Here is a 142,901-nt window from a genome sequence, read left to right on the forward strand (position 1 = left end):
GGATGGGGTCCTGATTGACCAGGCCATGAAATTTGTGTTTTTCATTACCTATACAAGAGGATTAATGTTAAATGCAGAGATGTTTGCTTTACTCCAGGGCTGGGCTGATGCAGTTCTGGTTGAGCAGCATTTCCCTGTAAATCCCAGCCTAGGACTGATGAGATAACCTCATTATTGCCCTGCCAGTGATTTATATCAAAGGCAAGTTTCATGGCTCCTGCATGCTCTGCATCTCCAAACTGCCCATTTGAATTCACTTTGTGCTTTCCTTCCCCCATTCTTACTGTGCTGCAAAAATACCTCCTTAGCTGAAAATACTTGGGAAGACCTTCCTAAGCAGAGCTTCAAGGTAAGCAGAGAGGGGAATTCAGGCTTTTGGTTATTGTGAGGCTGCCTAGAGCATCCCATTAATGGCAACAGTTGCTTGACATCTCATTTGTTGATGCTACAAAATGCCCCTCTCTGTGATTTGGGACCTGATGATATTTAAGGTCCCTTCCAACTAAATCCATTCTATGATTCTGTGAATTCTGTGGTAAAATTTAAGTCCTGGTTGGCCTAGAGAGCAAAACAGCAAAATGCATAAAATTTAGGGCTGAACCTGACCCATCCTTTGGGTCAGCTTGCCATCCTGTGATGCTGTCTCTTGTTTTGTCTCCTCCTGCTCAAGCCCTGGGCTTTGTGCTCTGCTTGTCCAGCAGAAATTGGTGTGATCACAACTGAGAGCAATGTGGCAAACAGAGCTGTGCCTCTTCCTGTACAACAGGTATGAAAACCAGGTAAGGAAGGCTCAGGGGGATCACACAGCCAGGAGAAATATTAATTATTTTTTCCCCAGCTGGGGTGGGTCCAGATTCTACTTTAGCAGAGAAGGCATAAAAATTGTCAGGGTGAAGGAAAATAGAGGGAAAAGGAAGGAGAAACCCACGAGGAGCTGGGCGAGGGTGGCAGATCTGAAATTCCCACATTGCTGGGAATCCTTGGGGATCAACCAGCAGCCAGGCTCTCTCTGCTTGCTGCTCCAGGCACAAATATCTCGTTGCTGGCTGTTTTGCCTGCTGCTGGCTGCTCCTCAGCCCGTGCTGAGCTCATCAGAGCCTATGTATAGCAGGGGCATGCCTTGGGGTGGGTGTCCTTCCAAAAACCCACAGTCATTTATAGGCTGCGCCCCCAATGTTTTCAAAGCCACTTTGCAAACCATGGGGTTGGCTCTCATTTTCACCAAGGACCTACTTTAAGGCACTTAGGAGGCATTTATGCCACTTTAGGGTGTGGGGAGAGCAGCGTAAGGAAGCCTCAGTGTAAACAGAAACCACCCTTGTATCTGGTGGTTAAAATTGGGTTAGGGAGTTAAGTCAACACACAAGGTCTGCCTTATGCTGCTCCTCACCCAGGGGAGGGCTGCCCACAGTGTCCCACAGCACATGGCAGGGGGATTTAGTGTCAAAAGGGACACAGGGATATTTATAGAGGGCGAGAAGTCAGGAGGCGCAGGTGGAACATGAGAGCAGAAAGAAGGAGGGAGAAAAATAAACGCAGAGCTTTGGGGTGTCCTCCAAGGGCTGATTCTGTCAGGTTTGGGCTCCTGTGGTTTGGGGGCTGTGGGTGACCATGACCCCAAGGGGGGGAGATGTCAACACATGCAGCTGTCCTGAGGAGTGCTTGACTGATATCTGAGTTTTTTATTTAGTAGCTGCCTCAAGGCTTGTTTCTGCACATCTGTCTTTTGCACATGTGGAAGCTGAGAAAATACCCCATATCAACTAAACCCAGGGGCCAGAGGACAAGTTTGTCAGAAACAAATCTCAAAAGCAGCCTAAAATCCTCTCCACCAGCTGAGCAGGCTCTGTAAGTTTGAAAAAAGAGAGCAATACCCAATAGAGATTGACTGTAGGAGGTTCTGGATGGCAGCTCCTAAAATGAGATCCTGCTTTGAGTAGAAGATGGACTAGAAAATGTCTTGATGGTCCTCCCAGGTGTTTTTTTGCTATAATTTTCCAAGTTAAAGGCAACATTTTCATTTTCCTATAATTTTTCAAGTTAAAGGAAACATTCCATCACATGGGACAGGTTATCCTCTGTTTGGACCAGGATGGAGCACAAGCAGGGACTGTCATTTTCCCATGGGTGATACACTTAGAGATGACCTGGCAGAATAAGTCTAGGTAAAGGTGAGCAGTGTCATGGCAGTCATGATAAAAAATAGTCGTTGTTCTTTTAAGTCTTTGTTGTTCAGGGGTTTTTTTGGTTGGTTTTTTGGGGTTTTTTTTTTAGGTCTTTTGTCAGACAGATGAATTCTGAGGTACAGATGGACCTGTGGCTGTTGTGTCTGAGATGAAATATTTGGGACAACCTTCAGAAGTGCTGGCAAGGAAGGGGTGATTTAGGGCATCCCTGGGGATGTCACCGAGCCAGAATTGGGCACTGGTTGCTGCAGAGTAGCCCAGGCACAGAGAGCATCTCCTCCCCATGCCAGGTGTGCAGCACCATCTGAGGACAGGCTCTGGGTGGTGGGGAGAGGCAGACCAAGGACATTTTCTCATCTGAGGCAGACCATGGACATTTTCTCATCTGCAGAGTCATGAAACCATCTCAGGCATCCGAGGGCAGCTGGCCAGCTCAGCAGGCTGGGAGTGCCTTTCCAAAGACACCAGGGAAGTCAGGCTGGCCCAAAAGCTTACAGCAAAACAGATGCAGCAGCCCAGAGCTGGACAATGCTCTCCTTGGGAACAGCTTCATCATCAGCAAACAATGGTCTCTGCAAATCCAAACACTAAATGGGGACTTGTTTGGACCCCGGCCATTTTAATGAGAGCCATAAAATGATGAAAACACCCAAGTTTTCATGAGCTCCAAAAATTCACGTCTAGACCAAGAAAAGGACTTTGGGAGCCAACTCCAGTTGATGTTGTGGACAGCTCTGGATGCAGTTCCAGAAAATGCTTCTGATGCACTTTTAAGGAGAATTACTGGAAAAGTGGTCAAGCCCTTGGCTGTGGGCACTGTGTGGCACAATGGGGGGGCCTGGAGTGGAGAGCCCCCTCCACCCCTCTCAGGTTTTGTGTTGCTGAAATGGCTCCTGAGGTATCAGAAAGTCTCTTTTTCCCAGCCCTGTGACCGAAGAAGAAATTGAGATTCTTCATCTCTGCTTTTCTGTTTATTTTCTCTTATCCATTCCATTCTTTCTCTGACCTGCTGAGCTCTGTCCAGCAGGTCGGGTTGTGGCACAGTCCCTGTCTTTGGGGTGGTGTTAATTTTTATACTAAAAGCTACCTGTACTTTATTGACAATAATTTTCCAATACCCATCACTTATGTCAGACAGTCTGTCTGTACTGTAAACCAATCCAAAAGTGCCACCATCACAGCAGCCAATGGAGGACAAGAAGAAGTAGTTGAAGAAGAAAGAGAAGAAGAAGAAGAAGAAGAAGTAGAAGAAGAAGAAGAAGAAGAAGAAGAAGAAGTAGAAGAAGAAGAAGAAGGGGAAGGAGAAGTAGAAGAAGGAGAAAAACAGGACATGCCCAGATTCCTCCATCTTGTCTCTTGAACCCCCCTTCTAAATCCCCAAAATTCCACTTTTCCATCCTGTGACAATTTAACTGTCATTCTACTCAAACTCTTGTGGCTTGTAACTCCTCGCACAAAGTTGGGAATTGTTTCCATGGGCTAAAATCGAAGGCTCAGGTGTTTGTGACTCCGTGCCAAGGTCTCTGAGCCCCTGCCAGGGTCTGGAGCCCTCCAGGGCAGCCAGAGCAATGTCCTGGGTCCTGACACACTCTCTGTGTCCTGCAGTGACGCAGGAGAGACTTGTGTGAAGTCTCTTCTCTTATACAATCCACGACTTCAGATAAACTCCATGCCAAGTACCCAAAAAAGGGATTGAGCGTGCGCTCTTCCCGTAATCTGAGCACAGCGTCCAGCTGGGACAGTTTTGCCAGTAAAATCCAGGTTTTTCCTCTGCCCAGGTTTAAAATTAGCTGTGTCCCAGCAGGGCCATCCCTGGCAGCCTCAGGGCTCAGCCCCGCAGGGTCAGGGCCCCAGAAGAGCCCAGTTTGAACAGTGACCAGGAAAGTTTGTCCAGGGAGGGCTCCTGGGCATCAACAACAGGAGCTCCTACATGGAGACAACACTTAAACCTTACAAAAATACCTCCCAAGGTAAATATCAGTGAGTCACAGATACTAAATATTAATAATTCACACATTGGGAGCAGAAATATCAGCAGGAGCTGCAAGACAGGCTTTTATAATGTGCAATATTACAGAATTGGGTGCGTGTTCTTCTGTTTTTCCTCTTTTTTTTTTTTTTTTTTTTTTTTTTTTTAATTTGTATTTTTTGTGTGCCAGCCTCTCCCATTTGAGACACGGGCTTGGAGCTGCTCCAAGGCCTTGGCCCAGTGAAGCTGGTTGGAGTCTCAGTCCCACCAGGGGAGCAATTTCCCTGGAAGGGACCCAAGCAGCCCTGCTCATCCAAGGGTCAGCAGTGGGGCATTCCCAGGGAACTGGAGGGTCTGACTCCATAACTGCAAATTACACATAAATGAGGGCTGGTTTTTTTTGATTGACTGACCTTTAGGAAAGAAAAAACCAACCCCAAGCCAACCACATTACGTAAAATTTATGCAACTACCCAACCCCCCAAAGCATTTCTGTGTCATTAAGGATCAAAAAGGAGTGAAAGCCAATCCTCGTTTTTGTAGCCAGGCAGTTTTAAGTAAAAAGTGGTTTTGTTGATCAAAATATATTTTAAAAAATTTTAAAATACACTCTTTTTAAAAAGTGAAAGTGCAGTTATTTCAGTAATTTCTTTTCATGTTTGAAAGTGTAGCTTCTTAAAAGCCTGTTGAAGTTGAAAAGCATTAATGAAAAAAATTTAATTAATTTTATTATTTGTTTGGGGTTTTTTTTGTTATTTTCCCATGGTGTTTCATTGGCTTTTGGTGGCTCATGTGGAGACTGAGATGCTATCTGGGTGAAGAGAGGAGCAAATTCTTTTGTTGAAATTGAGAAGGAGTGTCAGCTGAAGAAGCCTAACAAATTCCGGACAGAACTGTAAAGGAGAAAGGCTTTTCTTGAGGGATGGAGCTAAAGGAGGAGTGAGGAGCAGGAGGCCATGACAAGGACTCCAACTGGAGCCCAACACCTTATTTTGTGAAATCTGAGGGATTTCTGTGCACTTTGAATGAAAGCCATTCCCCAAAATCCAGGGGACGAGTGGAAGTCAGGATGGGAGGTGATCCTTATGCTTTGAACCCCCTCAAACTTATTTTCCTCTTCTTCCCCAACAGAAAAGTGTTTTATTTTGCAATTATAAAAGACCCAATTTCGTCATCAGTAATTCCACAGTGCTGTGTCCTGGATCTGCAGCCCATCCTATGGCCCACCACACTATAGGGTTTTATTTGTTTGGTTTGTTTTATGGTAGTATATGTTTTATAGTTGTGGATAATTTGTGAAATATTGTTTATGATTAAATTATTTTTTTGGCTTTATGTTTATTTATAGGTGGTATTTTTATTTTGATGATTTGAGGTATTATGGGTTTATTGACTTAGGAATAATTTTTTTGTGTCGTTAATTTAGGTTTATTTTTTATATTTTTATTTTTGTTGGTTTATTTGTTTAGTGTTTTGGTGTTTTTAATTGGTTTTATTTTTGAGGATATGGGTATTTATATGGTGGATTTTCATTGGTAGTTTTTTATTTTGTTTTATTTTTGAAGATATGGGTATTTATATGGTGGATTTTTATTGATAGTTTTGTTATTTTGGTAGTAATGTTTTTTTATTTATTAAAAGTGGAAAAAAACTTGTTTATTAAATAATAAAATTTAAACAATATTAAACAATAAAACTTTTTGTTGTTTTAAAGGAGATTATAAACTTAGAAAAGTTTCTTTTTAGGGGGGTTGTAGTTTGTATTACTTAGTTTTAGCAGTCAAGCCTGCTGCCACTTAGGTGGTCCCAAATTACTTCTTGCTTCCAGTTCCTCAGCTCCTTTAAGCCAAACCCAAATTTTGGAATTCTGTGACAGCTTTTAGCTCTGAGCCGTTGATTCATTAATTAGCACATGCATTAATTAGCTTGAAAGGTAAGAGGTTTTGGTCCCACGTGGCTGTGCAGGTGGAGGTTCTTTTTTAGGAATGGGGAATGGATGCTCCTCTTCACATTTGCCTTTTTTGGTTGTTCCATTGGAAGGAGAAAAGGGACCCTGTGGCTGTGGGGACTGAGCTGTGGTGGCACTGAGAGGCCAGCAAGGACACATGGAGCACTTTTCCTTTCCTTTTAACCTCATGAGTGCATGTCCTGCAGATCTTCTCCATTCAGATTCCCACATTGCTGAAATTGCCCAGAAATGCTGAGGACACGTTTCCCCTGAAAGCACCTGGAAGGGTTTGACTGCAGGCCCTGCCTTCTTCCAGGAAAGCCATCTTCTGTGGGATGCTGGAGGATGTCATCCTTCCAGCTAAACGCAATGCAAAGGAAATTTTCTCACTAGGAAAGGACAGCCACAAGCAGCCTCTCTTTTCCTGAGCTAACATTTGGGTTTTCTGGAAATTGTGGGCACCGTTCCAGCTCGGTGGCTGGGCAGACAACACAGCCCTTGTCTCTTCCTCTCCATATCAACAGCTTCCCAGTGGATTTTCCTCAGGGAAAATTGATGGAACAGCTCACTCAGCTGGTCAGACAGCACAGGCAGCCTGGAGAAGTGCCAGGATGACAGGGCTGGATGAAAGCCCAACTCCTGCTGTTACAGCACCATTGGGTTTGTGCTTGGTCACTGACAATGGATGGTCCCTGGCAGCTGCTCCATTTGTAGGCCCAGTTTAACCAGCCCTGTGCTGAGGTGAGATTCTGTGTCTCCATGAGCTGCATCCCATCCATGGGAGCATCTCTGGGTTGGTGGATGAGCAAGGGGGTCATTCCCAGAGCTGGGGGTGTGCAGAGCAGAGGGAAATCCCATTTCCACCAGCCCTCTGGGCACAGTGCTTCTGGCAGATGTGGGTTTCTCATCAAAGCCCTGCTTTAAGCTGAGCTCTCCTGTACCTTCTCATTATGTTCTGTGATCTCTGCCTTTAATTAAAGGCAGATCTGAGACCCCTGAGACTTGTACAGCCACCCCTCTTTGCATTTCCCCTCCCTTCCCGGGTGGCAGAGAGGGACAGGAAAGGCTGTGCGGGGCTCAGGGGACAGTGATGGCACAGACTGAGCCCAGGGAATCCCCTCATGCTGGTGGTGTGGGAGGTTTATCCTGGAAGAGGAGGGAGACAAGAAAATTATTGGAAGAGGAAGCAAAAATGAACCACAGACTCATTTTAATGAGTGTACTGAGAATTACTGTAGATTTCAACATCTGTGTTGACTGCACAGGAAGAGAGTGTTGCAAAGGGTGCAAGAACACAGACCCCCCTTTGGAAAGAAAGGCTCAGAAAACCCTGTCAGGGTCTCATTTATGGATCTCATAAACCAGGGCCTGAGCTGGTCATTGCAGGTCTGCTCCCAGGTCTGCACAAACCAGAAGCTCCAAACCGGCCATGAAGGACAATGTAGAATTTCTGGAGTGGTGGGACCTTTGAGAGGGTGTCTTTAGAGGTGAATGATTTCCAGCATGGCAGAAGCAGGATGGATTTCATCAGACCGTGGTTCTGGCTGTCCCCTGTGGCATTGAGAAAAGGTGTGGCAATGCCTGCTGTGGGAGCCCACAGGGCTTGTAATGCTGGCCCACCAATTTCCCAATTAAAAGCCATGAGTGGTCCTCCTGAATTCTTCAAGGATATTGCACAGAAATGAAAAAAATAGCCAAATGTGTCACAGGAAGCCCAAAGGCTGGAAGCAGACCTGTGCAATTCCTCCTGTGGAAGTGCAGTGGGGATTTTCAGGTTGTGCTGCACAGCTTGGTCACAGCCACTCACTGAACTGAAACTGCCCCATGCTCCTTTCCTCCTGGCTTTGCTGAGCTCTGCCCCAAGCCCTCTGCTGAAATGGCTGCTGTGGGGCAATGTCTGGTCTCGGGTTGCTGTTGATAATTGCTGCCCTGAGATGTGCAGGGTGTCTCTGCTTCAGCCACGCAACCGAAGAACGAGTCAGGACTCTTCACTTTTCGGTCTTGAGGTTGTTTATTAATTCTTATCTATAAAATTTTCTTTCTGCCCAGCCGAGATCTTCTCAGCAGGGCAGCCACAGGCACTCTGTGTTGTCCTTTTATACTACAAACTACATATAACATATTTACACTTAATTCCCAACACCCATCACCTGTGTTAGACAGTGCACTTCTACTCTAAACCAATCCCAAAGTGCCAACAGCACTGCAGAAAATGGCGAAGAAGAAGAAGAAGAAGAAGAAGAACAAGAAGAAGAAGAAGAAGAAGAACAAGAACAAGAACAAGAACAAGAACAAGAACAACAAGAAGAAAGGCTGGACACGTCCAAGTTCCTCCATCTTGTCCCCATAACCCCCATACCAAAAATCCTAAAATCTATGTTTTCACCCTGTGATCATTTTATTATTACACTATTCAAACCTGTGTGACTTTCAGGTCCTCATACAAAGCTGGCAACTTGCTCCAAGGGGTCAAAATCAAATCCCCAGGTGTTCTGTGCTGCGTGCCAGGGTCTCTGAGCCCCCCAACGGGGTCCTTGGTAACTCTGGACACCCAGAGGGATGTGCTGAGTTCTGACAGTCTGGGAGTGCCACATTTGGGTGAAGTGTCACATTTGGGTGAAGTGTCTCACACAGACCATGCCCTCAGGGACAGCAGCACCTCTTCCTGAGCACAATCACCCTCATTAAACCTCATTAGTGCCAGCTGAGTCAGCAGGTGATGGGATGGAGCCACACCTTCTCCTGCAGCCCCATCCCACCCTGCCAGCCCAGTTTTTGGTGTCTGGACCTGTTTTATGGCAGCAGCAGGATTTGCAGGGCAGGAAAGGCAGTGCCCATCCCAAATGCAGAACCAAGGCCTGTGATGCACAGCAAAAAAGAGAAGGACATTTCCAAGTAAGTCTGGGCTCTGGGGAACAGGATATGACAGTGATGGGGTGATCTTTAGTCACTCTTCTGCCTCACACCTGCTGGGACAGTGGGACACACACTTATTATTGTGACAGGTCTTGGCATTAGTACTTTAGGGAATAGATTTATCAGTATTGAGTAGGTGCTAACAAGACAGGAGGGAACAAAATGAACTTTCACGAAGCGACACCATGTTTTTGTAAAATATATATATTAGAAAAGCAAGAAAGGCTTGAGGGAACATAACAGAGAGGAGGGAACAAAATGGACTTTCAAGAAGAGATGACATTTTTTCATAAAATATATATTAGAAAAGCAAGAAAGGCTCGAGGGAGCATAACAGAGCTACTGCAGTTTTTGAGAGTGTCTAGAGCAGCCATGAAAGCCTTCATGGAGTGCCAGGAGGTGAAATCAGCCACCAAGAAATGCCTGTCAGCAGGACAGTGCTGCTCCAGGCCAGTGAGTTATGGGTTCTGGACAGGAGGGCCGGGAAGAAGAAAGGTTGTGGGACATCTTTCCAATAACGTCAGGGATGTTGTTGTTGCATTGCTTGCAGCCCCATTTGGCTGATTCAGGATTTCCAGGGCTTGTGCCTCATCACAATAAAAGCAGGAGCTGCTCACATCCTTGTCCACCCAGAGGAACCACCCTCAACCAGGAGCTTTTATGAAAAAAAAAGGAGCTGGAATTATGTCCTGAGCCACAGGAAATGCAGCCACGTGTTGGATTTTCCCTCTTTTTGTGCTTTTTGCTCATGTTGGATCCCTGTGCACAGGCTGACTCATGGCTTTGGGAAAGAGAGACATCACTGTTGCCTGCTCAGAAATCCAACTGCTTTCAATTCGCCCAAACCACCACGCTGGGCTCTGCAGGTCCTCCTGTGGATGATTGCCAGCTAAAATTTCCCATCAGTGGCCATCAAAGGATGCAAACAAAACAGTTCCACATTTCATTTTGCTGCTCTTTTACTCCGCTTTGCCCTGTCTTGTCCTCTTTGGCACAATGTCCACTTGCATCAATCTGAGGGCTATTTTTGTCATGAACATGAGATTGCCTGGAACCTCTCCAAAAACTTAACTCGGGCCACTCTTTTGATCATGGAGCAGACAAACATATTTCTGTGCTTGCCTTCATGAATTATTTGCCCTGAGAAAGCAGCTGGGATTTTGTCCATGGCCAGCAGAGCTTGAAGAATTTCTTTGGGTGGCCTGGAGCAGGGATGCCCAGGGTGTTTGGAGGGTTTTGGTGCCTGCTTTGGCAATATTGGTCTGAGGTGTGGCCATTTTCTGATCAAACCTTTCTTTGGTGGGAAAGCTGAACTTGTGACATCTGAATTTTGTGGCATTTTAAGTTGGGAGTTGACTTTTCCTAGGGAAAGTTTTAGTGCTCTTGTGGGAAAATGAGAGCATGGCCAATCTAAATAATAAATGAAGTCACATAGTGCTTGGAACAGTTTTTCTGTGCCCAGTGAAGTGCACACAGTTACTCTGTGTGGCTCTTTCTTTACAGAAAACCCCTCCACCCTGCCCTGTACTTGTGTCATCCTGACCTCTGATGTTGCATGGTCTGGATTTGGACAGTAAGGAACCAAAGATCTTGGAGTGGGCTCTGTGGATCTTGGATTTGTACTTCTGATTTTAGAAGGATGTCCTTACAGACGTAATTTCTCTGCCTTTTAGTAAATCTTTTCATCTATTTTGATGCCATGGAGAATGTGGTCCCAGGTATCTGGGAAATGCAATTCGTAATCCTGCTTCAACTTCTCAGCCAAATGAACGAGAATCTTGAGGGAAGTTTTGTCCCAGAAATTCATTTTTCCCTAATGAAAGCAAACTGGGTTTGCAGCAGGGGAGCACAGGCTGGGTAATCCATGTAAATGGCTTTTTCAGGCTGGGTTATTCATGCAAATGGCTTTTTCAGTCTGTGAATGGGATGCTCAGTTTTTCAGGCACGGTAAACCCCCATCAGGAGGGGGTGCAAATTGGCACCACCTCACTGGACCTGCTCCACACCACCAAAGCCCCACACTGGTGATACCAACAGAGAGAGATGGGAAAGTCAAACATGCTCAATCCACCCCAAAATTCAGGGGCAGCTGGTCTGGGACAGCCCCAGCCCTGCCCAAGCTCCTGGAGGGGCTGGCAGGTCCCAGCTGGGAATTGTGACATTGCCAAGGGAGGTTTCCTGTTACAGCTGGGAGAAATGCATGGATTTGGGCAGAGCTGCCCTCTCCCATGGGCCTGGAAACAGAAATCCTCCCATGGCATTTCTCTGACTGCTCTGAGGGGGCATGGTGTGTGCAGCAACAGCATCACCCCTCCCTGCAGGGCTGCTCCTGGGCCCTTTCTTCCTTTACAGAGCACCAAAATCTCACCCAATGCCTGCATGGAGCACAGGACAAATCCAGCTGTTGTACAGATGTGAAAGGACAGGGAGCCTTTTGGTTCTGTCTCTAAAACAAAGCAGCTCCTCCACTTCAGCCTCTCAAGCACTGTCACAGCCTGTCCCAGCCCCAGGGGACAGAACAAATGTCCTCCCCATCCTTCAGGGCTGCAAACCCATCTGCCAAAGATGTGCTTGAGGCCCTGCACGTGGAATTATTTTTCATGCTCTCTGTGGGTAAAATGGTGTGAGTAAAGCAGTTATGACGAGCATCACAGCTGTCAATAAAATGAGGGACAATATTTAAAAAGAGCAGTTTAATGGTGAACTTTGGTGCTGTTTTCTCAAGCTGAATTTCTGTGCAGAGGTTGTTAAAGAAGTTCAAGGATTTCCTACATGCATTTGTCCATTGGATGAACTCAACTTTTCTCTTGGCCTTCAGATTTCTTCACTTTTCCTGACGTGCCCGACTGGAATTGCAGGTAAATAGCACAATTTCTTCAGCTGCTCTGATGGAAAATTGGTACCTGTCTCATGTTTTTGTGCATTTAAAGCTGAAGCACATTGTCCTTTTTCCTTTTTTCCTGTTGCAAGGTTTTTTGGAAATACACTCTATTTTCTCCTCGGTTCTGCTCTCCACCTTGTGATACACTGGAAGACATTAAACAACAAAACAGCAAAGAGGATATGTTTTGTATTATTTTGTTTATAAGAACACTCTGGACTGGTAAATAGCTACACCCTTCATAAATGTTTTCAATTTTCCCTTTGAAATAAGAAACAAGTAATGCTTTCAACAAGCAGCTCTTCTTGGTCAAGGATTTTTCTCATTTTAGAGAATACACATAATTTGAAAATCAAAATGTTTCCAGAAAACATGTTTGGGGCACGTGATTTTTTTTTTGTTTTGTTTTGTTGTTCTTGTTTTGTTGTTGGTGTTTTTTTTTTTAAATTTGTTTTTATTTAGAGCCATGTGAAATCCAAGCTGTGACTCCAAAGGCATGGCTGTTCATGATGCTGAGCGAATATCTTTCAGTGTGGGAACCTAGGATCTGTAAAAAGACAGAGCAACCCCATAAAGTTGCAGGAGAGGCTTCATTTAATTTATTTCTTATTAATTCTGCAGGAAGTGCCTTGTGTAACAAACCAACAGCTTGAGCTGTGCAGGGAAGGGTTGTACTCAGACACAAGTCAGTGCCTGGATTATTCCTGATTATTCCTTGGAAACAAATGACCAGGCCCTGGCATTTCAGTTCTCCTCCTTTGTTGCTCCCAACACAGTGGAATGATCACAAAAATCTCTTTTTTCCCCAGGCTGTGCTTTTTCCCTGGAGAACTCCTGAGGGTGTGCCAGATACTTAGTCCCTTTTCCCAATTCCCAGACCTGAGATTCTCCTTGACTTCACCATGGGAGAGCTTGAGAAATGGGGTTCCAAAGTGAGATGGCCCAGACCCAGCCCGTTCCAGGTTGGCCTGACGTCCTCACAAAGGATCTTTTGGCCTTGCTGAGGTTTTCTCTAAGTGTTCTGTATTGTTCTGGACATCCAGAGCATTTTTGCAACCCAGTTTAAGCCCTTGAGAGTGGCTGGGCTTGGCCTGATTCTGGGCTCAGGCCTTGCTGCTGATCTCGACTGATTGCCCAGAACATTTTAGAGATGAAGCTGAATAAACCCTTTAGTTAAGGTCATAGTAAATAAGATTCTAAGGTTAAAGCACTTTATGGCAAGCAGACTTTTAGGAACTGTTTGTATCAAGAGGAATGATTTGATTAGAGAATGAGAAACAGGACTGGGGAGACAGGAACCTGACCTCAGCAAGAAAATGCACAGAGTTGCTTTTATTCTTCCTTCTTGGAATCTGGTGTACAGAGGTACAATTAAACAACATGGCCAACATTTCAGCAGGCCAACTCAAACCATTTGTGCTTTTCCTGACTCTGGGCATCTGCACAGGGTTTTGCTTTGCTTTGCTTTAGAATTCTGGGCCAAATCTGCTTCCTAGCACTGTGTTGGTTTCTCTGGGTCTGGATTGAAGGCACTTAAGATAATAGTTAATGTTTGGACTCAGGTGTTTATTATTTGTCATATTTTATATTAATGATATTTTATATTAATTTCTTATATTATTTCTTATCAGTGAAGCTGTCTCACAACCATGAGTTGGGCAGTTTTTCATTAGCAAGGCACAAAATGGCCAACTCTCTTGTTACAAGGTCTTTTAAGACTCAACTATCCAGTTAAGAACTGACACCTGGATTATTTTCCCTTTTAACCCAATAACTGATCCCACAGAGCTGCAATGGGGACTTTTCTGCTCAATTACAAAATGCCACCCAAACCCATGGAGAAGAAGGAAGAAGAAGCATGAAGAAGAAAACCAGGATGACACCCTGTGCCCTCCATCTTGCTGCCATCCACAACATACTAAAAATCCCAAAACCTCAATTTCTCACCAAGTGATACACCTACACTACTCTCTATAATATATAGATTATAGATTCCACTTTTGTGGATTCTGGTCTGTTCTGGAGTTTAGGAAACTTTCTCCATGAATGAGAGTCAAAGTCAGTGAAGAAGAAGAAGAAGAAGAAGAAGAAGAAGAAGAAGAAGAAGAAGAAGAAGAAGAAACCCAGGACGACACCCTGTGCCCTCCATCTTGCTTCCATCCACAACATACTAAAAAATCCCAAAACCTCAATTTCTCACACACCTACACTACTCTCTATAATCTATTTCACACTTTTGTGGATTCTGGTCTACTCTGGAGTTTAGGAAACTTTCTCCACGAATGAGGGTCAAAGTCAGTGCTGCCCTGGGGGTCAGGGCACCCCAGAGCAGACAAGAAATATTCCCTGTGTATCCTGGGTTTGCACAGCACTGCAAGGTGGGAGCTGGGCTGGGACCCTCTGAGCTGCCCTGACCATGCTGAGCTCAGGGATCTTGGGGTTCCCAATCCACACTCAGCTTCTGCACACCCCCAAGCAGCTGAACTGAAGGATATCTGCAGGCAGGATGCAATTTGGCAGAACAACCAGGGCAGAGAGTCTGGGTCACATTGTTGGAGGCAGCTCAAGCTGGAATAGCAGGGGGAAGGAGGGTGGGACACAGGAGCAGCCAAACACCCACATGACCCCAGTGCCAGCCTTCATTGCTTTTGCAGCTCTTGATTTGTTGTTTCCTTAGAAAACCAGGCTGAGCTCCCAGCAGCAGATCGATTTCAAGCTCCCTGTCTGAGCTAGAAAGAAAAGGCTTTGTCCCAGAAGTGGATATTTCCTGTAGCACTGGAAATGCCGAGTGCTGTTTGCATTCCTCTTATTCCTCTCTATCTTTCTGCAGGAGGAATCCTGGCCAGGAGCAGGGCCTGGACACTGGGATGCTGCTGCTGAGGTGAGCATGGGTTGGACACAGGGAGGATGAATCAGCATCCTGCTATTCATCCAAATTTGGATGATCTGCCCTGTGACGGTGTCCACAGGGATTCTTGGATGAGGGAAGAGATGAGGATCTGACTCCACGTTTCAGAAGGCTGATTTATTATTTTATGATATATATTACATTAAAACTATACTAAAAGAATAGAAGAAAAGGTTTCATCAGAAGGCTGGCTAAGCTAAGAATAGAATCAGAAAGAATGATAACAAAGCTTCTGTCTCAGACAGAGAGTCTGAGTACGTTCACTGGCCATTAATTACAAACAACCACATGGGCCAATCCCAGATGCACCTGTTGCATCCCACAGCAGCAGATAATCATTGTTTACATTTTGTCCCTGAGGCCTCACAGCTTCTCAGGAGGAAAAATCCTAAAAAAAGATTTTTTCATGAAGAGATGTCTGTGACACTGCCCTACAGCATTGTCCCAATTCAGATGGTGGAGCTGCAGGTGAGACCCCCTGAACCAGCAAATATTTCCATTTACTTCACTCAACTCCTTAATCCAAATATTGAAGACCTATACTGAAGGTAATACAAGTTGAAGGGACTTATACAAAATTTAAACTTGTGCTTTTTCTTGGGCAAACACTGAGTAATGATTGCACTGGCTCAGGGGAAGTGTCCTGGTCTGGAGGCAGCACCTGCCAGATCCAAATCAGTTCAAAATTGTTTGTGGAAGTTTGATGCTTTTTTGCAAAGTTTGCTTTCTCAAATGAGAAAGAAACAGCCAAAAATATTATGATTTCTACAAAAAACCAAGTTGGAATAGGCCAAGTAAAATGACAATCACCACTTGGCAGGGAGCAGGGGTGATGCAATTAGCTGATTTTTATTAAGAAATGAGCAGAGAGGTGTGAATTTGATACATAACCCATTTCTGGCCAGAAACATCATGGCATGGAGGGCAGAAAAGATAAACAGCTCCACGCTTTAGCAAAAACAACCTGTGTCTATAGTCAGATAATGCTCAAATATAAGACTTCAGAAATGAAATCATAGGCTAAAATAAATCTCCCTAATTTATTTTCCTTCTCTTTTCTGCCAGTTTCAAGTTTCCTTCAAATCTCTCCCCTTTGCAGAATTTTTCTGTGGCAGAAATCTGGCCTGCTCCTTTGCAAAGCAGAGCAAAAGGAATGCTTTCAAATATCCCAGACAGATCATTTTCTCTTTGCTGTTCTCTTGATGGTGCTAGAAAACACAAACTGCTTTTGTGAGACCTCTGCTACTGTGACCATGTGGAAAGTACTCTCCAGGAGATGACATATGAAATTCAGAATGAGTAAAAATTAAAAAAAAAATACAATCTGCTGATGCTTTGAGAAAACCCTGTGTCTCTGTGTAAACCTCTGGGTTTGAGGTTTGTTTTCATTTTCCCCATGGGGATCCATCAGCTCATGGGTACATTATGAGAAGCAAGAGGTCTTTGCTGAGCATCTGGGCTGCCCCTGCATCCCTGCAGAACAACAAACATCCCTGGGCACCCCACAAACCTTCTGTTGATGGCTCAGAGACCAGAGAAGGAGCTCAGCCCTTAACTGAGGAGAGGAAATTCTGAATTATGGGAGGGACAACGAGGCCAGCCCAATTTGAACTGGTGCTGAGGGCAGCCACCCCTGAGGTCGTGGAGTGGGTTTGGCTGTGTGAGGAGCACACGGAGGGGTTGGAGGGATCCCACAAATCCCTGCAGGTCCTGTCATCCCCTCTGAAAAGTGGCATTTGATATCTCCAGGTGAGTGATAAGCTCCCTGCCAAGTGGAGATCGTCATTTTATCTGGCCTATTCCAACTTGGTTTTCTGCAGAAATCATAATATTTTTGGCTGTTTCTTTCTCATTTGAGAAAGCAAACTTTGCAAAGCAGCATTAAACTTCCACAAACACTGCTGCTCTTTCTCACTCTCCAAACCCAATAGCTGTCCCGCCCTTATTAGAGAAGTGTGGTTTAATTTTGTGTCTTTATGCCCGTTTTTCAGGCCCTGGTGGAGAAATCACCGTGTGTGGCTGACCCAGCTGAGCTCCACCTCTCCCCAGAGCTGTGTTTGCCATGGGAGCACATCTGTTCTGGCTTCTCCACCTATTTCTGAAGGTACATCAACAAACTCCCTCTGACCTCCCTGCAGTGCAGCACTCACCTCCTTCATTAATCAGCTTTGCATCATTAGTTTGATTGAGTGGCAGCTTTGTCCCTTTTCTCTCTTTCATTTTCAAAATATTTGGGTTACCTGTCTGCAAAATATTTAAGTGGCAAAGTGTGAAATGTCCCTCAGGATGGAGCCTGGGCTGGGAGGGCTCTGCTGCTCCAGAGCTCTTTAGGATGCAGTTCCCTGTGTAAAAACCAGAGTTTGTAGCCATGATATTTTCTGAAAAATCCTTTCCTTAGGATTTTTCCTCCTGAGAAGCTGTGAGGCCTCAGGAACAAAATGCAAACAATGATTATCTGCTGCTGTGGGATGCAACAGGTGCATCTGGGATTGGTCTCATGTGTTTGTTTCTAATTAATGGCCAACCACAGTCAGCTGGCTCAGATTCTCTGTCCGAGACACAAACCTTTGCTATCATTCCTTCTTTTTCTGTTCTTAGCCAGCCTTCTGATGAAATCCTTTCTTCTATTCTTTTAGTATAGTTTTAATATAATATATATAACAAAATAATAGATCAAGCCTTCTGTAACGTGGAGTCTGATCCTTGTCTGTTCCCTCATCCCTGTGAACACTGTCACAAGAGTTGTCTGAGGTCACATCACCAGAGGTGACCCTGAGAGTTACCTTACACTGAGGCAGCTTCTTGCTTTTGTTTTAGGGTTTTTTGGTGGTGTTTTTTTGATGTTTCTGGTGGCACTGAGAGCAGAGGGGCTGGTGCAGAGCTGCCTCTGGTGGGGCTGAGAGCTTTGCTGACTGAGGAATTTGCTTCAAAGTCTTTTTCCCAGCTGAACAGAGCAAACACACACTAAACATCATTGTCCTGAAGGTGACAGCTGCTCCATCCACCACAGGCTGTGAGAGTAAATGAGAACAAGCCCATTGTCCTGAATGTTTCTCTGTTTTAACCCTGGAGAACTGATATCATTTATTTCCCATATCATCGCTGGACCAAACTGTGCTCTGCTCTAGATTTTCTCATTTCCTCACCAAATCTTTTCAATTAGAGGACATTCCTCTACCAGTGCAGCTGACATCCTGTTTTGCCTTCCGTGCAGCAGCTGCACATGGAGTTTAAAACTTCAGGAATATTTCCTACAACCTCCTAAATCTCCAGTGCCATTTCCTAGCTGCAGCCCCTGCCAGCTGTTCCAGAACCTGGGTGGAACGGGATGGATTGCTCCAGGAAACATCGCACGGTTCCGCCTCACAGAGTAAAAACTCGATTATTTTCAGCCTATTTAGGGCAGCAGAGCTTGGAATGCCCCCCCAGGTTTGCCTGGCACGGCAGGAGTGCAGGTGCTGCAGGAATTTCGCTCACATAAAGCTCAAGCAGAGCAGGAGACATAAAAAAAATGAGTGGTTTTGGGTGAGATTTGTGCCTTTCTGCACAAAGGATGCACTGGAGGATGTTGAGGTCACTGGTGGGGCTTTGTGGGGGATTTCAGTTCATGCCTCAGTGATTTATTTTGCTGCCATTCAGTTATTGAGGGTGGAAAATGCCACCCTAATGCCACTGTGGTGCTCAGGGGCAGCAGCAGGAGAAGGAAAAGTGAAAATAAGGAAAAGGAAAAGTGGGCACCTCTTGAAGTAAATGGTGCTGGGTCCTCCCTCTTTTCTTTTAATTGCCTTAAGGGAAATTAGACCCATATTTTAATTAAAAAAAAAAATCTGATTGTGAAGTACAGTTTGATGCTGCTTGGTGCATTTGGGCCTCGTGTTCTGCCTTGCATTTGATGGTAGAAAAACCCAAGGTGTGACTCCCTGCTCCTGCTGCTCCCAGGGGTTCAGGTGTCACTTTTTTGGGCTTAGTGCAAAAACTGCACTAAAAACAGAGTCCCCATGGCAGAATCAACCATGTTTGTGTGCCAAATTGAGGTTTTCCCAGGGTTTCTATGACTAAGATGTGTTGTGTATATACATATATATATATATATATAGGCGCTGCATATATATATATATATGCTGCATGTGTTTAATTTATATATTTTTAATATATATAATATATAATATTATATATAGTACATTATATATTTTAATATAAATAATACATAATATAATTACATATAAATTATATAAATATAAATATAAATATAAATATAAATATAAATATAAATTTTTTTTCTGCTGCCTTCAGGATGTTTTCATGCCAAGGAAGGAAGAAGAAATCCTAACAAATAACAAGTTCATGGAGTGCTTAAATCTGAGGATATGTTCAAGGTATTTGCTGCAAATAAAGCCAAAGGCCTCATGTGCTCCTTGGAGCATTCCTGGAGAGCTGCTGGCTGCCTTTGCCTTGATAATGATCTTTATGTGTTTAGCTGTGAACACAATTTCCCATCTCCTGTTGCTGCTTTTCTAGGTTACACAAAAAAAAAAATAAAAATTCTTGTTCCTCCACTGTGTTTTCCAACATTGGTTTGGTTTTTTTTTCTCAGTTGTTTCTTTGAGTTTATTCCCACCACCTTTCCCATTTCACATTCCCTCCAGCCCCTGTTTCCAGCCCCTCACAATTGATTTCCCCTTTCTACATACAATCCTCTGCTCTTCTGGGTGCAAATTGATGATTTTCATTTCAGCAGTTTTCCAGGAATATCTAGAATTTAACCCTGTCCTGTAAATCCCTTCCTAGTGCAACACCAGCTCAGCCTTTTGCAAGTTCTCTCCTTGACTCTGATGAAGCAGAGCAGGATGTTTTAATTAATTCCACATTCACATTAAAGGGGTTTTGTCCCCACCCCTGTTGCTGCTCTGGGCACCAAGCACAGTCACAGTCAGATTCCCAGGATTTAAATCTCCAAAGTTTTGTCTCTGCTCCAGGCTTGCTGGTGCCCTGCTAGGAGCATTATCCAGATGCCAGATTTTCCCCCCCTTCTTGATAAAAACAATGTTTTATGGGGATTGCCCTCCCAATGCTGATTCTGTGCCTCTCCCCCTGTCCCTTTTCCCAAAAATCCTGTCTTTGCTGTGCTCAGCACAGTGTTCCTCTTATCACGGGAATCAGCTCTCAGAAATGCTTGACAAATATGAATTCTACTCAGTTTGGGCTAGAAATTTCTTGGATAAGTCACAAAATGAAAGAAGTCTCAATTTATGCTTCCCTTTCCTAATTATGTTTTATTATATGAATGTGATCACACTCCACAGAGCCAGTGAATCCCTTTGCTTCTTTTCAGGGACAGGGAGATGAGAAACAGGGACAGGGAGATGAGAAACCTCAGCAAAACAGGAAGAAATTACAAGATAAATAAATAAATGACAAGATAAATAAACCCATCCATGGGTTCATTGGGTTATCAGCCCTGGGGCACGAAGAGTGCATGAGATGGTATTTATAAAGGAGCATCCAAAGGTCACTGGAAGTGATTTCAGGTTGGTGATTTCTTGAATTCAGGTGCCTGATCACAGGGTTTATTGAGAGCCAAATGTTGGGTTGTCCTCGTGGATTATGGAGGGGTTTGATGGAGAGTTTGTTCTTGTTATGCTGAATTTGTTGTGCAATTTTCTTTGGTGATTCAGCACCCTGCTGCTGGTCTGGGAGCTTTTATGCAGAGAAAAGTCATGGGAAAAGTCAGAGAAAAGTCATTTTGAATTATATTTTCTGGGGTAGAAATCTTTACCTGGGCAGGAATTGCTACAATGGGATCTGCACTTGAGGTGCAGCACAATTAAACAGGATCAGAGCTCGTGCAAAGAGAGCTTCTGCTGCAGACTTCAGAGCCAAACTCTGGATGAAGGGAGTTCATTTTCTAGTCCACAGATGTACCAGTTAGAGAAGTTATCCTCTTTATTCTACTTCACTGAGCCTTGTGTTCCCTCTTTCCATGGGAATAAGCACTCAGAAATACTTGACATATACAAATTCTACTCAGTTTGGGCTAGAATTTTCTTGAACAAGTCACAAAATGAAAGAACTCCCAATTTATGCTTCCCTCTCTTAATTATGTTTTATTATATAAATGTGATTACACTTCACAGCAACAGAACACAGCGTACCAAACATCCAGGGGAAAAAATGAGATTGGAAAGAAAACAGGCTTCATCCTTGAGTTGAATTTGGACCTTTTACCTTTTAAATAAAACCATCTGTATTTATATTTAAAAGTTTGTCATGGGCAGATGTTGACAAACCCTACTATTTCCTAATCAGTAACCTGGAGGGTGACCCCAGGCATGTCCTGAGCCTTCCTATACAAAATAGGATGTGAGGAGCCAGAGGTGGAAATTATTCGCCAAAAATCTTTAGGAAAAATGAAGAAAAATGAAGGGATGTGTACTACTGGGATTGGAGCCTTGGGAAAAACAATCACTCATCCTTGTTGCAGTCAGGTATGCTCAGATAAAATAAAATGGGATAGAATACTGTTTTGTAGGCTAAGAAACTCTCCTCACCAAACTGAAATGTTTTTTTCCTTGATTTCAAGCACAAAATTTAGGTTGGAACTTGGGCTTTCCTTAAGCCTGGAGTGTGTTTGGACCCTCAGCCCAGTTCATGCCTACCTCCTGATTCTGTTTTAATTTAGGGCAGAAAGAAGAAAATATGTTTTTAGTGCCAGCTAACCAATTCATATTAATTATCTCCAATGAAAATAAGGATAAAGAGAAAGAAGGAAAACCAATAGAGGCTCTGACTAAATCCAGCAATTTCCATTGAACCCCAAGCTGACCCCAGCTCACCTCAGGGCTGTTGCTGTGACCTGCAGCATCTGGGGTGCCCACACCGCAGGCCTGAGCCACACGAGGAGCAGGGATTTGTGCCACGTTCTCCAACCAGGAGCTCATTCCTGTCGGGTGCTGAGGGGGCTCTGCTGTTGTATGAGGGGTCGGAGGCTCACAAACATCTCCAGCTTGGGCCCTGGGACTCCCAACCTCCCCGAATCTGTGGGTTCCTGAGGCTGGGCATGGTGTGGGGATTACTCACAGCTTCCTGTGCTTGGGCGTTCCTCCCTGAGCGCCTTTGATCTGGCCCACTCCATCCCTCTCCTGCTCCTGCACTCTGGTCACCTCTATTTTAGCCCAGGTTAGCTCATGGGGCTTGACCAAACTGAAACGGAAACATTTTTCTTTTTTTTTTTCCTTTTCAGTGCAGACATAACATCAAGAACGCTTGTTCAAACAAAACCCTCTTGGAGTGACTGCAATTAGACCAAGAAAGGACGTGGACCTGGTCTTCATTTTTGATCTCTTGCCTCTGCTGTGATTCAGGTTGGCTCGGATAATAAAAATAAATCCCTCCTCCTGTTGCCATAAATCAGCATATTCTGGCTTTTGTCCCCAGGAAGAGCCTGTCTGTGTTATTCCCAGTTCCTTGTCCCAGTTCTGGGGCTGGATTATCCTCAGGGACAGGCTGGTGCCTCGTGCTCCCTCTCTCAGCTGTCAGAAGGGTGAGGAGCCCTTTGTGAGTCATCTCCTCCCTGTGTGCTCTCCAAGCAAACTGTCCTCCACATGAGCTGAGCTGCACAAGGGCTGTGCTCTGGACTTTTGGCATTTCTTGGCCTAAATTTACTGAAATGGATGGAGGAGAAGGTGGGGCAGGTGATGTCCTTCAGCTCCACCAGGGCTGTGTGTGCATCCAGGCCCAGACCACCTCAATTCCCCCTCTGGTTCCTTCTCCCTTTTCCAATCCTTCCCTTCTCCCTTTCCCCTCCCTGGTCTCTCTGGTTCTCTCTCCCTTTTCCAATCCTTCCCTTCTCCCTTTCCCCTCCCTGGTGGTTTCTCTTGTTCCCTCTCCCTTTTCCGATCCTTCTCCAAATCCACGTTCCCTTTCCCTCAGCCTCCATCCCTCCCCATGTCTAAGTTTTAAGATTTTATCCATCTCATCTTCTTTTAACAGGCAATATTTTCCTCTGGAAGCTCAGTGTCAGGACACCAAGGATGCTCATTCCAAATTTCTGTCAAAATTATGCTGCTAGAATATGCAAATTTGGGGTTTTGCTGTTGCCAAAAATTGGAAGGCAGGTGTACAAAACTTCAGCTTCTTCCTCTCTGAGAAGGGTGTTTTTCCTTTGCCTTTTTTATTTTTTCCTGTTGGATGTCATCTGTCTGAAGGCTTTAGAAAGAATCCCCAGGAGTTGCACAATTCCAGCAATTGGTGCAATAAATTAAATAAAGAAGGTGTGTGGTTTTGATAGGATGAAAACAAGTATGAGTATTACAGCCCCACTGGTAAACAGAGGATTCAAGGAGCTCATGCAGAGAAATCCATAAAAAAAATAAATTAATCTCTGCACCAGGCCTGGAGTTGCATCAAGTATAATTGAAAAATTTCTCAGTTTTACTCCGTTTTTATCAACAAGTTCCCCACTAATGCTACATTTCAGGAATGCACATAAATGCACATTTTGATACAGATATTATTTGAAGTTATTGAAATTACTGAAAATCACAGAGGGTGTTTGAGGTTGGAGATAATCTCTGCTCAAAGCATGGTTTACAAGAACAGGTTCGTCAGGAGCAATTTCGGTGCTGATTTTATTTAATATTTTTTTTTCCTGAATTGTGACTTCAGTTTTTCTATTGTATTTCTGAGGTTAATGGGACACCAGGGAAATTGTTCCTTTCATTTTGAGTGGCCAGGTCTGTGTCCAATGCAGTTTCAGCTCTGGTGATTTTCAGGATTTCTGCCTTGAGACAGGAACCCTGACACTGCAATAATATTGGAGAATGAATCAGCGTGAAAAGAGTCACCATGACAAAAACAGCATATTCCTGACTTCTGGATATTCTGAGCCCATCAACAAAGGCTTCATTTCAAATTTCAGTTAATTCTGTCCCTCTAGGAATAGTGGCCAGTGCTAAAGTTTCTATGGAATGGAAGAACCTGCAGGAATGAGGATGCAGGGGTCAGCAAAGAGAGGAGCCCCTCAGCTGTGCTCAAATGCTGGAACAAAGCTGTGAAATCCCCTTTTTTTGGAGATTTTCAAAGCTTGGCTCGATGAGGTCGTGATGAAATTCCTTCTCATGGAAGGTGTCTCTGCCCATGGAAGGAGGTTGGATCTATGTGATCTCCTTCCAGCCCAAAGCATTCTGTGATTCCATGGATTTAGAAGGTTCCATGAGTGTAAAATCCCTGTTTCAGTCAGAGCTGGTCCCACTGGAGCCTCGTTAGAGCCCACACTGACCCTGGACTTCTTCCAGCTGGGGCTTGGAGGATCCTGTCAGCCTCGTGGTCTCACACCTCCTCACCAGTCTAAGATTGCCTAAAACCTGTTTTTTTCCCCAGGATTCCTTTTCTTTTTGGAAGGATCTGCTGGCATTTTCTCCTCAGGGAGAAGGCAGGCAGGCTGGCAGCTGGACAGGGTGGAAGGAGCAGAGCACAAACTCCAGATCATTGTCTGGGCTGGCTCAAAGGGCCATCAGGTGTGAGGCTTGGATGGAGCTTTGTGGAGTTTGACTCTTTGCCCAGACAGAGCTGGAGCTCCATCCCTCAAAGGCTCCGTGTCTGGCCAGACAGGGCCATTGTGTCGGGTCCTGGAAGGGGAATATCCTGAGATTTCTGTCAGAGCCACAGGAGTTTGGCTCCACAGCTCACTTCACTTCTTCCTGGCGATAAACAGCTCCAGCTCCTGTGCTTGCAGAGCTGCTAGTGCCTGTAGGAGTTCAGATCTACCCCAGGTGATTTTTGCCTTTTGGCCTGGGTGCTCCAGCCCCTGGGCTGCAAAGCTGCGCTCTGAGAGTGTCACAGACACATTTTCTGAAAAATCCTTTCCTTAGGATTTTTTTCTCCTGAGAAGCTGAGCAGGGAAGAGATGAGAATCTGACTCCATGTTTCAGAAGGCTGATTTATTATATTATGATATATATTATATTATGATATATATTATATTATTATATGTATTATATTATGATATATATATTATGATTGATATGATATGATGTTATATTTATATACTAAAACTATACTAAAAGAATAGGAGAAAGGATTTCATCAGAAGGCGAGAAAGGAAAAGCAAGAGAATGGAATGATAATAAAATCTTGTGACTCTCAGAGAGTCCGAGCCAGCTGACTGTGATTGGCCATTAATTAGAAACAACCACACGAGACCAATCACAGATGCACCTGTTGCATCCCACAGCAGCAGATAATCAATGTTTACATTTTTTCCTGAGGCCTTTCAGCTTCTCAGGAGGAAAAATCCTCAGGAAAGGATTTCTGTGACAGTGGGCAGTCCTGAACCCACTAAATCCAGCCTTGCAGGGAAACTGAGGCGCTGGGCTTGGTCAGTGGTGGCAAAGGGCTGAGCCCAAACTCTTCTCCAGCTGAGCACATCCACAAGGTTTGCATGCAGAGGTTCCTAGAGATCAGACAGAGAGTAAATCTGTGTAAAATCACCCAGCAGGGTCTGCTGGGTTAGAGTTTCCACCCTGAACCACTGTCTGAGCATTCAGCTCTCATAAATCTCAGCTCCGTCCCAGCTGACACAGGCTGGCTGCTCATTCCAGCAGATTGCTAGAGAAAAACTTGCTGGAAAAAAAAATTAAAATAAATAAAAGAAGAAATAGGCAAAGGGACAAAAAAAAAAAAAAAAAAAAAAAAAGGGAAAAAAAGCAGAAGAATGCAGCCAAGACCTCAGTGATAAAATGGAGCAGAGGAGACTTGGAATGTGGTGCAGAACATGGTGTGCTGGAATGAGGAGCAGCTCCTCAGAGATCAGCTTTGCTTGCCCTGATGGTCCAAATGTCCAAGGAGTTGTGTCAGTGAGGGGCAAAATCCACCCTGGGATGGGATGGGATGGGATGTGCAGCCAGCAGGACAGTGCTGGAGTCTGGAAAAGGAGACCCACACACCTTGTACTCACATATTTGGTGACTTTTGTTTTGCCTCTGCCTTCCTTCTGTATTTCCTGCCAGCAAATAAATGCCCTGCATTTACTTGACAGTTTTTATCAGCATTTGAACAGCCAGTATTTTTAAAATACCCTAAAGAGGATGAGTAAATTCTGTTTGGTAACACTGTTTCTTAGCCTAGTTTAAAATTCAGTGGAACTGTTTGGAAAGAAAAAAGAAAACCACAACCGCAGCATAATTTTAATTATAATTTCATCAGAAATTAATTGTAAAAGTACAAAACCATCTAAACTGAAGTGCAGATTTAGCCAGGCCTGTCAATTTTCCCCCTTTTCCCCTGTCCTTTTCCTCCACATTTCACCCTCACTTTATCCTGGGATTTTTCCTGGGCCTTGCAAGCAGAATTGTTGTCACTCTGGGTGATGCTGCCAGCTTCTTTTAGAGTCACGTTTTGCACCAAGCAAGGGATCACAGACCTGTTTGTCTCTTCTCTACCCAGGCTTTTCCAGCACTGTGGGAAGCTGTCGTTGGGAAATTCCTTTTCTGGATGAAGGCTGGCAAGTCTTTGTCTCCGATTTATCTCCAATTTGTCTCCAATTCCAGACTGGGAAGCCATCAGTGCAGCTGAGCAGGGGATGAAGGTAACACCTGCTCCTCCTCCTCCTCCTCCTCCCCTTGTCCAGGAGAGACCTCGGGCACCAGGCTGTGAGTTTTGGGGTCACACAACAATCCCTGCTCACTCAGGGCTTACAAAGGCCCCATTGCCCACCTGTGAATCTCTAATTTCTGCTGTACTGATTGTACCTCTCATTAACACTAAAAACCACCTGGGCTGCTGCTGTGGAATGCAACAGGTGCATCTGGGATTGGTCTCATGTGGTTGTTTCTAATTAATGGCCAACCACAGTCAGCTGGCTCAGACTCTCTGTCCGAGACACAAACCTTTGTTAACATTCCTTCTTTTTCTATTCTTAGCCAGCCTTCTGATGAAATCCTTTCTTCTATTCTTTTAGTATAGTTTTCATGTAATATATATCATAAAATAATAAATCAGCTGTGATGCTGTTCACAGGGGTCTCAGGTTGAGGGAAGAGACGAGGATCTGACTCCATGTTTCAGAAGGTTTGATTTATTATTTTATGACATATATTACATGAAAACTATACTAAAAGAATAGAAGAAAGGATTTCATCAGAAGGCTGGCTAAGCTAAGAATAGAAAAAGAAAGAATGGTAACAAAGGTTTGTGGCTCGGAGTCTCTGTCTGAGCCAGCTGACTGTGGTTGGCCATTAATTACAAACAACCACGTGAGACCAATCCCAGATGCACCTGTTGCATTCCACAGCAGCAGATAATCATTGTTTGCATTTTGTTCCTGAGGCCTCACAGCTTCTCAGGAGGAAAAATCCTAAAGAAAGGATTTTCCATAAAAGATGTCTGTGACAATCAACCTTCTGTGACATTTAGTCAGATCCTCGTCTCTTCCCTCATCCTCAGACCCTTGTAACCACCACCACAGCAGCCTGCTGCAAATCTGGGCCACAGCAGCTCTTGCTGGCCCTGAAATCTGAGCCTCACAGAGCCCTGACATTGATTTTGAGGAGTGTGGTTGGTGTCCGGCCAAGGAGATTTTTTTTTTCTTGCTCAAACTTTTCCACTAGAGCTGGCAGAGCTGCAGCAGTGGGGGATTGCACAATGCTGGGTCCCAGGGCTCCAAAAAACAGGGAAAGCACAGAGCATCCCAGACTGCAATAAGGATTAGGATGAAACAGTTCAATAATATAAATATATGGCATGAATTGCTCCATGTGTAAGGACTGTGGTTCAGTGCTTCATCTTCAAGGATTAACAGGAAAAACAAGAAGCTGCAGGAGATATCAGGGAAAATATGATCTTGGTTTGTTTTATCGAGTGCTTTTATTTTGTGTTTCTTCAGTGCATCCCAGACTGCAATAAGGATTAAGATGAAACACTTCAATAATATAAATATATGGCATGAATTGTCCCATTTGTAAGGACTGTGGTTCAGTACTTCATCTTCAAGAATTAACAGGAAAAACCAAGAAGCTGCAGGAGATACCAGGGAAAATGTGAGCTTGGTTTGCTTTAGAGAGTGCTCTGATTTTGTGTTTCTTCAGTGAGCAGGAGAATCTTCCCCCAGTTGCCCTCTGCAGCCTTTTCTTGATGAATGATCAGAGATTAAAAGACCCTCTGTAGATTTGTGCTGGGCAATTTGTGGGCTGGTTTGTAGAGCAGGGAAATTTAGGTGAGATAAACCTCTGGCCCCTTGGAAGGATTATTTGGAAGGATCATGATCCCCACTCCCTTGGCACAACAGTGAAACCAAAAGAACAATTTCTGTTAGGCTTTAGAGAGTAATTTAATGCTTTAATTTTGATCATGCTTGCCCATACCCACCAGGCACAGCAGAAATCAGGTATTCACCCAAATCTTCATCTCTCCACTTTATCCTCCCCATCTGGTTTTCATCTGGCCACAGAGAGACAATAATAATCTTTGGGGAGATGAAGAAACAGAAACCAACACCAAGAAGATAATTACAGTGGGGTTATGGGGGTCAGAAGAACACCTTAAAGCAATGAGGAGAATGGGGAGCTGCTTTAGTTGAGCCAACAGAACCTTTTGCAGGAGAGGACAAATCCTCTCTTTCATTTTTGAGCTTTATTTGCCCCCAAAGTTAAAACCAGTGATGCTTCTGCTGTAGCTCACTTGCTGTGGCAGGTTTGGTATTGACTTTCAGATTACAGAGTTTTCATTGCTGAATTTACAGAAAATAGTGTGGGGATTTTACTGCTGAGAGCTGGTGCAGGGAGGGGGAAATAAGAAAAAAGGAGTTCTGTGCAAAAGCTTGCAGGATTATACAGCTGAAGAGCTGTATTTGATTTAAAGTCCAGACATGTACTGCTCTCCCCAAGCTACCTACCATAAATTTTCAGCTGATCTTATAGTTTTGATGATATACTTTTTATGATGCATTTCATGCCTCATTTCCAGGCAGATTTACAGCCCTTACACAATCCTGGGTTAGTGACTCCACATGCTTCATGTCAACAAGTTCTTTTCCTTTTTATTTTTTTTAATCCCCCTGAAACTCCTGCTGGTTAAAATTAAGTCATATTGCAGTCAGAGTGCATTTACTTTGTCATTTTTGACCTGCTTTTGGTCATCATTTGGTGGAAATGGCTCCAAGAGCTTTGGCTTTATAGATTGATGGCAATAAACAAGGGTTGGCATCTGTAGAAATTAAAAAATTGAAACTGTGTCTTTCATATATTTATATAGGTACATATATTATAGGTAAAATTTATATTTATATTTAATATAAATTTATTTACATATTTCATTATATATTTACACACACATATATTATATATATATTTATATTATAGTTATATAAATTTATCTGTATTTATATTTATAGGTAAAATTTATATTTAAATTTAATATAAATTTATTTACATATTTATATACAAATATATATTTATATTATAGTTTTATAAATTTATTTACATTTATATTTTTATATACATATGTATATGTGTATATATGTTGTTGGTTTTGTTTGTTTGGATTTTTGGTTTGTTTTCTTTTGTTTGTTTGTGTTTTTGTTTTATTTTTTGTTTTGACCACCTGAGTTTTGACATAATTAAAGGGCAAGATGAAGTTTATCCTACACCTACATGGTGCCTTTTCCAAAATAATTTCACCCACAGAAACACAGGAAGATCAATGTCACCTTTTACAGCCTTACAGATGTGAAAATATCTGCAAATGCAGAGTAGCCAACAATAACTTAGCACAAATCCTGAGCTGTTGGAAAGAAAAATACCCTTCCACTGGGCTTGGAATGAATGCTGTGGCTTGGAGAGGAGCGTGGATTTTGCCCAAATTTTGCCATGGATTTTGTCCTGGCTGATGATTTGCCTCTGATGGGTCCCATCACCAACCTTGTGCCACCCCAAAGCCTTGCACCTGTCAAAGCCACCAACAAGAAGCAAAACACCCTGTTTATATTAATACTTTTTATATTTATTTTCAAAACCCTCAATAGCTGAAAGGTTTGCCTAAGGCTGCTAGGACAGGGTTTTGCCTTGGCTTTTTCCTGGGCATGGGGCAGCAGGAATGTGCAGGAGCAGAGGGAATCTGCCCAGGATGTCACATCTCAGCATGATGGAACCACAAGGCTCTTGTACCTGACTCACACAGGATGTGGCTTTTTTTTGCCAGCTTGCCCTGAAACGCGGAAATTCAGGCCTGAATTATTCCCTGAAGGGGAATGAGATGTGCGGGGTGTTGCAAGGCTGAGAGCTGTACCCACGGCAGCAGGAAGGGAGAGGCTGAGTCACAGGGGGAAGGGATGATGCTGGCATCATCCAGGCAGGGTGTCCCACAGCCTGGTGGCACAGTGACCCATCCCCTGTCCCTCAGGCAAGGGCAGGCACAGCATTCAGCTGGGATAATTCGTCCCTGCTGGGTGCAGCAGCCCTGCAGATGGTGGTGGTTGGAGGGCTCTGCCTGGATCCCATCCAGATTTTGCCTCGTCAGCGAGGCAGGAGGCATTCCAGGCATGGAAAACACCTGGTTTGTCCTGGGAGCTGTTCTTATACTCCCAACAAAGAGGCAGCAGCAGAGGGACACTGGAGATGGGCTGGCAGAGGCACCCAGTGCCCAACACACTTGGAGCCAGCATCCCTGGGATGCTCCCACAGGGCAGGGCCAGGAGCAGCTGCTGCTTCAGGAGCAGAGTTTATGTGTTCATGTGCCTGTTCTGAGGCATCAGGTTTTGGCTTTTCTGTTTTTCACACTCTGTGCTGCTTTAGTGTGTGGGTCTGGGCTCACATCAGGGGATGCTGAGCTCTGTGCACAGAGCAGGGACACAAAACAATTCCTGCTCCAGCTGGGCACCAAGGACAAATGATCCAAATCTCAGCCCAGGAGCACAAACACCGTGGGCTGGAGAGAGAAAAACAAGCAGGGTGGGACTGCAGGGCTAAAGCTGGAATGGGACAATGAACTGCAAGGTGCAAATGGGGCAGAACTGATCCCAGGGAGAGACCCCGGGAGCGCTCGTGCATTTTGGGGCCATTTTGGTTCATCCTGGGTTCATTTTGGGGCCATTTTGGTTCATCTTGGGTTCATTTTGGGGCCATTTTGGTTCATCCTGGGTTCATTTCGGGGCCATTTTGGTCCATCCTGGGTTCATTTTGGGGCCATTTTTGTTCATCTTGGGTTCATTTTGGGACCATTTTGGTTCATCTTGGGCTCATTTTGGGACCATTTTGGTTCATCTTGGGTGCAGCCCTGGCTGGGCTCTTGTGCTGCCCCAGGTGGATCCACGGAGGAGATCCTTTTAATAAATCCCTATTTATTCTTTAGCTCTGTTCTATCTCAGCCTTCCCCAGGCACCATTTCCAGCAGCTCCTGCTGGCTCTGGGGGTTGCAGGGATGTGGCTGCTGTGTCTCAGCTGCTTTTCCAGTCCCACACATTTGGCTCTGGGGATCAAGGGCTCCACAGCACAGGGAAGAGGCCTCTGCTCAAGGACAGAACACCTTGTTAAAATATTTTCTCTCTGTAAAAATGACAGTGACTTCTTTCAGGCTGAAGAAAAGCTAAGAACAAATTCCTCATGTGCAGCATATTTCTCTTTACGACCTGGAAAGCAGCTTATGGATTTTCTTTAGGCAGAACTGATTTATCTCACACCTCCCTCCACTCCCAGAAGAATTCTGTCTTCTCTTTTTTATTTCTTTAAACCTGGCCTTTCCACATTGCTCCTTCAGCATCCCAAACACTGCCTGGGCATCCTCTCCCTGCATTGCACTCAGTCCCTGCAATTAGAAGCAGTTTTGACACAGCTGGAAAACAAAAGTTTCTTTGTTTAAATTTCTGTTTTCCAGCAAAGGTCCAACATCCTTTTCCACAGCAGGAAGAAATATTTTCAGTTCATTTCCCTGACAGCTGTTCTACCTTGAATATTCTCCTTTCCTTCAAATCCTTTCTTAATACCATTAACAAATCTTCCCAGTCCTGTTCTCCCCAGGAAGTGTTTGTATTTGTTTGTACATTGTTCATGTTCTTGTTTTTTTTTTTTTCCCTCATCTAGTTAAAGCTGTAAATTCTTCAGGGTGAAAGAAAAGAGCTCCATTTTGAGTTTCTCTTTGAAATAATTGATTTTATCTATTTTATCTGGGTTAGATCACCAAGAAAAAGGGCAGCATTGTCTGCTCCATGCAAGTCCACATTTAGAGTAACTTTGTGTTTGAATATTTTGCATTTTAAAGCAGGGGATGGTTTAAGGACTGGGTTATCTCTGCCACTCAGCTGCCCATCACTCCAGATGTTTTCTTGGCATTATTCCTTTGCAGCAAACAGTGCTCTCAATGCCCAAATGTGCTGAGACTCCTGTGGTTTGTCCCTCATCCAAGAAGCCTTTCCAAGGCACCTGAGTGAGCTGAAAATGCAGATTTAATGTTGATTTGGCAGCAGGCTGCCCTGGGCAGGGATGAGACCTCCATAACAGACTCACCTCTTTTCCTGCTGGTCTCCCTGGGTCTGTCACAGCTCGTTACCCAAAAGTGATGCTCCAGAGAGCTGTTATGGCTGCAGCCTCTGAGATGGGCAGAGAAAATGGTCCAAATGTGTCTGCAAAATGTGTGTGAGTGGAAGCCAGCCAAGAGTTATGGAAACAGGCAGGTATTTATAAAATAATCATCCCTGCAGCATCTCCTTCCCTGCAGAGATGGGGTTTGGCCATGGCAGTGGTGGCCCTGTGCTTGTTTATCAGGGTCCAGGAGCTCACATCATCCTAAACTGGAGAATTTGTGAAAATATTTGCATTTTCACTGTTTTCTGTTAGCTACATAATACAGAAGTCAAGCAGAAATGAAAGCAAAGGTGGTGTTGGTATCTAGTTCAGCTCAGATAAATTTATTTCCTTCCAATGGTGTTCCAGGAAAAATGGCAGCAATGACAGATATGAAGATAATTTTTGCCTATAATTATGTGATGACAATCCTCTTCCTTTCCTGACATATCACTAATATTTCAAGCCTGCTTTTCCACGCAGCTCTAGCAAGGTTTGGTTATTTCCAACTGGAGGAATAAATAAAATAGCAGAGAGCTGCTACACTCGATAGTGCCTCATGGCTGGTGGTCTGGCAGATGATCCATAGGAACACTTAGAGGAAAATCATCTTGGAGAGCTTTAAAAGCCTTCCTTAGAAATGGATATATGTGTGATTCCATTCTCTCCTCTGCCCCAGCCATGACAAATAAACGCCACCAGTGGCAGGAAGAGCAGTCCTGGTGAATGGCAGCAGAAACTGACTCAAAAAAGGGATTACAGCTGAAATCTGGATTTAAAACTCTGCCTGCCCTGCCCAGGGAACAGGGCAAATGTTCTCATGGGGAGGGATGGCACAGAAAAAGAAAACCCAAAGCGTTTCCTGCCCTCATGCCAAGGTTTTCTTTCTCTCCAGGGGAAGGTTGACCCTTTTTCCTTGGGGGATGATGTGCAACCCCATAAAGAAGCAACAGACCCTGATCCCTCAGCCACGTCAGAGCAGACAAAAGCCTTTGCTTTGTCCGTGCAGGTTTTGTCCAGCAGCAGAGGAATTAACAAGCACTATAATTAATTTCATGTTTGAATTTTTCAAATCCGCCAACCAAGACTGTAAGTAATAAGCGCATGAGTAACTGCAGAAGAAAAGAGATACATTGTGGTGTCTGCTGCAAGCTGTATTTTTCTGGAAACAATGACTAATCCTGCTTTTCCAGCAGAGGATTTGATGTACATCCAGGCTGAGTGCATGAATCAGTGCTGACAAGCAACAAACTGCAGCTCTCCTTGCTCCTGGAGCTCTGCTCTTGCTGCTGGACAGGAAGGCTGTGATTTGCTTCCTCTTGTACTCGCTGAATTTCTGCTCCTGCTGGGGAATGGGACAGCAGAGGGCTTGGCAGGTTGGTGTCCTTGTGTCACCACCCAAAGGTGTGGCAGATGTCACCTGCACTCAGTCTGATGTGCTGGGGTGGGGCTGTGACGCATCCTGGGCACCAAACCCAGGGTGAGCACTGTGTTGGGAAGGATTTTGTTCTTTTCACCGTTTTGGGGAGGATTTTGTTCTTTTCACTGTTTTGGGGAGGATTTTGTTCTTTTCACTGTTTTGGGGAGGATTTTGTTCTTTTCACCATGTTGGAGAGGTTTTTGTTCTTTTCACCGTGTTGGGGAGGTTTTTGTTCTTTTCACCAACAGGACAGGACTGCTGGGAGATGTTCCTTGAGCTTTTATTGCAGAATCAGCCTCGTTACATGGCTGAGACAATGGAAAGATGGCAACAGCTCACCACAGCCAGCAATGATTGTTCCAACTGGTTACTGGGATTGTTTAACTGGTTACCAGGATTGTTCTAGCTGGTCACTGGGATTGCTCTAGTTGGTTACTAGAGTTGTTCTACCTGGTTACAAGGATTGTTCCAGCTGGTTACTAGGATTGTTCTAGATGGTTACTACAGTTGTTCTAGCTGGTCACTGGGATTGTTCTAGGTAGTTACTGGATTGTTCTAGCTGTTCCTGGATTGTTCTAGCTGTTCCACCAGAATTTTTCCAGCTGGTTACTGGAATTGTTCCAGCTGGCTACTGGGATTGTTTTAGCTGGCTACTGGGATTGTTTTAGCTAGTTGCCAGAATATTATTCTAGCTGGTTACTGGGATTTTTCTAGCTGGTTACCAGAATTGTTCTAGCTGGTTACTAGAACCACACGTACACCTGCTTCACACAATGCTCGCTTGTCTTCTTTCTATTAACAATACACAATACTTCATTATTAAGTTTAAAACCTTCCACTATCTTGCCAAGCATATTTTTCTGCAGTTTTAAGGCCTATCTCAGCCAAGCCTAAAACTCAAGCTATTGTTTCATGTCCTTGCTTGCTGTACTAATGAACCTTTTTCTACTTTCAAATTTTGCAGCTAGCTCTAATTTCTCTGCTCTTTCTGTTTCTAAAATCTACTTTTCCAACTTTCTAAAAATGTTACCTTTACTATTTTCTGCAAGCACTGCCCCCATGATGTGCTGCTAGTGCTGATCACAGGAATTATGGAATTGCAGTTCCAGGGAAACCCTTTGTGCCTGTAATCAGTGGCTTTAAAAGGAAGGTTAAGGCTGTAGTAACAAGTCTGAAGGGTTGCTCATGCAGCAGCAATCCCATCTTCTAAACAACCCAAGGAGCAGCTGTGTTCAATAGAATTAACCTTGCTCCAACAGCCTCCCCAGCTGGAAGAGCCTGAGATTACCCAGAAAAACAGAAATGAGCAGGGAAGAGGTGGATCAGATCCAATATCTGCCCTGTCAGCATCACATTCCCACCGGGAGCAAATGGGGGAGACTGGAGCTGCAGGAGGGTGGGCACAACCAGGAAAGACACTTGCCCAAAAACCCAGAGATTTTAACCATTATTAATGTCAGTTCATGTGCCTTTACGTTTTCCTAAATTCTATTTTTTCAGCGTGGTGCAAAAATTCTATCAAGGACTTTATTTTCCAGTGGTTTGTCAGTATAAAAAGTGCCATTCCCACCCAGCCTGTTGTTCCCAGTGTAAATATGTTTTTAGGCACGGAGCAACATAATCCTACAGATTTGCAGAGGAGCTGCAAACCCTCCTGGCCCTGCCTGAGGCAGCACAAAGGCTCTGTTGCCATCACCCCTATTTATGGAAAACCAAAGGCCATTTATCTCCTTGATTCCCCTGAGATTTTTCTATAGCTTAGTCAATAACCATGAATTACTGCTTGGCTGAGTTATTTTAGGGAAAATAGGGTAGGATGGGAAGAGGATGTGCCTCAGCAAACAGGCAGTGTCTCTAGGCTGGCTTCCCAATGGGGCCATGGTGAGGCCCTCTCCCCTTCCCTAGGAATGAATATTTCGCTGCAAAAAAATCAAACTTTGATTGGAAGTGAGTTTGGAGTTTGCTCTGTGGCTCCTGAAGGGATCCCATCCCCACAGCCCTAAACCTGCTGGTCCTGGGAAGAGCTGGGTTGATGCCACAGGGAATTTCAGCCAGAGGTGGAGGAATTGCCATGGGGATGAGGACAGGGAGAAGATGCAGGGATCTCTCTCCCAACCATGGTGGCTGCTCAGTGTCCCTCAGTCCTGCCAGGGACAGGCAGGATTTTTTCTCTCCATAGACATTCTGTCATTTCAAAGGTTTTATTGAGAAATTCCAGCCATAAAGAAAACAAACAAACAAAAATCCCAACAAACAAAAAAATCTCCAAAAAAATCCCCCAAAAACAAGACCAAAAGAAAAAAAAGAATATTTAAATCTTCCTGATTGGACCAAGAGAAATTCCTGGTGGTTTCCCTGGTTTACTGGTGGTTTAACTTCAGCTGTGTGCTGGCAGAGCACTGGGGGATGCATCCATGGCACTGAGACCTTTTGGGGTGTCCCTCCAGGTCCTCCAGGGAACACCTCATGGTTTTATCCCTCAGCTGCTGCTGCTGTCACCAGATTTGCCCCTCACCAGTGGCACTTTGGCATCCCCAGAGCTGTTATTGGATTGATGTTTGCTCTGCAATTAACACCCTCCTATTTATTTCTGCCCTCAGCGCCTCACCTCGGTTTGGAGGCAGCTTTGTGTTTCTGAAGTGCTTTGGCAAAAAGTGGAGTTATTTCTGGTCTTGTTTTAAAAAGAAACACCCTGAAAGGAAGATTATTTATTTATTTTGTTTTATTTCTAGGAGGAGATGCTGAGGGACGTGTAAACCGCTTTGCAAGATCATCCCAGGAAAGGAACTAAAGGAGCCAGAAATTAGGTACAATTCTTCCCTTATTATTTTTTGGTAATAATTATTTGTAGAAAATCAAGCTTCTAGATAAAATACTCTCACTTTTGAGAAGATACAATATTATAAAATTAGGAAAAAAGAAGAATTCTCTTAATTGGAAAGTTCTAAGAAGCAGGGAATGAAAAGAAGTTCCTGATCTATTTCTTATGGAAGCTTTTCCCCTACTCCATATCTGAAGGGATGTTTTGAATGACATGATGGCTTTGGAAGTGCAGTAATTTCTGCTGGGTTTGCTGTCAAGAAGAGCTGTCTACTCTTCCTGTAGCTTCCCTAATTAGGCTGTAAGTTTGCAAGAAAGGACATCAGTCTCAGATTTTCCTGCTCCATTGGATGATTTCCCATTTTATCAGGGAACTGGTGAGCTCTTGGGAGGTTTTTTTCCTATTTTTGCTGTCCCCACTGCAAGTTTGGCATCTTAATGAAATCATGCTGCCAGATTTGTCTTTTTTTCATTTGATCTCTTCTCGCTCAGTGGCTCAGTGAGTTGTTTCAGCTTTAGGATATCTGAAATCTTTATGGCAATTGTTTTGTTAAACATGCCCTGAGTTAAAAAGTGACATGATTTGGGACAATTCTTTGTTTCCATAGCACGAAATTGGGTTTGTAGGGGATTCACCAAGAGGAATTGTGTGCTGGTCAGAGGTGAGGTGATATTTGGTTGGACAGATATTCTTTAATTGCTTTTTTGAAGGTACAAATGTGGATCATTCTCTAGGGAAATTATCTGTAAATAGGATATCTATTGTGCCTTGAAGGTTTTGTCATTTTAGAGATGTTTGTAATTGAAAGCAGATAAACTGAAATCTACCTTTTGTATCTAACACAAAAGAAGTAGAAATCATCTCCCTGAGTACAATTACAGATGTAATTATAATAAATATTAATGTCATTATAATGCCCCTTGCTCAAGCTTTTACACTGGCTCGGAGCCTTTGCCCTCCAGCTCTCCCTTCCACAGAATTTCCCAGATTTATTAAACCATTCCCATGTGTTCCAGGGCAATAACTGAGGCTTTGGAACTTATTTTGGGCAGCTGCTTTCTGCATGGATCTTCCTGGGTGACTCTGTGGCTGCTGGATGTCACTGCTGCCCTTGTGAGGAGCAGAGGGCCAGGGAAATCAGCCCTAACTCTGATGGAAACTAAAACCAGTTTGTTCCTTTAAAAATGGGGTTAAATTACTGGTCTGGTCAGGGAGGAACTGGCAGAGAGTCGTTTGTGCCAATGTTGGCTCCTGGAAGATGCAGCAGACAGAAGGAGGTTCATGTTTTAAACCCGAGAAACCCAAGACTTGTGAGCTGTGATAAAATCCCAAGCAGGTCATAAACGTGCACCAATCCCTTTTAACAGAGCCTAAAGAGCTCTGAGGGGTTTTTTTCCTGCTGCTCCGAGCAGTGTTAACAATCTGCTGTGGTGCCTCAGCCCCAGAGACAGAAGGAAGAAATCCTGGCAATAAAAACTCCTCCAGTAACACCTTCACTGCTGGCGCTGCTCACGGGGCTACATGAAAGCAGCTGCCTCTCACATTGCAGAGCACACATCTCCCAGGCACTTCTAGCACATGGAAACCACAAAATAAGAAAAGAAATTAAAAAAAAAAAAAAGCACCAACCAGGGCTGAAGCATGACATTTCCACCTCCACATAGAGGAAACAAGAATGGTTCAGTAGTGCTGGCACGAAAGGGACTGAGCTCAGCTTTATCTTCTTGGGAAAGCAATAAACACCCATCTTTGAGCAGAGCTGGAGGTCACCCCCTCCTTCCTGCACACCCACTGGGCTTCTCTTGATCCTCCATCCCATGGAGGAGCTGGAATAACAAGGATGTCCTGCAGGGGATTTGATGAGGCATGGGACTGGTTTTGTCCACAGCACTGCAAAAAGCTCCTTGAACTTCCAAAGAAAATTCCAGAATAGAGGAATAGATGGTCTAGATGGGCAGACCTTCCTGCACACCATTTGTGGTTCTCTTGATGCTGCCATCCCACAGAAGAGCTGGAATAACAAGGATGTCCTGCAGAGGAGATTGCTGAGCCACGGGACTGGTTTTGTCCACAGCACAGCAAAAACAGCCACTCGGTGCTCCAAAAAGCTCCTTGAACTTCCAAGGAAAATTCTAGAATAAAGGAATAGAGGTGGTCTGCTAGGTGGGCTCCAAGCACAGTTAGGGTAATGGAAGAGGAAGGTTTTCATGGAGAATTTTGGTTTTCTACAGCTGGAAGAGGGAAGGCTCGTGCAGGGCATGGGCGGAACTTTGCTTGCAACTTCAAATTTTCATAATTCATAGAATCATAGAATGATTTGGGTTGTAAGGGACCTTAAAGGTCATCTAGCTTCAACCTTCATATTGCCCAGATATTTTATGTTTCATATTTCGTATATGAATAAATAAAGAGCAGGTCTAGAGCTGAGGTTTTGTTGTGGCATTCAAATTACCAGGGTCCCAAGAGCTCAGATTTCAGCCTTAAATTTCATTGCTAAAAGGAAATATTCAGTGCAAGCTGTGGTAATACTGGCATGGGTTATGTGGATCTTTCAGAAGGGACCTCACCTACTAGAAATGTTCCTGCTTTTCCAATTCTCCTTCCTTTGCCACCCCTGGAAGAAACTTGTGAGTAAATCTGGTCTTATGTTTTCATTCCTGGAAGACAGAAGTCTTGGAGAAATGTCTTTCTTTGCTCCTTGAAGGGCTGTGGTAGAGAGCAGGAATTGTGGTGTGTCCTGTGGCTGGGAAAGGCAGAAGGGGGCACCTCTCTGGAGACAGACATCCCAAAATCCCAGGTTTCCTTCTGCTGAATCCAGAGATGCTGTGTGGGATGCGATCGTGGGTTTGCTGTCCAACAGGGCTGGTTAACAGCAGTTCAGATTTCAGGAAAGACAAGGCAAGAAATTCCTTCTCCTCATTGTTTGTTCTCCAGGATGGAATCCAGTGGCTGAGTGTCCTGCCCAACTCCATGGGCAGCTTGTTTCCTGGATGTCTTGAAACAGATGACCTGGAACAGACAGAACTTGGCTTTTTCCTCCTGCAGCTGTGAGGGACAGGAGCACTGATATCCATTGTTACTGACTGGAATTCACACCCTTTCTGAATTAGCTCCTCCAGGTCGATTCCTAATTTTGAACAGGCTTAGCTTGATGCTGCCATTCCCAAGTGCGGCTCAAAGGTGGAATAACTCCCTTCCAGAGGTGGAAAAACTCCAGGGGTGCCATTCCATGAGCTATCAAAACCTCTCCATACTCTCCATAACTCCAGGCCAGAGGCCTGATGGGATCTGTGGGAATATCCTGCCTGATTCTCCTTCAAGAAGAAGAGCCCATGGCAGTGTCACTCTCTGGTGGTGTCATCTGAGTGCAGTTTAACTCCCTGAGCTTCTGAGCAACACAAATTCCTCATTCAGGCCTTACCCCCAGCATCTTCCTGCCCAGTCCTGTGGTGCTGTTCACAGGGGTCTCAGCTGAGGGAAGAGACGAGGATCTGACTCCATGTTTCAGAAGGCTTGATTTGTTATTTTATTATATATATTATATTAAAACTATACTAAAAGAATAGAAGAAAGGATTTCATCAGAAGGCTGGCTATGAATAGAATCAGAAAGAACGATAACAAAGGCTCTGTCTTGGACTCTCTGTCTCTTGGACTCTCACCAGCTGACTGTGATTGGCCATTAATTAGAAACAACTCTATGAGGCCAATCACAGATGCACCTGTTGCATCCCACAGCAGCAGATAATCAATGTTTACATTTTGTCCCTGAGGTCTCTCAGCTTCTCAGGAGGAAAAATCCTAAGGAAAGGATTTTTCATAAAAGATGTCTGTGACACAGTCGGGCTCCTGATCTTGCTGGAAAACCAGTTTGTCCTGCAGGTGTGTGAGGACAGGTTTTCCAGCAGGATGCTCCTGTCAGGAGTGACCTTTCAGGAATGCTGCTGGAGGAAAATCCTGACAAACACCTGGAGTGGAGAGGTGTGGGTGTTAACAACCCTCAGAGCTCTCTGGAATGGGCTGGAGGAACTGGGAGTGGGTTTTGGCTGAATGATTTATCCTCCCTTTCACCACTTCCTCCCTATCTGCCTCTCTTGGACCATACCTGGTGGCAGGCATGTCAGACACAGTCAGTTTGATGTGGGATTATTTCATGTCTGTCCTTCTGAAAACAATTGTCATGAAACATCAAAACCTTAGTATTTCCTGATGTTTATTTAATATTTTCCTCTTGGCTTCTTGTCCTTTAATGCAGCAACTGAAAGCAAAAGAAATATCTTGCACTTAGCTTGCACTTTCTCCTCCTGCTGACTCTTCTGTTTTAATTCAAATTTGGAGGCTTTCTGTAGAAAACAAGTATGAATAAAATACTTAATGGAAGCTCACATGGTAGTTTAACTTTTCAGGGTCCAGCGCTGCTGTAGTTTATTTACTTGCCAAGTAATTACCAGTTTGAAATTGCAGTTCTGCTCCCAAGTTTTAGGGCAGTCGAATTAAACAGGAAAGATCATCCTCAAGGTCAGACAGGTCTGAGAGACTTTAATGTCCTTGTTCCTGATGTGGAGAGGGCACAGACTCACCCAGGGCAGTGGGGAGTTTGTCTTTCCCTGCACCAAAGTCTCCAGCCAAGTGTGGGAGATGTGAGGAGCTCCCTGGTTTTCTGTTTGCTGCCCAGGTGATGTCAGCCAAGCTACTTTTAGCTGGGGCACAACAATCAGTCCTATTTTATCCCTCCTTTAGTGGCTTAATTAAATTTTACAGCTCCAAACCCCGCACTCAGCTGCCAGGGAGTAATCTAAATTTCCATCAGTAAATGTTCTTAAACAGCAAAAAAAAAAAAAAAATACCTGTGCCCTTAAATTTGCTAAAAATGTGGCAGTGATGAGGAGATGGAAGTTTTAAAGACTTTTTAAAGTAATAGGATAATAAGAGAAGGTTGTATCACCTATTGACTATCAGGGGCAGGACTATTTTTTCCCCACATGGTCCTACTACTATGAATCTTTCACACTTCTAATTCTTTAAAATATCTAATATTTTTGTAAGAGCATATTTTGAAACTAATTAAAACTAGTTGCTAGTTCAATCTCTCAATCTTACTAAAACTTCTTTCTAGCTCAATCTCTCTCTCAACAATAACATCTCTATTCCATGGCCTTCCTAAATCAGCACACCTTATCTCAGTGTTTGCACACAGATGTACAAAACTGTGTGAGCTTTCTGTCAGGTTTGGAGAATTCTGGATTTTTCAAATCCATTTTTCTCTCTTCCTCTATCCCAGGTTGCTCCAACCCCCATCCAGCCTGGCCTTGGACAATTCCAGGTTTGAGGAAATCTGCAGATAAAGTCATAAAAGGTGTCACGGATCAGGCACGTGAGAGTATCACACATTGTTTATGGCTACTGCTGTGACCAGATATGAAATATTGGTTTACAGCTCTTTTATGGCTGCCTGATATCTCTTAGTGGTGCAAATGCACACTCCTCAATCAGTGGATTTCCATTCACCTTTTCTGTGGTGATCTGCCCAAAAAGGCCCAGACCAAGAGGAACATTTTGAACCAAAAGTGTTAAGGAGGTACCAAACCTTCACAATAGGATGTGCTCCCTGTTTTAACCAATCCAGCAAAATCATAACCTGTTACCTGGTAGATGTGGTGTTTTATTTCCTCTGTTTTCTTCTCCCTTTTAGGAGCTCCATGCTGTGCTTCACAGCATTAGAAGCAGGGAATGTTTATGGGGAGAGAATCCTACTTTCCAGGATAAATCCTAGATATAAATCTGTTCCACTGGCACTGCATTTTGTCAGATCAGCGAGGCAAGCAAAGCACAAAAAGTGACAACAAAGCAGGTGAGAGATCCCCACTGGTTGTGTGCCCAAATATTAAAATCAAAACGTTTACGTCAGCCGTGTGTTCTTTCTCAGGGAGGAGGAGGACATCAGGAAGCCTCCTAATCCTTGCTGTGTTGCCAAATGATGGAAATGTGAAAGCTGCCAGAAAGAACAGGGATCAGAAGTGTAAGTAGTCAATTTTTGGGAGGGGAGTAAAACAACTATTCCATGGGGAAAAAAGAAAAAAGCCCTGCAGTCAGTGAGAGAGTCTGAGAGACTTTCTCACTGAAAGGTATTTGAGTTGACTTGTTAAAATACTTCTTAAAATACTCTCTCAGTCAGTTTATGGTGGTGGTTTCTGAGTTCTTTCAAGTGTCTCCTTTGAAGTTGTATTAGGATGTGTGACACAATTCACACCACAGGAGCCCAGGCTGAGAATCCAGACAAAATGACTCAGGTGGGGCTTTCCTGACCATTCTGAAGATCTTATTTTTTATTTTATAGGTCCATTTCTAACCAACCTAGGAAATTATACAAAAAAATCACAACAGCACATGCTCACAGGTATGTACTTCAAAGAACACTTCGTGCTGAAGTGTTTTATTTTCACTGCAAGCTGCTTTGAAATGAAGCTTTCCTGCAGGGTTATTTGTGCAGGCTGTGTGCTTCAGGAGCTCTGGAGAGGATCTCAGGTGTCCCTCCTGCCTCACAGGGGCTTGGGCTGATGAGCTGGGTGTCTCAAGCACAGCTGGATGTGCTGGATCTCCCAAGCAGTTTAAGCACTTAGGGCTGAAGTCACCCATGGAAAATGTTTGATGGTGGTTTAGCTCAGAGTGTCTCAGTCCAAAGTATGGACCCTTAATCTTCTCCTCTTTGGCTTGCTGCCCAGCTAGAAAGCCCCTGAAAACCCACCTCCATTTCCACCAGGAGATTCCTGGGGCAGCAGAATGTCCCTTCTGCTGATGGTTCTGGGCAAGCTGACCATCACTGCCCTCAGGGAGGTGGGGCAGGGACACAGGTGTCCATCTCTTCCCATGGCTTTCACATTCCCATCCTGGGACCATGAGCAATCCTCCATTTTCCTGTCTTCTTAGGAGACCTCTGGCTACAAGGGGAGGCTGTTCCCAAAGCATTTTTAGTCACAGAGCTCAGTCTGGAGAGTTGGTTGAGAGCTGAGCCAGAGCGTGGCCATCCACAGAGACAAGGGCTGGCACCAGGGCATGGGATACGGGAGGAATTCCAGGCTCAGGGGTAAGGGAGATGTCCCTCACCTCAAAGGTGACTCCTCCACCACTGAATGAGCAGGTGAGGGCTGTGATTCTCCTCAGGACTCTGCCTCAGGGTGTTTATCCAGCCGTGGATGGATAGCACAGACTGGGAGCCAGCACCCAACTCCTGCAGGGCTGTGGCTGCAGGCATGCCTCTTCCCTTGGCATTTTCTCTTGGCCAGCAGCTCCCTGATTCCCATGCCAGCTATTCTGGAGCCTGTGCCAAGGTATTCTGCTGTCTCCATGGGCTGGAGCCTTGGCAGCACTGCCTGCTCTGCATTTAGGATGTCCTCAGGGATTTAACCCTGCCTGCGTTGCCTGAAGCTACGGGCAAGCTCTTGTTCTCAGCTGACCACAGCAGCTCAGACCACTATTAATCCATAAATTATCCTTGCCAGCCTTTTCATCATCATCACAGAAATCCAAAAAGACAAGTTTTGCTATTTTTCTCCCCTCTCCTTTACCCTACTAGTTTGAGTGTGGTATAAAAGGCTGGTTTAATTACCTTTCTCTTGCTGATGAGCTTCATACAGCACAATAAGAAAAAACTCCACCCTGAGTCTGATGTGTTCACAGCATGTAAGAGATCCACAGACCCAAGCAGCTGTATGATTAATTTGCCTGGTGTCATTAATCATCTCTTATCTCAGTGGGGAGAACGGGGCTGACATTCCTGCAATGAGTTCTCCTAATTGCTCGTGTTAATTAGGGAGCCATTCTGGCATAAGGAAGTCAAGCAAAGAGCAAGGCCAGCAGCAGAGGAGGCAGAGGGCGTGCCTGGGATCACTCTGAGCAAATCCCTGGGGTTGTGCAAGGCTCTGGAGCACAGCAATGCTCACACATCACGCCATCAGAGCCTGGGGAGCTGCGTGTGTGATAAGGAGGGAAAGAAGGACTTCAGCCACTGGGCAGGTGGATGCATCTCTCCAGAAGCTGTGCCAGGCTGGATGCCCCTGACTTGGCTTCTCTTGAAGGTCTGCATGTGTTCCCAAAGTCTTTATTAACCCACTTCTATTGGTTGTGTTGAGCAATGTGCCATCCTGGTGTCAAAGCAGGAGAGGAGGAAAAAAGGTGGGATTCAACCTTCCCACCTTTCCCACTGGGGAGAGAAAAAGGTCTGGAGATGGTCAGTGCAGAGGGGCTGGATCCTGTCCTCTGAGCCATGGGAAGGCAGTTCTTGGGTTGGTTGGTGCTGCTGCAAGATCTAAAGTCTGTGAGGACCCTTGCAGGGTATGTGACCTGAGTGTTGCTGTGATTTATTGAATTCACTGTTCATGGGAGAGCTGGGGGAAGCCCCTAAACCACTGACCAGTGCCTCTGGGGTGGTGTGCTGGGGTGCACACACCTTGCCCATCCCACCCTTCCCCAGCAGGAGCAGGAGCCTGGGCACTGAGAGGGTGAACCCTCTGCTCCAGAGATGGAAGGCAGTTCCCACAAACCACCCAACATCTGTCAGACACTTCAGCTGCAGCTCATAATACTTTTATTTCCCCCTTTGTTCTCTGCCTTTTATCCTTTGATGACTTACCAGGCCACCCAAACCAGACGAGATCCCTGGGTCAGCGTCTCACACAGCAGAACAATGTCAGGGCACAGAAATGCTCCCCCAATTTCCAGGGAAAAGGGCAGTGGCACTTCTCAGAAGGTTTATTTAAACATGGCTGTTTGTTTTTGCTGGAGATTGGGTTACCTTCCCTTATAGCAGTAATGTTTTTGGAATCCTCCCTGTTTCGCCTGTAATAAATCACAGTTGTCTGGAGGAAACGAGAGGGGCTCTTTGTCATTTTTCTTTGCTTTTCCTCCATTGGCAAGCAAAGGAAGTGCCCCAAAAAGAGTAATTTATTATGAACTTGCTTTTGACATTGCTGGCGAGCCCTTGGCGTGCTGGCTCCATGAATTACTGCCCTATCTCTGGGCAGGCAGAGCACAAAGGCACAGCTCTTGTTCCCTAATTGTAGGTTGGCAGGACCTCTGCTCTCGGGCAGCACAGACAACAAAGAGGAGGAGAAGAAAAGCTCCCAGCGAGGGTGGCAGGGCTGGAGGGAGGGAGCCCAGGTCCTGTTGTGACTCCAGGCCACGTTTGGTCCCAGCAGCTGCCAGGAGAGGCAAGGCTGGCCGGGTTTGTGGCTGCTCCGCTCCCCAGCCATGCAGAGCTGCACCCAGGGCTCCTCGTGCTCTGCCAGGGGTGGCACTTGGGCTCAGTGACCTCAGGGAACAGCAGACTAACACTTCAAAGAAGTTCTGAAGTGGCTCTGACTTTTCTCATCCCTTCTTTCTCTTTTTTTTTTTTTTTTTTTTTTTTTTGATCAGTTTTTCATTGAGATTCGCTGCTCTGGGCTAAATGGTTTGGAAGTGTTTGGCTGATAGAACAGCTGGAACTGGTAATGTCCAGCATCTAACAGGCTCTGTGGTGATGTTGTTTTACTTGTTGTTTTTCCCCCATGAGGTTCTGAAGAGCTTTTAGTTTGAAGAATAACTGGTTTTTGGTGTAACCATGAACGTGTACATCTAGAGAAACTGAGGTTGTGTAAATAGGATGGGAACAGATATATCAGCGAGTGAGCACTGGGAAAAGGAAAATATAGGGTGAAAATCACAGAATTCTGTAATTTTAAATGGCATTTTCCTGGGGAATTGCAGTCCTCATCTTTCTGTCCCTGATCCCTTCCTAATGATTTGGGACAGAAATGTGCTGGATAATGGGACACAAATATCTGTGAGTGGAGAAGTGGAGATGGTTTTTAGGAAAAGAAGGCATCTTCCCAGCACTGACCACCATTCATGTGGTAAAAATGCTTTTATTTGGGATCCTGGTAGAGCACTCTTCTATCAATTTGGGCTTAAAAAAGGTGAGTGTTGAGCTCTTTCTGCTGAGTAGTTTTGCTTAAGTTGCCTCCTTTTTTGTCCTCAATGTTGTTGGATTTTTCTGAGCATCTTGGTGTAAAGGTGGTGTTCTTTGATTAACATTTATCCATCATTTATGAGATTAATATACATTCTGCTTTATCTGTTGTAACCTTTGAATGCAGCCATACTGCTCAGCTGACAATATATATTCAAGAAAATAAAAAAGGTGCAGTTATTTTAAGCTTTACAAGGCTGGAAACAGGGACAATTGTTTTGATTTCCAGCCTCCATCTCTTTTAGTGGCATTTGGGATTTACAAGCTCTTGGAGGGTGTATGGTTCAACAAAAAACATTTCCCCAGAGTAGGTGATGCTCATTCCTTGGTCTCCTTTAAAAAAAATAAAAGAAATTTCATCAGATCATGGAGCTTGAAAAATCAAACCAGAATCTTACACAAATAATCCAGGTTTTGGGGAGCTTGTCATGCTAAGTGGGTTTTTTGGCACTGACTGGTTTTATTATGGATGGAGCCACAGCAGAACCACATTAGAAAAGGATATTGTTACAACACTTTCAGTATCAACAATGCTACTTGGAGAGGAATAATCTGTTCCAGATGACTGTTAAGAACGTCTGTCCTTTTTAGAGGGGATTTTTTTTTTTTATGTTTAGTTGATTTATTCTGATAAAATTTGGGATCATTTAGTCTCCTGTCAAAGAGTCAGTAAACATGAAGATAATGTGATTCACAGAAAGGGCAGTCTGAGAGGCTACTTTCATTTAATTCAATTAGATGGGCTTTTGTATTGGATTTATTTGTTTTATCTTGAGTCTTGTAGCAAATTTTTCTCTTCATGAAAGAGGAGGCAGGGTACAATTACTGCAGGCATCAAAATTGCTGGGTTAATTCCAGGGCTTTTCCATGCCACTGGCAAGTAATGGGACTGCAGTTACCTGCATAAATAGCTGGATGTAACACTGATAAAACAGATGGGGTTTTGAGAGGCTTGAGGGAAAACCTCTGTTTGTGATATATATCACACCAACATTTCCCACCACACCCATGTGCAAGGCAGGCATCCAACTGAACAGTTGGAAATTAAAGCAAAAAGGTTTTTTAAATTTGGCTTTGCTGGACATGACTGAGAGGAGCCTGGTAAACTAAAGTTACTGCAAACCTACAAATTTCTTCAGTCTTTTTGTGCCCTTCCCTTGTCCTGCTCCTGGGATAACACCCGTGGTGTTTATAGCTCTGATGGGGCACATTTGGGATCTCCTTTCCATCACTGATGTCCCTCTGTCCCAAATCATCCTGCACAGAGGAACACCAGGCTGGGAGCACCCCTGGACGGAGCTCAGGAGCAACGGGGCAGGACAATATTCCATGGCCAGTCTGGCAAAGGGGCAATGCTTGAATCTCCCTCTGGATTTCTGCTTTGCCAGGGATGCCAGTTCATGGGTTTGTGCCTGTCCCGAGGCACCAGGGTGTGGGCAAATGCTGTTGTGGTGTGCCCCAGCTTTTTATTGTCTGTTCTTTTCAAAACTTGCTCTATCTGGGCTCTCTCCCAGCTCCTCCCTAGGCCATTGCTCAGGTCCCATTGAGGCCTCAGGTTTGAGCTTTTCTATTTTTCACATTCTGTGCTGCTTTAGTGTGTGGGTCTGGGCTCACATCAGGGGATGCTGAGCTCTGTGCACAGAGCAGGGACACAAAACAATTCCTGCTCCAGCTGGGCACCAAGGACAAATGATCCAAATCTCAGCCCAGGAGCACAAACACCGTGGGCTGGAGAGAGAAAAACAAGCAGGGTGGGACTGCAGGGGCTAAAGCTGGAATGGGACAATGAACTGCAAGGTGCAAATGGAGCAGAACTGATCCCAGGGAGAGACCCCGGGAGCGCTCGAGCATTTTGGGGCCATTTTGGGTCATCTTGGGTTCATTTTGGGGCCATTTTGGTTCATCTTGGGTTCATTTTGGGGCCATTTTGGTCCATCTTGGGTTCATTTTGGGGCCATTTTGGTTCATCTTGGGTTCGTTTTGGGACCATTTTGGTTCATCTTGGGTTCATTTTGGGGCCATTTTGGTCCATCTTGGGTTCATTTTGGGGCCATTTTGGTTCATCTTGGGTTCATTTTGGGACCATTTTGGTTCACCTTGGGTGCATCCCTGGCTGGGCTCTTGTGCTGCCCGAGGTGGATCCATTGAGGAGATCCTTTTAATAAATCCCTGCTTTATTCTGTAGCTCTGCCCAGTCTCTGTTCCAGCTCAGCCTTCCCAAGGCATCACCCTGGCTCAGGTATTTCCAGGGGAGACTCTGGGGGCTCTCTGGCTGCTTCTGGATGCCTCTTTCACTGAGCAAAGCTCTTGGTGATCCCCCTGACAAAGCTCAATGCTCCCCCCTCCTCTCTGCATTCCCAGCACATCCACATCCATCTCTCCAGCCACTGGATTTTCCCTCTGAGGACTTCATTTTGCTTTGGAGTGTTACTCCAGCAGGCATTAATTAAGCCTGAAAGGCTTTTGAAGATGTTCCCCAGAGCTGAGGGCTGCTGAGCATTCAGCAGGGGAAGATCTGGGGAGCTCTGTTAGTCCTGGATGAGCAGATTCCTGTTTTGTATTTGAAATAGATCTGCACCCTCTTGGTTAACAAAATATTATGCTCAGGGTAACTACCTGAGCCACCTCGCCAAGCCAGAGAGCCCTAGGAGGCTTCCAGAAAAGCCAATATTAAATCCAGAGACATCAACATTAGTGAAGTAGGACTAAATTATCTCCAGCTGGTGCTGGCTCTTGCCTGAGGCTCTGAAAGGAGTAGCTCCCTGGAAAAGAAGGAGAGATGAAGGCTGTGCTAACGAGGAGCAGAACCAGGCTTGGAGCTCGGGTCACGTTCTGTTTCCAGCCCTATCAAGTCCAGTCAGTGGCAATTTTTCACCTCCCATCACTTGTGCACCATCCACTCCATCAAAGTCAAATTCCTCTGGCAGTGAGAAGGATCCAGCTCCACTCTTGGAGCACTGGAGATTGGGCGGCCCCTGCTTCCAAGGTGAGAAGCAGAGATCCCTTGAAACTTATATTTTTCTTCATTCAATTAACTTTTTGTAACTGTTAATTGCGTGTTAAACATGATCAAAATTCATTACCAAGGGCTTCTCTCTTCACTGAGCACCACCTTTGAGTGCAAGCCTTGAAATATTTGGGGAAAATGATGGGTGAACACCAAACATTGCTCTGTGCTGAATGTGACTCAGAATAGCAATGTGTGAGCAAGATAAAAATCAGCACAAACATCACCTGGATATTCAGGAGCCTTCACTGTGTCTTCCTGATCACTTCCTATGATAAAAGGGGTCTCAGAAGAAACAGGGATTTCAGACATTAATTATTTACTGCTGTGATTGATTAGGAAGCTCTCCTCTCACGTGTACCATGCTATTATTTTTAATTAACACCTCCTGGTTCTCTGGAAAGCCCTGCTTGCCATGTGATTCTCTATATCTAAGCAATACTGAAAACACTAATTTAAAGTACTCTAGCTCTGTACCTAGACCTGCAGAATCATGGAATGGTTTGGGCTGGAAGGGACCTTGAGAATCCTCTTGTTCCAATCCACCTTCCACCATCCCAGGCTGCTCCAAGCCCTGTCCAGCTTGGCCTTGGACACTTCCAGGGATCCAGGGGCAGCCCCAGCTGCTCTGGGCAAGAAGGAGATGGGTATTTGTGCGAGTGTGGCACTTGTGCAGCACTTTGGGCCATGTTGTTGGGCAGAGATGGGTATAATGAGGCATGGAAAACACAAATTCAGCCGGCTGGGAGCACGGGGGTGGGCAATTATCCCTGTGGGAGCACAGCAGGTGGATTAGTTACTGGGCTGCCTCTGCAATAAGCAATTAAGGGAAAACATCTGTTTCGCATCTCCCATTCCTCCTTTTCCAGGATACTCCTCCAGTTTGTCTCTCCCTGATGCTGCAGCCTGGAGACAAGTGATTTCCGCAAGGAGGCTGCGCAAACACCGTGCGTGGAAAGCAGGGCAGGAGGTGGCCAGGAGCAACAGGAACATCCAGAACCCACTCCTGACTCCCTCGTTTGTGTTTTCTGTTGGGCTCTGCCCTGTTCCATTCCAGGGGGAAGCTGTTTCCAGGCTCTGGAGGCGCAGAAAATAAAGGCAGGAGCAGCTCTGCTGGGTGAGTCAGCATCTCTGCTGCCATCTGCAGTAAGAGGAAAGCCTGAGCATCTCCCTCACTGCTTGATCAAGGTTTTTAAAGTGGGTTTTGTTCAATTAGCCAAGCCAAGCTGATATCTGGGCGCTCAAAGTTTTGGGAAAGCTCTGTTTGCACCAGGAAAGGCTTCCATGCCCACCAGGGTGTCCATGGCTGATGCTTATGGCTTATTGTGCTGCTGAAAATTGGGAATAAATGAAGCAAAAAGGTTTTTGTGTTGCCAGCAGGATTTCTTGATGCTCTGGGTGGGTTTAATTGGGAGAGATTCTGTTCAGAATGATGGTAAATCCAGAATAACACTACTTTAGGTGAGCTGGTTTCAGTGCTGCTGCTGTAGCATAGAAGAAAGAGAAGGGATTTCCCCCCTAAATTGTGGGTATTTCTTACTGGGATAAATTGTCCAGTAGCTAAATCTGGTTGTCTACAGATTATCACAATGTCTATGGATCTGCCCATTAAGATAACAACGAAAAATAATTTTTGAAGAATTTTTGTGGATTTCGTTATTTATCCATAATAATTTCTCCATTTATTAATAATAAATTATCCATAATAATGCCTCCATTTATTAATAATAAATTATCCATAATTTATCCATCTTGCCTAAACAAGCACTACTTTCTCTGAAAGCCCTTTATCCTTATTGCTCTTGTCTGGGATTTATTTTTCAGGCAAGGATTAGATTAGATTTCTGCAAAAATATTTAATGCACTTGATCAGCAGTGTGGGGTTTAGCAGTGCATTGGTGTGTCACCTGCTGTGCACACAGCAAATGTTTGTTATTTTCTTAATATCTGGTTCTAAACTCATGAATGTGCAACTGGAACATACATTTGGGGAAGAAATGTATGAATTTAGAATGACGTGAAAACACGTGTTTAAATTAAAGTACAATGGAATTGTTTCTTGGCTTGAAGTGCTTAAGCAATATTAGGAACTTTTGCCTAATCTCTGTTTTACAGATTAGAATACAAATATTTCCAGTGCAACCAGAATTTATTAAAGCAGGCTATTGCCTAGGGAAATGTGCCTTTGGATGTGTTTCTATCAACTCTCCTGGAAAAAAATAAAAATAATGTAATTAGCATTGCATAATCTTCTAGAGAGAAAAATGGGCCAAAACCTAAGTGCATAAAGAGAATATTGCAACTGTGGAGTGTAAATTGCTTGTGGCTGCCAGGCTGGTTGTGATTCCTGGGGGCCAATGCCAGTCAGAAAGTCCTGACTGGAAGAAAGCAGCAAGGCTGGAGATGGCCAGGAGAAAGATGAGATGAGCTGTTGTATAAAACTGGGAAAACAGAGTTCCAGGGTGACAGGAAATTTGTTTTATGTATGCCTTGTGTACCCATCAGCGAAATTCAGGCCAAAAAGAAATCGTTCCAGTCCTTGGTGATGGTGTTTCTGAGTTCATGGAGGCTCCATTGGCTCATGAGATGTTGCTGAATAATTTTCAGTGGTTGTTCCATTCTTTCTTGTTTTCATGCTGAAATCAGTTCTGTGATCAGTTCAGCTCCTTGTTAAATAAAACTATCAGCTGGTTAAACTCCATGCAGTGAGGTCAGATCTGGGTGATTCTCACAATGCAGTGACTTTATTTGGTGGGGAAGATGAGATGTGCACGTGGGACTGAGCTGGTCTGGTTTCCCTTTTTCTTCTCCTCCTCACCTCTTGTTACTGCAGTTGTTATCAGCAGGGATGTTTCTTTGTTCTGAGCAGCTCCTGGGCTGGGAGCTCCCATCCCCTAAGCATTGCTGAAGTAGAAATGAGAGCAATAAAGAGCCTTTTCTCTCTGCTAGTAATTCATTGGTGTTTTTTGCAGAATTTTGGCCTGGAGCAAAATGTAATTGGCAGGCAGGGGAGGCCACAGTGACCTGTTCCAGCAAGGGACCGTGGAATAACAACCCCATGTAATGCTCTAAACATCACTGAAATCAGAAATGAAGCTTGGCTTGGAGAGCTCCTCCACAATATTTTCCTGAAATATCTGGGGGAGAAAACCCCAACCCAGACAGAGATTAGGTTATTCCATGTGGAATAATAGCTGTTGTAAATAGGTTTATAGTGTCAAAATGCAGGTCTGACCTGTCCCCCCTGTGCCTGTGACATTTACCATACATTTTGGCTCACCAGATTTGCTAAAAACTCTGCCCTGAGGGAATCTTGACACTGGCAATTCATGAATGAAAAAAAACCCACAGAGGAGTGTATAATTTGTTGGTTAACTCCAATTTCTAAATTATTCATTTGATGGCACATACTCCTGAAGATATGAAATGGTCCTAATATGAAATAAAAGGCAGATGTGCAAAATATAGCCTATAGGATGGATATAGGGAAAGCATACTTTTCCATGTGAGTGGCAAAGCCCACAAAGCCACAAATACCTCTCCACTATGGCAGCCTCAAAAATGCATCCACAAATATTATTCATCTCAGTGGTCTGCAAGGATTTATCGGGGGTTACAGCTTCCTGAAAATATCTGTGAGGCTCAGGGGTTTGGAGATGTGTGTTTGGCACTTGGCAAACAGTCACTTGCTTTTGCTACACCCACTAAGAGGGCAGCAATTATGAGTAAGACAGTCTGGGAGAGACTGAAGTGTTCAAAAATGGATATTATGGGGAAAATATAGCTGGGTGTTTACAGTAATTTTCTTCAATTTGAAGTCATGAAAAGCATCTTTCCACATGTCAGTATGTCTGTGCACTGGGGGGAGAATCTTTTAGAAAGGAAAATCTGTCTGAATTTGCCCCAGATACTTTAAAAATAACTTGTCATTTCGGATTATGAAGGATGGTTTGGGTTGGAAGGAATTTTATGGATGATCCCATTCCCTTCCCAGCCATGTCCAGGCACACCTTCCACTGTTCCAGGTGCTCCAAGCCCTGTCCAACCTGGCCTTGGGCACTGCCAGGGATCCAGGGGCAGCCGCAGCTGCTCTGGGCACCCACTCTGGGCTTCTCCACCTTCACAGGGAAGATTTTTTTCCTAAGATCCCATCTAAACCTAAATTTTTGCAGTTTAAAGCCATCACTCCCTTGTTCTATCACCAAATTCCCTCTCCAAGAGATGAACACATAATCCTGAAACTCCAGAGATAAAATGGGGAATTGCTCCTGTGCCTCAGTTCTTTAGAATAAGCTATTGGACTTGATGGAGTTGAACTCAATGATCCTTGTCCCTTCTAACTCAGGATATTCTACAATTCTGGGATCTTTTCTGTAAGATTTTCTAATTTTTCTTCTTGACTTTTCCCCCTTTGATGCTATTATAACTCATAGATGTTTACTTCAAAGCCCCCTCAATTTCAACACAATAAACATTTCAGATAATCCATCATTTAAAAAATGAAATCAATATTTATTTACAAACTATGTACCTAATGGTTTGTACCTTATTTAGGTTTGTACCTTTCAGGTTCCCTGCAGAAATGGAAATTTTTTCTCCAGAACACTTAAAATGTTGGTTGAGGACTTCTCCCTTTTATCCTGATGCCAAGCTCCAACAAAATGTTTGTGTGTGTGAATGAGCTGCAAGGTCAAATGTGCAAAAAAATAATGGATTGTTGCAGATAAAATGGACTTAACCTTTGGGTTTTGTCTTGGTTTTTTTTGAGTGGCCTGTCTTCTCTCTGAAATTTTTATATTTGCGCTTAGTTTACTTAGCAGGCAATGCTGAAAGGAGTATTTTGGAGGAATTCCATCTTTGTCCTGAATTATTATCTTGTCTGAAGAATGGCAAAAATAGGAAATCTGGGGGACAGAAACAGAAATCAAAACTACACCCAGAAATCAAAACCACCCAAGAAATGCTGCCTCATTTCCCTGGAAGGAACATTGTTCAGTTTACTGTAAATCTGCTGATGATTCTGTGATCACAGTCAAAGGTCAACCCACTCTTGGTGATCCTCTGAAATACAATCTCTTGGTTCATCTCATAAAACAAAAACACAGTGTGAAGACACTGAGGGAATGGTTTACAAAAAAAAAAACAAAAAACAACCTTACAACCAGAAAAGGTGAATTTTGGTGACATTTGAATCTTCACTGTGAGCAAACTGGATCCAGATTCCAGCACAGAAATCTTAAAATGCAAAAGAAAAACAAGGGACAAGGTAAATGCTTTTAAACCCAAAACTAGGAGTTTGTAAGATGCAAGTCAAACACCAAGTCCTGGGTTAATTTTTGGGGATATGGGGAGATTACAGATCAGAATAAATGAATATAGCTATGGTAGAGGAACCCCTTAAAAATGGCGCTTTATGTGCTAGGAAAGGGTTTGTAACCTAACAAAGGCATTCCCTAAAATAGAAAGCACAGCACCAACATAAAACACTCATCATGTTTTCAGTGCAAGGCAAGGATTTGCCTCCTAACCTCCCACGTTGGGGCTTGAATAACATTTCTGTTCTCTCCTCAGCTGGGCTAATGACAGAGCTGAAGAAGTGTCAACACCGAAAACGCTCAGGTTGGCAGGAATGGTGTTCACAGGGACATGGGAGTCACAGCAAATATTCTCCTCAAGGCTGCTCACTCCTGACTAAACTGTGTTTGCAGCAGGAAAAGCCAAATTCTTGCCCAGAGGCAGTGCAGTGCTCCAGATGAGTCCCATGCCTACTCCAGCTACATTGGGTGAGGTAATGCTCTCCCTGGCTCCTATCTCCTTTCCTGCTGCCAGCCCTGTCTCAGGCTGGAATATTTGCTATTTATTTGTTAATTTTTATTTATTTTATTTATTAGCTGTTTGCCATTTCCTCCTTATTTATTTATTTACATTTTGCTATTTTTTAAATCAGGGGCCGACATCACCAATGGTGGAGGAGTCCAACGCAATTCCTGATGGCTCCGTGTGTCATTTTCATTCTTGGCAGGGAGAGTTTATCTTCTGTGACTTCACCTTCCATAAAGTTTGAGTGGAGTTCACCTAAAATGCCCGTGAGCTCCGTGGAGGGAGGTTGGCAGTGATGAGCAGTTCCTCTGAGGTCCCTTGGACACCTGAGTTTGGGATGAATCACCCTCTGGAGAGGAAACGGCCTCAAGCTGAGCCAGGGGAGGCTGAGATTGGATGGTAGGAAAAATTTCTTCATGGAAAGGGTTATCAAGTGTTGGGACTGGCTGCCCAGGGAATGGTGAAGTCACCATCCCTGCAGAGATTTAAAAAGGTGTGGATGTGGCACGTTGGGTAGTGGTGGGCTTGGCAGTGCTGGGGAATGGGTGGTCTTGGAGGTCCTTTCCACTCTTAATAATTCTATAGCATGCCAATTTTTCTTCAGGGCTTGCAGAGATACTGATTTTTTTCCAGTCCATGTGTGAAATGTTAGTTTGGGATGGTGAAATTCAGGGTGACTGAGGGATGGGGCTCTCTGCTGCAACCTCGTGGTTCTCTGACTGATAAAATCCCAATGAACACATGGAAACCACTCATCCCAAGGGCAGTGAGGGAAATTTGATTATTTTATTATTTCTTCCCCGTGTTTTGGTTCTCTGGACAGCATATTCCAGAGCTGTGTTTTCCAGTTTCTGTTCAGTGTTGGATAGATCAACAGTTTGGAGGAATTTGGGATGGATTGTTCCAAAATGGAGCAGAGTTCAGCCCAGATTCTCGCAGTTATTTGAGTTTGGATTTTCCCATGTAAGCCCAGCCTAGGAAAAGCTTGCTATCTTTGTAGGAAATAATTGGAAAAACAACATTTCCCTGCCTTAGAGTGAAACACTGCTAAAATCTCACCTGTGGAACACAATATACATTCATTAAAGTACGTCTTGTCTTAATTTTGGTGAGTGAGGTGGAGTTTCACAAACAAGTTGATGTTTTCATGAGTTGATTGTGCCAGACATAATCTCTATTGAAACTCTTCCATTTTCAGACAGAGGGTGATGTTCCCACGAATTTGTCAGTTTTGTTACCTGGGACATAACTTTAATTTTAGTTTTAAAATGTTGCCAAGGGTCCCAAACTTGAGTCAGAAACTGGTACCGTGTTTAACATTTGCAAACAAATATAGGAACCAAAATGTTTTGTTTCTGCCCTTTTAGTACTATTAATTATGTTCATTATTAAATATTTTAATTGCCTTTCCTTCAGTGAACTTCAAAGTTCAATTAGAAATGAAACCAACAATTTTTTTCTAAAGAAAAAAGTATTAAATGAAACTTTTTCCTGCTTTCCATAATTATTTCAAGTGTTGATCAGCTGATCTCTTTCCAGAAAGGAAAAGAAGTCCTCTCAAGTATCCACAAGGAATACCCACTGATATTTGTTAATGTGAGGATTTTTTTTTTTTTTTCAAAAATATTGCAAGCATTTCTTATTTCTGAGAATTTACTTCTGCTTATGGAAAACAAAGAAGAGAAATTCCAACTGGTGCATGAAGGCATCAGGTGTTGGCTATGAAGCTCTTGCCAGGCAGGGATGGGTTTTTAAAAGGTCTTGGACCCCACGTAAGGGAAATGAGATTTTAATCAGATTTCACTCAGGTGTCCAAAAAAGGGGATTTATTTCTAAATCACCAGTGACCTGTGGCTACTTCTTTGCAAATCCAGTTGTAATTCCCAGTGGGAGCTCCTGTTTCTCAACACAGCTGAAATTCAGGCTCTTCCCATTTGGAAATCAAAGGGAGCCCTTTGTGCTTCTGAAATTCCGGCCCTGGCCAAGTGCTCTGCAGCCAAGAACAAAAGTTAAGTGAACTCAGAAAGAACAAGTCATCAGCCTGACCTTTGGTCATCAGAAAAATGTAAAACATCTTGGAGTTTTTCCCCAAATCCAAGTCAGGTTTCATCTGTGCTGAACATTCGGTGCAATAAGTGGGAATTTCACAAATTTCACCAATCAGCCAGCCTGAAGTCACTGCTGGCAAGGGGGTCTCTGGGTGATTTGTACTTGACAGTGTGTAAAGACCAGAATCCATCATTCCAACCTGGTGGAAAGAGATTTTAAGGGTTTTTTTAGCTTGGTTTGAGTTTGGTCTTTTGTTGTGGGGTTTTTGAGGGAGAGTCGTTGTTTGGAGTTTTTATTTTTTTTTCGGTTTGTTTTGTTCTTTTTCTTGTTTGTTTAAATTGTTGTAAAGGATTTTTTCCAGCATAGTAACTGGAGCTTGCAAAAGTTTCTATTTACTCCAAAGGGTTGTTATGTAAGAGCTAACCTCATTGTTCTAAAGCAAAATGAGTAAATGATAAATGAACGTGTTTGGCAGCAGGAAAGCCAAATAAGTCTGTCTGGAGAGAAAGGAGGTGAAGGCCCTGATAATTTTTTGGTTTTTTTTTCCTCTCCATCCTCCTGCATGATGGGTGATGCTCTCCCATGTCCATCAGGTCATTGTCCATCATTGGACTTCAGAAATTTCTTGAATTATTTATATTTATGAATAATCATTACACAGACAGAATCTTTTTGGGAGGTAACAGCTGGAAGAACAAGGAGACCCTCCCAGTGGAGGTCACAATTTGTAGAAATGTAATGTTCATTGTAAAAAGAAATACCTGAAAATGGAAAGAAACATTTTGCTGTTAGTGTATCACAAATATCAAATTTCACCCAGGAAAGGAGGGAGCTGATTTACTAACATCTGCTCTAGATAACTTTGAAATGTAATTACATGTTAAGGATATGATTTCACACTGCTTATAATGTTAGAAGCACGCTGTTTCTAATTATACATTACCCAGAAAAGGGCCTTGCTGCCTTCTGTCTTTAAATTATTGTTTTTGTCCCGACACCACCTGTCCAGGTAGGTAGTATTGTGTCTAGTGTTGCTTCTGAGAACCACCTGATCATTGATGGATTTATGCTCCCTGCATAAAAACCCTTTTCCTGAACCCTGCAAGCTCACAGAAATATAATTATTGCTGCATTTCAGACAGAGGAAATTTCACAACAGTGGTAGGGGATTTTCAGTGGCTTTCTATGAATAAAAGAAGAAAACTTCTGTTCCAAAAATCCATTTAGTGACTTCTGCCTCACCATTTTGCATACCTACAAGTCTTTCATTAAGTTTCAGTCTCTCAGACACCTCTCCCCATATGCAGCTCTGAGTTCCTTTCCATTAAAATCAGCCTCCAGAGATGGATGTGCATGACCTGCAAACATCTTCCCCCATCACTTACCTCGCCAAAGAAATGTTATTTCTGACACCCTGCCCACAGTACTTTGTGTTCTCTCTTAATCAATCAAAGTGTCCTTATCTTTGCTGCACTTCATCTTGTCTAACAAGCGTTCCCAAGAGCACCTGAGTTTTATTTCTAGGAATAAAAGTGTTGTCTTATTGGTTCCATGTGTTCTTCAGAGCCTGCCCTGTGCCCTCACACGGGAGAATCCACACTGATTCATTCCCAGAGCTCGAACTTTGAACGCTCATATTATTTTTATTAAACTTAACTCTGGTTCTTTCTCCCTTCTCCCCTTTCCCCGGCGCCCTCCAGCTATATCCAGCCTCAAAGCAGGAATCAATGGAAAACACATTGAAAAGAGGATTGTGTCCATGTGGAGGAGGATTGGCATCCATTTCCAAAGTGGGAAGATTGAGTTGTACCAGTTTTGCCCTTGGTTATCCATCTAAGATGCCTGTGCAGGTGAGTGAGTGCCCGAGCACCCAAGGACACGTCAGCACAAAGTGCTGGCCAGCCTCACAAATCCCTACTCAAATCCATCTTTCTGGGAAAGATTTGAGTTCTCTTCTCCCCTCCCTGGCTGCTCTCTCAGCTTGGATCATGGTAAGGCAATAAGGAACCAGCTGGAGATTCCTGGCTATTGGCTGGGCCACTGTCCCTTCATTGTCACTTCACAATGACCTGAAGAGATGTGAGGCCACCTCTGGGTGAGTTTGGTTTCTCCTGATTTTGATAAAACTCAGCCCCAGCAGGTCCCAGCTGAATTGCAGCTGTCGCTCAGAAAGTGATGTAAGAAAGCAGGGGGAGGGAAAAGAAGAAACTGCCCAAACCTCAGCAAGGGTTTGTTCATCTTCAGGGCTGCTTTTGTGCTGGAGTGGTTTGGAGCAGGGTGCTGACATCTGTTTGGAACAAATGCCACGTTCTGTCCCTCCAGCTCCACCCTGCACAAGTCAGTCCTGATTATCTGTGTGGATGTGGTGCTGAAATCTGGTCCTGAGCTATGAAATTTGCTCTGTAACCTTTTGTCATTCCCAAAATGAAAATTGTCCAAGCACATCCTCATCCCACAACTTTCCTTGGAAATTATCCTTGACCCTCACATCCTTCTGAGGGATGGAAAACATTGAGAGATCTCTAAAGCCAACAAGATCAGGGCAGGAGCCCAGATTTCTCCTCTCTGAGCCACTGCTGCCCAAAATCTTGATAAATACCAAAATGGCTATTTTAATGGTGAGAAATCCATTTAAAAAACCAAAAACACCCCCCAAAAAACAAAACCAAAAACCTAGAATTGTAGAAATGTGAAAAAACCTTGCTATAATAGTAGCAGAGTGCTGAGAATCAGGCAAGATGGTGCCCACGGCTCAGTTTAAAAAAATAACCAACCAGATTAATGGGCATAATCAAGCCTGACATTGAGTAAGAGGCAAGAACAAGTAATCAGATCCCAACTTAGCTGATGCTGGCATTACTGGGAGCCTGGGGCACAGTCCAAGGATAAAAACATAATGTCTTATCTAAGCAAGGAGTCATTTGTGCACCACTGGTTACAACACGTCCTTAAAAAGGGAAAGAAGGAAAAGGAAAATATGGCACATGAAATTATTTTATTTCCCAGAAACGATAAGAAAGTAAAGCTGAAAGTTTCTACACCCAAACTTTATAGAGGAAAAGCCTATCTGGAGTTAACCCCTTGCAATGTCCTCTGTAAAGCCCCAGGATACGGAAAAAGATATTAAAAAAAAAATTGAAATGGGGGTTGAATCAAATTAGTATAATGCAAACAGTTAAAACCTCAGATTTTTTGAGTATTTCTTGCTGTTTGGAGATTGCTGGGATCCTTGGGGCCAGCCTGCTTCTCGGTTCAGTGAGAGTTCAGGCAGTCTGGCAATCCCATCCTTTTGGCCAAGACTCCTTTTCTGGCAACGCGTCTCCCTGTTTCTCAAGAACTCTTCTTTTCCTCCCAATTCAACAGGATGTTGACCTGGATCTCTCAGAACAGCTCATGGAGAGGAAAGACCCTCTGACACAAAACCCACTTCACTGGAGAGGGAACTGTAATGTCAGGGAGGGCATCTGGAAGATCAAAGTGGGAATAAACCAATCACTCCAAGCTGTATGGCTTTGCATGGCTGAGTTTTGTTTCCAGCCTTTTGAAGCACAGCTCATGTTCTTTCCTTAACAAGGAAAGAACTTTTTGTAAAATTCAGGAAATCAAAAAAGCTGGTTAGTGTAAAATTCAGTAAATTATAAAAAAATCCAGACCAAACATCATGGGCCTGTGGGGGAAAAACTGGAATTTAATTTCTGTACTACAGACCTTTCCCAGAAAAGCCAGGCATGGGCCAGCGTGAAATGTAACACCACACATCTGTGGGGGATTCTGCCCAGTCCTCCCAGCCTTTTCCATTTCCATCATTTGCCATGTTTGGAACCTTCCATGATGACAATTCATCGGCAGAGCCCAGCTCTTCCCCAGAGGGAGCTCTGGGACACTGGGGCTGCCTGGAGTCGGGATGAAGACACAGGTGAGAGGGATGGAGGGTGCTGGGTGGAAGTCACCTCCTCCAGCTCTCCTCTGCCTATGGAGCAGGGTGAGAACATGTGTAGGGCATGAATGAAGCATCATTTCCCCCTTCCAGCAGCAACTCACAGTGTGAGCACTGTGGTGTCTCACAGAAATCAGGTTCTCCATGCTGACCTGCCTTAATGGTCCTCATTCGGTGGGACATTGATTTATTGTCCTCACGAGCCTCAGGTGACACCGTTTGCTCTTCCCCCAAGGGCTGGTAGGCCAGCAAGGTGACAATTGGTGATTGGATGTGACCACTGTGCCCTGGGAGAGTGACACATGTGTGTGTCGGCCTCTCCCCAGCCCTTCTCAAAATGTTTGTGCAGGAGCAGCCATAAATGCTGCTGTATTGACCCGAAGATGCAATCCAAGGCGTTTGAGCCTGGGCCTTATCTGCATCACCTTATCAGGAGCCAGAGAGCGAGATGCACCCCGGGAAGGGAGGGGACTGTGCCAGAGGGTTTGGCCTCGTCCCTTCTCTTCTGGCACGGGGAGGGACTGCGGGCAGAGCTGGGTAATGATTTGTCACCGCCAGGAGCGGGGTGTCTCTCTCTGCAGAGGAAACCTTGGCCGTGATTGACAGCGGGGCTGTTTCTGCCACTTCCCTCGCTGTTGTCAAGTAATAATGAAGCTTTGTCAGTCCATCATGGACATGGATATGCCAGATTATGTCGACTCCTTGGACTCCTCTTATACCATGCTGGAATTCGACAACCTCCGCGTGCTCCCCAACAACACGGGTGAGATTTTTATTCGTTTTCTCTTGAATAAGCTCCACCACTTTTGCTGTAAAGCTGGACACAGAGGAAAGGCTGGTGGGAGGTATGGGGCAAAGGGTGGAAGGGGTAATATTTAAGCAGCTGACCTGTCAACCTCTGTTGCATCCATGGTGTTGTTTGGGCTGAAACACGACCCCTTTGCTTGCCGGTCCCATTTTGGGTTATTCTTTTGGGTTATTCTTTTCGTTGGTGGGCTGATTGTCATGCCCTGAAGAGCCCACCAAGTTTTGCAGGTGTTGGTAGAGGTCTTCATGGCATTCCCTGGGTTTGTCCTGCTGTATAGCTTAGGAGGGGAGTTATTACCAATATTTCTCGTTCAAATGTGCGGCTCATTCCCGTATACGACCTCAGTTGATATTTAATCCTCAGGAAAACATGTCGTCCCAAACGGCATTTGTCCATGACCGTGTGCCCTGTTTAGGTTGGTCCTGGGAACCTGAACTGAGAAGAAATACCCAAACCATTGCTAGCTTTGTATTCCTTTTCTAGCTACCAAGATGGTCCAAGAGTTTTTAGGGCACAAAGGACTTGGCTGGGAGGCGGGAGTGTTTATACACCGACACTTCCGCTCGGTTTGCAGGAATAAAGCACTTTGTGTGGGATTTAATTTTTCTGCAGTCAAAATTACTCTGGCATAAAGGGTACTCCATCCTCTGAAATCAACTGCTCGCTGTGTAAAAATAAAGGGCATTTTGGTCATCTTGCATGAAACCAGTTGTACAACTGAATGAGATTCTGAGTTAGCGATCCCTTTGGAGAGTTTTGGCAGGCTTTTAATTTGCTAAGAAGCTTAGTGAAATTAAGATGGGATTTTCACATTTGCTCATTAACTGGCTCATCAAAGGAAATCAGAGTTTCAGTAGGGATATCACCTACAATATAAAATGATTAGACTTATTATTGTGGGGCCTGGAGGGAGGTCAGGAGACAAGTAAAGTTAAAAGGCCCAAAGGAACTTGAATTTAAAATTGCCTTCTGTAAAGCTCTGACTGTCTCCAAATCAAGGTTTTTCAATATATATAATTTTTGTAAGCTCCAGCTACACTGGATCTTATTTTTGCAGAAAGCTTTCCACCTCCTATCCTACTCCAGAAATGTCATTTAACGCAGATGTTTTGCTTTGTCACTTCCCGTTGAACAAGAAGATATTTTCCACTTTTTGAAGTGGCACAAATTTCCCCGAAATTCAATATAATTTTGTAAACGAACCACCAATGTCTGTTTGGGCTCTCTGTTGATTCATGCAGTAGAACTGACAGGTTGAGTTTTTTTCTGAACTTTATCGAACTCGGTATTGTGCTATTTGTTTAGCTGTTAATGACTAACCAGCTCTCTCGGGAAGTAGCTGCTTTGAAATTAGCTTGTTTGTCTTGGGTAAGTGTCCTTTTCTATCATTTGTAAAAATAACTTCAAAAAATACATGAAATGGCCATGCATGGAAATCTATTGCTGTCCAGCTGAGTTCAGTCCCCTAAGGTAATTCCAAATTACAGTTTCCTTGTGGCTTCAGAAATATTTAAAAAATTCTTAGAATCAAAAAACAACCTCATTTTAGGTACTTTTTATAACTATATTGGATTTTTTAAAGATTGCTTATATCTCTCCTAAGGTTCATCTGTATTTTCCTTACTAGATGATGACAGCTTTGCCCTCTATAAACATGAACAGGAAAGGATGAAATATTTATTTTGGTGAACTCAGTGCAGTTCCTTATTGTCTGGACAATTCCAAAAGTGAAAATTGGAATATTTTCAAATAAGGTCATGCTTTCTTGAAACCAACTCTTTCCTTCTTCAGTACATTATTTCATCAAAATTTTGGGTAGAGAAATTGTGTGGAGCACTTCCTGTGCTTAGATGTTTCTTCTTAATGAAGCTGCTATCATTCTGAGATTTGCCCAGATATGTAGCTGGGATTTTCCACCTTCAAATAGCTCATAATTTGGCAAATGTTTTAGGATTAATTCAAAATAAAGAATACAACACTTTATGGGAGTGATATAAGAAATATGTAAGGTTTAAATAGAATGACAAAAGGAAAGGAGCAAAAATCACTACTAATTCTGTCTTTCCTATGTGAAATATGTGTTGCAGCAGCAGAAATTTTCCCATTCTGTACAAATTTGTTTCCTTCACCTTGGCTGGCATTACAACTCATATTCTCAGTTTTTTATGTGTGGTTACTGGCCATTCCCTCACACTCCTGTCAGAGCTGTCTCATTTTGGTGAAGATGTGAAGCGTTGCTGCACTGCAGCCCCAGTTCTTCACTGGAGAGTTGGGGAGCGCTCTCTGCCGGGGTGGTGGTGCTCGTTGTCCTCAGCCCCACACCCCACACTGATCCTTGGGGCCCTGGCACGAGGCTGGTGAAATCTTTCCCAGTCTGAGCCAGTTCAGAGCGTGCAAAAGCCACCATGTTTTGGCAGTGATTTCCCATCCCTTGAGCCTGGAACAGCACCGTCATCATCACTCCTCTAGGATGTGGGGTCACTAAACCACAGCTAGGTTTGATATCTCAAAAACTCCTCTGTTTGCTAAAAGCTGATGTGGAAAGAGGCTGCCCTGCACGTGGCCAGGGTTTAAACCCCCTCCTGCCCTACATTTGTGTGTACAGGTTTCACAATGCCGGCTTTGGCACCGAGTTTCCTTGTGTGTGTTCAAGCCCTAAACCCACATTTGTGATCTCTTCACATTCTAGCCCAGCACATGTAATCAGGGGATTTGTTAACTGCAAATTATGTGCACCAAAACTTGGATTTCCTGGTAGATAAAGGCCACTCTGGAAAGTATTACATGACAATTCTCTTTTACAATGAGCATCTAGAAGAGCTGCAGCCAGTAAAGGAACTGAAAGGAAAAGCAGTGCAGGTATGATGAGAACATCCTCAGTGTCATTTCTTATCACTGTAAAACTGGCATTATCATAGACAATGATTAACATACAGAGGCAGTAGGTACCAAAAAATTTGTGTGCATTTCAGTTGTGAACTTGGCTGATCCCAAATCTGGAGAAGCCACTGGGTGCTCTTCTCAGCCTTAGGGAGTCTGCACACTGATTATATATAACTCAAAAAAAAAAAAAAAAAATACAATACAATACAATACAATATAATATAATATAATATAATATAATATAATATAATATAATATAATATAATATAATATAATATAATATAATATAATATAATATAATATAATTCTATATAATATAATTCTATATAATATAATATAATTCTATATAATATAATTCTATATAATATAATTCTATATTATATAATTCTATATTATATAATATAATTTATTCTCTTAATAATATATATTGATATAATATATGATATGTAATATAATCATATATAATAGATAATATTCTATTCTATTCTTATATATTTCACATACATTTTAATTGTATATAACTCCAAAAATTATAACGCTATTTATTTTTATATATTTTATTATGTATTAGATTTTAATATATTTTTAAATTATATATAACTCAAAAAATTATATATAGCTCAAAAACCAGCTTCAGATATTTCTGCCAGTGAAGTTGAGGGCAGTCCCAGTGAGGGGTCTGGCCACAAGCAGAGCCTCAGCTCAGCCTGGGAGCCACACAAAATCAGGATGAGCTGTGGTCTCTTCGTGGAGAACAGAATTGAATGCATTTCTGCAGTGGAGATTTCAAAGGCACCGTGGCACAGCACAGGAACTGTTCAGGTTATCTCCCTGTGGCAGGCAGGGTTGGAGAACCAAAAGCAGATTTTACAGGCAGGCAGGGGACTCTGCTGCCAGGGATCCTGGTCTTTCCTCACAGAAAAACCCAAATATTGGGGAGGTTTGAAAGCTGTGTTAGAGAGTCTCCTGGTGCCTGTGATATCAGCTGTGCTTGTCTTTTCTCTGAGCTAATTCTCATTTGGAGCCCATCATTAGCTGGTGACAGGATTTTGTAATTATAATCGTGATCATAATTAACGTGCGTTCTGGATTAGGGCTTTCCTTTTATTTGTAAAAATTTGTGTCCACATTCAGCCAATTCAGCTGGAGAGCACACATGGCTCCCTCCCAGGGTTTGAATTTTTAGCTGTGGAGCTGCCCTAACCCAGAGCCACCCAGCTCACTGGTGATTTGTTTGTGCTTCCATGGATACAAGTGAGGGCAAAATTTGGTTTGCTAATTTCCAAGGGCCCTCACACACACAGTGCTGATGGTTCCCCTCCAGTAACACCTGGTTTGAGGCCAGATTATTAATTTATTCCTTATAACAGCAAGCAGATTCTCACATCCTATATAAAAGGAAATCAAGTCTTTTCTGGTGAGTAAATACTTCCCAGCATCAGGAACATTTTGCAATCTGGTCCTGGATGAAGAGTCTGTTGGAGATCTAAACTATTTGATCTTGGCTTGATTCCTCTGAAGTCTAGAGAAAGCATGAGGGTAGTGAAGAGGAAACTGGCTGCCTTATCTTTATTTCGGTTGTGCAAATTTTTAAAATGGAATCCAACACAGTGCCTTTGTTTATGGTCATGTGCTCCCCCAAAAAATGGATGGAACAACAGATGCCCAAATGTTCTGCAGTTATCCTCAAAGGAATATTGTGTATTGTTCATTTATTACTAAGTTATTAAGTAATATAAAATCAAGAATAATTGAAAAAAAAAAAAAACCAAAAATACCTAAAAATCAATCTAAATTGCCATTAAACATCTTTGACATAGATGTTGTTCCCAAAGGACCCATGTGTCACTTCCTGACAAATGTCAGGGCTGGGAGAACCTTACACAGAATTTGGGAAGAGGCAAATCTCAATTCCTGTCATTGTGACCTAGGAATGATTTTGGTGCTGTCATTCTTTCTTGTCATGCTGCTCCCATCTTGCTGTAACCCACTTATTTACTCATCCACACACCAGAAGGTGAATATGGACGAAAAGGGTTATTTTAGGAGGTGACAGGATGTCTGAACTTTGCATTAGTGAAATCTTGGCTAAAAATGTCTTAGTCTCAGCCTTAGCTAAGAAACTATCCAGTTTTCAAAAAACTAAAGCTTTGTTGGCTTTGCTATTTATTTATTCTGGGGGGGGGGGGGGTTGATTACAGTTTTTATTGCACAGCAAATACTTTCACTATAAAGTTTTTACATGTATTCACACACAAAAATAACCTTCTCTCGCTCTCTCTCTGTATATATCCTGTGTGTGGATTACCCAGAGCTGTTTTTATGCATTATGGATTAGAAAACTGTCTCTAGGCAGATCAGGTGGCAATTCCTCCCCTTTGAGCAGTTTTCTCTAAGAATCTGCTAAGCTGAACTTTCCCCACCTCTATTGGGAGGATATCCCATCCCAGAGACACATCAGGGTGTGCCTTGTTCCAGGGACTCTTCTGAGGTCACTGAGATGAGATGGGATCTCCTGGAGCACAGAACATCCCAGAGGTGTGATAAATTCATAAAATCACCCTGCAGCCAGTGCCAGGCTCTGCAAATGGATGGGGAGATACAAGCACTGCCAGCTGCCCTCCTTGCAAGGGCCTCCTGTCCTTTCCCTCCCCAATTAGGAGGATTGAGAGGGCAGCAAGTCTGATGGTTAGGGCAGAGGGAGAGGTTCCAGGGGGAATTTTCAGCAGAGCTATTCCAGCCCCAAATGAGTGGGTACAAACAGAGGACATGACAGAGGGCATTCATATCACCTAATTTTAGGTCCCTAATTTAGAAATCTGATCTTCCTGCACACCTCTGTTGCTTTCTAGTGGAAAGCAGTGAGCATCTTCAGAGAGAATTTCAGAGCAGGGACCAGACTTAGAGCTGAAGTGATCCCTGTGGGAGCTGCTGTCTCTGCCTTCCAGCTGCAGAGGAGCTCTCAAGTGCAATCCTTTATCTTCAGCACCTCTGTCATGGGCATGAAGCAGTTCTTCCTTTTTGCCTCTGCTGTTTCTTCTCTGCATTCTATTTATTCAAGTTAATGAGCTTTTTATCCATTTTATTCTGTGGACACCAGCTTTGAACCATGCTCTCCAGGCATCTCATTGAGGAGGTGGGTCCCCATCCCTCAAAACCAAAAAAATCACATGCAAGTGAGGTTTCTTTATATCTCTCCAGGAAAGCAGTGATAATTGATAAATTCTCAAGAGCAGTTTGGGCTATGCAGCTTGAAATCTCTCTGATCATTTAAGTGAAGAAAAACACCAATACCAGAAAGGAGCTGATCTTGGGAAGAGCATGACCATAAATTCAGAAGTTTCTGTGGTGGTGTTTGAGGGTCCCCAGGATGACAATCTTGACTTTATGTTTCAGAAGGCTGATATATTATATGATATTACATTACATTATATTAATTATATTATATATTATGCATTATATTATATATTATGCATTATATTATATTATATTATATTATATTATATTATATTATATTATATTATATTATATTATATTATATTATATTATATTATATTATATTTATGCTATACTAAAACTATACTAAAAGAATAGAAGAAGGAGACATCAGAAAGTTAGAAAGGAATGAATAATAAAATCTCGTGGCAGACTCAGTGAGTCTGACACAGCTGGCTGTGATTGGTTTTTAATTAAAAACAATTCACATGGTGAGTAAACAATTCTTTAAATCACATTTCAAAGCAGCAAAACATGGAGAAAAAAATTTTGGCAAAGGGATTTTTCATGCGATATCCCAGTGCAGGTTTCCATGGCAGAGAGCTCTGATTGTCCCCATTCTGTGCCCACAGAGGCCATCGCGGCCGAGTCAGCAAACCCCAACCTGCTCCCCAACGGTGTCAGCTCCCTGTGCTCCATCTGTGGGGACAGAGCCACTGGCAAGCACTACGGGGCCTCCAGCTGTGATGGCTGCAAAGGCTTCTTCAGGAGGAGCGTCCGCAAGAACCACGTCTACTCCTGCAGGTACCAAATTTTGGCAATTAACAAAAAATGCGATTTATGTGGGAAATTATTTGGGGTTGGGATCAAGGGATTGTATCTCAAATGTCAAGTTGCCATGCTGTGAAGGCCAGCAGTAGCACTGCAGTTTGGTTTATAAGGAGTAAACTCAGTCCTATCTCTAAATTCAGTCCTATCTCTTAACTCAGTCTTATCTCATTTGGACCCTGAGACCTTCTGTGGTGCATTGAGCGAATGCGCCATCACTGCTCTCCCTATGGGGTAAAATGAGGGAAAATCATAGACCTGAGAATGGAGGGAAACTCATAGTCCACAGAATAGATAAGGTTGGAAAAGATCTTTGAGATCCTCCAGTCCAACCTAAAACCTGAGGTTTGACTGATGTGTAAAATACCTAAATACAGACACTGGGTGTGGAGTGGCACCATGACCCCGTCACAGCACAGCAAGGGGAGGCCAAGGTGGCAAAGGACCAAAGCTCCAGAGATTTCATCTTTCTTGTTTTTCCTGGTGAAGAACAACAGGCATCCAGGAATCTGTCACCTCCAAAGCCCTCTCACAGCTTCTCCATTCTTGTTTTGAAATACAATAAATTATGTGCACTTACTTATCAGTGATGATTTTATGAATATTCTGAGAAATATGTGTGGACCAGAGATGATTCACATCCACTTTGGCACACAGGTATACATTTGAAAGGGTTTTTTTCCAGGAGGAGGCTATAAATTATAAAGCTGCTATCTTGATTTGACCTTAGGAAAAATGATATTTATTTTAGCACAGGAGAAAGTGGAAAGAAATCCCAAACCTCAATACACTTAAGCCCTTCATCTCTAGTTAAAACCTGGAAGTTTTCTTTCTGTTCCAAAGGTTTTCCTCCTCTAAGGGCATTCCAAATTTTTCCAATGCGAGTCACCCTACTTCTTCAAAATGTTCCTGGTGTCCTTACCATTCCAGGACATGGAAGACACCTGAGGTGACAGCAGTGTCCATCTGCACAATGACCATCCCATGAGCTGTGGGAATTCTGCAGGAGGAGATGAGCTCTGTAATGGTTTATTTGAAATTTCAGCTGTCGGTCTCCTGGGAGCGGAGTTGTTGCCTCTCCCCAGGAATCCATGAATCTCTGTGATATTTGGCAGCTCAGGGAAGATCCACAGCATTGAAGCCAAGCTTGTGTGCAAGCCCTTATTTGGTGAGCTCAGCCCAGCTCAGAGCTGTGCTTATGGCAGACATGAATTCCTCTGAAAGTCTTTGGGCTTTTGTACCTTTGGCTTTTTCCCAGTCTGGGAAAGTGCCTCAGCTTTTACAGCCTGATGGTCCCACGTCGTCTCCTCTCTGCATGGAAGATTCCCCTTCCATTGTTTCACCCTCCATGGGGAGAGCTGCCAAGGCTGTGTGGGCCACCCCTGGAACAGCACAAGGGTTCCTAAATCCCCATGGAAAGGAGGAGGAATTGGGAGGCCATGGGCCTCAGAACAAGGCCGCAGGCCCAAAGGCCTTGTGGCCCTTAACACGTTTTTTTCTACACAGATCGTAGCATAGTTAACAAGAGAAACCAGACAAACCCCAACGCCAAACACCCAAAAACTGTCTTGACGTGGGAGATGGAGCTCCTACAAAAGCACAACTGGAGTCACAGTAGTGTTTTCATGGCCAAACCCATCCCAATCCCTGCAGGGTGGGTGGTCTGAAGCTCCCAGCTGGAAGGAGCGGCGGTGGGGAAGACGAGGAGCTGGGCCAAGCCAACACTGATTCAATCCATTTCTGGCAAACCTTTGACTCTTCTCTAGGATCATGCAGAGAGGAGCTCAGGGAGCTCTGGGGCTTTATTTGGGGCTGCTCAGGGTGAGGAGGTTGCTCCAAGTTGTATTTGCCATCTCCTCCCAGGTTCAACCGACAGTGTGTGATAGACAAAGACAAGAGGAACCAGTGCAGGTACTGCAGGCTGAAGAAATGCTTCAGAGCTGGCATGAAGAAAGAAGGTGGGTGCAAAGAGACATTTCCAGCCTTCCTGCTGCTGTCTTAGGCCCTGTTCCACTGCAGACCATGGTGGGGAGCAGCAGCAGCACTGGCTGGAGAGATGATCATTGTGGGTCACAGAGAGATATTTTTTGTTGCAGCTGTTTGCCATTTTATTTCAATTTCAATGAGAGCCCAGTGAAGTTATTCACCCATCCTGTGAGGCTGGCTTTTTAGTCCTGGGAAAGGGATGGGCCTTATTAGGTCTCTAAGTGCTTTACAATGGCAATTTCCTCTCTCCATACCCACTGGTGTGACCCCTAATCCCACCTGTGCCAATCTCAGCAAGGATCTGCCACCTCCAATCTCATAAATGCCATCAGTTTGCTGCTTCAGGTGGTGTGGTTGGCTCAGCTGATGCTCACGTAGCTGCATGCAAGGGCAAGGTACAGCCTGAAGGAGTGGGAGCCTCTCCTGCATGGCACAGGGCATGGGCAGAGCTCCAGCAGCAGGGTGACTCATGTGTCCCCCACAGCTGACTCATGTACCCCAGCAGGGGACATGACTCAGAACAGAACCCTTTGGTTATGCTGCTGGTGACAGGGTGACTGTGGAGCCACCACCAGCACCAGCACTGAAGGGCCAATCCCATTCTGGCCAAGACTTTTTGTTGCATTTCCCATCATTTGTACTGAGGAGGAGCAGAGTTGTAGGTTTGGGGGCCAGTGACCAGCAGGATGTGCCTTTTCTAATGGAAATATTGTCATAGTGCCTAATGCTCTGCAAGAAAAAAAGCATTTCTGTCAACCTGTGCCTACATGCAGCTTCCCTGGGGAAGTCTGGGATCTACCACAGCTCCTGTCCAGTTCTGCATACTGGGAGAGCATGGATGATCCTGTTTTATTGTGATTTTCCTTGTCCACTGAGTGCCTGACAAACTGGGGGCCCAACCTACCTAAGGTGCAGGTTCTTGGATGATGGTTTCACATTCTTTATTCACACTCTTTACCCTTTGTGCTGTTTCCCACTCTTTACCCTTCATTTGTGCTGTTTCCCAGCCCAGAGACAGATAAAAGAAGAGGGAGGTAGAAAAGAGCTTGAAAGTTTCTTTCCATGTCACCAAATTCACCCAAGGGGTGGAACTGTGGCCCCACAGAACCCAAGGGGAAATTTGCTGTTGATTTCTGGTAATTCATAAGATTTTACTGGTGATTAAATGATCTTTCCCATGTTCTGACCATATGTTTTCCTGGAGAAAAAGGGTGTTTTGAAACCTGGCATAAATCATGGATGAAGCAAAAATGCCGACTGGTTTAATTTAGGAGAAATGGAGTAAATACAGCAGATGGAAAAACAAATAGTACTCAAATTAATAAAGACAAATTTGAAGCTGATTTGGTCAGTTCTAGATGGGATCAAGCCAACTGCCAATGCAGCAAACTGCGCTGCTTGGAAAGGCTGAAATCTCGTTATCAGATCTATTCTTTGAGCTGAAGCATGATTTTTATTGGTTTTTATGGTAAAAGTTATAAAACCTTGGCTCATGCCTCCATCACTGAGTGCAGCTTGATGGGAGATGACTCATTTCAAGTTCCACATCGTCACATTCCTTGAAACTTTTTTATGAGTGCAGTCAGGTTGTGCGCTCGGAAAACGCTCCTGTGTTTGGCAAGGAAGATTTTTAGAGCACCTTGAGCAACTGCTGCGCAGAAATTCACTTAGCTGACCAGAGCTCTGTCCCGAGCACATGTGCAGGACTGGGAAAGAAGAGTTCTTGCACAATTGTGTGCACAAAAAGAACACAGCTATTTGCTTTTGGGTGGTTCTAGATTAATATTAAACAGCATTGCGAAGCCTTAGGGAGAAGGAGAAGCAATGTCTTGGATGGTGCTCACTATTGGAGTGGCCAAATATTTGTACAAAATCTTTTGGAGTGTGCAGGGGTTGGTCTGGGGAGGTGGCAGCGATGATATCAATACTGTGTCCCAGCACTGGCACAACCCTCTTTCCCTGGCACATTCCTTTGGGGCCAGCCCAATAACGGCAGTCAGAGTTTCCAGGGTGTGGCAGTGGCATTGTTTATCCAGACAGAGGGGAAGGAGCTGGAAAGGATCCTATTCCCAGGCTGGCTGTGACAATACACCCGGGGTGGGGTCACCCTCGCCGTGCCCCACTGACCCACTGCTCTGTGTCTGTGTGCTCAGCCTGGAGAACTTGCTGTTCCCTGGCAGAACTAACTGATAAATGGGAATTTTGGATCCAGAGGGATTGTTTTTATTTTTTTTTCTCCCCAGTCTTCATGTGTCGTAAGACATGATGTGACACGTTTGGATATTTCTTTCTCTTTTATTTTTTTTTTTGGAAACTTTTCTAATTCATAAGGAATTACAAGGAACTGTGTAGCCTGGTAGAAGGGAAATTTCTCCCCTAATATATAATACAAATACCTGAGCTACATGGTGACCAGCTCTGCCTGGGGCTGCGGGATTATTTAAACTGTGCTGGGGAAGTTTGGGTTAAATATTAGGAAAAGGTTCTTCCCTCATAGAGTGGTTGGGCACTGAACAGGCTCCCCAGGGAATGGTTGAGAAAATTACCTGTTGATCTTTAGATTGCCTTGTTTGCACAGCCTGAATTTGATCCTATTTTCAGGAAGGACCAAGACTGCCCTCCACAAGAGGCTTGTGAACTGAGATGGGATCCAGGTTCCATCAGCACTAATGAGAGCAGGGAAGGGACAAAACTTGAGTCTTGTGGAAGGTCCAGTTCCCAGATTTCCTAGAAAACAGCTCACTCAGAATCACTCCTCTCCCGGTTGCATTTCTGGTATCAATAATTCACTTTAATAACAACCATTTAATTTAGGATGAGGAGGGAGGGATAGCCTTGCCTGAACAAAAACCCCTCTTATGTCCTAACAGCTCTGTGATCAGAATCTAAGATTTCTACAGGAGATTCACTCCTTTATTCTTGTGTTGGGGCTGTGCCAGGGGGTGGTCTGGATGTTTTGGGGATTTACTGGCTGTTCCCCCTGAGTTCCTCTGTTGGCTCAGAAGCTTTGATTTCTATTGTCTTGCACAATGCCACCAGACAGGGTTTTGGGTCACTGCAGCATCAGTGGCTAAGCAGAACACCAGGTACTCAAACACCCAAAGAAAACAGCAGGATTCTATTTTTAGCATCTCCCTGAGATCATGTTTAACCTGGACTAAATCAGCAGGGTGTGATTCCTCAAGTGAGCCAGGTCATCTCCTCACATGGAGCTGGGTGCCTGAAAACCTGGAAGCCTTTTAAAAGGGCAGCATTGCACTGTCAGGATTCAGCTTGCTGGTGGGGGGGAAAAAAAATGAGGGGCTAATATTTAACCTCTCATCCCCTTCAAAGCATTTTATGAATGCGAATGAACTTCTTTAGTTTTATACAGAAGAAAAAAAAATTGTTATATCACTTATTGCTACAACAGTAAGGAGGAGAGAGTTTTTGAGGGAGGGTTTGAGTCTGTTCTTTATTATTGTTAAATTGGACAGGTTTATAGGACAGTTTTATTAGTGCTTCACAGGGCCTCTATCTTGTTTCATACCTTTTGTTTGCACATTTCTTTTGCCAGCTTTCAGAATGCTGGGACTGCAGTTTATTGCAAAGAAGGATGGAAAAGATAAAGGATCTTCTCTACCTTCAGTAGTCATAAATCAGTCCACAAGCGCCTGAAAGGATTAAATGTACATGTACCATTGGGATTTATTTGCAAATAAAACACACCACACCTACAAAATCCGAGGTAGCTCAGAAAAAAAAAAGATTATTTGAGGATATAAATTAATCAGGCAGCAGGAGGAGTAAATCTGTCGGTGAAGACAGGAACACTGGTGAGTGCAGCACGCAGGCACTGCCCTCCTCCTGCTCCCTCTGTGCCATTTATCACTGCATTTCCAACCCCAGCAGCATTAACTGAGGCTGATTTTAGTGGAATAATGATGGAAACAGTAATTCCTGTGTAGGCAAAGCTGGAACCCCTGTATTTGCAGTGGAAAGTTACTGGTTTGCTGCTCTCCCAGCCAGTGCCTGTGACGGTGTTCACAGGGGTTTTTGGTTGAGGGAAGAGACAGAGATCTGACTCCATGTTTCAGAAGGCTAGATTTATTATTTTATGATATATATTACATTAAAACTATACTGAAAGAATAGAAGAAAGGATTTCCTCATAAGGCTGGCTAAGCTAAGAATAGAAAGGAATTATAACAAAGGCAGCTGTCTCGGACTCTCTGTCTGAGCCAGCTGACTGTGATTGGCCATTAATTAGAAACAACCACATGAGACCAATCACAGATGCACCTGTTGCATCCCCCAGCAGCAGATAATCAATGTTTACATTTTGTTCCTGAGGCCTCCCAGCTTCTCAGGAGGAAAAATCCTAAGGAAAGGACTTTCCATAAAAAGATGTCTGCAACAAGTGCCTGTGCCCCATTTACTGCACTCCCTGGAGGTTCCTCATCCATGGCAAGGCAGTGAGCACAAGCAGTTTGGGAAGCAGGGGCTTGCTGCAATCCCACAGCCCGTTTGGTTGCCCAGAGCTGGAGGCAGAGTGTCCAGCCTTGCTCAGAGTGACAGCAAACCCTTTGGAGGGCTGCCCTGCGTCACAGGGAGCGTTTGTTTGTGTTCCCATCCCCTTCCCACTGCCAGGACATGCTGCAGCCAGGGACAAGTCCCTGGAGGGAGACACCAGCATCAATTCTGCCCTCTCTCCCCTCTCCCTGAGGGAAAGCCCAGCTTGGGGACAGGCTGTCCCTGCCCGGCACCATCCTAGGGACTCTTTGTAGGGCTGGGTGGATCTTTGTGGTGTTTTCTGCCTTTGCGAATGTGCAGAGAAGGGAAAAAAAAAAATACAGCAAAGATTTTGCCAGGCACTTCTGGAAATAGCAGCCCCTGGGAGACAGAGGGATCCAGCATTGGGTTTTTAGTAATTCCTGCAGGTTTGTTGGGTTTTATTGACAGCAAAGGCAAGATCCCAGCTGAGCCCAGCACCCCCAGGTCCCTGGAGCACTCCCACTGCCTCACCAGGAGTGACCTGTCCCTTCCCTTTCACAAACACAATAAATACAGCAATATAATCACTGCACAGTAATAGATTAATTTTTGTGGCAGGTGAAACATTAACTCTCCTTTGTATCTAATTCCATCACATCTTGGGTGCTTTCAGAGATAACACCCCAATCACCTTGAGAAAGTCACTCTGTACCATCCACTTGCACTGGAAGATTGAGCTTATCAGAGCATGAGGGAAGCACTGAAATATGTGCCATAAAAAGACTGGGGGGAAAAACAGGCTGAGGCTTCTTAAAGGAGTCTGTCATGGGGACCAGGACTGCCTGGCACTGTAGGATTTACAGAAAATCAGATGTGTAGCTTGATTGGAAAGGCAAAACTTGTCCTTTTTCTTGGCAGAGAGGCCCACCCTGAGAGTACATGAGGGAGCATCTGATATAAATCCAGGTGTTTGGGGATTTTACAAAACAGTGATGACACAGATGGGGTCAAGCTTGTTTCTCCTGAGATGCTGCCCCTGACCTTCCTGGTGGTCTAGTAAAACCCATGAAGTGCCAAGATTGTGGTTCCTATAACCACCATCACCTTCAGGCTGAGCCCTCATGCACAGAGCAGCTCGTGCTGCTGTCTGAGCAGGGTTAGCAAAGCCTCCCAAAAGCTGTTTGTTCTCTAAATTGGTGACAAATTGCCTCTCTGTAGTGCCCACAGTCTGAAAATGCTCCAGGGATGTGTTTGTGCGTGGCACCTTTCAGAAATGGATGCAGGTACAAAGCCAGGCTGATCCTGACTGACAGCCAGGCTGAGCCCCAGATCTTGGAAAATAAACCCTGTTGATAAGGGGAGGCATTGATTTTTGTCACTGCTGCTTGTTTTGTGCCCTTTTGCTTTGTTGGCCCCTCATCTGAGGTTGGTTAGGAAAACAGAGCAGTAGTTGGACAGGAGCTGGGAGGAAAAAACACCTTCCCTCAAACTGTGCAAAGCAATGCCCACGTTTTTCCTTTGTATGGATTCCCAGGGATGAGTCCTGATGCTCTAAAACAAGACCCAGCAGTGAGGCAAAGACTCAGAATAATAGTGGCAAAATGACTCTGCTGATTCTGCAAAAAGGGAAAAAAATTGCTGGAAAAATCTTCTCAAAGTGGCCACTTTTGTAGCAGTGTTTCTGTACCCAAGGGGTTAAAGCACAGAGTGAGTCGTGCTTTGGCAGCTCCGTTTGAGTCATTTTACCCGAAATAAAGTGAAATCTGTCTGGGATTGCTGCATGGAGGAGGAGGAGGGATGGGCTGCCCTATCACCACACGCTGAATCCTGCTCCCTCTGCCTCAGGGATGTGACAAATGCCTTTCTGAGCTGTTGTAGCCAACATCTGGGAGCTGCCAGGAGAACACTGAGTGTGTTCAGGCTCCTTCCCCAGCCCTGAGCTGCTGGACAGAGGCACGAGGGCTTGGGGGAGAAACCAGCACTGAGACCAGCTTGGGTTCAATTGAAATTCTCTTTTATGTTTTTTCTCTGCTGCTGTTTCACTTGATGGCTGCAGTGGAGGTGAGTCAGCTCTCAGAGGCTGCTGCAAAAATAAATGCTGAAGTGCAATCCCTGCCTTCTGTTCCCTGTGCAGGGCTGATGGAGCATGATGGATGTGGCTGGTGCTTCAGGGGGAAGGATGGCTTAAAGGGTGGAATGGGCCTCAAAAATCAGTGGGTTTTTCCCAATTCACCATGGCATGTCCAGCTCTGGGTTGATCTTCATTTTGCTGTGGTTCCTGCAGTGTCTCCAGGGTCTGTGGTGTTGCTGTTTCAGGACTCTGAGCTGGTTTCCAGCAGCAATTTGCAGCAGCAGGGCTGGTGACAAACCCTGGCTTGGTGCTGTCTTCATGTGTCACAGGCTGGCTGAAATCAGCTGTGTGATGGGCAACACTGAGGAAATGGTTTTAAAAAAGGGAGATTTAAATTTCCTTCTCTTTGAGCTTCCTTCCTGGAGTGACTCTTTCTATGCCCCAGGGGTGGGGATGTCCCCTGGGGTCACCAGCTCAGGGGCAGGGACACTCCAAGGCTGCTCTGAGGTGGCATCAGGGGATGCTTTCCCAGCCCTGCCATGAGGTGAGGTGCAGCCCCAGGAGCTCAGCACAGAGCCCTCAGTGCAGCCATGGCACAAAGGGGCACAAAGGGGCACAAAGGCCAGGGCTCCAGCACTGCCAGGTGGAGAGAGGTCACACCAAACCCCCAAATTCCCCCTGAGCTGCGTCAAATTCAGTAGGACCAGCAAACCCCCCCTGGGTGCTGCTCTGACCCCAGATGGCCTCATCCCCCTCTGGTGCTTGGTTTTCTCCCTCTGGAATGGCCTTTTCCCCTCCCCAGAGCCTGTTTATTCCAAATCCAGCCACACTGGAGGGTCTTGAAGGAGCAAAGCCCCATCCACTCCTGTGAGGGACCACAGGGAGCAGCAGCCACTGCTTGGGGCAGATTTCTTACTGACACAGCCATTGGGATTTTCTCACTGCCACAATCACTGGGAATTTCTCACTCACACAACCATTGGGATTTTCTCACTGGCATAATCATTGGGATTTTCTCACACAACCATTGGGATTTGCTCACTGGAAAAACCATTGGGATTTTCTCACACAAGCGCTGCGATTTTCTCACACAACCATTGGGGTTTTCTCACTGACACAAGAACTGGGAATTTTTCACTCACACAATCATTGGGATTTTCTTACACAACCATTGGGATTTTCTCACTGGCACAACAATTGAGATTTTCTCACTCACACAGCCATTGGGATTTTCTCACATAATCACTGGGAGTTTCTCACTGCCACAAGCACCTCTGTCTCTCCTTCCAGCCGTGCAGAATGAGCGTGACAGGATCAGCATCCGCAGGAGCAGCTATGAGGACAATGGCTCCCTCTCCATCAACATCCTCACCCAGGCTGAGGCCATGGCACAGCAGGTAGGACACGTGGGGACAGCCCTTCCAAATGGGTCCATGGCCCTCAGCAATCCCAGCCCACTATACCAGGGTTTTTTCTGCCCTTGGATGGCTCCTGCACAAACCCACAGGGAAGAAAATGCAAAATATCCAAAAGCAGACAGGAAAAATGCAGTATCAAGGCCATACATCCTGCAGGGAGCAGGTGCACCTTTGGTGGGAGATAGAAAGCTGAAATTCCAAGGGCTGAGGGATGTTGCAGAGCCCAGGTCCCTTCTTCCCCCGGCCTAAATTGTGGCTGCACCTCTAAAATCTCACTGCATTCACACAGAATTTTATCCTTCCTCACTGCACTCTGTCCTGCTCTGAACACAATATTCCAGTCGTGGTTGACTGTATCTTTGCACATAACTTCTTTATCAAGGCAGAAAAATAATGTGAGTAAATCCACTGGGCTTCAGCCGACACTGATTGCTTTTTTATTTCACGCCCCGCCATTAATTTCACCCTGAGCCTCCTTTAAATTCTTATGCAAATACCCTTTCCCCACTGAAACACAGGGTCCAGATGTTGCACATTACATGCAGCAATGAGCCCACTTCCTTTTCAAAAATTATTGGTTTTAACCCTCTCCCTGCCATGGAGAGATCATAAAAGCAGTTTTGTGTTGCTGAGAGCAACTTGGGGGAGAAAAGTTGGATGCATTTCATGCACTTGGCTGGCTGGAGGGATTGGTGGGAAGCTGAGACACGGCGCTGCTGAGATGGGAATGTTGATTTTTGTCCTGGAGAGCGGGGAAGGAGGCTGAGGAGGGCTGGGTGTGCGTTGGGACTGAGCACCACCTCGTGGAAGCTGCTCCATGGGCTGCGAGTCGGACACGGCTGAGCACGAAGTGCCCAACCACAACGGGAGCATTTCCCCAGGGATGAGCCCTTGCTGTGGAGGGGGATAAAACGGCTTTGTACTGGTGCAGACACGGCCAAAACTGGTTTCTCTTTCAGTATTTACCCCTGAGCCCCGTGCACAGCGCAGACATTGCCATGAAGAAGATTGCCACCATCAACGACGTGTGTGAATCCATGAAACAGCAGCTCCTGGTGCTGGTGGAATGGGCAAAATACATCCCAGCCTTCTGCGAGCTCCCCCTCGACGACCAGGTAAAAACCAATGGCCCTTCCCAGTAAATCCAGTGCCTTTGAAAGGAATTCCCAGCTGGGCTCTCACAGGAGAATCTGGCATTAACATACAGATCACCCTCTGCAGAGAACAAACAAGAGGAAAGAAGGACCAGTTAAAAATAACTTCAGGAGCCTAAGTCCCTAAAAATATCGATTTAGTCAGTCCAACCTGCAAAAGATCCAGTCAAAAAATTCTGATTGTGTCAGGCTGACGCAGTTCTGAATTACAGGGCAGTTCTGATTTTGCCTTTAGTGGTACCTAATAATTGAATATAGAATCTGATTATTTCCAAATAACTCAAATTGCTCAGCAGTTCTGAATTACAGGGCAGTTCTGATTTTGCCTTTAGTGGTACCTAATAATTGAATATAGAATCTGATTATTTCCTAAGAACGCAAATTACTTAAAGCCCCTCTTTGCTCTTTTAGTTGAAAACAGCTTCTCTTTTAGTTTGCCATGAATGTAGCACTTCTTAAAATGAACGTACACTGGTATTTTCTAGCCCTGAACAGAACTTTATCTGTAGATCTGCCAGACCTAAGCAAACACCAAATTGAACAGCACCAGCTCAGCACTCCATCCTCTGCTTTTCCAATGGAATCTCATTTTTGTCTCCTCCAGGTTGCCTTGCTCAGAGCCCATGCAGGTGAACATCTGCTCCTTGGGGTGGCCAAGAGGTCCATACCATACACTGATTTCCTGCTGTTAGGTAAGGTAGTGAAACACACTCCTGCTTTTATAATTCACCCCTCCCAGGTCATTCCCAAGCATTGTGCACCCCTGAAAGCCCCTCTGCACTCCTGGGCTGCACATCTGGGTGGAGACACAGTGCTGGAGTAAAAAAGGAACAAATAAATTCACTGGGATCTTTGTAACTGTTCCCTCAATGCTTTGAAATTGTGGATGAGAAATCCCCAGGATTTAAGTGGCATCTCAAATTGGGCTGTCTTGGTTTTGTACCTGAAACTGCCAAGGCCCAAGCAATGAGGTATTTGGATATAGATACTTAAAAATTGATCAGAAAGGTCTATTAAAAATTACAGAGCAAATATGCGTTTCCTTTTATAGGAAAAAGAAAATTATTTATTTCTCAATTTATTTATTATTTATTATTTATTATTTATTATTTATTATTTATTATTTATTATTTATTATTTATTATTTATTATTTATTATTTGTTATTTATTATTTATTGTTTATTATTTTATAGGAAAATAGGTGTTTTCCACCACAGGTGGGATTGTTCTCAGACAAATGAGAATACTGACCCTAAAAAGCTTCACATTAAAGAAAAGAGGGAGAGATAACATTGTGTGAGAAAAGAAAACCAAAAATAAAGCAGTGCAGCCCTGCTTACAAACAGATGCTTGATTTAACACAGGGCAGAGCAGAGCAGAACACGGAGCAGGCTGTGTGCACAGTGTGGGTGAGATAAATGAGCACCCGGGGATGAGAGCTGGGTCTTGCTTCTCTCTCAGATCAGATTATAAAGCTGCAGGCTGGAAACTGCTGCAAACAGCACTGGGACTATCAGGGAACTGCTGGATGAGAGCAGAGCTGGAGCCAAAAACCTGATGGGGAATTCCTCTTGTGTTCCCAGGGAATGATTTCATCATCCCAATGCACTGCCCGGAGCTGGAAATCGCTCGTGTGGCCACCAGAATCTTGGACGAGCTGGTGAAGCCCCTGCGGGACATCCAGATCGACGACAACGAGTACGCCTGCCTGAAAGCCATCATCTTCTTTGACCCAGGTGAGATTCCCTCTCAGGGCTTGCACAGCAGCTGGGGGCTCTCCAAAATCCTGGAAAACCCCTTGGAAGCTGCTCTACATCCCAGCCCGCCCGTGCTGTAACGGGCAGCGCTCAGTAGTGCAGGTTTAAGGCAGAAGTGAGCAATTCCTGAGTGTGAATTCCAGCCAGGCTGATGTGCAAGGCCCTGGAGGAGCTTGGGTGCTGTAGGAGCTTGGTTTTGGAAAAGCCCATCAGCCTGAAATGCAGGAGATGATCATTAAGGACATACATACCTGCATTAATTATGTATAATAAGCAGAGAGAGCCAAACAAGCAGCATTGTGGAGAGTCCAGAGAGCACCATCAGAAACCACAGAGAGCTGGGCTGCTCAGAGTGCCCAGAAATATCAGGGATGTGCTAATGGATCTTGCTGGAAGCCAGCAGCAACCCAGGGCAGGGCTGATCCACAGGATGGAGATCAGGGAAATACAGAGAAAAACCAGTTTGTTCTGAAGCTTTGCTGTGTTTATTCCAGAAGCACAGGGGGCTCTGCCTTGGCCCAGGTTCCAGTGGGTATCTGTCTGGAGCTCAGGGAGGACATGGGAAAACAATCCCAAGTCCAGACAATGCCCTTTTGTCTTTTAGCATGGAGAAACCAGAGTATCATCCATTAATTATTGGGTTTTTTTTGCTGTATTCACTGATTCAAAATCAAGATCCAGGAGTTTCAGGAGCATCTCGAGCTTTGGCTCACCAAAGCCTGCTGTGAACAGAGGAGGGATCAAACTGATTTTGACAAATTACCTTTCATCAAACCGATTTTGACAAATTACCTTCTCAGCTGATCAGCGTGCAGCTTTAGATCAATGTGACAACGAGGTGCTGAGGTTTCAGCTGGAAGGAGGGAGTGTGAAGTGAAGTTCATCCGTGCTAACGAGCAGGAATGTCCTCAGAGCTTGGTGCTGACACACAGTCATTTGTTAACCACTTTATCTAATCTCTTGGCACTGCATTCCCCAAAATGTGGTGCCTGTGGATTCCTTGCAGACAGTGAAGGAAATGGGGCAGTGATCCAGAAATCTCAGGTTTAGATAGCAGCAGAGGCAGGAGTGGGAGGCTGCAAATGCCAGCACTTGACCCGACCCAGGGATAAATTTATTTGCTTAAGATGGACAAGTGGTCCTTGAAAAAAAGGATTGACCACAGGTCAAAGGCAGGAGAGCAAGACCTGATGCTGCAGTGAGTGTAATCACAACATACAGGGACTATTTAGTGGTGGCAGTTGTGACTCAAAGTCTTCAGGGGAAAATTCCAGGCTGTTTCCTTGGAAGGAAAAATATTTTAACTTCTAAATTTTTCCCCTTGGCTAATGGCTGTAGGCAGACACATCCATGTGAAGCAAGCTCCTATTTTCTTACAGTTTCCCTTCAAAGTCTCCTCAAATTGCTGTTTCTCCTCCAATTACTGTTTTCCCTCCAATTCCCCTCACTTTTTCCCTGTTCCATGTGAGATGTGCAGCAATGGCAGCCCAAACTGCCAGCTTGGACACTCAGAGCATCACTGCCATCTCATCTTTTTCCTTGCACACATCCTGCCTATGAGAAGTGATACCCACTTCCAAAAAGTTCAGCAAGGTTTATTAAAACCTTATAAAAAATACAACAGAAGACAGGTAGGCTTTTCTCTATTCAATTGAATGGAGAAAATATTACGCTGCCAGGAACAGAGGAACAACACAAGGGGGTAAAACAGAGCTGTAAATCTATAAAACTTCTCTTAACATATATATATGATATTTCCCTTTTTAATTGTGATAGTCAACCATCCCATTACTCACTATCCCCAACATCTGCCTGCACAGGTGTCCTAGGGTGACCTTATGATGCTTGGATCCCCATTTGTGTGTTCTGTTTATGCTGGATATTATGTTCTGTGCCTTCAAGACTGGCTCTGAAGAATGAATGTTTTGGTTTGGGTTTTGTTATCAGCTGCTCTCCCACAGCTGGCAGGACACAGAGACAGGGCAGAACATGGTGCTGCTTTTGCTTTTTGCTTTTCTCCTGCTTTTTGCTTCTGCTCATTAGTTAGCTTAGCTAAGCAGTCCAAATTTTTCCCTGGACTGTTTTTCCTTTCTCTTTTTTGGAACCACTTGAGCCTGCTCTGGACTGGGACCTGGGAAACACCGAGAGTTTGCACCTTGTGGCTGATAACAGAGCGACCACCCCTAAGAGAGACTTTCTGAATTTGTCATCTTTTTCAGAGCAGTGACAGAGTGAAATAGTGTGAAAGGGTGAAAGAGTGTTGTCATCTGGCATTGTTCATTTTGTGTGCTAGGGGGGTGCTTTGTCTGTTAAATAAACAGGATATTTCCACTTCTCTCCAAGGAATCTTTACCAAAGTGGCTGTGAGGAGGGGCTGTGTGGGTTTCCTTTCTGGAGGTTTTCCCCCAAATTTTCCCTAAACCAGAACACACGAATGAGGACACAAGCATCATACCCTCACCCTAGAACAACAGGGCAGCAACTGTAACTGCATTTCCCCCTGTCCCAGACTGCAGAGGGCTGAGCGAGCCGGGCAAGGTGAAGAACATGCGCTTCCAGGTGCAGGTGAACCTGGAGGATTACATCAACGACCGCCAGTACGACTCGCGGGGCCGCTTCAGCGACATCCTGCTGCTGCTGCCGCCCCTGCAGAGCATCACCTGGCAGATGATCGAGCAGGTGCAGTTTGTGAAGCTCTTCGGAGTGGCCAGGATCGACAGCTTGCTGCAGGAGATGCTGCTGGGAGGTAGGGATGGGGGATTTTCTGGGGCTGTTGGAAAGAAATGATTGAAGCTGATTCCGTGTTCTTAAAAGGCTAAATTATTCTGATATATTATATGATATGATATATGATATGATATGACATGACATGATATTATATGATATTATAATACATTACATTATATTGCATTATTTTATATTGCATTATATTGCATTGCATTATATTATATTGTATTATATTATATTATATTATTCATAATATATAATTATTTAGATGAATATATGATAATTATTAATGCATAATTAATAATAATATATTAATATAATTATATTAATTATATTATGTTACATTGCATTATATTATATTACATTACATTATTATATATTACACTATTATATATTATGCTATACTAAAACTATACTAAAGAATAGAGAAGGGATACAGAAGGCTACAGAATGATGATGAAAACTCGTGACTCTCTCCAGAGCCCCGACACAGCCAGACCGTGATTGGTCATTAAGTCAAAACAATTCACATGTTGGATCAAGAATCTCCAACCACATTCCAAAGCAGCAAAATGCAGGAGAAGCAAATCAGATAATTATTGTTTTCATTTTTATCTGAGGCTTCTCAGCTTCCCAGGGATTTTTCAGAAAATATGACAGTGACAGACGAAGTGTCACTGGGGGGTGTTTTGGGTCAGGATGGAGGGAAAGGGTTGGGGGTGTTCAGCCTGGAGAAAAGGAGTCTTAGGGGTGACCTTATCACTCTCTACAGCTCCTGAAAGGTGCCTGTGCTCAGGTGGAGTTGGGCTCTTTGGGAAATACAGGTTGGATACTAGGGAAAAAGTTTTTTACAGAAATGGTGATAAAGTTCTGCAATGGCTGACTGGGGAGGTGGTGGAGCCACCATCCCTGGGTGTGTTTAACAAAGCCTGGATGTGGCACTGGGTGCCAGGGTTTATATTTGAGGTGTTGGGACTGGGTTGGACTCGATGATCTTGAAGGTCTCTTCCAAGCTGGTCATTCTGTGAATTCTGTGAGGATGGAGGGAAAGGGTTTTAAGCTGAAAGAGACAAGGTTTAGGTGTGATGTTGGGAAAAAATTCTTTGCTGTGAGGGCGGGGAGGCCCTGGCACAGAGGGTGTCCGGAGAAGCTGTGGCTGCCCCTGGATCCCTGGCATTGTCCAAGGCCAGGTTGGATGGCATTTGGAGGAACCTGGGACAGTGGGTGGCATCCCTGCCCATGGCATGGATTGAAATGAGATGAGCTCTGAGATCCCTTCCAACCAAACCCATTTCATGAATTGTAGCTTGAAGGATCCTTCTCACTCCAGTCCAACCCCAGAGCCTTTCTTTCCAGCCCAGCTCTGGAAATCTGGTGAGATTCACAGCAAAGGAACCCCTCTGTGGTGTGGGACTCAACTCAGGCCTCCAACCTGAGGCATTTTAAGGAAGACAACACATCTTTTGTTGGAAATGTGTAAAAGTTATAACTTTAGGGGAAATCCAGATATGAGCAGCACTTGGGACACAGCCCAGGCAGCTGCAGAGCAGCTGAAAGCCCAGACATCCCAGGGGGCTGCTCCTACACAGCCAGAGGCTGAGAGCAGGGGAAGGAAGCAAGGATGAGCCATTAACCTTCACCCACAGAGGTCTTCCACATCCTCTGCATGAAAAAGATTTAGCCCAGAGCATCTTGTGGGGAACTATGCAAGGAACGATATGAATGTCTCTTCCCAATCCCACCTGCAGGAACCTCTGCCGATCTCCAGTACCAGTCAGCACCTCCCAACCTCAACCTGGAACCACTGCCAGGACATGTCCTGCAAAGCAACATGACCTCTGTGATCCACACTGCTCCAGACCGTATGTCTCTCTTTTTATGTTATTTACAGCCCATTTTTACATTATTTACAACCCGTTTTTACAATATTTACATTATTAGTGTCAGCATAGCCGAGGAACTGGGCAGCAGACACAGCTCAGAAAAAAAAAAGGTTATTTATTTATTTATTTTAAATTTAATTTCTTTTTAAAACAGTTTATTTATTTAAAAAGTTTATTTATTTATTTAAAAATAAATTTAATTTAAGTTCTTTAAGTTTATTAAAGTAAATGTAAGTTTAGTTTAGTTCTTTAAGTTTATTTATATGTGTTTAAATCTTACACTGGAATCAGAGCTCACAGCCCCCCTGACTGACTTCTTTCCATGATTCCAAAGAGAAATTAGGATTTTTAATGGTAGCACGACCCAGAGGGGGTTTTGCGATGTTACTAAAACAACACAAGGCTGAAAAAAAAAGGGCTAGAAATCAAGATTGAGTGTTTCTATGGATTTGGCAGCACTGGGAGATGCCACAATAGAGGACAGATGGTTCTTTATGGCAGGAGTTCCCTGTGGCTGCTGCCAAACAACAGGACCTGAATACAAGCCCATCCTCAATCACCGTGGGCACTGCTGGGGGTGGGTTAAGGCATTTATCCCCTGCAGGACCAGGCTGTGGAAAAAGGAAAGTAGAACAGGAGGTGGAATTTAACAACCACAATGTCCTGTACTCAGAGTCTCCATCCCTCTGCCAGTCACAATCATTTACCTCCTGTGGTGTATTTGTGTACTTAGTGTATTTTGCTGTTTCTCAGCTATACAAATGTTGGCATCATGAATTTTAAGTGGCTTTTATTTAGCTTTTTAGCCCCTTTCCAGCAAAGGAGATTAGAGGAGGTACAGTGGGGCTGCAGGCTCCTCTCTGACAAGGAGACGAAGGATTGAAGAGCACTTGGGGGCATTCCCCAAGTGCAGAACCCTGAGGAGAACTGGTCCATGCCCGCCAGTCCACCCAGTGCCTCCTCACAAACCAGGAAAGAAGGACACGCCAGGATCCCCCAAGCTCCTGCTCCTGGCTTTGTAGGACGGTTTGCTGCTTTCCATTGAACAGCACCCACGTTAATTCTGTTTGTTTTCTCTCCCACAGCCTCTCCTGAGACATCCCTTCCATCTCCCTCTGCCAGCACAGGCAGTGAAGACTATAAGCTAGGCTCTAGCGCAGGGCCCAGCACCGTGGTGCAGCTGCTGCCTCACACAGCCATGCCCAAGCAGGAGATTTGATAGGGAGAGGAGGAAGGAGGAGCTGGGAGCTCGGTGGGGTCCGTGCTGACGGTGAACAGGGCCCTTTCTCTTTGCAGAGCCCAAGCACAGCTCGCCCCTGCCCGCAGCCGCCGCTCCCGCCCTTCCCCGCCCGTGACCCAGCACAGGCTCGGCCTGCAGAGGAGCCCCAGCACGGAATTCCCACCAGGAACAGCCCCTGGCACAAGGATTGGGGTGGTGCCCTCCTCAGCAGGGCCAGGACTGGCGGCTCTTTGGGTTTCAGGGGTTGTGACCATGGCCTGTGACCCTTCGCTGTCTCCGTCAGTCCCAGAGCCTTGCACAGCTCCTGGTAACCCTGTGTGCACACAGCAGGGCCTCAATTGGGATTAAAAGGTCTATTCCAGCATAAATTCAATTAATTGCACTCCCATTTCTCCTGTTAAGCTGTTAAGAAAAATTATCATCACAATCCTTTGAAGGCCAAGGCCTTATTCCACCCGCAGAGGCCTTGTCCCAGTAGGGCAGCCCCTTAATGCTGCCCAGTTCTTTTTTATGATCAGAAATGCCAACATTTTGCTATTTTCCATAATTTCCAGTATATCCAGAGTCCATTTGTGAGCCAGTGGATAGACTCTACCTTGTGAGCACATCTAACAGCAGCAAGGATCTCTGCCTCTCACCATGGCTGCTGCTCTGGTAAACCCCAAATCAAGGCTGACTTATCCCAAACCCTGCTTGTTATCTCCTGCAAACATTTTTGGAAGAAGCAAGCGCCCCAAAATACCTTTTCCCAGTACATAGATGTGATTTTTCTGTAGTTTTGTATTTCTTAGTAATGTCTGCAGTGTGGCTCTAAATTAGCCAAGAAAAGGAACAGGCAAGTCTGTGAGCCACTTTTTTTAAAAAGGGTTTGTATTTAAAACAAGGTGCTTCTTCCTTAATGTAAAATTTAATCAGCAGTTCCACGACAAATTAAATAAGCCCAGTGGTGACTACACAGCCCCAAGAGCTCCCAAAGTGCTGCCATTGTGCTATGGAGTTGATTTGAATGAATGGGACCTTATTACAAAGCAAATTACCAGATTTACACAAAACCTAAACTTATTTGTGCACCAGCCTCTACAAAACAGCCACTGAGGGATCAGGAGTGGCCATCCTGAGCCCTGGGACACGATGGAGAATTCCTGGTCCAACCCTCTGCACAAATTGCTGTTCCACCCGTCCCTGCTGATGGCAAAGCTGAGCTGGTGGAGCCCAGAGGGGCTTTGGGGAGCCCCTGGAGCTGCTCAGGAAGCACCTGGAGCTGCAGGAAACACAATCCCAGCCCTGAAGGGGAACCTGGGAGGAGCAGCAGGACTTCCAGCAGCAGGGGAATTTCAGCAGTGCCATTCTGCAGCGCCAGAGAGAGCTGGGAGCCATCAGAGAGCAGCTCGAGTTTCACCTGGATCAGAATGTTTTGTTTTTCTCCTGCCTCTGATGAATTTGAGCTGACATTTTATGCTGATAGGCCTGATTTGAAACAGCTCTATCTGGAGAGCAGGTTCCACTGCAGGCATTCCTGCTGCATGACAGATGCAACTGTTGTGAGCCAGCTCTGCTTCCAGTGCCTCCAGCAGCTCCATCCCATTCCTCTTCCAGACATTAAATGTACATTTATACTCATTAATGGTAAGAAAATAAATCTATGGGGGAAATAAATTCCATATTCTCGTATTTCATCTGGACAGTTTGCCTTTTTTCCTTGAATTCAAAACCCAGTTTCCAAGGTTCTCCACTGATTTCTCCAATACAGATATCTATTTTTCATATTTTTCATTAAAAAGAATCACCTCTGGCTGCAAAGCCTGGCTTTCTCTGGATACTGATGGAATTCACAAACTAAGAAGAAAATAAAGTTGTCAGTGCACCTGTGGGTATCAGACTCAGCCCTCAGTGTTCAGCTGGTCTGGTGAAGATTTGCAGCAACAATAATTCACTGTATAAAGGCCCAAAATAGAGAGTTTTGCTGTGACTCTTTCTGGCTTCCCTATCTCAAACCTCACTCTAATTAAACCAACATTTTTATGCAAACACACCTTGCAAGTGACTATTTTATTGCATGGTTTGTTAACAAAAAAGGTTCAAAGCCATAATTTAATAATATTTCCCTTGTCAGGTGCCAGCTACTTATCAGAATGGGGCACCTCAGGCAAGAAAATATTGAAATATTTCTGAGTTATCCCTTTCCTTGCCAATTCCAATATTTGGCATCTTTAACACTGAATGTGGGTCCAATATTAACTTTATGCTGCACTATAATACAAGGAGAAATTACAGAAATATTTTGGAGGTGCAGAGTTTTGTTTGTGTTATTAAAAAGCAACCTGTGCTTGCTTTGATGCCTGCTGGATAATTTCCAGGGCTTTGGTTGGGGATGACAAGAGTGAAGTGCAGGACAGGAGCAGATGTGCTACTGGAACACAGGCAGGAAAAAAAATTTAAAATACATTCAGAACATAAAAAACCATGACTAAGTGAAAGAAGGAGAATAAAAAATTAACAAATCTCATCAATGAAGAAGCACCAACACATTAAAATTAAAATTGACCTGTAACCCTGTTCAGAAGACAAAAATAAAAATATACAGAACCAATGCTGGTGCACTTCATGTTAGTGTTATTAACAGATTCCAGAATCATTTTACAGCCCAATTTCTGTATTGCAAAACCCCTTAAGCCGTTTTCTTTCTCTTGGGCCTGAAGCCAACAGAGAGAAGCAGAACAATTATAGAAATTCATCATTTCTGCAAGGACAGGCATAAAGAAATCCATAAATGAATTCTTGCTAAGTCCAAGACTTCAGAAAGGATGTCTGGAACAATACTGACATTACTAGTAGAGATTAAACAAGAAAATAAAAAGGAGATAAATTGGCAGGATCCATCTGCTGGGATGTATGTTCCCTTCAGAGAATAAACAAACTCTTCCTTAAAATGCACATAAACATAATCAAACATAATCATTAACCTGCTCCAAAATATCAGCAGCACCGGCACAAAGTCTGTGTTCATGGATTTGGAGCTCTTTTCTCCATAGAAACATTAGAGTGTGATACAGACCCAGAAAAAATCTCAAAGTGTTTTTTAGAATTATTGCAAAGGGGAAGTGAACAGCTTTGAGTTTCCCCATCCTTTGCTGCCATTTGTTCCTCCTCCCCCTTGTTTGGGTGGACGCTCCCAACCTGCTGCTCTCCAGGCTCAGAAATCTCTCTGCTCCAGAGGCTGCAGAAACAGAGGGAAAATCCAACATTTGCACAGAAAATCTGGAGACTCAAACCAGTATTTATCCCAAATTCCCTGGAAGTGCAGAGGCTGGAATACTGGGGTGAGTTTTCAGACTGAAAATGTTTTCCCACTCACCTCAGGCAACATGGGTGGGAACAAGATGAGCTTTAAGATCCCTTCCCATGTAAATCTTTCCATGGCTCTTTAATAAAATAAGCAACTACACCAGAGGATGAAGAAAAGGGAATGATCAAGAAGGGCTAAAAAAGTGTAGCTTAAAATTCTTAATAAGCAGAGGAACCTCTTTAATTTGGAGCAGTTAATTAATATAAATACAAATTAATTACCAAAGGATTCAAGACTATTTCCCTGAAGCTGCTTCAATCTAAATATATGTAAAAAAAACCCTGACATACAGAGAAGTTAATCAACTAAGACTTCAATTCATTAGTTTATTCTTTTTTACATTAAAAAAAAAATGACAAAGTAAGGATTTGAAAAGCCGAGTAAACCGGATTTCACACGCACACATTTGCCAAGTCACAGGGTCCAACCACCTGGAGTGCTATTTTGCTATTTTCTGATTTTCCCATTGAACAATTTACACAGTAAGAGCCTCAGGACAAAGCCAGACACCTTTTTTTTTCTCCCCAGTCTTTAAGACGTGCAACTGAACCCGCACAGAATCCTGTGGAACCTCTCCAGCTTCCCCCTCAGTTTTGTTCACAGGACTGCAATTCCAGTGGATTTCCACCTAGGAAGGCTCCAGCATTCCACACCACCACCCTCCCCCAAAAGCAAAGTGAAAACACCCCAAAGTATTGCACAGTTTTGTTCACAGGGCACAGCCAAGAAATGGATCCCTCAGTGCCTTCAGCCACGCCATGGAACAGAAACTGATGGAGCTGGGACCAGGATGCCACAGAGGGATGGAGCAGCAGGGCACTGAGAAAGGAAACAGCTCCTGCAGGGCACAAAGGGTGGAATGCAGAGCTCTGAGCTGCTGCAGGTGGGACAGGTCACCAGTGCCACTGGCTGAGCAAAAGCAAGAACAGGACAATTTTAAGGCAAGTCCCAAAACAGGGAGCTATTTACTTTCTAGGCACGATTTCAAGCTATGCATCAAGGCTCCTGCTTTATCCTTTATATGGTCAGTCATTTATAGGTTAACAATAATACAAAAAATAGTCTAAATGTCATTTTTAAAGAATCAACTTTTAGCTGGATTTTTATTACTTGCAGCTTGTATTTCATTACTTGCAGATTTATGAACATTTTTTAGCACTACTGTTGTTTGTCAGGCCCACATAAAGCAGTTCTAGATCTATATTGCTCTCGTTTCTTCAAAGTAGTTTTGGTTGGAAATGGTTAAATTCAAAAGAATATTGCAGATGTTTCTACATTTAAGATGTGCTGTACTTGAGAAAGGAGGGAAGTTGCCTCTTTCTCTGCTGTCTTTGTCCAAGGGATCATGAACAGCTTTCCCTCTGTGAAGGGTCTGTACAGTAAAAAAGGGGCAGAGCAAGACCCTACGAGGATGAAGTGTTTGCAGTGAATGACCCCCAGTTTGTCACTCAGTGTCACCTCACACTGCAGGACACTGGTCCCACTCATCCCTGCACAGTGCACACCTGAGCTCCTCTGCAATCAAAGCAGGTGGAACTGGAAATGCACAGCCCAGGGCAGGATTTGGCCCCCAGGCAGTGAAAATCCAGCCTTTCCCTAAATGCCAGATGGGATGGGCACTGCCAAACACAGGCCATGCTTTAGGGAGCCTGGCAGGGTGTGACAGTGCTGGGCACCATCCTGGGCAGCACCTGCACGTGAGGAATGTGTGGGACACACAGGGACAGCTCTGCTGAAAGAGAAAGGAGAACTGAACAAAGCACAATTCCCTGAAATCTGGACTGACAAGGAAGGCTGTGTCTCACTGGAGATCAACTCCCACCAGAAGGCTCCTCCTAATGATTGACAACGGCATCCAAGGACTTAGACTCATTATAAAAACACACAGGTAATTAATTCCCCAGGCATTTATCAAATAAAAAGGGTTTAAAACAAAAAAATGGGGAAGTAATCTCAGAAAATAAATTACAGTAGCATGACAACATTTGGCTTCTTTAGTGTGACCACGTGCTTATCCTGCTGTGAAGATCATGGCAGATCCAGTTCCTGTCTCAGAATTAATGAGATGTCTGTGACAATAAACGTAGAAAACTCTGCTTGCTACAAGCAAATGTCTGATATCAGTTTCACCTGGTCACAGATTATATGTAGACAGCCTTCTCTGGCCCCAAAATAAATACTATATAGGATTCTTGCAAGTTCCAGCATCTTCAAACAGAAAACTCAGGTCCTCCTTTCTTCCCTCGCAGCAGAAGCCTCCTGATGCGAAATCCTGCGAAGGGGTTGATCCACAGCAGGGAGGGCTGGCCCCCAAACACAGATTTCATCCCTTCCCAGCGCAGCCTGCGCTCCCACGTCGGCTTTTCACTCTTCAGTCTCTCAATCTCCTGCAAATAAACACAGGCAGGCATGTCCAAGGTTTATAATCTAATATAAAACCTGGTCGTAAAAACCGGGCTTGCGTTTTTATGGTGCTGTTTCATTGTGCCTCAGCTGATTAGTTTCTTACTGTTGTTTATTAATTATTAAGGGAGAAGTTAGAAAGTGTTTTAGCCCTGTGGATACAGGGAAGAAGATTTAGAACATAAAATATGCACAAGAAGGTTGATATCTCTATCTCTTCCCCCTCATATCTCTATCTCTTTCCCCCTCATATCTCTATCTCTTTCCCCCTCAAGCTAAAAGACAGAAATCCCAGAAAAGCTGATGGATCCACGTGCAATATCCTACACTACAAGTTGTTTACTCAGTTGATGAAAGCAGACAATAAGGCTCCTGCTCCACAATTACTGCAGGCAGGATTACTCTCCCAATGCATTATTTTGATGGTCATTTTTTTGTGCTTCCCACTAATGAAGGCTCAATATTTACCAGTTGTTTTGCACTTACTCCTCAGTACAGAAATACACTTGTAAACATGAGAAAATATTGAACAGTCACAGGATTCAATTCCCTTGTGTTTCCAAGCAATTATTCTCTCCAGGTGTGACACTGCAGATCTAAGGACACAGGAGCCAATGGCCCAAACTCTGTTTTACCCCCTGATAAAATGGATCACAGTGAGGTGAGAGTGATTTTCAGAGTAAACCTGAGAAAAGCAGACACTTCCCATGGCACCCAGCAGGAATTTCTACCAGCTGAGAAGGGAAAGTCAAACCTCAACTCAGAAGCTTTGCATTCTTTGTCATTTAAAACCAAATTACAAAATGTCAAAAAAGCAAACAGTGCAAGAACTTCTGTTAGAAAGCAACCCCCAGTAAACCACTCCAGTCTTCCCCCAAGTGCAGAAAATAAAAATGATGAATGATTGAAGTTTTGCAGCTTTCTCTGAAATAAGAGCCTCTCCTCATGCAAATAAAACCACATCTAATCACATCTTCCCAGAATAAATGTTACAGAATAAAAAAAGTCAAGGTTTTTACCGTTTCATCATTGCATATTGAGTGGATTTGGGTGCCAAACATGACTGCAGTGAAAGTGAGAAACAGAAAACCCTCAAGGCACAAGAAGATCATCAGGATCACAGTTACAGGTGGGGAGAAGTCACTGCACTCTGTGAAAATGAAATATTGTAGTTACAAAAAAACCAACAGTAAATTATAGAGCATGTCCTACATGTCTGACACTTGAAATAATATTTCACATTTAAAACAAACTTCTGATTTTGCAGCAGCTTTATTTGCTGATCAAGAAAATAAAGAATTTTATGGTAGTAACACTTCTGGCTTCCTATAAAGCACATGGTAACTATTTCTGCAATCCTGCCTCAGGATTTCAAGGCTATCAAATAAATGGTTGCACATGAGGGGAGTGAAGAACTCAGAACTGCACAGGACAGAAGCAGCTTGGAGCTTTCTGCAAGACAGAGGCTGTAAAACCATCCCCACCTCAGCCCTGACTGCTAATACAGATGTTCCACTTGGCTGTCATTGCTTTATTACTCTTTTTGTTTTAATTCTCCACACAAAGTAATCAAGTTCTGCCTCACACATCTCTGGAGAGCCTCTGATCACCTGATTAACTCAATTATATTTAAACAGGGATAGTGTACAGAAGGTGAATGTTTCAAGTAAAACAAAGTTCTAAGATCCATCCATTTAATGAAATACTCAGAAAAAAATAAAAATCACATGGATTTCCCTGTTGCTTCATATACCAAAAGCACAAGACCAAAATGAGCTCTGGCACACTGGAACATTAAGAAATACAAGCCAGAAGCCTAAATTAAAAAAACTGGGATAGTTTAGGGAATTTCCTTTCTGCAGGAGCTCCAGTAATGGAAAGAGGGAGAAATCTGTTTAAATTTCAGGGGTCATTCCCAGAACTGAGGTGGGGCACACAGAGCCCAGATTTAGGTGATTTTGTGCTGAGGCGATTGAGGACCAGCTCAGTTTCCTTCCCACTACAGAGGTAGTAAATTACTACTGTGAGTAAAGGCAGTGAGAATGCCCCTGACAGCCACAGCTCTTACAGAGAATGACTGAAGGAAAGGGAGAGAAAAAACCAGAAAGGAAAAGGAAAGTGATGGATAAACAGATCTGAAATGTTTTAAGGATATCACTGAAAGATGGGACTAAAATAGGAATGCTATGACTTTTCCCTAATATCTACTAGACTGTGATAATGAAAATTAAGTATTTATTTGCTCACCAGTCCACTGCCCTCGGACACAGGAGAAGAACTGAAATCCACAGAGTACAAGAGCATGAGCTGAAATTAGGGCTATGTACATCTGCAAACAAGAGACAGCATCATTTCACTCACTGCCACTGCATAAAACACAGCAAAACTTTGAAGAAGCAACTTTGAAACAACAGCACCAAATTAAAATGAATGTGGGTAGAAATCCCTTGCACAGAAAGAACAAACCCACACAATTTATCAAGACAATCATGTCCTAAAGCCATTACTCACCAAGCACAACCTAAATTGTTATAACCAAGGGAAATTCAGACTAAAATCAAGCTGCTGCTGCTGCTCACTTACCGTAAACAGAACAAAAAATCTCTGATTTTTCTCCCCCACACAATTGTTCACCCAGGGGCAGTGGTGATCCATCTTTCGGATGCATCGCTTGCAAATACTGCAAAAAAGGACAAGAGGCTTCTGCTGAGAAATTGTATTTGAAATTGCAGAAATTGTATTTGAAATTGTAGAAATTCTATTTGAAATGTAGAACCAAGGGCAGCCAGTGGTCACAGCATGATGTGCTGAAATATTTCTTGACAAACTGCAGACATGGGATTTTATTTGCATTTCTTTAAAGAAACTGCTTGTTCATTCTCACAACTCAGCTTTTGGGTGCTCCAAAATGGACTGTGTACATAAAATACTCCTCAGAATAAAACAAATCCAGAACTTCACACACCTGCAGCTCAGGTATCTGAATTCAGTATTAATAAGACTCTCTCATTCAGTATTATAAGACATTTCCCTTCTGGAGAAGTTTTTTAGATAAATATTTCACTTTTAAAGGGTTTCAAGTTGTAAATTTTGTTTGTGGATACGAAGAAACCCAAGAAATTCACATCTTCAAGGGAGAAACTGTCACTCTTTGAGACCTCAACTGGCCATAAAATTCTAAACTTATGCAATCAAAATCTCAACTAAAGCACAGCTTAGAGTATCAAATCTCACTTCCTCAAGAGAAAACACAAATATTGAAATTATAACCAGCACTTATCAAGTAGCTACTTGTCCATGAGTTCTTGAACACTCTTGTTCTCTGCTGGTTCTCTTGTTCCTGCCCAGTTTGGAGGCAAGGCTATGTCCACAGAAGTCAAATAAATACTCCAATAACTCCAAATAAATACTCCAATAACTCCAAATAAATACTCCAATAACTCCAAATAAATACTCCAATAACTCCAAATAAATACTCCAATAACTCCAAATATATGCTCCAATAACTCCATTTTACATCTGCCATACAGCAGCAGAGGGCTCAGTTCTGCAGCCAAATGTGAAGAATTACACACCAAAAATGAAACAGCTGCAACATCTGTTGTAGCTCTTCATAAATCAATAGCTTGAGCAATGCTGATATTCCATTTTCCCAGCTTTGTACTTAAGACAGCCACACACTCAGTGCTCCAGATTTTCCCACAGAATATTAAATATTTTCACTTCAGCAGTCACCAAGCCAAATAAGCCTAAAAAATACAGGCACTGTTATTAAAATCTCTTTGTTTTTAACACAGGCTGATTTAGGTGTGGTATCTACAAGTGCTGCAGTGACAAAGCACAAAGCAAAGCTGGGTTATTGTCACTGGAGAGACAAAACAGGGAGGTGTGGGGGAAATCAGGGCTCTGAGGCAGAAAGTAATTGTTAAGTTGTCACATTTGTATGATTCTGAAGTAATTCAGCACGAGGCAGTACATACCATGTGCAGGTTATGGGGCAGGATCCCAAATGAAGCTGCCTTTGCTCTGGGCTATCAAAACCCAGCCCCACATTCCCCCTGCTTTTTGTTTTGTGGATATTAAAGGATTCATCCTCTGCTACAAATGATTTTTTAAATACAAGTGAAAATCCCAACAGCAGATAAACACTACAACCACTCCCTGGTGCAGGAAAAGGGGGTATCACACAGGAGGGACATTCAGGACGCTCCTCCAAAGTCTTTCCTTGCTGCCTGCAAGTTCAGCCTCTCATTTCCCTGAGTGCCACAACCAGACAAGGCTCCTGATGTGCCACAGAATCCATGCCAGCACTCTAAAAAGCAACATTAATGTGAAGTGCTGAGTAAAACCTACCCAGGCTCAATCAAGCTGAAGGCTGGAGGATGTGAGGTGGGCAGGACTCCATTCTGCTCATTCAGAATTTCTCACAAGCCCACACAGAGCTCTCACAAGAGCTCAGATATCTGGAACCCTGCCTTCACTCCTGATCTCCCCCCAACAATCTCACAGCAATGCTTCCAGCAGTGCTTCTGCCTTCTTCCTACCCCATCCCTTGTATTTTATTCCTTTTTATGCAGCAGGAGTTTGGGGAAATCCCTCCTCCAGCTGCACCCAGGGGTGTCACAAGAGAGAAGCAAACAGAACAAGCACCTGCGCATGGAGGAAAGTCTCTCCATGAACTCAGGCAGGTGCAAATTACAGCTCTGAATGGCAAAGATAACATTCAGAAAGACACAGCTAAAGACTCAGGAGAAATGGGTGTGGGTAACAGATATTCCCTGGGAGCCTGGTGGAAACATCTCAGTGACTTTATTCAGAGTTCCCCGCACACAAACACTCAGAGCAGGCAGAAATGATGACAGCTGTGCTCCTTCAGTGAAAATGAAATCCCATTCACTCAGGATAGGGCTGAAAATGTTAACTGCTCACTAAAACATCACTTCAATTGCATCACTTGATTTCAGAGATGCTTAGCTGCAAATAAAAGGTTCTTGCTCTTTTCCCCATCACTAATGTGTATTATGAAACTATTTTTCTGCCTTAAAAGAACTTCTGTTGCAGTGTTGCACAACAATTTTCGTAACTACATCCTAAGAGTCTCTTCTGTTAATAATTTACTACTGAAAACATGCACTGTGGCTTTCTGAGTGTAAGTATTTCCCAACAGCAACCAACTTCAATTTCCATTTTCAAGCCTCTTCTATCAGCAAATTGCCACTTTAAATACTTGGGACTAGATCATCCATTTAATGTCCTTGGAATGAGTTTGCAAGTCAACAAAAAAAATTGGCAGCATAATCAAACAAACCCTTTTTCTATTGGGTAAACTCCTGCAGTGATAAATTGAAGGCAAAGAATCAAACTAACAGAAACAAAGACAATTAAACCAGAAATCCAACTGCTGAGAAAAACATGACAGCAGCCTCACAACACCTTCAGGCTCTGGATTTCTCTTTTAGATATTCTGTGGAGCCAGGGATGCACTGAGCAAGCTCCAAAATGCCTCCTTTACCCTTAAGTAAAATATTTGATCAAGGATTAGAGGATTAAAACAATGCCCAAACAGGTGCTTGGGAAAAAAAAACGACTCTGAAAATATCAGGTATTTCCTTTATCACAGACATTATCCATTCTTGCTCTGCTTTAAAAATAAATGCTGCTCAAATTCTTGCTCTAAAGGAGGCATTTGAGCTCCAGGATCTCTGGTACATAAGACAGAAAAAGAGCTGGAGTATTTCAACAGATGATGTCTTCACTTAGGGCTCCTTCCAAATCAGCTCTGCCTTTCTCTTTCAGATATTGTGTGGAGCCAGGGATGCACTGAGCAAGCCCCAAAATCACTCCTTTGCCTGTAAGTAAAATATTTGATCAAGGATTAAAATAATGCCTAAGACAGAAAAAGCTGGAACCCCAAACAGGTGCTTGGGGAAAAAAACCCTTTGAAAATATCAGCTTTATCACAGACATTATCAATTCTTGCTCTTTAAAAATAAATGCTGCTCAAATTCTTGCTCTAAAGGAGGCATTTGAGCTCCAGGATCTCTGGTACATATGACAGAAAAAGAGCTGGAGTATTTCAACAGATGATGTCTTCACTTAGGGGTCCTTCCAAATTAGCAAATTCTACCAGGACCAAAATGTGGGAAATGCTTTCCACAGATACCTGCAAGGTCTCAACCCGAATATGGGACGAGGAAATGAGATGCAGGCCATGTTTGCAGGGCTCCCAGCTGTCCCTCACAGACACAGAGGCAGGCCATGTCAGCTCTCCTGGATCCCCAGGGATTTTCTGGGAGCAGCTGTGCTGCCTCCACCCCCAGGCATCCTCCTGAGCTGACAAAGCAGCAGCAGCAGCATCCCTGCACAGCCAGGGATGTGCACCTGAGCAAAGCCAGCCTAAAGCACACACAGAGCAACTGGAGAGCATTCCATCCTCCCCTGTTTATCCATGGAACTTCTCCCTTCACACTCCAGATCCAAAATCCCACTCAGAGCTGAGAGAGGAACAGGAGCTCCATGCCAAGGCTGAGGATTTATAAATGGCAGCAGCTTCTCAGCCGTAGCACTGAGCACTGACACACACATGAGGTTTTTAATTTAGAACCCACAAAGCTCCAGAATCATCTCAGAGTCCTGACAAGACTCCGCTCTGTTCTTTTGACAGGCACTAAGGCAGAGATTTCGATTTAGTACTTCTCACAATTCAACACACATCACTCCCCACACCTAGAGAGCCACCAGAAGCATTTGCATCTTTATGTAAGCCCTGATTATGCAGGCACAGCTATTTTCAACTGGCACACAATAAACACTACAAAAGCATTTCCACAGTGCCTGAACACTCCAAAGACTGGGAATTAAAAATATACATTTACTATCTCCTCCATAGCATGTTTAGTTCAAATGATCATTACTTCTGTCCTTATTCAAATGGATTTTCACTAAGTGGAAGTGCATTTAACCCATTATTCATGCAACTTTGGGAAAATAATCTGCCAATTCACATATAACTTCAAATGCGCTGCAAAGAAAAGATGACACAAAGTAATGATTTTAAACAACTCTAAATTTTGTTCATTTAAGACTGCAGGAGTCACTTAAATCAGCTCCCGGAGAAATTTGAGATTCTTTTCTTTGCCCTGCATTACCCACAGCACAGCACAAATAACTGCAATGATGTACAGGAAATGATATTCACTGATCTAAATTATTTAAGACACCAGAGCACAGTTATTGTAATAAAATCTTAGAGTTCCTTACTTCTCTCCCCTCATCCACAGTCATTTTTTGTACCTTACACTTACAAAATACACTGCAATGTAGGAATTTGAAAGTTTAGTGGATACCAAAAGAAATTTGTGGGGGGAAAAATGAACAAATATCAGGATTGTTATTCCAGGCCTCCAAAAGCAGAACTGTGGAAGGAACTCTGGCATACCTGCAGTGGTGTGCACGCTCAGGTTTGATACTACAGCACTTGGGACATTTGTAGATCACTTCTCCTGGTTTCAGCTGCAAATTATCCATGTATTCTTTAGTGGCATTTCCTTTGGGCACAGCCCCCTGAAATCATTTCAATTAGAGGAGAAAAAGCTTCTTAAATGGCATGAGAGCATTTAAAAATACATTTCATAGACTTCATACCAGTAACCTCAGGATAATTGCTGAAATAAGTTCATTTATTCAAAGCCAGTCTGCTACAAGCCAGAATCAATTCCAAATGAATAAATTACCTCTGCTTGACCTCAAATTCAGCTTTATTCCAGCAAGACTCATCTCTGGCCAAGTATTAGCTTAATTCTCACAGAATTTCCTGTCACCAGCCCACAGAAATGAAGAGGGAGACACATCTTACCCTGCAGATACAAACACTGCTCATCATTTCTGAGGAGTTACCCTGAATATTTCTTGTGGAATTTGATTAATGGGTGAAGCCATCCACAAAAATCAGCAACTACTTGAAAGATGTTATTTCAACTGTCTGAAGCCAGGGTTTAACCACCTGCCCCAAGTTTTTGAGAAATGTAATTTTTTTTCCTAAAATCTTTAGCTTGACCACTGTTAGCAGGACCAGCAACGGCTCCTTTACTCTTCTTTATTGTGCAGCTTTGTGGTAAAGAGTTGAAGGAACTGATTCAAAAGAAAAATAATTGATTGGGAAAAGAAATTAACTTTTAGTGATTAGTTCTCTGATCTGATTATCACAGAGCTGCATCCTGAGATCAGGATCTAAATTTGGATTAGTAAGGAGAAAATAATTCAGCATCAACGTCACCCTGCTCATTGATGGAGATAAAGCCTTATCTGTGAGGGGAAGTGATTGTGAAACAAACTGGGATGTGGCAGCCAAGTGGATTTTCTGTACCACTGCTCCAGGTCAGCACTTCCTTCACACAGGGAAAGCCTTCTGCAGGTCAGCCTGAGCCAACTGCAACATTCTAGAATTAATTCTCATTCAAAAAAAAAAAAACCCTGGCAACATCAGCACTTGACACAGACACCTTCAGAACATCTGGGACAGAATAAAGAACCCAGCAGGAACTCAGATTCCACTGCCAAACACCTCTCTGCTCAGGGGAGTTTTTGTTACCTATAGCCTGGAATAATAAATTTGTGTTTGTGTTGGCCAAGACAAGCCCAGGTCCTGTCCCAGGTGAGCTCTGTGGCTGAGTGGTGCTCCAAACCTGACCAGGTGCTCACAGGGACTTCCTTCAGCACTCATGTTCTACTCCTGAGCTGGATTTTGCAATCTGAACGTTCTCACCCCAGTTAATATTTGCTGTAAACATCTCACGCTCCCCTGTTCACCTGCCACAAGGATCAGAACCTCAGACCATGCTTTCAAGCATTCTGCTGACAAAAATACACTCTATTTCAAAACCATCTTTCACAGTCACAGCCAGCCAGCAAAAATCTATTTTTTAGAGTTACAAGTGTAAATTTAATTCACTTGAGTTTTGAGGCAGTTCATTCCTTTCATCTTAGTTTCTATCACACAGTTGTGCCTTCCATTCTGGGAGTCAGCATGAAAGGAGTGGAGGAAAAAAGCAGTGACTCATCTCAGTTTGCATCATAAAAAACACCACAGGTCTAGAAAGACACCCAGCTTTACCAGCTCATATTTATAAGCAATAAATCCTTAAACCATTAACTCTCTGAGCTGTCACAGTTTGTACAAGTTGTGATATTTCATCACTGGGTGTGGACAGAAGTAAATCAAAGAGCTAGAAAATCATTAACTGCAACACCCTGCTGGGTTTTTGAATGTTTCTCTATACACTGCTACTGGAGAAAAATCTCCATTTTTCTCCAAAAATCTGGAGAAAATATATGTTTTTCCCAAACTTACTCCTTAAAAACAGTAATAGATTTTAGTACAAAATCAACCATTTAATCACTTGAAATCTTGAGGAGTAAAAGTTCTAAGAAATGAGCACTTTCAAGACCTCTTACACCTACAATGCTTCAATGTGTGTCCAGTTTAAATCTCCCTTCCCTTTCCAAATATTCAAGGACAAAATTCAGGAATCACAGGGAACAGTGGTTTTTCCATTATGCCAAGTGTGCCTGAGGTTTTGCAGCACATCCACCTCTAAAAGTTCTTCCGTGGTAAGCATGGGAGCATTTCAAGAGATGCAGAAGGATAAAGGCACAAATTTTGAAAATATATCAGATGAAAAAGAAGTAAGAAAAATGAGGACAGAGAAGACTAAACTTTATTAGCTACTTCAGGACCTGGAGTAATATATTACTGATTTTTTTGAGTATAACACTTTTATAAATTTTATATTGACTGTTCTATGGCTTCATTATTAGAGTAATCAGAGAAGTAGAGGTACCATCCTGATGATAAGCACAGGTATTATCAAAACCTTGAGGGTTTTGAATATAACACAAATATTTTGACTCTAGCAAAAATATTTTTGAATCTAGCACGAGGATTTTGAATCTAGCACGAGGATTTTGACTCTAGCACGAGGATTCTGAATCTAGCACGAGGATTTTGAATCTAGCACGAGGATTTTGACTCTAGCACTAGGATTCTGAATCTAGCACGAGGATTTTGACTCTAGCACTACTTTTCCCAGCAGAAGACTTCTCCAAACTTCTGTGCAGATGGAGGGGACAATCCAATGCCAAGGAACTCTTGGATACTTACTGGATCAGTCAGCATAGTCCTCAGGTGTGACGACAGAGCCAGCACTGCCAAGCAGTTAAAGAGAACCCCGTTGATCACGGAGTACCAAAAGTCTTTGGAAGGCAGCAACATGACAAAAGTCACTACAAAGTCTGCGTAGACCACCAGGAGCCAGGTCATGATGGCACAGACCATGCCACAGCCATCCCTGATGAACCAGACCCTGTCAGCCATGTCAGCCTCCGAGGAGGAGGAGGAGGAGTCGTAGCTGTCATTGTCGGCCAGGAGCGGGTGGTGCTCGACATCGCGGAAACGGTGCCCTGATGACTGCATGGTTTGCTGGCCTGGCCCTGCAGGGACAAACACAGCACCACCACCATCATCATCATCACTGTTATTCATTATTAATGAGGAAATAGAGCACAGCTGGCTCTGGGGTTTTGTTTCTGGGAGATAAAGCATGTTCAAGTTCAAAATAGAATTGGGATTTTTTTTGATCGACACCTGAGCGATTCTGTGAGTGCAGAAAGATGAATGTGAAAGAAGGGGGCACAGCTTTTAAGGTTTTGGGGTTTTTTTGTTTGTTATTAGTTTTGTTTGTTTGTTTCTTACTTTGCTTTTATTTCTTCTTATTCTACTCTAATGTCATTGGTAATAAATTAAGCTGATTTCCTCAGGTCAAGCCTGTGATGGTAATTGCTGACTGATCTCTCCTGCTCTTACCTGGACCCACAAGGCTTTTTTTTATATTTTTCTCTCCCCTCTCTGAGAGAGAGACAGAACAGCTTTGGTGGATGTCCAGCCAGAGTTAACCCACCAATAACATGCAACTTCAATGCCTGACAAAGGGATTTTAGACTGGTTTCATTTCCATCATGCTGTGCTCATAAACCACTCCTCCTCTTTTGTCAAAACCTCAACTTCTCTCTTTTATCTCAAACTAAAATGGCAAAGTCTTCATTAAATTACAGCTCATGTCTCTTTTAAAACAGCAAATTATGGCACCAGCCTGTTGACTTTTCATTCTGCTCCAGCCAAGTGAGGGAAGAGTACAAAGGAGCCAGGATGGAAATAAAGCTGTTCTAATACACTGCTCACAACAAACAATGCAGCAAGTCAGAAAGCAGCTAAATTTGTTGACAAAAAAATGTTATTGTTTTGGAAAAACCACAAGATCTATTGGATAGCTTATCAAATGGTCTCAGATCAGCCCAACCTTAAGGGAAACAAATGGTTCTGGTTAAATGAACATGGCAACAGATTACATGAATCAGATTTTCAAAGAACACATTAATTCATTTAATTTCATGAAACTCTTTTAGGCCTTTGTTGTCCTTCCAACATGGAGCCAAAACCAGACATGAAGCCTCAACAGTTCTCACGAAAACAGAATTATTTTCCAGACATCTCTCCCAAGGAAAGACATGGAATGGCAGAACTGAAGTGCTACCAACAAACAGGAGACAAATTATAACTTAAACATTAGGCCTCAAGAATATCCTGCTGCTTTAAAAGTATACTGTGTTCTAAAAATCCTATTGATTCCTGCTATTAAAGGCCTTGTCTGAGAGAAACCTGAAAGCATTTCTATTGATTTATCACAGGCACACAGAGGTCTCCCTTTTCCCCCCTTATTAATGGCAGCCTGTACATGACTGTAGGGATTATGGCACAGCAATTTCAATTTCCATCCCAAGATATTGAATATGGGATCACTTTGTTCCTCTAGAATGGCCCAAGTGACCATTACCAGATGAAGACACTGGCACTGAGGTGGTGTTTGATAAAGCTGTTTGATAAAACCCTTTAAAAACTCTCTGATTCAGGAATCAGAATAACACATTCTGCCCAGGAAATCCAGGCAGGAGCAATCCAAGAAGCCAGAAATGAAAATAAATCCATGCAGATGCAGCAGAGAGACGTGAGAGCAACTGCAAAAACAGCTGGGAAGCTCCCAGGACACTGCGAGGTGTCTGAAGGACACATTCTCTGCTTGTGGAACAGAACAAACTGAAATCCAGCTCTGCTGCTTGCATCTATTACAATTTCTTGGAGTTAAATTGTATTTTCTGTTCACACATTGGGCTTTTTTTGGACAAAATTCCTCTCTCTCATCAGAATGCAGCTGCTAAGTCAAGGATGAAGATGTCAAACACTAGAAAATTACCTTGGGAAAGAATGAACTTTATCTTCTTTAAAAGTAATTTAAGCTTAACTTAACCTAAATATGGCCCTCTTTTCACCCAGTTCAAATTATCCTGATTTTTCTTAATGTTCAGAATTAAAACTACAATCTGTCCCAATTAAGTCAAATAGCCCTTTGGGACATCACCAGCCCTTGTGGTCAAGAAAATTTAAGTGTCATAAAAATACATAATTAGCAGCTGAAACATGAAGATAACCATGCAAATCAGTTATTACTTCATCAAAAAAGGGCTTCTAAAACTTTTAAGAAACGTTTTTAATATGGAATAGCACAGAATTACTGCATTCATTTTGCTTAAATATCTTAAAGACAACAAAAAAAAATTTTAGCACAATAAAAGAAATCCAAAACAAAATAAATACCTCAAAAATGTTTTGTATGTTATTCTGACATCCTGTCCTGCCTTTGGCTTATCCCTGGTCATTCACATAGTCATGTCTGATGGAATCTGCAAAGACATCACCAACAAACTGATTAGCAAAGCTGCACCAGGAAAATACTGTTAAATACAAATAATAACAGACATCAATAATAGAACAGAAAAATATACAGAATAATAATAGAATAATAGACATCAGTAGTAGCACTCTGAAACTTGCTGCATGTAGCTACAACGAAAAATTTTGTGTTTTATTTAGAAACCAGGTACTTGAAACCTTGATATTTTTGGCTGTTAACTTTTGGAAATCACCACCTGGCACTTGGAGCAGGATTGCAGCACAGAACCTTGCATTTCATTGCTATTTGGGGAAGAGAACAGGAGGTGTGGGCCTGAATTGCTGTCTGGTTAAAGCTGCCTAAAGAAGCACCTTGGGTTTTCTTATTCGTTGGTTTTATTTTCTATTTATTTGAAGTAAATTTTGAGACATTGAAATCACTCTTCTTTGCAAGGTTAATTTAATATATTTTGAAAGTAACATAAGGATTGTGACATTTCAGAGCCACAGCAAATACAAAGTCACTTTCTTGAAAAGCTTCTGAAAGCAGCTTGTAAGAATCAGATACTCCAAACACAACATTACTGGAGTTCTTCAGTACCCATTTTCAAAAGTTCCCAGCTCAAGGGGAATTGAAAAGGAGAAGTCTCTTATACAGTTAAATAAACCCAAACATTCTACTGCAAGACTAGACAGTAATGCAAATGTTTGTTATGAACATATCAGAATTATTGAACAGATTGGGTTGGAAGGGACCTTTAAATGTCACCTGGTGCCACCATCTACCATGGGTAGGGACATCTCCCACTATCCCAGGTTGTTCCAAACCCCCAAGCACCTGAGTTTGAACATTCCTGACAGAGCTTCACCACCCTCAGTGAGAAAAACTTCTGCTATCAAACCCCAGCTGACCCTCTTTTAGTTTAAAACCACCCCCTTCTCTCCTGTACCACTGCAGGAAGCTGTGACTGCTTTGTGCTTTGCTGTACAAATAAGCTTTTAGACTTCCCTCAAACTTCACAATATTGTGAAATGCACAGCCATTAAGTTGTCACCGAGGTGGCAGCTGAGCAGAGACGGGAGCAGACAGGCTGAGTGTTGCCATTAACGCGCAGTGCCACCCACCCGTGGGGAGCTGGGGATGGCAGTGACACACTCAGCCCTGCAGGTGACACATTCAGCTCCCAGCCATCCGCTGCTCCCGGAGAGCTCACTGCCGAGACAGGGACGTGATTTGTTCACTCAGCCCCTGACCCCAACTGCAGTCCTGGGCAAATCTGTGTTGGTCACAGCCTCACCAGCTCCTGGAGAGCTCACTGCGAGACAGGGACGTGATTTGTTCACTCAGCCCCTGACCCCAACTGCAGTCCTGGGCAAATCTGTGTTTGTCACAGCCTCACCAGCTCCTGGAGAGCTCACTGCGAGACAGGGACGTGATTTGTTCACTCAGCCCCTGACCCCAACTGCAATCCTGGGCAAATCTGTGTTTGTCACAGCCTCACCAGCTCCTGGAGAGCTCAGCGCTGACACAGGGACGTGATTTGTTCACTCACCCCAACTGCAGTCCTGGGCAAATCTGTGTTGGTCACAGCCTCACCAGCTCCTGGTTTGTGTGCAAGTGTCCCCTCAGCTCAGCTGTGCAGGGATAATGGATTCAGGCATTCCCATGGGACCTGCCCACACCTGGGTCCCTGTGAGGGAAGGGGATCAATGTTTGGAAGCTCTCCCTTTATGAAGAGCTCAGCATCCCCACTGAGATGCTCACAGCTTCCCTCTACTCTTCATTTATTTGCTTCAATGCCTGTCTTAACCAAATTTACTCTTAGAGTACAAAAGGGCAAAGCATTACACTTCAACCTCTGACACATCAAGCAACAGTTTTTAATTTGACCTTGTCCAAATCTTTATTTAGCATGAGAAGATAACACCACATTATTCAGTGTTTCATGCCCAATGTTATGTTTGCACACGTGGTTATATCAAACCTGACCCAACCCTGTTCCACTCTTAGGTGTGATTTGAAATTCTCATCTGATCTGCACCTCGCTGGTACTGAAACTCAGGTCTAAAATGCAGATGTACTCATGGAATAAAAATCCACACACAACTTTTGAAGAAGTTATGCTATAAACTCATGATCACCAAGATGGCCTTGTAAGATCACTGGGTTTAGTGGGACAAGGTTGCAAAGGGCATTAGGAAGACAAATGACACAACACAACTAATTGTATCATAAGGTCCCTGGATTGGTAATTAAATTTATAAAAACAGGCACTTCAGGGTTAGGAACAGTCCTTTTCTCTGCTATTTTTTGAGGATGAACAGAAAAACATTGTAGGAAGAAAGAAAAGCTTATTTTTCTGTACTTTTTTGAACAAGTAAGAATTTATATACAGGCTATAAAATCCATCAGCTGTCAAAGCAGAAATTTTTTGGTTGCCTTTTCCTTCAAGCTACACAATGGACAGCTCCTAATATTCCTCCCATTTCAGTGGTAACAGAATAAAGAAAAAGCCTTTATTTCAACATTTCTGATTTCCCTCCATAGTTGCAGAGACACCAACACATTAGAATAATAATCCTGCAGCACTTAAATACAATGGGTTTAAATCCCACCTGGAAGCAAATCAAAATTACAGCCCTGTGATCTCCCTAAGAGGTTACAGCACAAACATTAACTCCAGGAACTTGGGAGTTTGAAGCAAACCAAGCAGGCAAAGCTCCTCCTGCACCCATGGGCAATTTGGACAGATAAATATCTATCAGATAATGTCTGCACAGAGCCAGGTCTCATTCAGAAGAATCACCTCCTTTCATTACAGATCCAGGTAAGCTAAGCTGTAAAGGCAATTAAAAAGTCAGCTGTGGCTGTTTTAATTCTTTTCCAGGGACTGGTCTAGCAGCCACCCTCTCAGCAATTTGGGAACCTGGGATGTCCTAAATACAGCACACAGCTCTGGAGAGAGCAGCTGGAGTAACTTGTGATGGAGATCCACGACACAACCCTGCAGTGTTACCATCAACTTATCCCAAATCCCTGCTCAGGGGCACAGCTCACCATCTCTCCAAAACCCTGCTGCTGTTGTTCTACAATATAATAAGTGTTTATCTCTTGGATTTCCCATTTATGCCTTGCAGCCTTTTCCTTGTGCTGGTCCATCTCTGCTCTCCTGCAGGCACACATTAATTCTGAACACAGAATTAATGGGAGATTATTTGTGTGCACACATTGAAGAGAATATTCACCAAGCACATATTTAATACAATTCTCCTTAAGCCAGCCCATCATGAAACACTGGAACTGCTCCTTTCCAGCTGTGAAAAGGGGATGTGCTGCTTCTAAATCTCCTCAGAATAAAAGTAGACAGAAATACTTCAGCATAAAGTATTGGGAAGTTGATCATCTAATTACTGATGTCTTTTTTTAAACTGAAAGAGAAGAAATTTAGTCTAGAGGTACAGAATGAATTGCTGCCTGTGAGGGTGGGCAGCCCTGGCACAGGTGCCCGAGAAGCTGTGGGTGCCCCTGGATCCCTGGAATTGTTCAAGGCCAGGCAGGATGGAGCTCTGAGCAATCCCATCTAATCTGAGGATGTTCCCAGAGGGGCTGGGAACAAGGTGATCTTTAAGGTCCCTTCCAACCCAAACCATTTCTATGATTTATGGCAGTAGCATCTTTATAAACATCCTCAAAACACAGATATGAGAATCCACAGCAAAAGAAGTTATTAAAAAAGCAAGAAAACACCCTGATGCATGCATTCCGAACACATGTTTACACAAAGTTTTACAAAGCTTTGCTATCAGACACGGAATAGATTTATGATACCAAAACACTTTAATAAAAGCACAAAGTAATACCAGAGATGTTCAACAGGATATCTTTTTCAATAACAGATCTTTCGCCCTGAGATGTGAAAGTCAAAGAAAATACATTACCCTGACTTTGCTGCCCAGCAAAGAACACTATCTGATCCAGCAAGGACAAAAGGCTCCTGGATGAAACAACCTTCACCTGAGAAGGACACAAACACAATCTGTGGCTGGGCTTTGATTTCTGCCTCCTCTGGATCAGGGCCACAGCTCAAATTCAGATTAGACCCCACAGGGCCGCAGGCTCACACCAATGTCAACACTGGTGTGTGACACCTGAAAGTTCTGCCTGTTTGCCAACAGCAATGGATCACATCCTACTTGAGAGAGTAATTTTTTATTTCTAATTTTTTCATTCATCGGGGCGTGCTCTGCCCTCACACTCCACTGAAGAGAGCTCAGGTATCACACACAGTGATTGCTCTGTGATACCAACCTGGCAAGCACATTTTTATCTTAGCTATTATATCCACATCCACGTCCATGTGATTCTTCTTCCCAGGTTCAAAAAATAATGCTATTGGTCAAACTATTCTCACTAGCAACTTCCAATATTCATTAGAGGAGTGCTCAAGCCTTTGTTTCAATTGTTCCTCATGTTGAATTGCTCCTCATTTCATATTTCCACTATATTCTTCATGTTCAGCCATTCAACCACTGCAAAATTCCATCTATTCACTTTCTTTAAAAGTTCTCCACCCTCATAAAAGGCATAAAAAAGAAATCATCAGATCTGTATGATACAAAATATCCCAAGCTAAAGGAAAACCAAGAAGGGAGATAGAGTATTTACAGAGATAAAAGTATTACCAATTCCTTTCAGCCACAAAGAGATCTCAGCTATTTAACTCTTATCTCAAACCACTAAAATTTCACATCAGTTCCATCTCCTAATGAACCACTACGGCTCCTTTTTATCTGCAAATGTTCAAAGCCAGAGAGCATTCACTTCAAAAGAGCTAATTTAAGTCTGTTAATGTGAACAGTCACGGCGACTTCAACCTAATTATGTCTCCAGCAAAGCTAACACTTACATCACTGTAATTCTGCATCCCGATACCATCACACCAGCGGATACTCAGTAAAAAAAGTACAGACTTTTAATTCATAACGCGTCAATTACCACCTGATTTGGACCAATTGACCGGATTTGTCCAAGGCGGACGGACCACCTTTACTTAACCCGGAAAAGGAACATATATTATTTATATGTGTTCGAAAAATAGCCAGTGATTTCCCAATCCCTTTTTTTTCCACGGCACAGATCACACTCACGCCGTGCCGCACGAACCCACCCTCTCGTTTGAGAGCTATTTGCATTCCCACTTCCTACAAGCGCCTGGAAACGAGGGAAAGGAGAAGCACAGAAATGAGGGGAACTCCCGGAGCAGGCGGCAGGGCACGGCCGGGAAGGAGCCGGGCACACACGGGACGTGCCCGCTGCCCTTCGGCCTCCGCACCGGCGCTCCTGCCCACAGCTGCCGGGCGAGAATTTTTAAGTTTTTAGGCGTGTAAATAACGCGGAAAGCGACGGGAGATACAGAAACACCCCACGAAGTGCGCCCACAGCGCTCAGCCGGCCTGAGGCACCTCAGCCCCAGTCACCTTCCCCGCTCGCCCTTCCCGGGGCCACCGCGCTCCCTGCCGCGGGGACCCGCCGAGGGACCGCCAGCGGATTTACCTCAGCAGCAGCGGCAGCAGCGGCGGGGGCGGCGCGGCTGCCCTGGCGCGGTGGGCGCTGGGGCCGGGCCCCGGCCGCTGGAGCTCCGCGCCCGCCGCCACCGCGCCCGCGGCTCCCGAGGCTCCCCAGGAGCCGCAGGATCCCGGAAGCGGCGGGGGCGGCGCTTCCGCGGGAGGCGGAAGGGACGCGCGCGCGGCTCCGCGCAAGCGCGGCGGGCGGGGCGCCCTTGGCGCGGCCCTGAGGGCAGGGCTGGGAATGGGGCTGGAACTGGGCACGCCCGCAGCGCCCTCATGGAGCGGGCACGGAGCGCAGGGCACGGGCACAGGCACTGGCACACCCGCAGCGCCTTCATGGAGTGAACACGGAGGGCAGAGATCCTCCCGTCCCGTCCAACTCCTGCCACCGCAGGGACGCCCGCAGCGGCCTCATGGAGCGGGCGCGGAGGGCAGGGCTGGGGCTGGGCTCACCTGCAGCGCCTTCATGGAGTGGGCACGGAGGGCAGCGGTCCTCCCGTCCCACCCCTGCCACCAGCAGGAACACCTGCAGCGCCCTCATGGAGCGAGCGTGGAGGGCAGGGCTGGGGCTGGAGCCGGGCACGGAAGGCAGGGCATGGGCTGGGGCTGGGCGCACCCGCAGCGCCCTCATGGACCGGCACGGAGGGCAGAGATCCTCCCGTCCCGTCCCACTCCTGCCGCCGCAGGGACACCCGCAGCGCTCTCATGAAGCGGGCCCGGAGGGCGGCGATCCTCCCGTTCCACCCCTGCCACCGGCAGGGACACCGGCCGCTGTCCCTGGTTGCGCCGTGGTCCGACCCGGCGTGGGCAATTCCAGGGATGGCCCAGCCGCAGCTAAGCTGGGCGGTCTGTGCCAGGGTGTCCCTGCCCTCACGTGGGAGAATTTCCTCCTAATTCTAATCCAAACGTACTCTGTCAGTTTGAGGCCATTCCCTCTGGTCCTGTCACTCCAGGCTCTTATAAACAGTCCCAATTCCATCTTTCCTGTGGGCTCCCTTCAGGTGCTGTGAGGCTGCCATGAGGTCACCTTGAAGTTTCACTTTTCCAGGTGAAGAATCCCAGCTCTGCCAGTCTTTCCTCCAGCAGAGCTGCTCCATCCTCTGATCAGCCTGGAGCCTCCTCTGGGCTCTCTGCAGCAGCTCCAGGTCCCTGATGTCCCCAGGTGGGGCCATCACCCTGCCCCTGCAAGAACCGGGCACACAGGCAGTGGGTACTCAGTTCTTTCATGAAGAATTTGTGTTTTATGTGAACACATCTTTTTGTGGTCAAATTCCATTACAGTCCCTCATTAATTTGTACTTATCCCTGGCAGTGCCCAAGGCCAGGCTGGCTGGGGCTTGGAGCAGCCTGGGACAGTGGGAGCTGTCCCTGCCAATGGCAGGGGGAGGAATGGGATGAGCTTTGAGGTCCCTTCCCACCCAAACCATCTGTGATTCTATGATTCACTTCTGAGAACATCAGGAATGTGATTTGGCACCTAATTCAAGAGCACGTTCAGCAGTTGTTGACTGTGCCTAAACATCAATAGTTAAATTGTTTGATAGGGAAATATTATATGACACTAACTCAGGATTTCCCACTGTGTATTAATACAGACCCAGTGGCTCAAAAAGTACAGGGAAAACCCTTGCAGTGTGTGAGCTGCGGATATTTTCAAAACAAAAACGCTGAAGGATGACAAACAGAAACGATGGCAACTCGGGCACGCTCCTGCATCCTTTTTTTCTTGTAGCATGACCACCATCTAGTGGGACACGGGCAGCCAGTGCACAAGGGTGCTGTGTGCTGATAATGGAATAAAATACAGCTGCTCACGTGCCTGTTTGTCTCCTCTTCTGAGCTGAAATATTGGGGGCTTCTGAAAAGCTTGATTTTGCATATTTTCTTCTATTTCCCAACAGCTGGTTGCACATACGAAAGGAAATTTGTCTATACCCATGTCTCAGCTATTCAAATGTAATTATGTAAATATTTATAGACACAAAATCATAAGACCTGATTATTTTCTAAAATTGCCTTCTCCCTTGGTGTTTTCCTTAATGTAACTAATATTTATGCAGGAATAAAAATGAAAACAAAATAATATTCTCTTATTTTTTATTCAATTACAGTGAGTTTAACCCTTGAGAAAACTACCATTCTTGTGCTTTTTATCTCAGGCTGGCTGAGATACCAGAATTATCCAGGAGTTACAAAAAAGCTAGGTAGTGTGACATCTTTTTTCAGCAATATTGCAGATGCTTAAGACCTTATACAGAAGTTTAAATTTATGCTAACCAGAAATTCTTAAATGCAGCTTGCTTTTTCTTTGTGTTTTAGCACCGCACATCGGTCACAGATTCCTGATTTCCTCCTGATCTTAAAAGCAAATCAGTTGAGTATTTTCCTCCCCATATTTTTGCTGAACACGTGGAGCAGCTCTTAGATTTGTTTCTATACACAAGAGCTGGTGTTACACTAAAAACATCCCCAGGACTTTGGTTCTTCTGCAAGTCCTGATGATTTGGAACCAATTTCCACCACAATTAAATAATATTGCCAAGATAAATTGTTTGCCAGAGATAACTTCAAGCCCTCAAACAAATTACCTAAGAAATGTAGAAACAGAAGGTGGCACGAAACAAATTGTTTCCATGTCCTGCGCTGAGAGGAAGGAAGGAAGGAGCTTATCTCTGGTACAGATTCACACAATGCCTTCACACCGTGGCCTGGGGAGACTCAGGGGGAGGCTGGGAATGCTTCACACATCAGGCATGCAAATATTGAAATTCAAATTATTTGTGTAAGGACTCCAGCAATTTGGGGGAGTGCAGCAAAGCTGCTCATGGATTGCATTGGGGAAAAAACGAGTTAAAAAGAATCTGTCATTTGTTGTAGCCCCTTCCACCTCAGGCAGAGGAGGGTTTAATTCTGTGCACGTTTGTAAAGTCCCAAAGGTTTGTCATTTGTGTGGATCTTTCCCCACTGACTATAGCTCTGCGTCAATAATGTGTTCAGATTCTAGCAAAGAAAGAAAAGCTGTTTTTCATAATCTATTCCCTTTGCAGCCTTTCTGTGGGCTGAGCCACATCTGCCGTGCTGCAGGTGCAGGGTGATAACATTGTGACACATCTCTTTCTTTCAGGCTGTTCTCAATCCCTCCACAGCACAACCTGAAATATAAAAACAACCTTATTATTATTATCCTTCTGACCCTCTGGAAAACAACCTTATTGGCTCTCTGCCTGCTCTAGGTGCTTAAATTTAGGATGTGCCCCTTCAATATTGGCTGAAGCAATGGTGATTTACAGAAATTAATTTCAGAACTTTCATTGTCTGTATCTCTGGTGCCTTTTGTCCTTCTCCTTTTAATTTATTTGATGTGGCCCATGGACAGCAGTAAAGCACCACAGAACAGCTGTGCCTGGTCTCAGAAAAGGGGAGCTGTGTAAAACTCAGGAACCTTTTTAAGAAGGTAAAAGGAACACCTAAAGTGCTAAAAGGTTTTGAGGGAACAACAGAAACACGACCACTGAGGCAGTGTAAATGCACATCAGTATCAGGACAAACTCGGAAAAGGGCAAAAAGGAGCAGCAGAGCTCAGGAGGTCATTAAAAACAAGAAGAAAATCGAAAGAACCATAAGCACTGATCCATTAAACACAAACCAGGGCAGAGGTGGTTATAAAACCAAACTGAGGCGCAGTTGAAACAAGGCAGAGAAATGCACAATAAATGTTTTTGCAAGTAACAGGGAATCTGCGGAGAAGTTTGGAGAGCTAACAGGGAGTCCAAACACCCAGGAGAAAAGAAAGCCCAAGTTCTGAGAGCCCCAGCTTTCTCCAATGTGAGACTGGCTGCACTTCAACCTCTCCTGAGAGGCTGGGTTTGTTTCAGCGCAGGGAAATGAGACTAAATGCTAACTGTAGAAGGAATAAAAAAGATCTCGTGTACAGCCAGCCAGAAGCCTCCAAAAATATGGCTTCTAGAAATGGTACCTAGAAGAGCAGAAGAGATGTTGAGGTGCCTGCTGTGGGTGGGGTTTTTTGGTCCTTGAGTGAAATGGGATGCTGCCTGTTGGCGGGGGCTGTCAGTGGGAACAAGAGAAGGACCCACTGATGCCAAGAGCCCAATAAAAGAGGATCAGAAACCACAGAATCATAGCATCATAGGATAGTTTGATTTGGAAGGATCCTTTTGCAGGTCATCTGGTCCAACTCCCCTCTGCCACGGGCATCCTCAACTAGACCAGGTTGCTCAAAGCTGCGTCCAAATGTTTCCAGGGATGGAGTATCCACTACCTCTGTGTCAGTGTTTCACCACCCTCCTTGTCAAACACTTATTTCATATCTCTAATCTTAAGCGGACTGTCCTTCAGCGATCTGCAGCAAAGAGTTGGGGAAGAGACTCTAACACCCGCTTTTTCCGCCGCGCATCACTAGAAGCTTTGCTCTAGTGTCCTTCCAGGAGAACTGCCTGAACTTCCCTTGGAGTGCGTAGTAACTAAACCCAGCAAATCCAACTTCCCCGTCGCGGAAATGACCGCGATCCGAGCCGGGACGGGGAGCGGCCCCGAGGCGGGGTTTGGGGGCGGCCGGAGCCAGCCCCGCACCGCGTCCCGCACGGCACCGGGCTCCGCTGCCCGCTGCCCGCTCCCCGCTCCGCTCCCCGCGATGCCGGCGCTGCTGGCGCTGGTGGCCGCGGCGCTGCTGGCGCTGCTCGGGGCCGGACGAGCGGCCGCCCCCGGCTCCTGGGCTCCCCTGAAGCGCTGGGCCCTGGGCTGCCTCCTGCTCTGCCTCGGCGCCTGCCGGCAGCGAGCGGCCACGGGCATCGCCGAGCCCCGCCGGCCGCGCCCGCTCCGCGCCGACCCCCACGTGAGTGACCCGGGACCCCCGGTGCTGGGACCCCTTCCCTGGGACCCCCTTCCCTGGGACCCCCTTCCCACGGACCCGCTTCTGCGATACACTGTTCTCGTATCCTGGCATCCCTGTGTCCCACATCCCTGGCACTCCCATCTCCCTGTTCCCCTGGCACGCTATCTCCTGCTTCCCTACGTTCCCCCAGTCTTGGAACTGCCGTCCCCAGCCTTTCCATGTTCCCCTAGTCTTGGACCTCCCATCCCCGGCGTCCCCGTGTTCTCCCAGTCTTGGAACTCTCATCCGTGGCATCCCGACGTTGCCCTAGCTTTGGAACTCCCATCCCCAGCCTCTCCATGTTCCCCCAGCTTTGGAACTCCCATCCCTGGCATCCCCATGTTCCTCCAGCTTTGGAACTCCCATCCACAGCATTCCCACGTTCCCTCAGAACACCTTTTTCCCTTTGGACTCAAACTTCCCTGGCCCTACACCACCTCTACCGCACTGCATCCTCTGCATTCCAGCCCTTGCATCTCCCTGGCAATCCCTCAGGTGCTCCAGTTCCCTGCATCCCGGTGCCTGGCACTCCTCAGTGCCCAACCCCATTTTTTTGAGCTCTCCTTTCTTTTGGCTAAACTTTCACTGCTGCTTTTAAAGCTGCCTGGCTGTTCTCGGGGTGCCTGCTATGAAATACAAAAAGTGAAACCAAAATTTGATCCCTGAGCAGAAGCCTGCGGAAAACTAAGGATTGCTGACATTCTCCCCTCCCTTTCCTGCCCCCAGCTGGAGCTGAAATGCATTTCCCTTTCCCCAGGCTCTGGATTCCCTGTACTTCACCGGCTTTGCAGAGACCAACGGGAGCTTTGTGATCGCTCGCCTCGCCCGACGTCCTGCGGGCCTCTGTGAGATGTGGCTCTTCCTCAGGCTGGATGGGATAGGAGAGTTTGAAGTGAGTGCTGGATGTGGAGTGATGTTCAGGAGCAGTGCCTGACTCCTTTCTTGAACCTCTGATGGAATCCCAAGCCAAAAATTTGTGTTCTCTGCATCTTCGCACCAGTAAGGCACCAGGGCTGTGTCTAAAGGCAGTGGTGGAACTGGTGAGAACATAAATCAGAACTGGTCAGAGTAGTGGGTATGTCCCTTTTTTGTAGGATCTGACACTCATTCCCCTTTCCCATAATCTGCACAAAACAGAACAGTTTCTCAAAAATGCCTTATTAAATCCCCCAGGAGGAATTTGAGCATCCAGCCTTTCCAGTCAGGTGCAGCACATGGTTGATGAGTTCCCTTTTATGCTTATGGTTGGTTTTTCCCCCTTTTTTAATTTTCATGCTATAAAAACCATTTGGAATTGCCTCTTTAAAAGAGAGGGAAAAGCTTTTATGGAGTTTTATGCACATCTGCTTCATTCTTGCTGAAAAGAAAGCTTAATCAGATACCATTAATCAGATTTTTGCCTGAGGATTTTCTTTTTTTTTTAAGAGCTGGCTACATACTAAAGGGGAGAAGACCTGACATAAATCCCTTTCCACTCAACTCTCTTTATATTCACAAATCTCTTTCACTAAGTAGCCATGACCAGGAAAAGCAGGAGAAATCCTATTTGGAGAATACAGAAAAAAAGAGAGAGGATTGATGTGGATTATTTTGGGTTTTTAGTCATATTTAGTATAACAAGACTGCTTTGTGGCATCCTCACAATTGAATTAAGCAAATGTTTTCCTACAATATTTCCTTTTTTTAGCACCCACAGCACCCAAACATGATGGTGAGAGATGAATCCAAAGAGATCTGGAGTGGAGGAGGACTCACTATGGAATACTTGGAGCCCCAAATGTGCTGGAAGATAAATTTTGAGGGATTACTCAGGTACTGCAGCACTCCCTAATTTCATTTATCTACACATAAACCCAAGACTTTTTCAGCACTATCTGGAAATATATTTCATTTATTTTAAATTTAACCAGCATGAACCCAAAGCTGTTTGGTAACTAAAACACTTTGGTTTTTAAGGAATGAAAATAAATCTGGTGGTGTAGAGTATTATGGATTCTTCTATTCCAATTCCAAACATGTAAGAAACATTTTGCTGTTTGTTTAGGATATAAACAAAATTATAATATAAGATAAAATTATAAGGATATAAAATTATAGTGCTTTGCCTTGTAGGAAAGGATCCTACAGACAGCAGTGGAGTGAGGAGGAAGGAGAACTTGTACCAGTTAAATTCTCTTTGCAGTAAGTTTTTCAGCTTTGCTTTGGGATGTACAGTAAGCTCATAGCTCATTTAAAATGCCAAAAATCAGAATTTTCCAATAAAATACAAAGATTGCCTCTATCAAAGTACAAGTGCACAACTTGGCCTTGCATGAACTGAATGCTAATAATGTCTTTTTTTTCCCTCTCTCTTTTTCTAGGTGGGAGAACTCCACAGATGTTTTTAACTTTAATGTTGACAGTAACCCCAGCACATTTGCTCTTGCTTTAGCCCAGGAGCCTTGGACCATCGAGCTCTTCCAGAGGGTCAAAAAGTAAGATACAAGATTAATAACTTCTGGGGTTAATAATATTTTTTTCTATAGTTCTCTTCAAGGTCTGATGTGTGTTATAGTTGAATTTAGAAGGTGGGTTTAATTTGAAGTGCTCTAATAAAGGACATGGCTCTTGGTTTCAATGCCACACCACACCTGGGGGATCCTGCACACAGGTATCTGAGTGAAGTCCTCAGCATCAGGAATATTTCTTATTTGTTCTGTTTTCATTGATTTAGGCAGCTCCCAAAGTCAATGGTCCAGGTATAACTAAGAAAAGGAATATAATCCTATGAGAAAGGAGCTGAACTGAGTGTTTAAAATACTATAGAAACTCTGGAGAGCTAAAAATATGAGAATCAACGGTGTGAAATTATGTATATCAATAATGTGTGTGTTTTGGTGATACCTGCTGAGTTCTAAGCAGCAGCTGTTTGGCAGCCCAGCATTTCTTCAAACAAAGGGTGATTTTCTATCCTGTCAGGGTGAGAATTTGCTGCTGTTTCATTCTCAGGTGTCTCATTATGTCACAGTAACTGGGAAATGTAGAAGTGATGTGTAAAATCTGGGATAGCCATGGTCCAGATGCTCTGAAATTTCCTTCATTTTGGGAGATAAATCCATCAGATTGGCACTGAGGAGATTCCTGAGGAGGATTGGAGCTCTTGCCTGTGCTGACCCACTCCTTTCTTTCTTTCTTCCAGGCAAAGGGAGCAGCATTTCCGACACGAGCAGTGGGGCCGGTCTGTGGGACAGATTGAAATAGAAAATTCTGGGAAAATTGAGCTTTCCCTCCAAGGCATTCGGAGCCACTCCTATGGTAAAGAATTCCCTGCCTTGGGAATGCCCTCAGTGTAGCTGGCACTGGCAGGGCAGTGAGATGAAGGATTAGCTGTTAAAATAACCAGGTCAATGCCTGGGCATGAAATAAAGACATTCCAGAGGAAATACCAGCACTGGTTTGGGAACATACATTGGTTACCATGTTATCCATGACTTGATATTTCTTTATCCAAAAAGAAATATCTTTTTGGATATTTATTTATTATTTTGGATATATTCTTTATTGTGAAGTCAGGGACTGTTAGTTCACATTTCCCAGGAATGGTGAAACTCCAGCTTGAGGAATTTTGGGGTTTTTTTGCAGGTGTCCGGGACTGGGCTGAGATTCGCCGTTATGTGATGATTTTGGCACACTTTGAAGTAGGTATTAACATGGCAATACAGGAAATTTTTCTGAGCTTTTCAGGCATGTTTAAGTATCCAGAAATAAGGATTTGGGAACATCCATGGTGCACATCAAAAGTTCTCACTGGTGGCACCATTAGCCCAGATCAGTGTTGAGAGCTTTTGCTCTCTCTCAAAAGCAGAGCTGTGTGTGTAAAAACTGAGATTTTGTTACACTGATTGAAGCAAAACTTGTTTGATAACGTGAAACAGTTTGTTTTGGCTTTTTCAAGAAAAATTAGGCAGGCAGCTTTACAGGAGAGATTCTCAGCTGCTGCAAGTACCCAGCACTCCCTGGAGCTGCTGCAGAGCTGATTCCCATTAATGGGAAGCCTGAGGTGTTTGAAGCATCCTAAGCCTTCATGACAGCAGTCAGCAAATATTTCTGCCTGTGCTGAGCCATAATTCTCTGCAGTGCTGTGTGGGGGAGAGGCAGAGCTGTGGCTGCTGGGAGCACAGAGCCCAGGGACATGCTGAGGGCAGCCCCTGCCAGCTGCCAGCCAAGCCCAGCAGATGCTCCTGAAAGGGCATTTCCTTTGCCAAGCCAGGCATAAATCAAAACTCTCTATTATAGGCAGCATTACTGGGGTTTAGACTGAATTCAGGATAAAAGTTCTTTTCCCAGCTTGGAAAATCCCACTTCTGTACAAATCCTGATTTATCATGTGCCTGTGTATCATTAGTGTGGATAACCAACCTCTCCCTGTTGTCCAGTTTTTCAAGACTCAAAGTGTCTGTGGCTTTTCTGCCCCTAATTAAAAGGCAGCTGACTTCATTAAGAAGTTTATTGCAGCTTGAAGCTCGGAGCCCTCTTACCCTGAGTGTCTGTACATTTATATCATCAGAGGAGGCTTAGATTTGCCTCAGAGCAGCCCAAGTGGAGCATGAAGAGTCCAGACCTAAGGATGGAAGAGAAATTAGTAAAACCAGGAGATTCCAGTTCCTTCTTAACATTTTCCCAATTTGCTGCTCCCAGACATAGATGGATAGAGGTTAGAAAAGTCTGGTCATAGTAAACCAGTTTTGTTCTTCTTTGCAGGCTTTGTTTCCCTCCTGTGTCCTCTTGCTTTGGACTTTCTGTTGTTCCCATTGTCCTTAATTTGTCCTGAATGTGTTTGGTTTATTTTCCTGGATTTGTTTGCAGCCAGATCTTCATGGGAGATGTAGTGAGAGGATTTTAAATTGTGAAACCATAACACATTGCATAGGCTGAGTTCTATCCTGTGTCTTCTTGGTCCAGCCAGTGAAGCACCCTCAGAAATGAACCTGCACAACTCTGGCTGCTTTTTCTTTCTCTCTCTTGCAGGATGGGACTGCAGCACATTTAACAGTTATCAGCATGCCAGCTACCACAACTCAGTAAGTGACCAAAGAACTTTATGTTGCTAAAACCACTCATCTTAGAGGTGGCAAAAGCTGCTCTGCAGGACACCTTTGTGTGAATTCCTGCTTTGAGCCTGTACAGCCCAATTTCCATCCACTCCCTCATGCTCCCAGTTTTCTATTTGTAGTTAGTCACAAGGACAGCTTTCACCTTCCCCTTGCTTCCTTTCCCTTCAGCTGCTGAGGGCTGATGGAGCTGTCTGTCTGTCTGTCTGGATGATTTAGAGGTACAAGCTGGGCACTCCCAGCTGTTTGAGAAGGCTCCAGCTGCAGTGGGGCATTCCACAGGAGCCCTGCCTTGCTCACTGCTGTTCTCTGCATCCAGAGGGTTAAAGATCAATGTCCATGGCCCCAAGGCTGCTCCAAGCCACATCCAACCTGGCCTTGGACACTTCCAGAGATGGGGCAGCCACAGCTTCTCTGGGTACCCTGTGCCAGGGCTTTCCCATCCTCACAGGGAAGAATTTCTTCCCAATATCCCATCTAACCCTGCCTCTGGCAGTGGGAAGCATTTCCCCTCATCCTGGCACTCCCTTTTCCAAAACCCCTCTCCAGCTCTCTTGAAAGTCCCCAGAGCCTTCTCTTCTCCAGGCACTAAAGTCCCAATTCTCTCTGCCATTTTTCTGGTGCATTTGAGTTTTGGCTGAACTTCAAACCTGCTGCATTCCTGTCCCCTTCAGCCTCACTGTAGGTTATGTGTTTTTTCCTGATGGGAGGAAGGCTGGCATTGAGTGGTCCAACGCCTCCCTGGCCGAGCTGGCCGAGGATGGGCTGATCCAGGAGGAGTATGGAGTCAGTTTTACTGCTGGTAAGCTCCCCACAGTCCAGCTGCCTCTGCCTTCATTTCTTGGCCTGCAGTTCCTTTAGTGGAGGAAAGAGTGTTCAGTGAGATTCCTGGGGAATGCACCATCTCACACCCTGAGAAATCTACTTAGAGCCATAAAATCTTGGTTGGGGTTGGAAGGGACTGGAAGACCCTCTGGTTCCAACCCCACTGTCGTGGGCACTTCCCTGCTTAAATGAAATTGTAGTTGTGGTGTGTCCTGGGTGAAATGTGTCCACTGCAGGGTCAGGGTCACAGGATCCAGAGGGAGAGTTACAGATTCTGTTTGTGCTAGTCCACATAAAATAGGGATTTCCACATTTTTGGGGTGTCAGAACATCTCTTATGAGGTGGATTCAGCTGGAAATGTGGTTGATCATTTTACTTGATTTACAAAGCAGGCAGAACAATCGCTCTTCAGAAAAGCATAAAAAACCCCATACACAAAAATAATAGATATTGGGATTGTTTTGAGATAAAATACTACTGAAAGTTGGTGACTTTGTTCCCTTTTCACTCTTCTCCAAGGTGGCAAGAGCTTTGATGTTTCTGCAGCTCTGGATAAGCAGGCCTGCCCCGTGGTGTACAATGGCCTGACAGGAAGAGGAGTTTTCCACGAGTGCATTGCAGATTTCCAACTCAATGGCTTAACACCAGGCTGGGGCCTGGTTGAATTTTATTACAGGTAAAATAATTACAGGCAAGAAAAGGTAAAAAATTACCATCCTCCTGTATTTACTTGTATGCTTACAACTCCATAGATATTTGAAGCATAAATGCACTGATTTTTTTAACTGATGTAAAAAAATGTTGCTCATTTAGTGCTTAATGTGTTTATTAAGTTGACAAGCACTCATATTATTTGAAAAGGAATAATTGCACAAGCACTTCATGGGTGCAGCATATAATTTGTTTGTTATATAGGTTTATGTGGGTTTTATATAGGTCTCCATGTGGGTTTATGAGTTGTAGGATGCTCCATTCTGGACACTCTAATTTAGAAAATCTGTCCCATTATAGAAATAAAGAATCCTCACCCCAAACTGAGGCAGTTTACAGGGTGAAACTTGCTCACTCAAGGATTTATTTGGACAAATAAATGTTCAGAAAATCCCCACAGAAATGGCTCTGTTAGGGGCAAAATTATATCCACAAAGAATGTGCTTCCCTTTTCAGGGAAGTGCTGTTCCTCCTGCCATGTGTTTGTCACTCTTTCCCTGGAGCCTTTTCCATATGGAGCCTTTGCTCTCATGAAAGAAAGAGGCAAATTTCGTTGCTTACATTTTGTTTGCTTTTTAAAATAAACACCAATTCTTGGCTGCTAGAGGAAATGCCATAAATGACTTTCCGCAGATGGAGACCTCAGCTCCTTTGGAAAACCAGACATATTTAAAGCACATCAAACAGGCTAAAAGTGCAAAATACCTGCTGGTTGAACTTGAACCTGCAGCTGCTGCCAGGTCTGTGCTCGCTCCCCTTTTGGGCTGTCCTAACCTGCCTGGTGGAGGAAATGACCCAGCAGGGAAAGCCTCAGATAAAACCCAAACCGGGCTCGTTCTGCGAGCCCAGACAGCCCCAGGGAGCCTTCACTTGGCACTGCTGACACAATTCCTGTCAGCTCCACCTCATATCTGCTCCCAAATCAACCCCATGGGACAAATGAAAGGGTGGGGGTGTTGTTCTTCTTCTTCTTCTCCACAAGACATCAGCTCAGCATCGCTGCTCTTCCCGCAGGGACGAGGCCGCCCAGCCGGTTCCAAACCTGCAGCTTGGTTCCAGAACAGAGGGACCAGACCCTGCCACTGATGCCTCTCCCTCATGATCATCTACAGGCACATCCCAGCAATGCTAGCAAGCAGCAGCTTTCCAAAGAAATGTAATTCCCTGCAAAAAACCAGCACTTTGAGTGTAGAGCTCGTCACAGGATGCCGAGGAGGTCAAGGGTATAAAAGGATTTGGAGAGAAATGAGATCTATTTTTTATTAGTGCAGCTTTCAGTGGTTGCTAACCAGGGTGGTCTGGAGGCAATTTGAAGGAAGTCTGATTGCAGGAGGAACGCACTGGGAGGGATCATTCCATGCTCTGTCCTTTGGTGTTTTTCCTCAACTTCAGCTGCTCCCCACCGTGACGACCAGGACCTCAGGCTACGTGGGTCACTGACCCAATTTAGCAGCTCCTCTCTTCTCTCAGATTTGTTTTTGAAATAAAAACTGTGTATTTCTGAACTCTCTGGTTGTTATAGTCATTAAAACATGGGAAAAACCTGTTACAGGATTTGATAGTTTTGTCTGTGGCTTTGTAAAACATGAAGTGGAAGGAGCAGGAGCAAGCACATCTAAGTGAGGTGTCCTCTAGGAATAGCATTAATGGCCAATGAAATAAGTGGTACAAACATGATTTTGCCTTGTCTGAAGGAAAGCCAGGGTCTGGTAATCCAGTTTACAAAGGGATCTGAATTCCTCATCATTCCCTTGTAGGGATTAACCACAGAATCCACAATAGTCACTGGCCTGAGGTAGGTATTCCCTACCTAGATGCATCTTGCCATTAATTACTGAAAACTAAACATACTTAAAATATGCAAAAAAAAAAAAAAAAAAAAGTTCAGTGGAAAGTGTGGAGAGGAGAAATTAAGGAAAGACACCTTATAATTAGAATAATGCCACCATTCTATTTCAGAAAACAGTGAAATCTGGGTGCACATATCTGTGTTTTTATAATCCTTGCTTAGGCTGACAGAGGAAGAGATTTTAACAGAATTTAAAGAAGAATTTTTCCTTTCTGAGGCAGTTGCTACACTTACTGCTACAACAACTTTTTCTGCAGAATGGGTGCATGAATATAAAATTATTCCCCCTGCATTTATGACATGCATGTCCCAGTTTGGGATGTGTCACTGAACAAGGCTGGGGTGCTGTGACAGGCTGGTTTTATCAGCACCCTCCTGCAGCTGTGAGAGATCCCCATTCCTTAATTAATTCCCTAATTAATAACCTGATCCCTGTTCTGCACTCGTGCCCTTGAGCTGCACCCCAGCAGGTGCAGGTGCTGTGCCCCTCCTTCCATCCCAAAGCACCCCTGGATGAGCCAAGCTGAATTTTGGGTGCATTTCTTTTGGGGCTGGCACCGATTCAGAGCTTTGGATTGTAGCTGCACCTCCATCAACCCTTCTCCAGTTCCAGTGGTATTAATGGCCACATTCCTGTGAGCCTTGCACAAACTCAAAGATGTCTTAAATCTGTCTGTGCTCTCGTGGTCTCAAGGTGCTGAAACAGGGAGCTTCTAAATTTCTCCAGACAATGGTACTTTGACAGGAGGGAAGGCCTTATGCCTCCTTTTACACCTCAGAAATCAGTCAAATAGGTAATTTTAGAAAGGTTAGGAAAATAATGATGTTATACATCACAGTTTGTTCCTATTAAGTGTGTGGCTTGTTTTGCTATGATCTCAGGAACATCTGTTCCTTTTTTTCTGTGGAGTTCTTGTCATCTCTTTCCCTTTCACTTATTTCTTCAAGGCTAAAACATTAACGTTTAGAAGGTGGAAGACAGGCACATAATAAAGCAAGGTTTTGGAGGTGTCAGAGCATGTAGATTATGAGAAAAAATGTTAATTATGACTCTGGGACCACAGTTTGAGAAATCACTATAAAAATAACTCCCTGTCCAGGCAAAAAAATTAAAAAAAAATCCCATCAAGGAAGGGATTGGTCTGGCTATTTCCTAAATTCCAGAAACTGGGCTTAGAAGTAGGGATGCTGTGGGGAAATGTGTCTCCCCAGATTACTGGAAGTTGATGTTGCTGCAGTGGAGGAGGCAGAGGTGAATCCTCCATCACTCTCCTTTTGTCCTCTTCTTGTTTCTTTTGGTACCAGTGGGTGGAGAATTAGAGCACTCCTGAGTTCAGCTGGGAAAAGTTCAAGCAGGGTACAGCAAAATGATTAATAAAGTTTGGAGCTGGCAGGTTTATTTGCCAGGTGATGAACTACTGGTAGGGTATTTCAGCTCCAAGGACTTGAAATAATTGACTGTGGGGGTTTTCTCCCTGGATTTCAAATTACTTTAGAGCAAGCCTGTGTCCAGGACAGATGGAATAACTTATTTAATTTAAAATAAATCTCCCAAGCCCCACGCTTTGACCATATGAAGTGGTCCTTCACTTTGTGGCTCCTTTCTCAGTGGAAAAATCCATCTTGGGAAGTGCCTCTGCAGCCCAAAAGCATTAATTTTGAGCCAAAAAAGCAATAAATGGAGGTGAGCCCTGGCCAGGAGTGAAATGCAGCATGTGATGTGCATGAAGGGGGGCAGCTGGAGCCTGCTTGGGATGAGCTGCTTCCCCAGCATCTGGAGGAGGGAGCACCTGTAATTCCTGCTGCTGTCACGGCAAAATGCTCCCAAAAAACCCCTGCACCTCCCCCTGGATCTCCCTGCACGTTGAATTTCAGGATTCAGGCCTTGTAAAGAGGTCATTTAAAGGCTGTCAGCCCCAAACTGAGCATTTCCCATCAATCTGCTCCTGGCTACTGATGTCTAAAATGGTAAATATTTTACTGGGCTTATATATTCTCCTTCCTTCTTGCAATTTTTCATGTGTTCATAGCTATAAAGGGCATTTTCAGTGACATTGTATTTCACTGGCAGAAAGAAAGGGAGGAAAAAAAGTATTTTTTTTCTGTTTGGATTTATGTTGTAGCTTTACAGTTGGTGAAGCAAAGTGTAGCCCAGGGAGCTCTGTAATTTATCAACAGAAATGCACTGTATGGCCAAATTATCTCTGCAAAGCCACTGATTATTTCCAAAGTGGACTTTTCCCTCCAGAAGAACGCGCTCAGCAGCCAAATAACTCAGAGACATTCCAGGCAGAGTGACTGATAACTGCTCACTCCCTTCTCCCGTTTACTGGAACCCCAACTCCCTCACATCTGCCATAAAAACCCACATTGCTCTTTCCATCCCAAACTGCTCTTCCCTAAAATGTGACTTTTTGACTGTTGCTCTCCCAACAGCCTCTGAGCTCAGGTGTCTAAGCAAAGTCTCTGTCCTGGGGGGCTTTTTGGGTCTCCCCTTTTGAGGTATTTTGCTCCCCTCGTTAAAGCTGTAATTAGTCACCGCATCGATTTTTGCTTTTCTTCGGCATAAAAAAAAAAACCTTTTATTAAACCATAGTGCAAGTGAAGTTCATTCTAATCTGGCCATAAAATTTTACGAGAGGTGTAAATCAAAGGGAGGAGTGGCAGCAAATTCCCTGGAACAGTTGAGCCCTGTTCAGGCTCCCTCAGTGGAGTTAAATCCCTGCAGGAGCAATTAGCCTAACGAGCTGCTCTTATAAATAACGGCACTGATGGAGACATCTGGAGGTGCCTGCTCTGTGCAGAGAGACTTTCCAAATGTGCTGAGTGGTGAATGAGCTTTTTTTTTTTTTTTTGTGGAGATGCAGATCTGACATGTCCCAGCATGTCACGTTTTTGTCCCTTTTCCCAAGAAGGATAAAGAAGGGAAAGCAGGAGTGACATTCTCAGCCACAATGTCCTCTCTCATTTCGTGGTGGCTGAGCATGGGACAGCGTGCCTGAAGTGCTGACCCCAAGTGCTTTGGTCAAAGAAGGGCAGAAATGGCCCTGGGCACAATAAACCTGGAGAGGTTCAGGCTGAGGTCCTTGTCACAGCCCTTGGGACATCAGAGACTGGCACTTTTGGCTGCTGTAGGGGTTAGAAATGGATTTTCAGAAAGAAATCCAGATGATGGCTCTCAGTTTTTACTTCTGCCACAGATTATGCACGCTTGATACCTTTTGAACAACCTTTTTTAACCTTCAAACCTCCCTTCTGGATTTAGCACAGGAAATCCCACTCTTTGTTGCTTTTGTCACTCCTAAATGCCCTTTGAGTGAGGGCTGGGTAAGTGGTTGATAAAGAATGAAAAAATTAATTATAAAAATCAGGTTTAAGAATATTTAATAGTGTTTTGCAGAGGTGAGGAGTGGGAAAAGCTGTGAGGTCACACAATGGGTTGTCTCTGCTAAAGCATCCAGATCCCAGTGTTTCCCTTCCCACTCTTGTTCCTGCTGTTATTCCAAGGCACGTAGGCTTCTCCCACATGTTTATAAGCTGATAAAACCATAACGCCAGGAATGTTTTCCTTCCCCTATCGCATTAACAAAAATAAGTGACTTTGCAGATATAGCCTTGTTTACCTGACTTTCTACACCAAAACAATCATTGTGAATAAATGTCATAATTCATGGAGAGGTGAGGAAAGAAGGGTTTCTTTTCTAAATGCTGTTGTAAGAGCTGTGCATCTCCTTGTGGGTGAGGAACGTTCTGCTCTGCTGGGCTGGCAGCCCTCAGTGGTGACAGCAGGGCTGACAACATGCTCAGCCCAAATATCTGAGAATAAATCCCGGCAGACGCTGCTGAGCAATCCATAATTGGACGTGTCAGGCAGCTCCCGAGGACACAGGCTGGGCTCCCAGCAGGGCAGAGCAGCCCCACAGAATGCTTTTCATGGTGCAGGAGGAGGATTTGGACTGATCCCCTCAGAGATTTTCCCAAAGCCATAAATATGCTCTGTTGAGTGCTGTGTGAGGCTCTCAGAACAAACCCCAGCGCAGGGAGCTCAGGGGATGGGGAAGAGCCCTGAGCCATCACAGCCAATTACACTGAACTCCCCAAATACATCAAGCATTTCATCAAGGCAGATCAAAGGGCCTTTCATGGGAAGGAAGAGCTGTGATCTGCCTTTTACCCACGGGAAAGCTCTGGGGAAGAGGCTGTCTGGCCAATTCTATGGCAGCATTCTTTAGCTGTTAACCCCAGAGTTTGTTCTCTGCTCCTCACAGCCCCTCCTGGGCCCTGCCCAGACCTACAGCAGCATTTCAGCTTTTTGGGATGGGAAACAGAGCAGGCAAGGTGAAAAATGGGGGGAGAATATGCAAAAAACCCCCCAAATATGGTCAAACCTGTAAATGAAGCCTGGCAGGACCCACTGTAGATGCTCCTTGTAACACCCCCAGTAAAATGGCTAAAACTGTGACTGCAAAAAGTGATGCTGGATGTGTTGGGCTATGAGGAATCCTCAGTTTTCATGCACATTAGGAATGTGCCATGATGATAATGCCAAGGTTTCCCCTGCCAATCACTGCTTGGCTTTGGGTTTCATGGTCGCAACTGGATCTGCTCAGCATTGAATGGGTATTTAGGGGAGCACCTTGTTCCTGGATAATTGGGTGTTCTGGAGATGATGGAAAAGCACTGAAACGAGTGAGGGTTAGATCAGTTATCCCTCACCTTAATGAACTGTGCAGAAATTGTTCCTTAAACATTATTTCCATCTTTTTCCATTTGTCTCAGAGAGAAAGGGACATCTTGGCAAAGCACTCGAAAGAGCCATGGAATGGGTTGGGTTAAGGGAAGGGACCTTAAAAATCATCTCATTCCAACCCCAGCCACAGGTGGGACATTTCCACTGGAGTCCAGCTCTCCTCTCAAGCACACAGAGTGATGCTCACAGGAAGAGTCAGGATCTCCATTCACACAACGTTTTCTCATGGATAACCAGTCTTGATTCAACCATAACACCAAATGTTTCTGCTCTGGGTAGGGATTATTGGATTTGGTTTCAGCTGGATCCTGATTTCAGCCCCTCAAAGGCTCCTGTAACCTTAGGGATGCTCTGGAGCACATTCGAGGCTCTTCTGCAGTCAGTAAAAACTGGACAATGAAAACCCATTTCCAACCATCCCTTTCTCCCTCAGGCTTTCCTGGTGTCACAGAGCTGTGACTCTGCACCCTGCTTTACATGGACTCGACCAACTCTCTTGAGGAACAAATATCAAATCATAAGATGGAGATTCTTTATTTTATTTAAATCCATCCTCACTCACACCACATCTGACTTCAGAGCTATTTGCTAACATTATTGAGCAATATTTCCTAGAAAGGCTGTAACTCGTGGCACTTTATTAATTCCCACTGATTGAGGAATGAGGATTTTGTGCAGGCTGAGGTGCAAATGGAGCAGAAAAGGCCCCAGATGTGTTCTGTGCCTCTCACATTTGCCAGAGCTGTGCTGACACAGCACAACCCCAGCAGAGAGCACAACCCCGTCCCCATCTCTGCTTGGGAAGGCTGAGCTAGAACAGAGTTACAGAATAAAGCAGGGATTTATTAAAAGGATCTCCTCAATGGATCCACCTGGGGCAGCACAAGAGCCCAGCCAGGGCTGCACCCAAGGTGAACCAAAATGTCCCCAAAATGAACCCAAGATGAACCAAAATGGTCCCAAAATGAACCCAGGATGAACCAAAATGGCCCCAAAATGAACCCAAGATGAACCAAAATGGCCCCAAAATGAACCCAGGATGAACTAAAATGGCCCCAAAATGAACCCAGGATGAACCAAAATGGTCCCAAAATGAACCCAGGATGAACCAAAATGGTCCCAAAATGAACCCAAGATGAACCAAAATGGCCCCAAAATGAACCCAGGATGAACCAAAATGGCCCCAAAATGCACGAGCGCTCCCGGGGTCTCTCCCTGGGATCAGTTCTGCTCCATTTGCACCTTGCAGTTCATTGTCCCATTCCAGCTTTAGCCCCTGCAGTCCCACCCTGCTTGTTTTTCTCTCTCCAGCCCACGGTGTTTGTGCTCCTGGGGCTGAGATTTGGATCATTTGTCCTTGGTGCCCACTGGAGCAGGAATTGTTTTGTGTCCCTGCTCTGTGCACAGAGCTCAGCATCCCCTGATGTGAGCCCAGACCCACACACTGAAGCAGCACAGAATGTGAAAAATAGAAAATCCAAAACCTGAGGCATCACCTCCAGGATGCTGCTTTCCCTTTCCAGCAATCTGGGATGTTTCTCTGTGTCTCCCCTTTCAGCCTCCTGAGACCAAGCACTTCCCATTTGTCATCTCCAATGACTCCAGAGGGTGTTTGCTCCAGGACCTTGCCTCTTGGATTTGTTTCTCCTGTCTGATTCACAGACCCCCAGTTTGTTTGATCTCCCAGGGCCAGCATTTCCAGCAGCTCCCAGGGGCTCCATGAAAGGGGAGCGAGGAAGAAGAGTTCACATGTGCAGCACAGAAATCTCCATATTTTAAAGGGTATCCTGTATCCCCGCTGGAACATTTTTAATGGTCCACAAATCAGAAAAGAAAGAAAAAAAAAAGAACTGAAAACCACACTGAAGGCATTCATTGTTCAAAGCCCAGATCCCTGGGATTGCTGGAGGCTCCATGGGGGCAGATCCAAGGAATTCTGTGCTCTGGGAGCCCCCTCACCCAGGCCTGCTGCTCTCAGGCACTCTCTGTTTGTTTTTCAGGGAAATGTTTCCATTTTTGGGTCGGGAGGCGAGCAGGAAAAATTCCAAGGAGGAATCTGCCAAGGTATTGGGTATGGAGATTAACGCCCTGCTTGTGGCAGGGGGTTGCTGGAATGTGTGTCAGAAGAGGTAAAGACTGATTTTATTCCTCTTTAAAGCAGAATTCTGCTCTCCTCGTGACATCCTTTGATGAGACTGGTTGATCAAGCCAAAAGTGATGGCTGAAATTTTCAAAAGTAATAAACCCAGCATTAATCCAGCATATTCCAACTTTTGTCTTCCCTTCAGCTTCTCCATTGGTTCTCTCTGCAATTCCCAGTCACGAACACAGGGAAATGGAGACTCCCATAAATAAACTCTGCTTTTTCCTTTAAGTGAGCTGTTTAATGTGTCTTATTCTTCACTGTGTGGTGACAGGGCAGTGAGAGGGATCCCCAGGAGCTGAGGAGGGTCCAGCTCTTCATCAAGGAGCTGCATTTTGAGGCAATGCTATGCAGAGCCTGGATTTAATCTTACCTGGGCTCAAAAGTGTAGTACTGAGACTGAAGAGCCAATATCCCACAAGAATATTGGGGCTGGCCAATATTGTTTAGACAAAAAATATAAACTTGTGAAATTGTGAGAATGGGCTCTCCAAAGATTTCTCCATTATCAGCTATAAATGCTTCCAGACTGTCTTTGTTTCATAAAGTCTTCTTGAAATGGGGTTTACTTATAAAAGTGGTTGTGCTGTAAACATCTGGCAGTTCTTGAGCTTCTGACTTGAACAGAAATATTGTTAATTGATACCTTTTGTAATTTGTAATACAAATTACAATTGCAGCCAGGTGTGGGTTGGCCTCTCCCCCCAGGTGACAAATGAGGGGACAGGAGGAAGTGGCACTGGGTGTTCGCCCAGTAAAGAATTCCCTTTCCCTCTGCGATGAGCAGCAGGAGAATCCCAAAACCCCAGAACCACTCAGGCTGCTCTTTGCCTGATCTGCTCTCACAGCTATGGGATAACTTGGATTTTTTGTGCCCACATCCATCCTCCTCCTCCTCTGGCTGAGGAAACCCAAAATGTGCCAGATCCAGAGGGGACAACCCAGTGAGATGGTGAGGGGACGTGAAATTCCAAATATTTGTCTCATTTTAAGCAGGAGCACCAAATCCATGGAAATATCCTGTGATTATCAGGGCTCTAGAGACCTCTCGTGGACAAACATTTCCTTCCTTCATGTGATGTGTTTGTTTCAGGGATAAAGTGTATTTATTTGCCAATAATTTTTTACATTTTTTACTATTATTATGAATAGTATTATTATTTATATGCTATTATTATTTATTAATTACTATATTTTATTACTAATATATCATTATTCTATTACATTTTATAATCCAATACAATATAATACAATACATAAACTGTTAAAATATAAATATATGTATTTATATATAAATACAATATATAAATTATAAATATATAAATTATATAATACACTATAAAAATATATATACAATATAGAAATTTTTATATATAAAATATATAAATACAATATATAAATAAATATATATAATGCAACCTATGAATATATAATATAATATATAATATAATATAATATAATATAATATAATATAATATAATATAATATAATATAATATAATATAATATAATATATACAATATATAAATACAACATGCACTTATATTGTATTACATTGTATAAATACAATATAATACAATATAATATAATTCCATTCTATAATATAATGTAATATAATGTATTAATAATAGAATAATAATAGAATGTAATATAACTACATTCCAGGTTATGAATATATTCCATAATGGCACAAAGGTGGGTTCTACTCGTACAAGTGATGATCAAGCAAATAATATCTTAAATATTTTGCCACTTATCCCCTTTGCCTTGTCCTCAATTCATATTTTGTTAGGACTTTTGCATTCTGGAGTGGTGTTTGGCAGTGAAAAATCATTTCAGTTCACATTGAGTTTGGGTTTTTTAGTATTTTGACTAATCAGGCAATAAAGATGCTAGAAAATAATAATTAAACCAGCAGCACTACATTCCATTCCTGTGTATTTATTGTTGTCTGTAAATTATTTGGAATATGGTGATTTTTTTCCTCATCTGAAAAACTTATTAAGATTCATCAATTTATTGAGTCTTTCCGCCATCAATTTAAATGCCCATTTTTTTGTCACAAAGCAGAAAATTTCTATCAACCAGAGGAAAATCTTGGATTTTCTGAACATTTCTGGGGCTGGCAGGGGGAGTTCAGTGTTTGACACCCACCACTCTGAAACAAGAAATAAATCAGCGACTGAATTTTTATTTATTGATTAAAAAACTCCAATTTTTTCCCCTGAGAAATGTGCAAACCTGGCTGGGCCCAGGCCCTGGAAGGTGACTCCTATGAGATGAGATTTATCCCCGAATCCCCTGTCTGTAGCCATCTGCCGGTGTGGGGATAAATTGCTTTTTCCACAGAGATTATTCGATTTTTTCCACGATCCGCCTCATTTTGCAGCTCCATCCTTTCCTCACTTGGGTGAGTTATTGGTGGCCCTTGATGTTCTCACTTAACAAAAAGCATAAGGAGAAATTTCTGTTTACTTCACCGCCCTGGCTTTGCATGAAAGTGCTGTAAAATTAAAGGCAGACAAAGAATTTCATATTAAGGAGAGGTAATTAAGGAGTTGCTCAGCCCTCTGTGCTTATCTGCAGCCCACTGTGTGCAAGGCAAAGGCAATTTTTCTTTTTAATATTGCAATAACTCTGAGCTCTTTTAAGAGAAAATCCACTGACCATTTGGGACAAAAAGCTACATTTCAAAAATAAATTAAAATCTTGGCAAGCAGCGCTTGATTTCACAGGGAAATTTCAACGTGCCAGAGTGCTGAAAACCAAATGTATTTCAGCTGAGTACTCTTTGGTTTTTGCAGGGAGAAAAAAATTCCTTTTTAATTCTTCTCTGCCCTTTTTCAGCAGGGGAAAGGTCTGGCAATATTTTTAAATTATTCTTTGTAGCTTTGGTTGTAGGTGCAAAGATGGAATGTTGGAACTGGGGAGAGAAGGATGAAGATGTTTGCATTCAGGGTGAGCTCCTCTTTTCCCAAACTGTGCTAGGAATGCTTTATATCCTTTTTAATACTTTACATATTGTGCAGATTTTAAGTGGATTTTGAAGCAGATTTTAAAGGAATTTAATCTTTCAGCTGGTTGCTCTGCTCAACTTCAAGACCTGCATAGTTCTGACACCACTTTTTGTTTAGTTCTTGTCTTTGTGCTGTCTTCAAACCAGTGTGACAATAAAAGTCATTTTCAGGCAGCAGGGAAAGCCTGGAGAAATGTGGTAGTGGTGGATTTAAATTTTTTCCCCTCTTTGTCCCATTTTTATTCAATACTATCAGCTTTATTCAGGCCAGCCACAGACCTGGAATCCCCAATCCTTGCCCCATTTTGCTCTCCCTCTCTGAATTTTCTCATTCCACTTTGGACAAACCACCAGGAAGTTCGAGGCTGGATATTATTTTTTTGTGGTACATCTTATCAGCCAATTAATGTTTGAATTGAAACCTACAAGTGCCTATCTGGATTTAATTTTTTTCCCCCTTTTCCTCCCACTTTTATTCAGTGCTGTCTATCAGCTTTATCCAGGCCAACCACAGACCTGGAATCCCAAATCCTTGCCCCATTTTGCTCTCACTCCCTGAATTTTCTCATTCCACTTTTGACAAACCACCAGGAAGTTCGAGGCTGGATATTATTTTTTTCGTGGTACATCTTATCAGCCAATTAATGTTTGAATTGAAACCTACAAGGGCCTATCTCTCTGTTCACAGCTATTCTGCCTGATACCAAACAATTCCTTGCTCCCAGGCTCCAGGAATCAGCGTTATCACCACTCCTGGAGTATCTTATTTGCTTTGTGATAGGAGAGGCTGAGCGCGTTCTGAAATTCTGTTTTCTGGCCCTGCGTTTTCATGTGCCACTCTGCAAAAGCAGAGTGAGCTCAGCAGGCAATTTTCCTGTTGTTAAGCCCTGGACCCTAATCTGGAGGAAACAAACCCAGCTCCTCTCGTTTTTGGAGCAGATAAGATTTGTGGGGTCGTTAATCACGGGCCGGGAGTTGGGAGCGATGGGCGGTTTGATATAAAACTTGTCAACATTTATTCCAGAGAGAGACCATCCGTCCAGCGGGAGCCTTGGAAAGTCATTTTGTGTCTGCTGGATGATAAAGGGCCATTTGAGTGCACAAACAGCCATGACATCATGCTGAACTCACATGTTCTTTCATCTGCCCCTCGATGAGACCGGCTCGTCTTGGCCGTTGCCCTCGAGCTTTGATTTTGGAAGAGTTTCTCCCCCTCCGCGTGTCATTTAATTTATTTCTTCTTTTTAAATTTGTTGTTCTTTAATGGAACGAGCTGCTGTTGTTGGGTTTATTTTTCTCAGAGGGTTTTAATGCTGGATTCAGAGGATTGACTCCTGGGCAGGTGTAAATCAGCGTTGGGTTGGCCTCCCTCACACAAGGGTTCAGCTCATGGTGTTCAATCCTGGCGAATTTGTACTCTGAAAACATGAAATTCTGTCCTCCCCCATACAAACAGATCCTGGGAGTGCTGAACACATTGAGAGAAGATAATTTTCACATTTTTTCCTTTCTCAGCATTGCTCTTCAGCCATTAAACCCATTTCGTGGGTGGCTGATACACAGGGCAACCCAACCCACGGACAATTCATGACAGAAATAACTGAAAAATGAGATTATTTTCTTTTTTATGTAGCTGCCATGAGCTCTACGAGTGCCCAACAGCCTTTAGCTGGAAGAGCTTTCAGTGTGTGCTTTAACATCACCTTCAATTTGACAAAATGGGTTTAAACCCTTATAAATACTCCATGGAAATTGTATTTGGTGCAGAAATAAGCTGCCAGCATGGCTTGGAAGGATTAGGATAAATATTTATCTATCTAAAATATATTAAATAAACAAAATAATTAATTAATTATATAAAATATAAATATAAATATAAATATAAGCATAAATATAAGCATGAATATAGATATAAACATATATAAATAGATATAGATATAGGTATAGATATAAATATAGATATAGATATAGATATATATGGATAAATATAAATATAATTATAAATATAAATATAAATATAAAATAAATATAAATATAAATATAAATATAAATATAAATATAAATATAAATGTATCTGCTCCTGATGGGAAGGGAGCCCTTGCACAGATACCATGGTGCAATTCCAGCCTCCATGGGACACCCCATTCCCTGCCAAGGGCTGTGATAAGATCACAGAGTGCAATAAACCTCTCCAGTCCCTTCCAAGGGATGAAAGATGGGAAGCAAAGTGTTTTAAGTGCAGCCAGATTGCTGTCCTAGGCTGGGGAGGAGAAAGCAGGAGCTGGGGAGGCTGGTGTTTGGAGCAGTGGTCTCTGAAATGGGTAGGGTTTTGTTTGGCATTGAGGAATTAGGCTGTGGAGACTGAAAAAATGTAGATTTTTGTATCTGCTGGTGCTGCAGATGCCAAAAGGCAGAGATGTGGCAGAAGTGAAGTGAAGAAACTGAGATTAGAGCCCTGCAGAAGGACAGAGATTCCTCTGGTTCCTCTCTGTGATTCCTCACTCCAAGAGAAGAAAGCCCAGGAAGATTTTGAGGGAATAAATGGAATTTCCCTGGTGGGTACAGAGGCTGTTGTTGGAGCAGTGTTCTTGCACCAAAGGTGTCAGGGTGGGTTTGCTTTTTGTTCTTATTGTAAATTCATAAGGGAAAAATAAAAACAGATTTATTTTTTAAATTCTACATCTAAAAAAATTATCTCTGAGCACCAGCTATTGTTTGGTGTGTATTTATTAAACACTGGTTAAATTGCTGCCTGGAGCTCCTGCACTCCACTCCTATCCCTGACAGGTTTTGTGTCACTTCTAAATAGAAACTTCTTCAGAAATCATCCTTCAAACCCTTCAGAGCAAAGGATTGTTTCCATTTCCCGTTTTTTCTGGATAAAACAAACTGTTTTCCACTGCTCCTGTGAACATCTAGTCCCCCTTCCCTGCACACCTTGGTAGAATGTTCTCATGAATTCAGCTGTAACCAGGCAGGAAATATCCCCAGTCTTGCCAAATTTTAAATACCACAGAAACCAAGGAAAGGAGAAGGTGGCATTGAAAATGGGATTTCCCAGGTGCATTTCTCTGTTTTCCAAGAGATGGAGGCTCAACTCCTCCAAGATCACAGCCACAAAGGTCCTTGATTATATCTGACGTTATGAGAATTGTGTTGGATTGTATTTGGCTGGAATGGTGCCAGCTTTGAGCTGCTTGTTAGCTGAACCCCAAAACATTTTTCCACACCTCAGAGAGGTCTGAGGATGTGCCCTGAGCTCTGCCCCGTGTGCAGGTGCAGAGCAGGAGTGCAGAACCCTGGCAGCAGAGCCTTGTCCTGAACTGGGAACACCCAGTGCAGAAATTCCCCCTCAGCTCCCAGCTGAGCTTTCCCTGCTGCTGATTTTTGTTCCCTGCTCATATCTGGGAGACTTTTCCATGAGCTGGCTGCTTATGAATTCCCTAGTGGCCACCACAAGCAGGGAAATGTCTGTAGTGTGGATAAAACATTTCTGATTTGTCTGAATAAAGCATCTGCAAACGGGCTTTATCAAAATCCACTCACTGTGTTTCAAGGGATAAGCTTTTACGTGGGAAGAGACATTCTCTGTTAGTGTTTAATCTTACCAAGGGTTTTCTTCCTCTGGAATGTGCTTATAATTTTGAATTTCGCCATTATATTAATACAAGAAGTGATTTGATCACTGGCAAAAGATGATGTAAAACTCCCCACTCTTTGTTAGGAAAAAGATTGGCTGTTTATGCAATTCCAGATTCTTCCTTTTAAAATAAAATTTACAACCTCCTGAAACAGCTCCCAGAGACCTCCCAGGCTTTGATTTCTCTCCGAGTTTTTGAAATGCCAGGCTGGGAACGGCCTGGAATAATCACACCTGATGGGAGGTGTTAATGCCCCTGACACTGCCCGCCACTCATCTCCACACTCAGCAGAAATTTATGTGCCAGCCCTGCCCGGGGTTTCACTGCCAAGCTGAGCCCTTCCCTCTCCTCCCAGGAGTGAATCTGCTCTTTCATTTATCACTGCAATTCCTCAGGTCAGATTTATTTCCAGCGGGAGAATGAGGAGAGGGCTGCACACGTGGTGGGGTTTGCAGAGGAGCTGGAGGCACAGCTGGGTGGCTCTGGGGCATTTCTGGCTCGCAGTGTTGAGGAGAAGCTGATGGAGAGCTGTAAATGCAGGCAGAGTGTGGAAAAGCTGCCTCCAGCTCTGCTGAGAGGGGGATTTGGGGATCTATCTAAGAACAGCTTTGTCGCAGACATCTTTTTATGAAAAATCCTTTCCTTGGGATTTTTCCTCCTGAGAAGCTGAGAGGCCTCAGGAACAAAATGTACACAATGATTATCTGCTGCTGTGGGATGCAACAGGTGCATCTGGGGCTGGTCTCATGTGGATGTTTGTAATTAATGGCCAATCACAGGGAGCTGGCTCAGACAGAGAGTCCGAGCCACAAACCTTTGTTATCATTCTTTGCTATTCTATTCTTAGCCAGCCTTCTGATGAAACCTTTTCTTCTATTCTTTTAGTATAGTTTTAGTGTAATATTTATCATAAAATAATAAATCAAGCCTTCTGAAACATGGAGTCAGGTCCTCGTCTCTTCCCTCATCCTCAGACCCCTGTGAACACGGTCACACAGGTTGATAAACCCCCTCAGTCTCTGTCTTGGCTTGCTTCCATCTCTATTCCTTCATCAGACTCCACATTCAAAAATCTTTCTGCTAAGCACATATATCTGTGAGACATTCTTGTCAAACTTTCATCCTTCCCAACAAATGCAGAAATTGTTTTTCACAAGTGTGGGCACCGTGGAGCAGGACCCTCCACATGTTGGGGGATTTATTTCTCTTCTTGGTGCTCTGGTAGTGGTTTTGCTGAAAACAATGCAGAAATTGTTTTTCACAAGTGTGGGCACCGTGGAGCAGGACCCTGCGCATGTTGGGGGATTTATTTCTCCTCTTGGTGCTCTCACAGTGGCTTTGCTTGCTAAAGGCAAATGTCCAAGTGCACTGGAGAGATTCCAGTGAGTGAAGTGAGGTGCTCACTTCCAATTCCAAAAGATGACTTCCAAGGGATGGTTGTTCACACAGGTAAATGTTTTTCAGCATGAACAAGTCACCACACTCAGAGGAGCCAAAGCTTGCTGATGTTCTGCATTGCATCCTGAACCCAGAAGAGGTGAAAAAGCTGCTTTTTAATCCATGCAGCGTGAGGCACTGCTACCCCTGCAGGAAATGCTGATTTGGGCAGGCACAGTGGCTCTGGGGTTTATTTTTCCAGGTGGCTGAGGAAGAGGCAGGTTCTGCACCTCGTGGTGATGAATGCAGCAATTTCCCCATCAGCTTGTGACAGGTTAAACTCCTCTGGGTGATGCTGAGGGGATTTAAACACCCAAACACTTCCAGTTATCTGCACCAACTCTCTGATGTGTCAGCGCTGATACTCCAATCAAAACTGCTGAGTGAGGGTTGAGTGACAAGCAGTAAAAAAAGGAGACGTGGAACAGGAGGAGCAATCCCCTACACCTTGAGGGAATTTTTGTTTGTTGCCCTGGGGTGTTTGGGGATGGAGCCTGCAGGATCCAGCCTGGCCCTGGGACAGCTGAGAGGGAAACAGGAGCAGGGATGGGGGATAAATACAGCACAGAGAGCATTTGTCACCTTCACAAGAGCTCACCAGCTGCCCTATTCCTTGGTGTTTGGCCACCAGCTTAAACAAACCTGATGCCTTGTCCATGTTCTGCTCTCCACGTTATTTTTCTCCTTTTTTCCTTTAATAGAGAATTTCCCCAGGATTTAATTCTGTCAGTGTCTACAGCTCACGTACCATGAGTAACCCAAACCACATTTTTGTAATCTATTTCCAGAACTTTAAACTAAATTTGAGGTTAAAAAAAATTATGGCAAGTATTTCATAGCTCTTGCTTTTAAATAAATCAGAAGTGAGGAGCGGGAAGATCAGCAGAAAGCTGTTTGCACCTTGGTTCAGAGAACTCTGAAGAGTTGTGCTAAACCAGCTGAGTTCTTTAATAATGTTTTCAGCTGCACTCCATCAAATATCCTGGCTGAGCAGGGAAATGGCCAGACCTTTGAACTGCTTTTGTGTCTCCTCATCACTCACCTCTGCGCAGGGCTCTCTCCTTAATCATGATCTGGAACAGAAAGGGAGGAGACACAGCTCACACCTGAGCAGTGCTGCCTGCCAGGCCTCAGCTGGTCCCAGATGCACTGGGAATGCTCCCACATCGAGGCAGATTATTATTATTACTATTATTACTATTATTACTATTATTATTATTATTATTATTATTATTATTATTATTACTACTACTACTACTACTATTACAATTACTAATATTATTACTATTATTATTATTTTCATTGATAGCTGGGTGTAAACTGTGAGGGGCTCCCTTGGCTCAGGGCTCTGCAGAGGCTGCAGCACAGATGGAACCTCCCTGAGAACCAAAAACCGCGGGGTTTGTGTGAAAAAATGAGAATTATCCTCAGAGTCAGTTGTCTCCCCCTGCAGTGCCAGTGCTGCTGAGGTTTGGTGGCTTTGAAGTCTGATTCAAGAGAGGAGAGGGAGGGAGGTCGATATCTGGGATAAAACTTTGGCCAAAGAGTGGTTTCTGTTGGAATGAAAAAGCCATGGGTGAGCTGGTGAGAAGCAGCTCCTTTTGGAGATCACACAGATCCAAGAAGTCTCCAGAATTCCCATTTTGGGCAGGAAAGTTGGGTAAAAACCCACAGGATCCCGGTGCTCACCTTCCACCTCCAGTGCCAACTTGGCAGCACACAACCTGTGAGCCTCCCTGCAGCAGGGAGACACAAAATGTCACAAAATCAGCAAACTTTTATCAGAGTTGACACTTCCATGCTGAAATTGGAAGATGGGAGATCCCTTTTGGGCACCTGGGACCTGGAGGGGTGGCTCAGATGATGCCTTGGGAAGGCTGAGCTGGAACAGAGGCTGGACAGAGTTATAGAATAAAGCAGGGATTTATTAAAAGGATCTCCCCAATGGATCCACCTTGGGCAGCACAAGAGCCCGGCCAGGGCTGCACCCAAGGTGAACCAAAATGGTCTCAAAATGAACCCAGGATGAACCAAAATGGCCCCAAAATGAACCCAAGATGAACCACAACGGTCCCAAAATGAACCCAGGATGAACCAAAATGGTCCCAAAATGAACCCAGGATGAACCAAAATGGTCCCAAAATGAACCCAAGATGAACCAAAATGGTCCCAAAATGAACCCAAGGTGAACCAAAATGGTCCCAAAATGAACCCAAGATGAACCAAAATGGCCCCAAAATGCACGAGCGCTCCCGGGGTCTCTCCCTGGGATCAGTTCTGCTCCATTTGCACCTTGCAGTTCATTGTCCCATTCCAGCTTTAGCCCAGGCAGTCCCACCCTGCTTGTTTTTCTCTCTCCAGCCCATGGTGTTTGTGCTCTGGGGCTGAGATTTGGATCATTTGTCCTTGGTGCCCAGCTGGAGCAGGAATTGTTTTGTGTCCCTGCTCTGTGCACGGAGCTCAGCATCCCCTGATGTGAGCCCAGACCCACACACTAAAGCAGCACAGAATGTGAAAAATATAAAAACTAAAACTTAAAGCATCATAGCAGTGCTGATGGAAAACCAGGTGATGTCTGAACGTGGCTGAGGGT

At 44.1% G+C, this 142,901-nt stretch overlaps 3 protein-coding genes and 1 long non-coding RNA gene across 6 annotated transcripts; 3 read left to right on the forward strand and 1 right to left on the reverse strand.

Annotated features, from left to right (window-relative positions):
- Positions 1-16,803: 16,803 nt before the first annotated feature.
- LOC134424073 (uncharacterized) lies at positions 16,804-42,082 on the forward strand. Its single transcript, XR_010029330.1, has 7 exons — positions 16,804-16,912; positions 19,102-19,184; positions 20,141-20,336; positions 22,049-22,169; positions 26,251-26,392; positions 36,509-36,583; positions 41,878-42,082. It is a non-coding gene; the product is annotated as an uncharacterized LOC134424073 (long non-coding RNA).
- An 851-nt stretch (positions 42,083-42,933) lies between these two features.
- LOC134424388 (hepatocyte nuclear factor 4-beta-like) lies at positions 42,934-87,895 on the forward strand. 3 transcript variants are annotated; one of them, XM_063168127.1, is made up of 15 exons: positions 42,934-42,993; positions 50,476-50,723; positions 55,178-55,394; positions 55,554-55,825; positions 59,176-61,391; positions 61,971-62,175; positions 68,952-69,123; positions 71,011-71,105; positions 78,968-79,074; positions 80,055-80,210; positions 80,854-80,941; positions 81,834-81,986; positions 84,517-84,753; positions 86,483-86,596; positions 87,703-87,895. In XM_063168127.1, exons 6-15 carry the CDS (start codon positions 62,061-62,063, stop codon positions 87,834-87,836), a joined length of 1,371 nt encoding a protein of 456 aa, XP_063024197.1. In that variant the 5' UTR covers positions 42,934-42,993; positions 50,476-50,723; positions 55,178-55,394; positions 55,554-55,825; positions 59,176-61,391; positions 61,971-62,060; the 3' UTR covers positions 87,837-87,895. The 3 variants fall into 3 exon arrangements, with proteins under 3 accessions (XP_063024197.1, XP_063024194.1, XP_063024196.1); XM_063168124.1 differs by having other exon boundaries at positions 59,176-62,175; XM_063168126.1 differs by lacking the exons at positions 42,934-42,993; positions 50,476-50,723 and adding an exon at positions 54,429-54,872 and having other exon boundaries at positions 59,176-62,175.
- Positions 87,896-91,515: 3,620 nt separating this feature from the next.
- On the reverse strand, positions 91,516-106,398 carry ZDHHC7 (zinc finger DHHC-type palmitoyltransferase 7). The gene is made up of 7 exons (XM_063168128.1): positions 106,313-106,398; positions 103,766-104,094; positions 101,045-101,169; positions 96,190-96,286; positions 95,854-95,935; positions 94,626-94,756; positions 91,516-93,590 (listed from the first exon to the last, which is right to left on the reverse strand). Exons 2-7 carry the CDS (start codon positions 104,075-104,077, stop codon positions 93,414-93,416), a joined length of 924 nt encoding a protein of 307 aa, XP_063024198.1. The 5' UTR covers positions 104,078-104,094; positions 106,313-106,398; the 3' UTR covers positions 91,516-93,413.
- Positions 106,399-116,471: 10,073 nt separating this feature from the next.
- LOC134424515 (uncharacterized) lies at positions 116,472-124,978 on the forward strand. Its single transcript, XM_063168334.1, has 12 exons — positions 116,472-116,558; positions 116,700-116,807; positions 117,604-117,738; positions 118,534-118,658; positions 118,959-119,027; positions 119,207-119,320; positions 120,025-120,140; positions 120,468-120,523; positions 121,854-121,906; positions 122,611-122,738; positions 123,282-123,438; positions 124,488-124,978. The coding sequence occupies exons 1-12, from the start codon at positions 116,472-116,474 to the stop codon at positions 124,573-124,575; spliced, it is 1,236 nt and encodes a 411-aa protein (XP_063024404.1). The 3' UTR covers positions 124,576-124,978.
- Positions 124,979-142,901: the final 17,923 nt, after the last annotated feature.

This window comes from Melospiza melodia, chromosome 13 (assembly GCF_035770615.1).
Source record: "Melospiza melodia melodia isolate bMelMel2 chromosome 13, bMelMel2.pri, whole genome shotgun sequence".
Lineage (NCBI taxonomy): Eukaryota > Metazoa > Chordata > Aves > Passeriformes > Passerellidae > Melospiza > Melospiza melodia.

Excerpts from the sequence above, each read along its gene's own strand:
- LOC134424515 (XM_063168334.1), top strand. The coding sequence starts at position 116,472 with ATGACCGCGATCCGAGCCGGGACGGGGAGCGGCCCCGAGGCGGGGTTT. Across the intron at positions 118,659-118,958 it reads AATTTTGAGGGATTACTCAG|GAAAGGATCCTACAGACAGC; the intron begins GTACTGCAGCAC and ends TTTGCCTTGTAG. Across the intron at positions 120,524-121,853 it reads TGATTTTGGCACACTTTGAA|GATGGGACTGCAGCACATTT; the intron begins GTAGGTATTAAC and ends TCTCTCTTGCAG.
- LOC134424388 (XM_063168124.1), top strand. The coding sequence starts at position 62,061 with ATGAAGCTTTGTCAGTCCATCATGGACATGGATATGCCAGATTATGTC. Across the intron at positions 71,106-78,967 it reads AGCTGGCATGAAGAAAGAAG|CCGTGCAGAATGAGCGTGAC; the intron begins GTGGGTGCAAAG and ends CTCTCCTTCCAG. Across the intron at positions 79,075-80,054 it reads CTGAGGCCATGGCACAGCAG|TATTTACCCCTGAGCCCCGT; the intron begins GTAGGACACGTG and ends TTTCTCTTTCAG.
- ZDHHC7 (XM_063168128.1), bottom strand. The coding sequence starts at position 104,077 with ATGCAGTCATCAGGGCACCGTTTCCGCGATGTCGAGCACCACCCGCTC. Across the intron at positions 94,757-95,853 it reads TGTCCGAGGGCAGTGGACTG|AGTGCAGTGACTTCTCCCCA; the intron begins GTGAGCAAATAA and ends TCATTTTCACAG. Across the intron at positions 93,591-94,625 it reads CAATATGCAATGATGAAACG|GAGATTGAGAGACTGAAGAG; the intron begins GTAAAAACCTTG and ends GTTTATTTGCAG.